Source organism: Hetaerina americana, unplaced genomic scaffold, assembly GCF_022747635.1.
Source record: "Hetaerina americana unplaced genomic scaffold, ioHetAmer1.1.p SCAF_4, whole genome shotgun sequence".
Lineage (NCBI taxonomy): Eukaryota > Metazoa > Arthropoda > Insecta > Odonata > Calopterygidae > Hetaerina > Hetaerina americana.
This window is the reverse complement of record NW_027286985.1, coordinates 28,273,236-28,397,953: the sequence shown is the minus strand read 5'-3', so window position 1 is coordinate 28,397,953 and position 124,718 is coordinate 28,273,236. Positions and strand designations below refer to the sequence as shown.

The window sequence follows — 124,718 nt, the reverse complement described above, 5'->3', positions numbered from 1 at the left end:
TCTATCCATTTCATCCTCAGCATTCTCCTCCAGTACTGTTTCAAAAGTTTATCTATTTTTCGCTGGTCCACTTTTCCAATACTCCATGTCTCTGATCTTTAGAGTGCCCAGCTCCTCACCAACGTTTTGGCAAACTGCTTCCTTGATTGCAACCTCAAGTACTTTGGACATTGTAGTTGCCTCTTCTACATGGGCACCTTTGCTTGAGCTAATCTTCGCTTGATGTCGATCGAGCTCCTTCCATCCCAAGTTATACTGCTGTCCGGGTATTCCGTTTGCTCTAGTTTCACTCCTCAAATTTTAATATCTGCCTGCAGCTTCTCTTTCCCTGAGATTCTTTTCAAGGAAGTAAGTTTTCTTCATGTTGATCGTTATATTGCATTCCCGAAATCTATGATCCATAGACCGGTCAACCGTAATTTTCGGTGCGATTTTCTTTCTGTTCTAAAATTAAAATATCAATTATAAAACCATAGTATTCAATCGTGAAGAGATTTCAGAAGCTCGACTTCATGATTCGCATTTCTCAAACTTTAATTCAGCTTAATTTAATTACAAGGAGATCGATTTGATGGAATGTAATGGGAATTGATGCAATGCAATGTACGGGCGTCCCATACCGAAGTTCCGAGTTCAAATACACCCCTTAACTAATACGAAGGATTAGGTGGAGTTATTGCTGAGGCGTTAGGGCAATCGAAGGGATTTCATATCAAGGTTCCAGTAGCGGATATTTCTGTTTAGCCGAGTCATATTTGGATTCCGCGGTCAAAGCACTTCAAATTCACTATCACCCTCTCTTGTATGGGAAGTTAAGTTTTTGGTCGCTTGAAATTTCCGAGTTAGCTCGTGGTGCCTTCTGGTTTATATCCATTCTTCTACCTCAAGACTTCGCTATCAAATCACTCACCTACGACACCAATAGTCTTAGTTTTCGGTCACCTCCTCAGGAACTAAAGTTACTGTAATCGCATATTGTTTTCTTTCGTGAATCTCCAAGAACTGGATACCCAACGATGATGCACGAGGTATTGGGTGAAAGATAACCAAAGGGTTTCATCTTCATCTACTCAGTACCCTGAAATTCGTCGCAAGGGCGTGTGGCGGGGCACCAGCCATATATGCAAAACTATTAGTTTGCATTAAACACCATACATTTGAATATCATTCATATATTTGTATATACACACTGTATATACCATATATATTTATTTATATGTACTACATGTACACTTTTTATACTAATATGTATATATTAGTATAAAAAAACAAAGTAATCAACCGGAAGGTCGGTTTAGTAGGTGATGGTAGAGTTCATCCAGTATTAAGCAGGGTAGAGCTGAGGGTGCCCACACAAGCTTGCTTGGGAATGGAACCGGGCCCTCCGGTCAGTAGCCCAACGCTCTACCGCGACCCTGTATATTAGTATAAATATTGCATATATTAGCTCGTAAACCAAAACACTCATGCACATGCATGCCTATATAAACCATGCAATAATTGACAAAATCATTAACTGTTTGTCGTTTCGTAAATATATTCGGGTGCTTGGATTCGATTTTCTTATGATTGTATCTTGCGTGGAAGCATACTTGAATCTAATGGAAACGGCGTTCATCTCTCTTATTTTGTCTTGTTTGTCGAATCTGCCCGTGTAATGTGGTCCCACAGTAAAGTCCCTCGATGCCCTATGGAAACACAGGTGTCCTGTACCTTTCTGAGGCCTACCTGCTGTCTTCGTGAATCAAAGGGCTCCCAACCTAATTCCTCCAACATAATCGTGACACCTACTCTCTTTTCAAAGCAGGCTCGTTTCAACTTTAGTCAATAAACAACGAACGGTCGAACGAAATACTTCTGTATCAATATTTCGGTCAGCAAGGTGATTGAAAATATCGACGCTGGAGGATTTTCGCGTTCTATAATTCTTTTTTGTTTATTGATGAACGCATATTTTGGCTATTGTTTCCCTTTAGGTGGGCCCTCGTGACACGAGATCGTGAAAACCACGGTGGATGAAATGACGTTTGCCAAACGGACAGTTAAAATTAGGATACATGGGGATGAAGATGAATTCCACCGCTCACCGCTCGTTACCCTCTTCGAACAGCGTCGAGCCATTCATTAGTTGCCGAAATTCTTTTGACTTCCGCAAAAAAACGCAAAGGGTCTTGTGTTCTTGCCGAAGGCCCGCATTTCTTGCCGCAGAATTTTTTTCGAGGTAGGGCAAGAGGCGCTCACGCACCCGGACGCCTAAATATACACAAAAAATGTGGTATTAGTGTCTGTGTTTGTCGGTGGATGAGAGGGGTAGGTGTACGCATTTTTTCCCGCCTAATATCTCGCTTCCTCTCTACTCATCCCCGGGCTGGAAACCAGCCGAGTGAGCTCACCACCTGTGACTCACGTAATCTCTGTTTTGCCCACAGCCACGGGGCATTCACTATTCCCCATCCTCGCACACGTGCATACAAATCTCTCGAGATCCTTCGTGTCCCCTCATCTGCCTCCCCGCCCCCCCCCACACCCTTTCCACTGCTTCCACGTTCCTCCCTTCCCCCACCTACCTTGCTCCGATCCCTCGCCAAATTCCTTCTCCGACCCCTTCTCTCCCCTCCCACTTTCCACGTCCTTCCCCCTCTCGTTTCTCTTCCCTCCATTTTAATTCTCCTCCTCCCCTCCCTTGTCCTATCCTTGATCTTCTCACATATCCATCCAACCTGGCATTACTCCCCTCCCTCCTCCTCCTCTCTCTCTCGTTCCCTCCTCTCCTTCATCTCTCCCAACTCATTTTCCATTCGTTCCTCATCTAAAGAACGCCTTCTTTTTCTTCTTCGTTTCTCCATCCCTCTTCCCCTTCACCAAAGGGGACGTCACATTTCGCGCTCTTTATCCTCTTCCTCGCCGATTGTGAGCGAGACGCGCAAGCGAGCCGCGTGATGACTGGGTGATGCGGAACAGTTTAACTTAAGGCGTGATTTCCTATGTCGCACACACCCCTCTCCTCCCATACTTCTGGAATGGCCGTTGTGTTGCAATATGGTAGTCAAAATTGAGGGGAGACGAAAAGGTGTAACTAGCTTCCGAAGTCCCGGAGATCGGGCGATTAAAAATTGAGGCATCATTTAAAATATGCTGCTAGTATATATGGGATCATTAATAAGTTGATTACCGAATCAAATCGTGTGCAGCGAAGTACTAGTTTCGTAAAAAGGTCTTTACGATAGGCGTGCGAGTGTATCTAGATTTTTCTTGTAACTGGGTGGGGAATCACTCAATGGAGCAAAGGTTAATTCATAGAATAAATCTCTTGCATGAATTTGAAGCTGGTCTATTCAATGATGATGTCGAAAATATATGCCATGTCATACTACGGTGGGAAAGATCATGAATATGCGGCTAGAGAAATCAAATGTAGGATTGAGAGATTAAGATGTTATTTTTCCCACGAAAGATAAGGGAACAAAATAAATACAAACGACCGGGTTATGGGGAAAACACTTTTAGAATTCTAAGTAGCTCATGACATTGTTATTATTTATCTACCCCTTAATTTATTGCTCTTTTTATTACCAGCAGTTCATCTCGCATGCGTAGCTAAATATTTTTCACTCAATTACTGTGATGCATTTTACCACTTTAAAAAGTAATGACAAAAATCTAATGAAGGCATCGGAAGGGAAACTTGTAGAATATCGATCAAAAACGAAATATATTATTCGCAAAGCCTTTAAACATAAAAAAGGAAAAAAATGCGAATATTTAAAGAACAACGCAAAATATTTTGCCCTTACGTCAGCGAAATATAAGAGAAGTGTGCAACTGTGCATTATTTAAAGGCAAGAAATGGCAAAATTGTTACAAACAACGTAAAGAAGTGCAATACCCTAAATAATTTCTTTCAGAACGTTTACAACAAAATATTACAGGACAAAACTAAATCGCTCTCACAGCTGAAGATCTCATAATCGACATATATTGTCTCAGGATGGAATAGAAAAACAGCTTCGACATTTAAAACAAAGCCCCAGACCCAGAAGCATTCTCCTCTGTAATATAATAAGAACTTGCCGTATACATCCTATCTTAATTTGAAAAATATTTACTAGTCAATAGAAGTAGGTCCAATTCCTCGCGACGAAGCTAGCTCACATAACTAGCTCTACACAGGTGGGAATAGGGAGGACCTCGGTAAATATAGACCGATTTTTTTAGCGTTGATATCATGAAAAATCTTATAAGATATCGTTGTTAACAATATAACGTCCTTCCTCGACAATAGGAACATACTCGGCCCTGACCAGCATGGGTTTAGAAAAACGAAACACAACGGGATCTTTGCATTCATGATATCCTAAAATCGGAGAATGGAATACCCAAGTGGATGCTTTATTTTTAGAATTCAAGAAAGTCTTCGACAAGGTCCTTATTGGGAGCTTGATAGACAAACTAAGATATTAACAAGAAAGTGACGAATTGGATAAGGTATTTCTCATGTAATTGTAAGCAAAATTTAGTCATCTATGGGTTGAGTTCATTAGAAAAATGACATAATATTGTCGAAAAATGACCTTATTTGGTTTGATTCGCAGGACGGGGCCATTTTTTAATAGACCGCGACCTCCGGTGTTTTTGCCAGCCCTGTCGTCTAAAAAAAGTCGGGAATATGGCGTCCGAATCGGTGGTATGATATAAGAATCGGGAATTCCCGACAGGAATGGTGTTCCTTTTAGGTGTGAGATGTGTGCTAGCCGTTGACCATCGCGTGAGCTGACTCTGGCAGAAACCAACGCGATAGTAGGACCTACTTCGGAGACACCAATTTCGCGCAATGTGCACAGAAATGAGTCACGAAAAGAACCTAATCATTTTTTCAAACTCGGGATAAGTATCGGGAAAAAGGACGGCATGTTCCTCGGTAATAACCTGGGAATGGGAGTATAGAAAATGACTGGCCACACAGTATTACTAAGTGTGTAGGGAATAACTCAGAAATTGTATATAGTCTACGCGTGATAGTTAATCTGTTGGCAATTTTCATTCATTCTGAAAATTTAGGAAGAGAAAATCGCACCTTGAAGCCTTGAAGGTCATCATCATTCACGTAGTAGGTTTTGATGGTCGATCACTCTGTGTGTCGCACGTATTAATTCCATTTGAGAACTCTTTCGCAACCCCGTCTCTCCTGTTTTACCATCTAATGCGTTAAGCATCCGTAATAAGAGCTGGGGGTCGGAACCAGTGGGCAGTCATGCCCGAGTTGCAGTGGGCATGAAGCGGTATCGAGAGACGCTTCTCTCCGACGGACTCTCCCTTCCGTATCTTGCCCCCTCTGGTTGCGCGTGATGATAATACCCTTCGAGTTTATTTACGTCACCATCAAAATAATATGCACCAACAAAACATTTGCAAACGATTTGCTGCAGCAGCGCTCATGCGACCCTTCGCATGCCCCTCGTCTCAGATTAAGAAGATGTTTATGGGAGGCCCGGGACGGTTATTTTTTTTAAGACTCAAAATATGAAGTATTATCATAAGGGGATTGCTGTTAATGGGAAGCATGCTATAAGCGAAAATATTTCCCATCAATTCGATGCGACAGGCAATCGAGAAGTGGAGAGAGAACTGGAGACTGCATACGCTTGGGCGATGCGAACACGAGAACGGTTAGTTAATTCAGCATCCCGCGGTATTTGCCCCCGGGGCAAAGTTGGAAGAGGCCAGAGGCTGTGGGAGTGGAGCTCCCGGTTTGAACGAAAGCTTTCTGACGGGCATTCCAAAAAGAACTTGCGGACAAAATCAACGGTATTCCGCCAAAGAGGTACCGACTCGGACCACTCGGCACGGAATTCCGATACCATATAAAAATTAGTGTGTAAGTGCTACTAAGAACAGCAATTAAAAAAAGTGTCCTTAGTTGTGCGCGGTAAAAATGAATCGATTTACATCCGATCTGCCGAAGGTTCGAGGGAATAAATTTGGTCTAAATAAATTCCGTTTCAACTAAACTCTGCATCAGGTGTTTTATTGATTCGATGAAAGATTCCTTCGAACTCTTTTTGGTAAGGGTTGAAATAACTTATCTTGAAATTTAGCTGAAATATAAGCATTTAAACCGTGTAATTGAACGTTCGTGGCCGGTCCATGAGTGTACGAAAAAAATACATTACCGCATTTAAGGAATGGCGAAGACGTGCGGGAGCAAAGAAATACAAAATATTATCCATTCTATTGTTCGCTCCCCTCAGGTCACGCAGATATGCACGCGTATACTATTTTCTGCCACTATTCACATTTTCTAAGGATTCTAATTCTAAATCTTCGAATAATCACTTCACCGAAATCATTCTTAACCTTTTTTGTCGGGTTTACCTTCATTTGGTGTTGCCTTGAGGTTGAAACTGGTATTCCGTAAACTGCTGCACTAGATTAGCTTTCCTATTTTTCTCACCTCCAGCATAAGTAAGACCAACAGTATAAACCAGTTTTTCCAGGCATTCTACACTCAAAATATTAGAGCGAAACGAGACCCCTCCGTTACAAGATCGTAGAAAGGAAGACCAAAGCAGCTCAAGAACATCAAAGCAAATAAAATCTGATTGAAAAAAAAATTCTGCTGGGATGTTAAAGGCTTACTGAAGATATCTCACCTTATTTGGAATGCGTATGACTTTAGCCTTTCACCGAGGGTTCAGTACTCCATGATTGGAAGTGGCTGACCTCACTCACATCTTCACAGGTAGTAATAAAGAAGATATGGCTAATCACAGGCCAATAACATTAACCTCGATGTACTCGTATTGCGGTATTTTATTCTATTGCTATATTATGGGAAAACACAGTTGTATCTTTTTATTTACGGTATTATAAAATTAATAGAAAGTGCTAATTAAGTGATTGCGGGCATTTTTAAATATTAAAAAAAACCAACAATAATTTCGTTCACGATAAATGGATGCAAACATTGTAATTTCGTAGAATCAATGATAAAGTGATTTGTGTGGGTTAGAGACATTTTTTTCCCATGAACGAGGAAATTGGTGACATTAACAAAGAAATACGATTGGTATCTGATCTAATGCAAGAAAGTGCAATGGGCTTGCATCACTAGCCATGTACGTTTAAGATCCAGGCTTCCACTTAAGCAGAAATTTAAATTATTTTTGCAGCCATAGTTTTGTGAAGAGAAAATAAGATGCCATTTGAAGGTGTGGCACACTACCCTGATTTTGGCAATACTTTGGGCTGATAAAAAGAAATGGAATTTAAATTAAATCTAACACATTCACAGCTGTTGACTTTCGGAGTTGGGGAAATGGAAAACATAAATTCCATGCATAATATACGAGATCGAATTAAGTAAGTTCCAATACTTTCGGAGCTACTCTTCAAATTTTATATCTACCGATCAACACACCCTTCATCCATTTTTCCTGCCTTCATAGGATTTCTCCCAACAATCCATTCTCCTCGCCCACCATACCTAGTACTGTCCTCATTTGTTTTCCTTTCGGTCTATTTCACCTCCTCCATCCTTCTCCACATCCACATTTCAAAAGCCTCCAATCTACTTCTGTTGGAGGCATCCTGCTTCAGTGATCATGTTTCCGCGCCGTACATAACCACGCTCCATATAAGAGTTTTGACGAGTCTTTTCTTAAAATCCTTACTCGACGTCCCTGAAAGCCCCTTTGCCTTGTGCATTCTTCTCCTTACGGCTCCTGTATATTGCTCTATAACGATCACTCCAGTAATCCTATCCTTCCATCTCACCTCGCATAGACCTTAACTATCTCTATTTCCTCTTTCCATCCCTCGCTTCATATTCTCTAATTTTTCATCCCTCAACATTTTCTTAATATTCCAAGTTCCAATTTTGAATCATTTTCTGCGCTACTGCTGTCGGTTTTTCTCTGCAAGGATTTCGTGTGATGATCACCTCAAAAACCTTGCCTCTCTCGCTACCTGGCACTACACACGGCTGATTGGGTTGAGTCCATTGGTTTCCAGGAATAATTTTCCACTTATAGCTCATCATGGCATTCTTGGGATGAATTATTGAGGTTCCCTTCCTCAATAGTGTCTTTAACGTGACACCATCACTCAACCAGTCTTTAGTCTGATTTTATTAATCGTTCTCTTTTTTTGTAAGAATGATTGCAAAGCGTCGAACCTTGCTTTTTTTAAACTTCCAATAGTCCAATACAATTCCCAATGGCAAAATATTTCAGGGTGAGGAGTGGGTCGTTCCCCGTTTGACTTTCCCCTTGTCTGCACCACTGGGCGGAAATGACCTCAGAGCTGTTGAGATCTTCGTGCGCAAACTATTCTAATTGGCATGGCCTCCTGTGCCACGCTGCTGCCTCTTTTGCCTCTGTTCTCCATCCCTTGGTCCCCCCGAAACAGTCCACCAGTCCTCGCACCTCCCACATTCCCGTTGTCTTGTTTCCTCTCCTCCATTCCTCTCTCCGATTCCACCGCCCATCCTATCCTATCCGCAAGCTTCCCCACCCTGCGGATTGTGACTCATGCCATACCTGACTTCTTTAAATCCACCCACACACGTTCATTCACGAGCACACACACAACACGGACGCCTCAACCCATCCAACACGATCTCCTCTCTTTCTCTTTCACTCGTCCCCTCCCCTCTTCCTCTCCCATTCCATTACAATTGCGTTCTTGTTTGTATACACGGGCGTCACTCAATGACCTCATAGACGCCCTCAGGTGTCGACGGACCTTTAAGGATTCCCAAAGCGGACAACTACCGTCGAACTCTTCCCGCCCTGGCCTCTGAAGCTCGGCAGTCGAGGGCATCACTCCCACGGCCTCCTCTCTATTGTGGCGTCTGCACTCTTTGAGTTATTACTTGAATTCCGTGGAAAATCATGCGTCACCCACCGATATTCGCGATGGAAATGTAAAGAAATCGGCAATTTTTATTGAGTCAAAAAGTGGGAATTTATTATGTCACCTTTAAAAATGATTAAGGTCAAAATGTCACTCACCATAAGACCTGCACCTTGTTTTTTTTATCGTCATCTCAGTTTCAGTCCAATGTCATCCTTTTTGTTTGTTGATTTCATATTGATGTGATGTTTCATCCTGCTTTGTCTTATTTTACTCAACGAAGCTTTTAATGCTCTCTGGTATCCAGTTCAACTAGGTTCAAGTGCCTAATCCCTATAACTATATAGATTTCGAAATGTTTCATCTGGAACATCTTCTTTGGCTGTGGAATGTACGATATTACATTTAATGTCTGTGTGATTTTTTATGGAGATAACCTTCCATTGAATTTAAATGCTGCTGCCTCTTCCAGGATCGACTTCGCAACAGACGCAGGCACGAATGTCTCGATTTTAAAAGCCTCGAATATGATTCTTCAAAGATGATCTCAAAGTAAAAGCATCCAGGGAATTTCATTTGCAGGAGCAAGTAATAAGCGTCGGCAGATGAGTAAAAGCATGGTACCACTTGAATTTTCGTAAATCGCTAAAATTTAGGGGCCGAGCTGTGACATACTTTGTTATCATCGGAGGTTATGAATCATAGGATGATCATAGAATGGTTCTAAGAGTCCTCCCAATATATTCTGTGCCTCTAATTCGTTTGTTGATTTGATAGCTGTGATTTAGTCATGAGCCCCTACAGATTTTTTTCCAAGGTTTTTTTCATTATGATTTTCTACCGTCTTTTATTACTAAAATGTATTTTTTTAAATCACCGATAATGATAGACTTTTTTGATATTCCTTGAAAACTATCACATATTTTCTTCGTATTCTAAGGAACTCTGTACGGAATTAACAAATAACCTATTCCCTAACCTTCTGATATGGCACTGCGGGGTTTGTTTGTGAGTGCGATGCCCCCTTAGGGGAGCACAGACGTGAAAGAGTGGTAAATCAAGGAGGGAGAAGTGGGAGGGATACACAATTTCGCTAGTAAGTTCCTCCTTGCAACAGACACATTTTGAAATTTCTCATTGCCTCGATTGCTACTATACGCTGGTGAGACACTTGGCAATTCGAATCAAACTTAAAAAAGTGCGCAGTGATGAATTTTTGGAAGTAGATCAATTCCCTCCACAATACCTACTGCATTGGGAACACCGAAATGGAATGTGTAGACTCGATTAAATACCCAGGCGTTACCCTCACTCACGACCTTTCCAGGGTGAAACATGTACGGGGAATATGCGGACAAGCTAAGAAAAATTAGAATTTATTGGAAAAGTACTGGGTAAATGTGATGAAAAGTTCAAAGAGAAATGTTATCTTTCGCTGGTTAGGCCTCATTCAGAATATGCTGCTGATATATGGGATCCTCGCGAAGTTGGATGAATTGCTGAATCAGATCGCGTGCAGCGTAGAGGAGTTAGATATGCAAAACGTTGTGTTGATAAACTTAGTAGCGTATCCAAAATATTTGAGAAGCTAGCCTGAGAATTGGGAGCGAAAGTTAAATTACAGATTGAAGCTCTTGCATAAATAGGGAGGGAGTCTCTCTAGCAGTGATGCTGAAAATGTATTATAACCCCCATCGTACTACAGTAGGGAAGATGATGCCAATAAAACTAGAGAGATCAAGTGTGGGATAGATAGATTGAAGATGTCATTTTTTCCATGAACGATAAGGGATCAGAATAAAATTGTCCGACCGCGGTAGGGTCATATTCGGGTCAAAATTATTCTGGTGTATTCACCCCATGCCACACACACACAAGTGGTGGCTTGCGGGGAACTAAATTATCTAAAGGAAACTCGCACGGATCTGCCTTGAGCTTCTCGACTATGTGAGTGACGATCCAAATTGTTCAGACAATACCCCACCAAACTTCTTCCTCTTCTCCCTCCTCAAATCCGCGCTGAAAGGACGTACCAAGCGTGGAAAGCCCGCTTGCAGCGGTGTGTGAGCGCACAATGGTGCTACTTCAAAGACTTTTAAGTGATGTATCAATTGTGGCAATAATCTTTTTTTTAATCGAATCAATCCTACTACTTTTGGGACAGACTTTGTACTTTGGAAATAGCCGAAAGAAGTGAATAAAGTCGAATACTTTGAGTGTGCGCCGACTTCATACTGTAAATGCAATCATTTGAGTAAGGATAAACTTGTCTGCGATGCTTTCAACATCAAAGACATTATTGTACTTAAGTAATATAATGAATGCCGAATAGAGAAAGAGGGGGGTAAAGTGTATGCATCATTACCGCGACGCGACTATCAAGAGGAACAAGGACCTTAAGCCAAAGGAGAGTTAAGCTGCTCTATAAATGGATGTGGAATTTCTGTTTAAATAGTCATTCTAATTGTTTAGTGTTGACCCATCGTTCCATGAATCTATATAATGTAATGAATCCTATATACCGACATTGGGCATCCGCATGCTTATTATTCAGCCTTGGTTATAAGGAGTTGTTTCCTTTGTACGCTGAGGTGGACTATTTTGTAGCAGAAATGCGCGCAATCGTTTTACCACCTTCGTGCTTTTTTGACGCCATGCCTCTCTCTGCCAGTGCTGCAATGTCTTTTCCAACTTGCATCTGGGGTGAGTGTCCGTGAGTAAGAGTGATAAAGTGTGACTGCACTCTTGGATGTCGGTCTTTGGCGTAAGGTATAATGTTCATCGTGAGCCACTTCGAGCGAAGAAGTGCATCTCCTTTGTTTGTGTACGAGGAAGTAAATGGTAAGTTGACTCCTGGCGCGGAATTAATTTCCCTTTAAACCGACGGTGTGAACGCGATTTACCTCAACGGCATCCCCACCAACACCGCGAGGAAAACATTTTCCAGAAAAGCGTGTCTCTTGTCTCTGGTAAGAAGTTCATTCTCCAGTGAACAATAACAGAGCGCTTTTGTCTGCTCTTGTCCATTAACGTTATTTTGCCTGATCCTTATGAGGGTTACTTCTCCCCAAATCACCACGATGATTTTTGTGTCAAAATTGTCCATGCAAGAGTTGTAAATGTCTCTTAGTATTACGTTGAGTGGGACGAAACTTATCCACATCTGCATAATACCCCGCAAGCCGCCATAGGGGCGTGTGGCGGCGGGTGTTAGGTCACCACCTGTAAAAGAGAATAAAACCACTTGCAAAACTAACAAATTAATGCAAATCTACACCCGCAGAGGCGTATATGTTCATGCGATAATATTTTTAACTTGCACGCATGCAAATACGTATACTATCCCATAACATACACATTGCATGCACCTACGAATGTGGTAAAAATCAATCCAAAACGTGCTAATTGAAAATCAAGAAGGGTAAATTCTTCTATCACATGGACATGCGAAGAGGGATGGAAGGAAAAGTTTAGATATTTTTGTACCCTGCAAGCCACCGCTAGGGTGTGTGGCAGGGGGTGAATACACACCAGACTAATTTTGACCCGAATATGACCCCTACCGCGGTCGAACAACGTTAGTCGGATCCCTTATTGTTCTTCAGGGTATATGTGGACAAGCTAACAAAAACTAGCATTTATTAGAAGAGTCCTGGGTAAACGCGATGAAAAGTTCAAAGCTCAAATATTTCGCTGGTTAGGCCTCATTTAGAATATACTGCTAGAAAACAAACTAAGCAGGGCAAGCAATACTATAACGAGCACTACATTATTTAGTTGCAGCCCTTCACTGTCAGTGTGAATGATATCATTAGGATGCCACTCTGGAGCAGGTCTCGGTTTGCTCACCCCCTTTTACCTCCCTAACATATGACCAGAACGATTTAGGGTCACTATGCAAATATTCGCTTAGTACTTTAAGTTTAAAGTCTTGTAAGGCGCTATGTAATTGTATTTTGGTTTCAATTTTAGAAGAGCTATACTTATCCAATAAGTATCTATTCTCCGAGGGAGATATGTTCTCGCCTGCTCTCTTTACTCTAGAGTGTAAAATTCTCTACTTTCGAAGGGATATTCTAACGCCATTATTACACCACCAGGGGTCGCGATTTGTAATAACGCATATTTTAGGGATGAAGTTTCTTATGCCTCTTTGCATAATATTGACGAGTTGTGTCCAAGCTTCTTCCACGTTGGCATGACTTAAGCGCATTTTGAACTCGGGTAGTGAAGAGTTTAATTGATTGACAACATTTTCAAAGTCTGCACTCTGGTAATTATAATTTTTTTTGCTTAATGCTCATTTTTTTCTACGTTGAGGTTGACATGAACGGATTTATGGTCAGTCAAGCCCTCGTCATTAGCTACATTCATAATACGCTCTTGTGTGTTCGTAAGAAATAGGTCTAATATATTTTTTTTACGGGTGGGTTTGCGTACGATTTGATGAAAGAAGTTTCTGTGAACTAATTTGAATAATGAATTACAAGAATCGCGGTCACCGATTTTAATGCTATTGCAGTTCCTATCTATATCGGGGTGGTTACTGTCACCACCAATTATGTTGGTGATCTTATTATTTTTACATTTGAATTGGTATATTGGTTCGTCGAGTGCATGAAGTGTTTGAACGTCTGAGTCTGGAAGCCTATAGGAGGAGCATAAATTAACATTGAGTTAATTAGATCGCACGAAGGTGCACCAAACACGTTCAATGTTATTATTATTAATTACGCATTGTGTGATTTCAAAAATACTTTCACTGCCAGGAAAACTTCTCCTCCGGATCTATTACCTCTATCGCCTCGGTAAACTGTGAAATCTAATGGGAAAATTTCTCGATCGTTTATATCATCATGCAGCCAACTCTTTGTGCCTTTAACTGATTAAATGTTCGAGGTCCGCTCTCTTATTTTTGAGGCCTCAGCAACTTAATACGGCGGTAGATAGATTATTTTTATTTGAATGGCACCCGTATTAATGTCTGACCGTACTTTAGTACGCGTTTTTGGAGAAGTACATGTCAAATGTCTTGCAGTATTAATGGTAATGTTGCCCGTTTATTTTACTCCCGATTGAACTCGACGTAAAGCTCTAGATGCAACCTATTTCAGTTAGTTTGGGCGTTGATAGTATAACTACGCATTTCTAACAGTACGAAAGGTAGCCAGATGCTTAAATTTGACTGTAATTTTTATATTGAAAAAATTCGTCCACATTTTACCCAGCAACTCGATATAAATGCTGGAAGATATTCAAAGGATACAATGAGACTAAAGTAGTAGAAAATAGGCCAATGGATTCTTCCAACATTTCGAGAAATCGCGCTTCAATTTATGTCACCATTTTACGCTTCAAACTGCGTCACTTTAATTTTTCATTTATGATATTTTCAGCTATTTTCGATAGAATTATTTTACAATGCTAATTAAATTTGCGTTGAACTCTGCCTAGATTTTCGTATTTTCTTAGCAAATGGGCGACAGATGCAACTTTCTCATTTTTTTTCTATTCCACAAAACAATTAAAATCTTCTGAGGGACGGATTGCCCTATTTTAAAGAATTCGACGTCTATTGCAGTGGAATTTTCATTTTCAATTTTCCTCTTGATAATATATTATTGCAAATTGACATCGGAAAACTAACTTCAGAATTGCCGTGAAACATTGAAAATTATTTTAACTCCTCTCCGTTTCTTGTCACGAGTCCTATTACGTGTTTGGTCTTTTTTTGTAATTTGCCTGCTAGTCTCGTTCAATTCCTGCAAGTTTACTTTATACAAGATTATCTGTTCCATAGATCTTTTTGAAATCCTTCCCAATATAATAATAATGTGGAGATTATCGCAAGATCTTGCTATTTTAGGGCATTCGCGTAGGATATAAAAAAAGGAATGAATTTTTAGTATTAAATCAGAGGCACTCGAGTGGAATTCAGTCTCTTCTTCTGGGGATATCTGAATAGGGGCAAGGACCTCTCGAAAAAAATTGCACCCTCCTACCTTCTTTAGCCTGTCTGCGTTGAAATTGGATTTGAATATATGACATCTCCTCAGGGAAAGAGGGTACACTATAATAGATTCTTCTTCTAATTTTTGACGTAATCCAGCGAACTCTTCCGTAACGCTCTCTACCTCCCTACCCTTTCGATTATCACGCGTCGCCCCGTTATAAATGGCTCGGTGGCTCGAGGCGAAAGGTCGACGGGAGCCACGAGGAAGAACTGGGCGGTCTGTCGTAAGCCAGTCGACGAGTCTTGAGGAGGAAAAATCGGCGGATTCCGTCGCAGTCGAGTGGCGTGACTTGCACGCAGCGCCAATTCGACCGATGAGTAATGCCGATTATTTATATATTTTTTAATGAACGGTGAGATCTGAACTCCCACCAATTTCCATTGATTGGCGCCCGGGCGCTGAGTCATTTGAAAGCAGAAAGAACTAGGATACCTCTGAGAACATATCAAACCGTCATCCAACTTGGACCGCAATGATCTCATTGTCAATCAAGGCTCGAAAAGTATGACCACGATGTGTTTCCATATAGAAGTTACTTTCAGTTTTGAATAAAACTATGACGACGAATGGTTCGGCATCTTTGTTCGTGGCCTTCTTGTTTGGATAGATACAGTGGATGAAAGTGAGCTGTTTCTCTCAATGGCAGCACAATCTGCACGGAGACATTCTGGTCTATTGCACCATCCACCGTAATGAGAGCACCCGTAGAGGACTGCAGGTGAAGGCCATAGAGTGCTATGGCAAAAGTGCCTCAAAAGCTTCTGATTTTCCAGATTTCCTTATAATCAAGAATTCATATATGAAGAAAATGATTGCGAATTCTTGCGATTGCATGGAATTCACATAGGATGCGGTGCATTGCTTCGTCCTCTTTTTCATGGAATCTACAGCTGGGTGTATTCCCAAAATCGAGGGAATTGACATGTCTGTTAAGTTGGTGGGGGTCAGTATCCTAGTTGAGCACAATGGATTCAGCCCATAGCGTAGCTTTAAGGATAATATTTTTATTGCTCCGTGGCGAGCCACCTACGAACAAAATTATGATTTGCAATTAAAAATGTAGACTCGTGGACGGCCTACGGGTTTAGATAATTGTTTTGATTCTGTAACATTCAGTGATTCCTTGTTTACGGTAGGCTTAGGTGAAATACTATACGTCATTACATGAAACTAACATTGCATATCACAAAAATCTTTGTTTCTGAAAATTTCAAAATTTTAAGCGACCCAAATAAAAAAATAAAATTTTCCCACCTCAAGAATCTCGTATTTATTTTCTTTATGCTGCCTTGATTTTTGGCGTCCATAAATACAATCAACCACGCTGCAAAATGAAATGGCCGCTTCAATAATTCTCGCTTGTTATAATGCATATTTAAAGGCATATTTTTTTACTTTCAAGACTGCAGCGAATATTATGAAGTTGTTTCCTATATAATATAATTTTTTCTACAAAATGAAGAAATGTTGACTTTTTTGAGTAACGTACTTAAAAAAATAACGATAGTATAAGGTGAACAATATCATTTAGCATTACTACTTCCAGAAATTGATTTTGAAAGGGCCCATATATAATTTGATAAAACGTATTAGTGAAACGGTGTTAAAATAGATGCATAATATTATTTAGTGGTATTTATGAAACAATTTTAGCGTCAAGCTGAAAGTTTTCCATTTTGCATACCTTTCGTTTTTTTGGAAGAGATTTTCGAGTTCAATCAATAGCAGTCGCGTCTTTATATTTGCATCTGTAGTGACGGTTTCAATGCTGATTTTATTTTCCACACACACTACATGCACATACAGTAAACACATAGTGTTTAATCATGTTAACCTGGCCCGGAAGTTAGGTCTCTAGTTTATTGACTCAGGTTCGGACCCTGAATGCCATCGTTCCTCTCATAAACTTGATTTCGTTCCATAGTGGAATGCTATGAATCACACCACATCGATCGGTACGAAGGCATTGCATCGGATTGCTGGCGTTATTTATGCAAGCTGTCCATCATATGCATTAGTTATTCTCTCAATATGATTGCGGTAACTGAGCATTTTGCGTATGACAGACTATATGCTCACGAAGCCCTTGACAACGTACGTTCATCTTCGTTTTTCATTTATATAAGCTGGGATATGAATTGAAAAAGTGAATAATCTTTCGTTATAGCATTTCGCAAGCCTTATATAAGAAACCTGATTCTGACTTTTAGCTGTATGCCATTAAGACTACAAGACTTCCACTTTTTGCGAATAACAGGAAGAAAGAGTCAACTTATAAACAATTATTGTACATAATGTCCCTCACTCGGTACATTTTTCTTTATTTCGACATTTCTATCGGTACAATATGTAGACCACTGCAGAAAAAATGATGAAAATTGGCTGAAATTATGATATCGTAGAATAATGAAAATACTCCCGTGGACAAAAGTTGAACTTTTACTTCCCTAATAGTTCCACGCAAATTTAATCTTTACAGTAATTTGACCTTTTCGATTGTAAACAAGTGCCAAAATGTCTCTTTAAATATTAAATAAATATTATATTTATAAAAAAAAGAATCACTGTAATGACTGAAGGTATTTTTCTATTCAATTTTTTATCATTATTGAATCAAATGTTTGGTTGATTTTATTTTAGCTGTTAAGTTAATATAACAGGTGAAAAAAAATTACTTAGATACGAAAAAAGTGAGTCATTCAGCTCTAACTAGTAATAATGAGTAGAAATATGAAGTTTTTCTGTTTACGGTAATGTCGTTAACCTCTTGTTATCGAGTTATCTATCATTTCCACTTGGCTTGAAGCACCTATTAGTTTTTTATCAATATTATTTATCATTATTTCAATGTTTTGGAATTTTGGGTGTTCGACGATATTTGTAGGGAGCATTTGTACTCTGGGAAAATAGAAATCTCGATTCAAGAGCTCTTAATTGCATTCATAAATAAAATGCGATGCTTGTTTGAAGAAATTCCATTTTAGCATAGAAAAAATATTTGGCTCAACTTCTCCCAAACATCCACAAGTATAAAACAATAAATAGTAAATACTAAAATACTATCATTGGCGAGACGGATTGAATTAATGAGCCTCGGTAAATATAATTGCTTTTGTTTTAATTTTAAATATTATGCCAACTTCAAATGATATTTGTTGCATTTAACTCTGGGACTTAAGTTTTTCAGTGCTGTAATATTAATGAAATTGTCTACAGTCTCAATTTTAGTCTGTTTTTTACTACATTAATCATTGTTGTGACGTTCCGTTGAATGCTCTTTTAATTATTTTCATGCAATTATATTCGTACATTTTCAGTCTAAAAATCCACAGTATCCAGTTAGTAAAACTAGATTTACCATGATGAATATCTTAATAATCTTCTATAAAATATAACCATTTACACATTTTTAGCAACTGAAACAAATCGACACATTAAGCAGAACTGTGAGAGAAGAACGCGAAATGTTGTATAAAGTTGGCTCCGAGCATTGGGTTAGAATAGATTGTAAAACATTAAACTCGACTCAAAATTATATAAAATTCACCCAGGTAGGATGGATGACTTATTATGAATCAAAACTTATCTTTGCCTTGGATATATACACATATATAGTATGATTAATAAATAGAATATCAATGTCTATGATGATGGAATACCAGGTTTTTCTTCAGAATAAATAAGTCTTTAAGGAGTGCATAAATAGATAATAAATTATTGATTTTCAACTGATTGTCATTCTATGTAAACGCGTCTTGCCCATGGTGATGTACTTGTATTTGTGCCAAAAACATTTATTTCATTCTCTTTATGGCATGAAGTGTTGTCCTTGAATACGCATCAACTTTCATTGCAGTCGTTAAAATCTCCAATCGCTTGTCACAGAACCTCTTTAACTATTAAAGAAAAAAATGAGCGGCACCAAAGCAAAATATCTTCGGCTATAGTCGCTAAGTAATGCTTGGACTCGATCCTCAATCCTTAATCATACACTTGAAGAACCAAGGCGGACTCATATTAAGTTGGTCCAAGTATAGAACTGCTGACACATCATCTCAAATCTCAAGAGCTTAGGCCCTAATATTTCAAGTGTGCATGTACACCAACAGATATATTTTGGCTAGCTTGTTATTGAATGATTTCGATCCCGTAGACATGGCAGTGATATTTGGATGGAACTGAAGCTGATCTCAAAACATTCCATAAATTGTTTGATAGTGATTGGATTTTTAGGATTCTCCAACGGCTGACCAATGAGGAGAAATATAATCTTGGGAAAATCCGTTTCAAAACATTACATCAATGTCCATGGTTAATTATGTGCTACTCGGATCAACTAAATGGAACTTTTCGATGAAATTGGAAAATAAAAATTTGTAAGTTCCCCCAAAAAATTCATTAAAAACGACCGGTTTCGCCGAGCACCAGATGATGTCGACTGTTCGACTAAACCGATCGTTCTTTGATAAAATACTACTTACTAAGTTTTATTGTCCAATTTGTCCATGGTTAAATTGGAATCATTGTCCAACAAACCACTGTGATGAATATGTTACTCTCGTGTTGTTCCCAAGATACTATCTGCATATTTATAACCTTTACATTTGCTCGCGATAGTCCAGGGGTAGAGCGTTGGGGTACTGACCCGGTTCGATTCCCGGGCAAGCCTGTCTGGGCACCCTCAGCTCCACCAATTTCACACGCCGTCGGGCTTAGTACTGTGTGAACTCCACCATCACCTACCAAACCGATCTTCAGGTTGACTTCTGTGTTTATAATAAATTCCAACTCTAAATCGTCATTTTAAACTTTTTGTCCTTTCTTGACACCGGAACTACTGGTACATGGAGTTGATCCAAGCTCTAAAAGTCTTTGTATCTAACGTGAATAGCCTTAACCTTATTTCAAAATAGTCATAATGAAATGAAGAAATAATAGATATTTAAACAGGAAAAGTATTTTAGGTTACAATAATTCATTAGTATATACATATAACATCGTTTCCGTTTGGACTAAACAAAAAACTTTTTTAAAACCCTTTCATCAACGGTGAAACTTACGAATGATTGCGATCGCGATTTTTTAAATTCATGGACGATTGTTAATCGCGTTTCAGCTGAAGTCCATCCGACAGAGAAACATGATTATTTTTCACATATTTTTCCATCGAGTCAAATTAAGGTCATCTAATTAAAATTGATGATTAATGTTTGTTTTTCTATTCACCGGTTCAACCCAATACCCGTGTTTATTCCTTGTTGCATTTTTATTATGAAAAAAATATGCTTTGTTATTTTATATGCTTCCAATGAAAATTTAGCAGTTATAGTGATATGATTTGGTGTTGGATACAATGACCGCTGTTTCATATTGCTATATTTTTATGTAACTCTACTAGGTCAAACACTATACACAGTTTCGAGGCGAGATTCACCCAAGAATATCGAGCTCTGATTGGGCATATTACTGGCAAGATGCACTTCTCCCTTCCTAAATTCCCTCACCCTTTACATTTCACATTATAACTTGTAGATATAACCATTACCAGAAAACACGTATATCCGATAAAGAAGTCTATCGGAGATGACCGAGAGGTCTGGAACGACGATTCCATAGAACGCCAAGACAAGTTAGGCATGACATTAGTCGAAGGGCATGGGGGAGCCTAAGCGATCGATCAGTAGTTGTTTCATGAAAATTTACGAATCCGCGGTGATTTTTTTTCTACACTTTAAAATTAGAATGTTGTACCGTATCCCAAAATAGGTCCGAGAACTGGAAAGTGTAAACAATCATGCCACAATTGATACATTTAATTCCACTCCTATACCCTCTCCTACACTTAGCAATCTTGTAGTTCTTTTGCAATCATTTGGATTATTCGCGATTCAGTCACCCATGAAGTTTTTTATTCTTCTATGATCAGATGCTGATGATTTACTTGATTAGATATCTGGGAAATAATGGCAATTAAGCCACTTAATTTCTAAAAACTTAATGTGAGATTGACAATTGGATTTTTGTCTTAACCGAACAAAGCAGTTCGACTCTTCACATCATTTTGACCAGACAAATGACGTTAAGCAATAGTGCGCGCGGTGTGTTTCAAATAAAATTAAATTTTGGGTAACGCAATCCTTTTTTTTCTTCAATTTTGAAATGTAAATGAAAATTTTGTTACAAGATAATACCCGACACTGTTATTGTTAGCCATTTAATTATCCCATAGCAAGAAAGCATAAAAACATCTCAAAATTATTATTTGACACTTTGGTCTGTACGAAGTTGTCGTAGCGTGAATGTTTTAATAAGTTCTTAAATGTTCATTAATCAGATGTTTGACTAAAAATGCCCCCAAGAACGAACATTTTATACATCTAATTTTCTTCTTGCCGATGAACGTGATGGATCACATTTCATTGAGGAAATAAATAAAAACACAACATTTCTTTCAAAATAGAGTTCTGTAATGACAACAATGCACCATTTTGAATGAACATAAATTGTACATCCGTTTAAATATAGATTAGCACCTTCATATATCATTGGACAGGTGGGCAGCAAGATCCGGACTTATTTTCATACATTTGGATCCCCCTCTCGATGAACAAGAAAATGCCCTTTTTTTAGAAATTTGATTTCATCATTTAAGTACACACTTTAATAAATTTTTAAAATAGACTCAACAGAAATGAAAATGTACAACTCTTGCCACATTTTGGCAAGAACAATCATGACACTTTTCCGTTGCGCAGCAATTTATTACCTCTTGAATTTCTTCAAAAGATCCAATTACTAAACACGGAAATGTAGATTCACCGGTAGGCATACACTTTAGTACTACCTACTCCCTTACCCTTGACCAGCAGGCAAGGACCACAATTTATCGTAGGATTTCTAAATCACTGATCAAAACTAATGCGGTTATAAGCTACTTAACAAAAACCTAACGGGTAATCGCATAAGGGAATAATTGTATGGCACAATGAGACAATTAGTACCATCAAATGGTTTTATATCTTGGTAACGATTGATGGTAAAATTTCGGGCAATGAATAGCGGTAAATCTATATTTTAATTAATGCGACGTCGATACATTGGTTGCTCTGGGTTGTGGAGAGAATGGGAATGACTAATTATATTTTCTATCAAAAAACCTCTGCGATTTCCAGTTACGTGTACGTCGTGTTTTTTGTGTTGTGGGGTGCCGAAAAAATGCCACTCGCCACCGTGGTCTTCCGAGTTTAAAAAACTATTTCATGTGAGTAGGCAGCATCCTCAAGATTGCCGCTACTTAAAGGTTTATATGTACTATTGGCCGCTTGTTGGTGTAGAACGTGTCTAGGCAGTATCCAAATATTTGAAATTCAAGTAAGCTTAAAAAGTATCAGGTCGAATGGGACTTTTACACACAATACAATTTTTAGATGCTTGGAAGTTAAAGCATGGCATCTGTAGAAGTTACTTCAATGCAGCGGGGGAAGTATTTACGTTTCACTTCACGTCTACTTTTTCACTTCCCTTTTTAAGACCGCCGGAAACAAAAACGAAGCTACAACTACCGAGGATTTAATGGAGGTTCAATGCCCCTGAATGGGATCGTTTGTACTCGAAGAGCCATTGACCATTGAGCCTGAAGGCGTGATTTTCATATTTGTTATTATACAGAGGAACAAAAGAAATTTTATGAAATTGGAAAAATTTCAGTTTCAAATTTGGAAGGCATTTTTCGTCCTGAAATTAAATTCACATCAGCATTCTATTTGAAATTTAAAATATGAAGGATGTCGTGTAATGCCAGGCACTCATGTTAGGCATGTATTTTTGGTATGTGTAATCCAAAGAGAACTTAGTTTCTATAATGCAGATTTATATATGTGGTGAAATTGACGCGAAAACAAAGACTTGATTCACACAGATTAATTTTTAGCAAAAGTGAGCACATCACGTAATGAATGATTTGTATGCCGGCCCGATGGAAAATGAGTGCACTTCAGAGGATCGACCAAAAAAGACGAACCTCTTTCGGAATAAGGAGAAAAGTTTTGAAGAAAAAAAAACAGACGGCATTTCAAATTCCTGGCGAATTATGTTTGACTTACTGGGAAGAAGGCAAAAAAGAGATTTAGATCGATTTCGTTTTTTTTGCACTAGCTCAGGCAATATTTTGTCGTTTCATGGACGTATTTAATATCATAATTTCAAAAGACAAAATGGAATGATTTTTAGTTTGTCGTCAAATCTGTTATTCCAATCAACTTAGAAAAAAAACATCGAAGTAATACTGGATAAGGCACTGGGTGGCGAATATATAAATTTATGACAAGTAAATCACTCAGCGGTGTAAATGCAATTGGCACGCCATTTTATCGCTTATTTACAATGACACAATTTGTTCACTCCCTGAAGCGTGCGATTTCATTGAAATCTTACTTGTATTTATACTTAATATGTTTAGAAGTCCCTTGTGGACATGAATCCAGCGAAAGGGACTGTAAAAAATTAGTAAAGGTTAAGAAGATCGCGTTACAAAACGTTTAAGTAAAAAAAAATTAGTAATTGGTGAGCGAATTCTTACGAATCAAACAAAAATAAACATTATAAAAATAGACATGTAAAAAAAACTTCAATAAATTGTAAAACGTTATAAAAATCATCTCTATATACACTGAAATGCACGTGGAACTCCCTTCAAATACGAAAGATGCACTACGTCTGGAATGTCTCCTTTGTTTCTTTACATCATTTAAGCCTCATAAAAATTAACTTCGCTTTCGCGAAAGTTGAGCGAGAATACTATGCGATTCCTATCCGTTGCGTAAACCACAACGGTAAAAAGAGACCTGAATTTCATTATAAATGCCAACTGTATGATTTAGTTTTTTTTTTGAACTAGTTCTAAAACCACACGCACTCCTGGTAATCACTGCTCATGTGGAGTGGGCGAGTTCCACATTATTTTTATTATTTAATTGACTTCATTAGGTCGACAGCACGCTCCCATCTCATTGCACATATTTTTATGACCACGGATTTCGAGGTGAAGACCGGAAACCGGGGATGTTTCCGGGAAGGGAAAGCGTGTCTCCACTGGAAAAGGGAAGAGGGGAAAACGGGCCGAAGACGGGGTCCCCCCCATCCCCTTATCATTCCCATTTCCCCGCCCCCCTCTCCGTCGTTGAATGGACCCCCCCCACTTCGCGATCCCGCTCCGAATAAATACGAGAAATGGCACTTTTTGGAAGTCTCAACAGCTAGTCCGGAACAAGCGTCGACCGCTCCAACCTACTCCGTCCGACCAGTCTTCCTCCAGCTAGGTCGACGTCGAAAGTTATCAGAGGTACTTCGCTCTCCTTAGGCGACCTAATTATTCATCATCCGACAGTATAGATTAGGCCAAAGTATGTAGATGGAGCCATGCAATATGATATCTGGAAAAAATTAGTGAAGCAATTGCGAACACGCAATCGGCCGCTTTAGTTGGGCAGAACTTGCGTTTAATTTGTCTGCCATAGAGCCAACCAAAATAGAATAACAGCCCTACCGAGGGAATGCATCCTCCTTCCGCATATCTAATGGAAATTCACCTAGAGTACAGTCCAGTAGTACGCATTAGCTGTGGTACGTTGGTCTCACTATGGTCAGGCCAAAATTCTACGTAAAATAAAGCCAAGTATTTGGACTCAAAAGGCTCCACCTACTCCCTTGCTTACTCTATGCCTCAAAATGTGGAGACATGGAAAGGAACGGTTGGTTGAGAAAGAGTGTGTGTGGGTGTGAGAGAGAAATAGAGAGTGTGTGTGTGAGATAGAGAGAGTTGGTTTTCACATTTTAAAGTTTACTGGCAAGCTGCGTTTCACGAGTTTAAAAAAAGTCTTCAACGACGGCTTCGGCGACGACTCAACAAACCGCCGATGGCTCCCACCACGCGAAACTTTGTGGCACTTGGTGTAGGGAGCAACAGAGGTGTGGGGGAAGGTCGGTACCGTCCCCTGCCCCCCCCTCACGGTGTGGCGTTCTCGTGACTCTTCCTCGATGGCTTCCACCTCTTCCGCAGTCGTTCACTTGGGGGCCTTGGGGAGGTGCCTTCTCATGTGGAGAGCTAGGTGGTCTGATCGCGCGAACGACCGGTCGCACACTTGACACTTGAACGGTTTGGCCCCTGTGTGTTTCCGATAGTGGCGGGTGAGCTCGTCGGACCGGGCGAATCTCCATTCACACTCCGGCCAATGGCAACGGTACGGCTTCTCGCCTGCCAAGTAGACAAAGAAGAAGTATTTTAGTTCGGAGATCACAAAAATCAGAACATATACATAACTTGGGATACATTTTTAAATTCAGGAAAGCCCATAAGTAGTTTTTCGCATCCATTCTTTAGGTAAGATTATTTTACAACACATTAGTGAGTTTTTCATAGGTAAATAGCCACTCAAGAGAACTAACGAACACAAATGATAGCCAAAGACCATATTCTGTTGGAGTTCATATTGATTTAAATTATAGTGATATTAGTAACTGGATATTTTTGCGGCTTAAGTCATATCGCACCGTCAACTGCACAAAAAATCAATAATATGACAACACGATATCATACATGGTACCATGCAAACCACCGCTAGGGTGTGTGGCTGAGGAGTAATAAGACAAAGGTTCACACGAAAGAACAGCGGTTTACTGGCACGATTTATCCACCGAAAAATTAGGGAAGACACAAATATTATGCTTACTGGGCACACCCCTTAATCTAAATGATATTAACGCGTTAAATTCAAGAATTTTATATGCCATTATCTGGTAACATTTTTGGTTTCATTTGGGAGATTTTTGTCCTACAAGTACGAAGTGAAATGGTTATAGATGGATACCTACCTCGCTTCAAAGAAATAAACATTTAAACTGAAAAATATAATATCAAAGACATACATATATGCTATCGGCTGCAGCAATGGATTAGAATAGTTGTCCGACCACGCGATGGGGAAAAGTATTCGGGCCATAAATAGTCTGATGTGTGTTAGCCCCCCGCCACACACCATAGCGGTGGCTTGCTAAGTACCATGTAAAAATGAAATGATACATGAAATCTATCGGACGATTATTAACATCCTTGAACACTTTTCAATAAATTTGAAATAAGTCTAAACGTACAAGCCATCACTTTCATGCGTCTACATTATATAGTGCCCTGGAAGCGACTGTTAGGGTGTGTTCCAGTGGGTTCATGGTATCTACCGCAGAGATACATTATAAATGTATTTCTCAAAATCTAAAGTTTATCTCAAAGTTTATAATTCTTAACGTATTCTTGACGAATACTAATAGAAGCGCAAAAGTCAAGCGGTATATCACGAGATTTAAAGAAATTAGTTTATTGCGAGTATATTTTTTTGTCTCGCTGAAACAGTAAATTATAAAACAAATTTATTTTAGAAGAAATTTTTTGGGGTTTTAATTTCAGTTGTGATTTATTATTCTATTTCCACTTTGTTTCAAATCTTTGCCAGAATTTTAAATGCCATTTATCCCTCGAGGTTATTGATCCCCTCATCTGTGAATCGAAACAACCTTTGAAACTTGGTATTCTTAAAAGACTTGATGCGTTGCGGAAACAACATTAATTATTTTGCCGAAAAATAATGAGCTCCTATCCACGATTTAAAATACTATGAATATAGGTTTAAAACAGTCATTCATGCGAGTGTGGGCTCGACTTAGATTTCGTTGTCTGGTATAAGAAATCCGAAGGCATTGGACGTGCCATATCATGTTGTGCGCCACGAATCTACGGCACAAAATTAGGCAGTACACGCGGTCGCCCATTGATGACTCAGGATGCTTGGAATACATAATCCGAACACAGACGGTGGCCGCGCGTGCCTTTCCTGCTCGCAACCGGAGCCAATTCCACGTTGACATGAGCACGCTAACCACGTCCGACGGGCAAGCTTTACAATTCAGATGAGCCCCCGCGATGCCAGGAACTTTCTCGAGAACTGGGAACTTTATTATTCCATCTCCAGATATGTATGCATATAAATACTTTGCACTAAAAATGTAAGCGAGCTGCCTTTTGAGCTTTGACTTAAAATTATCTGACATCGCTCCCCGCTACTGAAACCTAAAAATACCAAATGGAAGATGATCTCTACGGCTTCTGCTGCCCTCGAATGGGTTTCAGGACATGAAAGGCATTGGCATCGTAAGCCGAAATGGGTACAGCGACGTCTCCTTTAATGAAGAAAATCGGAGCACTTTATTGACTACAAAATGATTGCATCAATGAACATTTTGATTAGATATTTAGTAGAGATAACATATTTGAGGATATTTAAAGGAAAACAATCCCTGCTAATGCGCAAGTTGTGGTTGTTTAGGAGAAAATAAATTCATATTATTCAAGGCATTCTACCGAATAATCTTCCACGCACGGGGCGGACTTCCTTTTATTTGTCCCAAAATATTTCCTCCTTCGTACCTTCTGCCTGCCTTCATTGTCTCTTAAAAAAACCCCATTATATTCCTCTACACCGCTGTCCTAACATGCTCTCTTTTATCGCGACCTTCAACTTTATATCACCTCTTTATAATTTTTCCGGGAACTTTATCGGCCTCATTTGTATTTCAATTCGCCACTTCCTCTTTTTTCATACCATAACACATTTAAAACTTCATAGTACGTCGTCCTCCCCGTCTAACTTATTTACTCCATTCTTCCCCATATCCAAATTTCACATGTCCTCAAATATCGATTATTCTCTTGTCTCGAGGACTAGGTCTCTCATCCATTAAGTGCTACGCTCCATTTAAAACTCTGTGGTAATCTCTTCACTCCTTTAGTTAGCATACCCGTCAGCAATTCGCTGCTGGCAAATGCTTCTTTCGCAAACGCTATTTCCACCTTATTTCCCCACTACTGCTCCCGTTTCTATCCAAAATGTTTTCAATATACGTGACCTGCCCTATTTATTCCGCTTTTCTATTTTTAGGAATCTCACAATTCTCGTTATTCTATGGTTTATCTTCATTCCATATTTTCCGCATTGATTATGTAAAGCAATCGACAGTAATTTCAATCTCTGATTGATCATCTACCAACCTGACTTAATCACCTTTCCGCCAACTTTTATTCCTTGCTCAAGCCCCTACCCACGGCATCCGTAACAGTTCCTCTTTATTAACGTTACAAATTACCGGCCATAACGAAAATTCCTGTCTCCTCTCTCTTGCTTAACACTGCCATGCCGATTCTCTTTCTGCTACCCTTAATCTACGCCTTCTGATTTGCACACAAATCGAGATCGCAGCAGTGAGGAACATAATTTAAGACAACACAAACAATAATTATTCTAATGGTTTGCGACGTCTAACTTCCCCTACCAACATGTCCTGGGCGGCAGCTTGCATGATGGGACGTAGATGTATACAGATTTCAACTAAGTCGCTTATCCTCCCTGTCAACTCTTATATTCTGCAACACTTCCATAAACTTAGTCCACTCCACTCGATCGAAGGCCCACTCAGAATCCACGAGGCACACAAGAAAATCCTGATTTTATTCTAAATTTCTTTCTATTAATTTCTTTATATATTTCTTTCTATTACCACCCCCATCGTACTACGGTAGGGGAGATCGTGATAAGAAAATTAGAGATATTAAGTGTAGAACAGATAGATTTACGATATCATTTTTTCCACGAACGATAAGGGATCAGATTAATATTGTTCGATCGCGGTAGGGTCATTTTCGGGTAAAACTATTCTGGTGTCTAACTTACCGTCCTGTCAGAGAAAATAAAATTAAGTGGGGTCTTCTGACCAAATAATTTAACCATTAATACTAGGTGTTTTCTTAAATTATGTTAAGTTTTTCCTTAACTCTTTTGCAGTGCTTCTAAGATATTATCTATTCTTACTGCCTAATTTCATTCATTTACGATAGTGCTTTTTCTATCTCGCTATCTTGTAGTTGTATTCCTGGACCCGAGCTATCACTGTCAACATCACATTCTTTTTACTTTCCTATTCAGGTTGGCCTGGGTGTGTATTCCCCCTCTGGTGTGTATTCGCCCCTGCATCGCACCCTAGCGGTGGCTAGGAGAGTACTATCAATATTTTACAAATCTCTCGACCACAAAGCTCTTCTACGTATTCTCCACCACCTCGGAAGTATTACGTCTCCTTTAAATATAATAAGAAATCGTACGCGATAAAGCATGAAAGCTGTTTATAATGTCATTGGAAAATGAAAGAATTGGTGCACACATTTCATGTTACTAGGCTCTGTTACTATTAAGACGATAATAAAAATATGTCGCAATATGGATTCTAGTAATTAGACACTAAATTAAAGGAATAAGTGAAACGGAGTAAGAAGCTTTGTTTTTATTACCAAGGTTTATCGCAAGATTCACATTATGTAAACATGTTTACTGGTTTTCCTGGAATAAAGACAAATTTTTCGCTTTCGAATTAATAATAAAAATTAATTATTTTATCGTAGTAATTGTCTACCAATTTCAAGCTATGGTACCATAAATGAGGAAAAACTCTATTGCACCGTATGATGTCATCCAATGGAATCCACGTAGCGGGGATTTCCCTCTTACGCATTGAATTTATTGAATGGAAAGTGCCTCATTCTGTGATTTATTGTATACATTTCAATCGAATGCTTAGTTGAAAATCAATTAGTAAAACAAAATAAAAAAATAAACCAAGTCGTTATTAATACTCAGCTTCCTTTGAATATGATTAAAAGTCGAGTGATTCACATTCCTGACGGGCAAGCAGCATTTTTAGGGAATGAAAAGTACCTATTTTGAAAATATAGTCCCATCAAATATACCAGTATACAGCAGAGTCAATCCTCCAGGAGAGTAGACCCGACCAGCCGTGAAATTCAAAGGAGCCAATTGCAATCTGAAAACTAGGAAATTATTCTCAAGTCGAAACCGAGCCAGTCGAATGAATTCCTTCCATTCCAGGGGGAAAAGCACTACGCTTCTGCTTCTTTTCCGGCAACAGAACTTTTCCACCGAATAGAATTTATTTACGAAAACTACCTTTCCTTTGGAATCACCGCGGTGAGCGAGAGAATTTACTGAACGGCATGAAAAGAATACCCATTTCGATGCTCTGTCATAACTCTCAATCTGCAAGACGACACTCCCCCTCACCGAGTGCCGCATCTGGTAGCCGCCACTTGGGGCATCACCCCCCCCCCCTTCCTCCTGGCGCACGGCGCGGACCGCGAGGAAGTTCGCTTCGACGACGCGCTTCCCCCCTCCCTTCACCCCCACAGAAACGTTCCGTAAGCCTCGCATATGCGCTCGCCCTTCCCGACACTGAAGAAAAGCTTGCCCGCGGACAATCACGCCTTGACTCACCGCCACACCAGTCGCGAGGACGTCGAGTAATCTGGTGAAATCAAGAGGGAGAGGAGTGGCGAAAATCAGCCTGGGAAGTTAATCCCCTTCGATGAATGGCAGGTTTAACTCGAAGAAACTCCCATCTTGTTCGAGTGGGTACTCGAATGGGAAATGTCATCGTTTGCACTACGTCCGGGTGAGGGGATTGGGCTCACCCATTTGTATTCCAGTTCCATTTCCTGCAGGGGTTTCAGATTTATATAGTACCCTGCAAGCCACCGCTAGGATGTGTGGCAGGTGATGACACACCAGACAATCTTCCGCCCAAAAGACCTATTCTTCCTAACGCGGTCAGACAATATTATTTTGATCCCTTATCGTTCGTGGGAAACATGGCATCTTAAATCTATTCTACACTTAATTTCTCGAATTGTATTGCCATGATCTCTCCTACCGTAGTACGATGCGGCAAATAATACATTTCAACATCATTGCTGAAGAGATTTCCTTCCAATTAATACATGAGGTTTGATCTGTAATTTAACCTTCGCCTCGGGAGTGATTTCAAACATAGATCCTTAAATAATTTTGATACCCTACTCGGTTTATCATAGCAATTTTTCACAACTCTAGCTCCTCTATTCTGAATGCGACCCGGTTCGCCAATTAATCCAACTTCATGAGGATCCCATTTACTAGAAGTATATTCCAAATGAGGTCAAACTGGCGAAAGATAGCATTTACCCTTTCACCTTGTCATCACATTTCTCCGCAGGATATCAGAGTTATTTATTTAAGCTGAAGCACATTAACGTACGAAGTCGAACAGATTCGGATTGGATTTGACAACCGGATCGATAAAACACCACCTTAGTAATCCAAAAGTCGAAGGCTAGAATCCTTCCTCGGGCATAGGCATTGTTTAACTTGAATTATACACGACTATCTAACCTCAAGTGTTGGAGTATCAAAAAAATGAATATTATCGCCACTGGCAAAAATTAGGCGGAATTCGTTCACCCACATGTGGCGTGAGTGAAGGCAACAGAATTCAGCGTTAACTCCGATTGTCTAGCGCAGGGTAAAAAACTTGCGTGGACAAGAATCGCAGATAGTAAACGACGGCCTGTCAAAACAAGATTTTTTAAATATTTTTTTTCCTTAGCCTTGGTATGAGGCCAGAATGGTGTCACAATTGGTGCGAGATCTCTCGATTGATAAATAAAGGTTCCTTCCTAATGGAAGTCTCGGTTGGGACTTTTTATTACTTTGACAGAGGTGGAGGACAGTCCCTGCCAACAACATTAACCATCTATCTTTCTCTTAATGGAAAGGAGGGATAAATGAATTGGATTTTTGATATTTTGGTAAAACCGTATCAAGCATCAGGCCAAAAAATAGCGCAATATTCCCTCCATAAAATGTGTTGTCCCCGGCGTAACTTCATGGAAATAACAGAACTCTTTTAAATGAAATTAAAGTATTGACTTCGTAATGTGTGAGGAATTACAAAATCATTATTTCATTTCAATATTCATGCTATAATTTCGGAAATGTGAAATAACTGCATCCTTACACTTTCCCTCGCACCACTACCTCATACAAGACCCCAAATTCAACTCTAGCGATTTTTATTTTTTCTTATTATTATCCCCATGTACCACACAAATAGCCATGGCTTCTAAAGATCAGCAATACTTCATATCCACTTCTTACATTTAAATAATTGATTTCATAAGTATTGTTTTCGGAAAGTTACAAGAAGAAATTTAGAGTGAAGTAGTCGTCAATTAAAAACGTTTGGCAACTCCTGTTTCGATTCCATTTCTTAACGAACTGTCATATTTCATGAAAATGGGTCAAGTATTTGTCTTATGCACTCTTTCGCGTTATTTTGCACCGATAAAATAATTTGGTTTCTTTCAACTAATGAAATGAATATATAAGATGCATAACATTTTTTCAGATATCCCAACGAAATCGCTAGATAGCGAGGGTCTCCAAATGCTCCCCTATGTGATTAAAAAAAATTATCTTCGCCGTTGACGGAGAGACGGATATTTCAATGGCATTCATCGTATAATGTATCATTGGTCTTTATGAGGAAAACGACGATTAACTTGAATTTAAAGAGATCCACATTATATAACTCTCACGTAACTCTTTTGCGATGACGGGGAAACATTCAAGAGGAAGTCCTGCAAGATCACCAAGGAAAACAGCGAGAGAACTTACAAAAAACGGTCGACTTTGATGGGAGGCAAGTGATAACACTTGCTTCTCTACGAGGCCTTTTTAACTTCTTTAACTTTAGCTCCTATGCGGCCCTTTAGGACTGTCCGCGATGGAAAATTTTGGGTGGGATGAGATTTGGGCAAGAGAAACCCGCGACAAGTATGACACTTGCTGACGCAATAGGGACGCTGGGTACTATTCGAAAACCTCTGGAGCATCCTCAGACTAATTGTTCAATATAAATCCATCATAGAAGTGATGCGTGTGTTTTACGCCACATGCAGCTTTTCCTTAATCGATAAGATTCAAAATTCTCCTGCCGTTCATTTGCATTGTATCATCATTTTAGGTAAGATTTCGTTTGATCCGATCGTTCCCGAAAATATTTTTAATGAGTAAAACCGCGAAAATACCTGATTGCGGACTAAACGATGTTCATTTATATTGCCTTCGTTAGGAAAGAAATTTAAAAGCGCTTGTGCAATTCAGGATTAAATATGAAACTTTAAGGTAAAAGTACACTGTGTAAGAAAAGGGCGGCCAGAGAGTATCTCCGAAATTCCTCCAACTACGCGCTCTTGCGGCAGCTTTTGCAGGATATGTGTATAAGTCATTTGAAAAATATTTTTGTAAAATGCACTTTTTCAAAATGAAAAAGACGCCGTGAAATCGTTATGTGATTCACCATGGGTATGAATTGTTCGAAACAGTTAGTGATTTACGAAGCAACACCGTAGTGAGTGATAAAACGCAGTTTTACACTCCCCGTTTACGGTTTAGATCCTCTTAACAACTCTCTCTTTTCATTAAAGCTACCGCGTAACGATCGTCGTGTTTACGTGTTAATTCAAAAGTATCCACTTTCAATGTTTATCACAAATGGGGAAAGGGATCCAATAATATCGTATTTTAGTGTTATTGTCGCTAAAACAATTTCCATTCACCCGCTTTATTTATGCTAATAATTAAAGGCACTTTGGACGAAAATCAAATAATATTGGCATGCGTCGTCGCCTGGGCGTGCACACCATTTTAGCAGCAGTTCACTATTCAAGTTATTTGATTTATTTATGATCAGCAGTCGAAAGAAATGCCCAAAAATGAAGAAAGCTCCCCGGAGAGTAAATTACCTGACGCTCCCCGTTTTACAAGAAACTTTTTTTTGTTTAAGATCACACCTTTTGTCTTTATTCAACTTCATGCAAATAAGTGCTTTTAGGGGTTGATGTATATATTGCAAATCAGTAAACCCCTCTATATCTGTGCAATGTGCATTCGCGGATTCCTATTTCAAAGTCCGAGGAGGGAGTGAGATATCCATTCATTTTGTCCAATCTAAGGTCAATGACTTTAATTGATATTCACCTGGGGCGTCATTTATCCAAAATAGTATCTATTATCAAATTGCTAGCATTCAATTTTGGCAGAACTGTTCGCAATAGTGGAACATTTTTGATCAAATTTTCAGGGCTGGATTAACTTTCACCTGACATTTCCTTTGGCCTTTACTCACCGGGAAGGAGTGACTTCCGTCATAACTTCTTTGACCTACACTCCACCTGAAGATGACCGTCCTCCATGGTGAAGTCACCTGGAAATGCATGCACCAGGAATGGGTCCGATAACTTCAAAATAATCAGCGGATGAATAGGAAAAAAACTTGGACCACAAATATTTGTTCGACTTTTAAGGAAAAAACTTGCAACCGCGTATGTTTCATACCTATATCCAACAGATTTTACTCCGTTGTTGAATGAATGGTGTTACCCTAGAATGCAGCAAATTTGTGAATAATCTAAAAACTAAGCTATCAAATTTTTATTTGTAAAAAAATCAATTAGATATCCCATACGTCTGCAATCATACGCTTTTTCCCATTTGACAAGCAAATGGTTGACAGCTGTTGATATAATTTCATTTTTACAACAACATTTTCATCATCAATGTTTTTCAGAAACCCATTTCAGTGAATTTTGGAGCTAATCCCGTAGTACACTTTCAGTAATGAACTTATTACCTCCACTTTTTAAGTTACATATATCCTTGATGCCAAATCGAATTTAAAAATCTGTTCAACTAATGGAAAATTAGGACATTTATTCCTTCTAAAGGACGTAACGTTATGAGTAGCATTACAATCGTGCAAAAGGCGCAGATATACGAGGGTCATCCGGAAAGTAGTACCCGTTCGTGCCGCATGAAGTGCTGACGACGCGAGTAGCCGCTGGACGAGGTCAGATAGCTTCAGTGGCTTGTCTGCCTTCTCTGAGCCAAGTTGCGTGACGCTAGCATTGCCTGTGTTGTTTCTGTGATTGTTTACAATGTTTAAAAAAATTGAGAACGCCGCCAGTTGTGAAGTGAGGGCAGTGATTAAATTCCTCAATGCAAGAAACGTTCGCCCATGTGATATTCATCGCCAATTAAAGGAGGTGTATGGAGACAATGTAATGGACGAGTCGTCTGTTCGGCGGTGGTGTCGCAACTTCAACATGGGGAGGGGGAACACACACGACGATGAGCGTTCGGAGAGACCGTCTGTCATTACAGACCAACTGGTGAGCTCAGTTGACGAATTCGTGAGGAACGATCGGCGCGTCACAATTGATGACATCTGTGAGCATTTTCCCAATGTTTCTCGAACAAATGTTCATGAAATTGTTAAACACCATCTGCATTATGCAAAAATTTGTGCAAGATGGGTCCCTCGCGTATCTCAATGAGCTGGCGGCGAAGGACTATGCAGCAGGAATACAGAAACTTGTCACACGTTATGACAAATGCCTTAATTTGCTTGGAGATTATGTTGAGAAGTAGTTTAAAGTATCCTCTTTCAAATAAAATTTTTTATGTTTGTTAATATTTACTTTTGTGTCTTTATTTCACGAACGGGTACTACTTTCCGGATGACCCTCGTATGTAATTTTGGAACAGAAAGGCGGTTATCCACTGATATCGGCGACGTTGAAATTTCCCAAAATCATTATCCGTTTAGAGAAATGACACAGAAATGGAATCGGGGGCGGTGTCTTTATTGGGGATAAAAACACTTGCGCAAGCAGGGCGGGGGTGATTCGGTTCGATAACGTTTGGTGTTCAATTTATAAGTCCTGAATCCAAAAGAATCTATTTCTGCACATTGTACAGGCCGCCGGACGACAATGCTTTTCAATAATAGTACTAGATCAAGAAATGAATTTTCTTATCTCTAAAAAACAACAGTTGACGATATGGCATTATTATGCCTAGCATACACCATTATTGATCAATGAAATTTTATCTACTTTCTTAGTTTCTGAAAACAAATACGGCAAAACGCTATATCAGGACATATTCGAATTGTTAAAACTTTTACGAGAAATCCTAGTAAGTTTATGCTAGCACCACTTAAGGCTTGAATATCGGAGGAGAAACCATTGCAAAACTCTTTCATAATTTCCAGCGGCAAAACTTCGAAACCATACAGGTTAGGTTAAGCTACGAAACCCTGTAGGTTAAGGGTTAAGTGTGATTTATGGGAGGGGTCAAATAATCAATTTCTCCCGGCGTCAGTAAGTATTTGAACGATGGGCGTACGTTTCTCCGAACTGCATTAAAAAAATTATTGCCCTCCAAGCAACTGAAGAAGGGACTCGATCTAAAATTATTCAACTCAGAAGAGAGAATGCTGGAGTAAATGTGCTTACTGAACCGTCTCGCTTTTTTTATTGCCAAGACGCTGGCGGATGTAAACAAGCGAGGCAACAAAAGCTCTTGAGAAAGAGGCCCGCCTGATGAGCAATCGAGACGCAACAAAACATAGGTTTTCCGCATGGTTCTCGGGAGACAATATGAAACGCACATACCACGGAGGCTATAAAATATATTTCCAGCGGTGTCGTGGTGGTTTGAGATAGCAGAGCGCTCGGCTGGTGGCAGCACATTCTTGAGTTCAAAGCCAGGTGATGAATTTAGACGCTTCCAGCTGAGTACTGTGTGATTTTCTGTGCAAAAGTGCTAGGAAATATGGAAAATTCTGTCCCCGATCCTTAATGTGCGAATTTCACACATCGTTGAGCTTCTCACGAGGTGACCTTTACCCTCACTTATCAAACTGACTTTCAGGTTGGTGAATTTGTTTGCCCGAGCAGGACTCACCACAGACTAGATTGTAGGAAGTGGTTTCAGCGCTCATTCTTTCCTCAGACTACATGCGAATAAGACTAAAAGAAGCCTTTTCCTTTTTCCCTTGAATTCCTTACCTTGTACAACATTTTTATCCTTTTTAACTATCTCTCAGCTGTCCTCACCAGCGTCCAATACTACATACCACTATGGCGACAAGTGGTTTTTGATCATAGATTTCGTAAGAACGGTCAAGGAAATTGAAACTTATTCAAACCTCATTGTATCGACACTTTGTACGGGTTATTCATCTGGATAAAATAAGATAAATATACGCCATCACTGTGAAATTCAAGTACTTGTTCATTCCTCGCATGATACATGGTCATAAGAAAATAAGTGTAAGCGCCGATCCTAAATTTTTAATCTAAAATGCAAATGTAAAGCTTTACTCAAATACAGTGCTATTACATTATGTAAATAGGCATATACTGTGTGTTTATGTGAATGTGCAAGTGTATATAATTTGTGTAAGTGTAAATATATGCATAACAAAAATTGGTCCGCTATCATCCCCGGCAACACGCCTTCGCGGTAGCTTGCGGGGATTTGTGTAGACGTTTGTGTGTGGCATTATTGAAGAACGACCACGCCCTAAATTTTAAAAGTTCCTTGAGAGTTCACCTGTACCAATGATCATCCACTTTTATTGCAAGCGTATGTATTACTACATTGTAGTTCCGAGAAAGCATGGCGTCCAGCTTACAAAGGGGGAGGGGTCGAGTGCTGAACGAGACGTCGCGGCTGATGCACGCTAATGTTTCAGTCCACCGATTTACAATACTCGCGCGAGGCCCGCGAAAGAATTATCCCCAATCGTCCCTCACACTCCGTTGCCCATTCCGAAGCGCAGGCTTCCACAACACTCCCTCTCCTCCGGTCCTCTCCACTTCACCACCCCCCCCAATTGCCCTCTCATTCTTCGAACTCCCTCCCTCCAGGGGCGACCACAAGCGCGCGCGCCCAAACACAAACACGCCACACATAGAGGTAATGCACACAGCCGACGTAAGAGAGCGAGATGCTTCGCGGACTCGAAGATGGTCGTGCCATCTCGTGGTGTGGAGGTCTACGACCCCATGAGGTGGTGGAAGGGAATGCCTAAGTGTCTTTTACGCGACGAGTGAACATGCGTCGGAGTGGTATGGCAAGGAGGGTGTGGTGAGGGGGGAGGGAGGGGGGTGAAAGGGAACTGGAGGGGAGTGGGGTGGACGAGGTGGTATTAAACGCAATAGGGTGTGGAGATGGGTAAGGAGGAGAGGGAGCGTAGGATCGAAAAGAGAGGGAGGGCAAGACTGAGAAAGGGAGGAGGGCGAATGACTAAACGTCGGTGCCATTTCCAGGAATGCAAAAAAACACACGAACCTTTTTTTTAAGAAGTCTCGTCGCTCGCATTGAATCCCCATCCCTTAAAAAAAACCAATTAGCGGAAAAAAAATGGAAAGCGGCACGCGGCTCCTATTTATGGCAAGGTGGAAATTAAACGGAGGATCTTATTGAACGATATCTCTAAGGCGGTATTTGAGGGGAGGTCATAACGGTTCAGTCTCACTAAGATAGCTCGACAAGTTTCGGCGGGGAGAACACAGCGACCGCATCCAGAATGCATTTCCCGTGAAGAGGGAAGAGCGAAATATACATTTCGACGACGTTCCGTTTTTATCTTAAGCAAATGGCTAAACATTTCGGTGTCTACATCCATACCATGCCTCGAGAGCCGACGCAAGCAAGCTGGTGTGTGTGGCGGAGGTTGTGAGGGTGTCAGCCCTATGAATGTGTATGTAGATATACACTTACTCGTGAATAAACACATATATGTTTACCCGTAGATTGTGCCTTCCGTTCGAACATGAAGAAAAATGATTTTCTTTTTACATGTAACATTGCTGGCTACCGCTAGGGTGTATGGCAGAGGGAGATTAAACGCCAACCTACATTTGACCAAAAATACTTTTCCCCTTTGCGCGGTGATCCCTTATCGCTCGCGGGAAAAATTACATCTTGAATCTATTTGTCCTAAACTTCATCTCTCTAATTTTATTTGCATCACCTCTCTTACCGTAGTGCGATGGGGCTAATGATACATTTTCAACATCATCGATACAGAGACATTCTTCCAAATCATGCAAGTGAGTCAACCTGTAATTTTACTTTCGCTCCGTTAGTGGTTCCCAACTTAGCTCCCCAAGTAATTTTGATACACTTAAGTTTATCAAAACGTTTCACAAATCTAGCTCATATACGATGCACGCGATATAATTTGGCAATCAATCTAACTTCACGAGAATCCCGTATACTAGCAGTATATTCTAAATGAGGCCTGACCAGCGAAAGATAAAATTTCTCTTTGACCTTTCCATCACACTTCCTTAATAACCTTCTAATAAATCCTAATTTTTTGTTGGCTTGCCCACATATTCCCCTTCTATGTTTCACCCAGGTAAGATTATGATTGAGGGTACCGCTTTTAAGCATTCAATGTAGTCTAAGCTTTCTTCACACCCGATAGCATGAACATACATACCTAAAACACAAGAGCTTAACTGGATTATTCGAAGAAAATTCTTGATGACATGCTAAGCCAAAAATTGTTGGAGTTCGTGAATCTCCTTAACACCTAGTGCAAACATGAAGCGAAGGAAAGCGTTAATTGTGCGAGTGTATTACAACATTGTTTTCAGTAATGCATCTTGCTAATTAAAAGGAATAAACCTCTCCTGAATTCAAATTTAGATATTTCTTGAGTCTGCTTATTCTTTTTGCTGTTTGCTTTTTCTTCCATTCTTTCTCCGAGAAATCATGATAATCCGCAGGACTCGTTTTTTCCAAACTAAATCCAATAATTCACTATAATTATGGTTCCCTGATGCTCAATGTGTCCCCGAAATTTTAATGCCCTATTTTAATGCTGACCTTTGTCATTCCTGGTGCAGCAGAGATCATTCATATTATAATCATGTTTATGTCTTAATGAAGCATTCCAGGGCACTCAGTGTTCCATAAATAAGGATATGTGCCCTCGTTCCTTTCTAATAAAAGGAACGAGGGCGCATATCCTTATTTCTTTAACAATATCCTTTAGTTATTAATACAATTTTGAAAATGATTCCACGAATGGAACTTCAAATCCACCATATTCGGTAACTGATATTATTCTTCTATTTACCATTAGTTTTAATCAGTACCCTGCAAGCCACCGCTAGGGTTGGTGTCAGGGAGTACCACATCAGAATACCCTTGACCCAAAACACCTTATCCTCCGAGTGCGGTCGGGCACATGTTATTTTATCCCATATCCATTTGTGGCAAAAATGACATCTTACTTCTATCTGTTCTACACTTGATCTTTCGAATATTATTGACATGATCTCTCCTACCAAAGTAAGATGGGCTTAATAATTCGTTTTCAGCATCATTGCTAAATGGATGAACGGAAATGGAGGAAGGTTTAGAGAAACCCGGCATCGGCATTAGTCTACTCTTAGACGCCGAGTGGTCCACAGTTAAACGTCCCATCCAACGGACGGCGTGCTCAGAGTGTTCTCCAATAACCAGTAATATAATATTTTAGTTCCCAAAAAGTTGAAGCATTCGATGCATTTCAGAAAATATTTCGTTCCCAAATCTCTGATAATATTTCACTTTATAACGACAAGCCAACTATTTATCTGCAAGTTGTCATCATACCAATATTTTCCATGATTCGATGAAATAGAAGGTTTTTGGGATCTTACCACAGATGTCAGTTGTCGATGTTTCTTCCCCTCTACTGGGCATTTAAGTCGGTGAGAGTGATTCATATGCGGACCTAGTTAATTTCTTTGTTTTCCGGGAGTGCTTAGAGGTATCCGGTTCTTTGTCTCCAACTCGTCCTGATTTTGGTTTCTATTGGATGGGAGCTAATTTATTTCTATCCCCTTTCGTATCAATTATTTTTGCTAGGGTGATATCTTACTTTGTGACCTTCTCGCTGACCATCAAGCATATTCAATACCACGCATTGCATTTGAAGAATCAATCCAATAAGGAAAGAAATATGTAGTTTAAATGGTTTAAAAACTCGATTTTCCCGAGAAAAAATACTCCTTTCGAATGAAAAATATTAGCTCCGTAATCCCGAGGAAAATGTCTGATCGAGTAAGCAAACAGTCTATTTGGTGAACATATGCCTACAGATTCCATTGGCAGAACTTATTTTTCACCGTTTTATATACACCGCTCGCAAATTTCTAAACCAGTCCTCTATACTCATTTCTCATCGTGAGGTTAGCTAAACATGTAACTACATAAAATCTAACTGCCTTAGAAACTTTTAAAATGGGTCTTCCGCACACCTCGAATAAAAAATGCCCACTAAGTGCAGGGTTCAAAGGTTTAAGGATTCCCTCCCCTAACCCCCCCCCTCGTTCGGACACCACCTAACGGTGGATCTTCTCGTGCCATTTTCGTTTTCAGCGGTGATTTAATGATATCAAGAGGAAGTGCGGCTTTCTCCCTTACTCACGAGTGAATCATGGGGGGAGCCGGTGGAATTATCCGGGAATGAAGCAATTTCACCTTTCTTCAGTCCGCGATCACCTAACGCGATGCGGACGCTCGTGTATCTCGAACCAGAGGAGAATCAGCGGTAACACTCGCGCCTTTTTATCTATGTTTATTTATTGACTTCATAAATATCGCTCCGAAGATTAAGAATGTTTGACGCCTGGCGTTTTCTGGTACGAATTTCTCTCCCAAGTGAGTGTTCAAGCTCTCCTGTCTCCCATGGATTATAGTCTATTGCCACATTCCGGTCGAAATTGGACGAAAATGAGTGTTTTCAATTTTTTTTTATTATTGATGTCCCAGCGGAGTTTTATGAAGTACGGGACAACGCAAATTAATCCGAGGTCAACCTTATCTTCAGTACAAAATGCTATTATTTCTATAAATCAAATACTCTGAGAATGTATAAGCGTTGAGAAATATTTTCCGCTTCCTTTCTTGAAATAGAATATTGTTTAAGTCAAAGAGAGAAAGCGCAGCATGGAGAAAGACATGGACCAAGTATGAGGGGAAGTCAAATGAAAACCTAACGGACGAACACACTAGACCAGTCCGCGCAACAAGGACATAACCCAACAACTGTGTGTGCCCGTGAGTTATCACTATGCAGTTCTCCTACCACAGCGATAACAGCATCGATATATAACAAGTGTTGCCACCTTTCGCGTGGAATGTGTTACGGTGGATGTTCGGTTTTCATTTGACTGTCCCTTATACAACCACCTAGGATTTTTTTTGCGGTCGGCACAGTAAAAATGAATGTGGAATCCAGGATGATAACAGGAACACTAGGAGATATATGCAACTATATTGGTATACATTAGTAAGGATTCAAGGGTTCTTTCTGGAAATGACAGCGTGTTTTCTTCAGTTGGCATATGCACCTTGGTCCAATTTTTGTGTCGCTAAATAAACATTAAGGTTACGTAAACTTAATTTGTTGCGTAGGTATGAACTTCGTTTATATTAAGCAGTTTCTTTCCTTTCGTATGCGTGCCAGTGTGCGAGCGATTCCAAGACGACTTGTCCAGGAATCGCACGCACCGTCGCATGTTGTCATAAGAACGTCCACCAAAAAAAAACGAGAAAAGTGTTTACTACGGAGAGATAAGATATCAATCCAAATTTACACCGCTCAAACAAAAGAGTCCTCGTAAGTAATCGGAGGAAAGAAAAATGTCAGCACAAAGAAAAAATACCTCTTCTTCGTGTTCTCGAGTCTTTCAGCAGAATGCAATAGTCATGAAAGAGCAGAAAAAGATAGTGAATAAGAAGCTCGGTAAACATTTCACTCAGTTTAAGCAGTGAAATTAGTTTTCATTTCTCTTGGGAAGGTCAGCACGTATGACAGTTTTTAACTATGCGCCTGGCAGAGGTAGTTTTCAGTTTTCAAGAAAAGGCTCGCACACTTCTGTAAACGTTCATAGTATTTGCTTCCCGTCGCAGAGGGATATAATTAAGGAGGATAATTATCCAAGACTAGACTCGATAAAAACGCCAGGAAAGAACTGAGAGTGTGACATGATTGCTAGTAAAAACGCTGTGGTCAGAACCGCTTTGGGGTGATAGCTGTGCTATGGTGTGAGAAAATCATTTTTTACCTTGCCTAAAAAAAGTTACGCGAACAGTCGCAAAGGCAAAAGTGGAGACAAAAAATTACACATCTTGGACTGAAATGAATAATTTCAGTTAATTCGAGACGAGGGAAATGAATATGGTGGTACGACTCAAATCCAAATCAATCATTACATTAAATCGGATTGAATAAAATAAGTTAATAACTTCGTCGTTATTTTGTCAAGTCCGAGTACACGAAGCAAAATTCTAATGCATCACCCTTGTATTTCATGTATTTCATTTCGTCAGAACTTATCTTTAACGAGTTCCAGTTCCATTCAGGAATCTTTGAAGATATGTCGTCTCGATGACATTATGAAATTATCATTACCTATACTAATAATGGCAATTTAATTGTCTTTGTTTCTTAAAGAATTAATCAACAATTGGCCACTCGCGATGAAAATTGAAACCGTGAAGTCTTCTTCTTGTGAACTGCTGTGAATATATAGCATCTGTGGTATGCCCGTCAGAATCCAAACGTGTTAAGCATTATACTAGTCCATATGAACGATATTTATTATGAGGACACATGTACTACCTACAGTGGAGTGGAGAAGTAAACAAGTTTGTCAAAGAGCAACTTCAATATAGCTTCCTAATTATCTTTCTCGCCTTCTCACCATGACCAAGAGCGAGCGATATATGTGCCTTGCAAAAATTTAGCGCAGTGTCGGAAAATTGACAGCATGCTAACTAGAGACAGTTTTACACCTATGTCAACGATATTCAAGGTTGTACTAGTTGTAAACTCAGTAGGTAGTACGTAGGGATTGGAAGATGTGGGAAGGACGTCAAGTGCATTATACGTAGACCGGCTAAGAACACTCATGCGATGAAGTGACAACTACTCTTAAAGAAGACTCGTGCAAACGGGGAAGAAGCACGCGAAAACATTCACGCTGAGTTTTTAAGGATCAATGGATTGTCGTCATGAAATATTGGAAAAGAAGTAGACCAGGAGAAACTATGAGCCTTTGAAAACTCACAAATACGACAGGATGGAGCAGATAAAATTTAAAAGTGGAGTAAGAAAAGAAAAGGCATGAAAAACATCAAAAGAAAAAACATATGGAGTACAATACGGAATGGAAAAGCAAGATGGTTAAGATACACAGTGAGACAATGGGGCGTAATCGAAAAGGCAATAGATGTGTTGACCCCCGTGAGGAAGACTGAGGGGCAAATTCGTAGATCAAATAAAGAGAGAGTGATAGAAGAAGAAAGAAGGCCTCTTGGGATGCGGACGAATGGAAGACTTAAGTCAACTAATCTTCCAATTGAAAGTCTAATGAATGAAAGAGCTGTGTAAAAGAATGGATATTAGCCAAACCATTGTTAAAAGAGCCTCTCATTCCTGCATCTCACTGCCACCAATTGGAATTTTAACTTGAATCCAAACGCAACTCCTTAGTCTCAGAAGATCATAGAATTTCCCCCTGCTAACCACAAATATCTCCGCGCGGACAAGTGATCATTTATTCTCGAAGAAATCCGTGCCAACTTTTTGTTGGGCTGTCCCCAAATTATAAATCAAATATATTACTTCCGTTTGATTTTAATTTAAAATCTACTTTCCGATGTAGTTTTATTTTCAGGCTATGAGAATGACAAATTATTTCACACTCTGGTAAAATAATATAAATATATTTCCAAAGAAACTGGGGGAGATGCCGCAGCAGTAACTTTTAACGTAGTCATCCGCTAATGTGCATTCCAATGCAACAATTTCAGAGTGGAAAAAAATCATTCGCCTTGACTGGGGTTCGAACCCAGATCCCTCGATATCCGGTCGAGTGCTTTGGCCAGTTAAGCTATCGAAAAAATATTTCAGCGTTTAAGAGAACGCCTCGATAGCATAACTGGCTAAAGCACTCGACCGGATATTGAGGGATCCGAGTTCGAATCCCAGTCAAGGTGAATGATTTTAACACTCTGAAATTGTTGCATTGTAACATGAATATAGTTTACTGAGATTTTTCGGGTATTCAACTTTTCTACGGAGCCGGTTTAAAGGCATTGATTATAATTGAAAAAAATAAAGGCCGCTCTCACCGATCATTTTATGTTTCATATCAAAGTATGATTAATATAAAAGGTAGTCACTGATTTCAAAGAAAAAAAATCAGGGTAACTAAGTCCACATTACTTCTTCGTAGAATTTTCAGCAATGTGGTAGGCTTGATATTTTACATTTTGCTCCTACTATTTTTTCTACTAATAGAAGAACAAAAGAACATACTGAATGAACTCATAAAATATATATCCCTATGAAAAATCAAGTTTCCATCAGGCATACCAGTCTAGAATTACTTATTGAAACTTCCAGCTAACACTACAGCTTCTTTTCCTAACTTCGCCATCGAAGAGAATAACGACGCGGAAAAATAATCATGTTTCATTGTGGAATCACAGGGCGTTTCAATATCGCATGATCTTTCACGAGACATTACACATGAGCCTTTTATGGGCGGTACGTGGTCGCAACACTTCGCGTACCGTGCATGCTTAGCGTGGATCCAATTCCTGCTATGTTCATACACCAACCCGGTGGCTTGCAGGGTATCATGCAGACGTAGATTATAAAATGACTTATTTAATGCTTTATAATATAAGCAATTTCCTTTAAAAATTCAAGAGGGTAATGGTGACCAGAATTCCCTATGTATGGCGTTGCAGACCGACATATTTGAGATAATTCAAATTATCTTGGCTTAACATTCTTACGCATAGAGAAAGAAACGTGGCGCAGAGTATGACGTGTTCCTCGGATAATTATAGACAGCCTATTCAAATCTTTTCGCTGTCTCACGCTACTTACTTTTCGTAGTGATGTGACAGGTAATTTTTCTTCACCACTAAAGTTATAAACCCGAAAGGTTTTCCTTCAGTAAGATTTCATACCAATGTCAATTCCTAGATTAACTCATCGGACTAAATTACAGGTTCTTTGCTAGTGTCGAGGTTAATGCGTTACACCAGCAGCAACATGCACCTTAAGTCCTCGTACGTAGGGTCGTCGGAGTAAGAGCTTTTACGGCGAAAATACCAGCACGCGCTCATCTGCCTCGACCCGATCCCAAGTATTATGGGGGCGATGCACGCAGCATATTCTTTATGGAATGCCGTCGGCGCCATTTTCCGGCACATCAAATACCGTGGTCCAAATTCCTGGAAATAACACCGTGAGAATTATATAATGGTTCCCAGATCACTGTGATTAAGGCGTTCCACGCTCCGCCTACATTTTGTTGCTTATTCGACGATGGCTGTAAATTACTCAGAAGAGATTCGAGAAATGAATTCCCTCGCGCGAGACAATAAGCGACTCTGTCACGCCGCCATTAATGTCGCAAGAGGCCCCACGCAGTCGAAAGAATGCTTCTTTCAGTTCCGTTACTAATGCCCTGTTGAAATTTCAATTCCTCTCCCGGAAATTCCTAATGCGGAGCCCTATTTTTTTCCCCTTCACATTAGTTGCGCTAAAGATTCGAACTGATACAAGGCATCGGCTTTCATAACCAAGGATCCTCGGAACAAAGAGAAAGAGTTCGACACAATTTTTTGTCGCAGTTTCGGATAAACCGAGTCGTTTTTATCTTGTCACGGTATCCGGAATTACGGCGAAAACCTTCAATTCACTGCTCACCCTCCGAAATTTCGTGAAGGGAGTTGAGAAAACAACTCAATTCCCTGCTCCTGGACCCACTAATACCTTCAAGGCTCTCTTCTCCGTTTAGTCATGCAACAAGTGCTTGTCTTTTATCCAACAACTTGTCCTAATTATGTCATTGCCGTATGTGGAAGATATTACTTCAGGTACAGTATGCCACTACTACTCTGCATATAGTTCGTATAATGGTTACATGTCGGATGCACACCCTTCCACACACCTCGCCGGTGGCTTTTAGGGGGTCATGTAGATGTAGATTATATTGTATCAACCACAAATCGACTATCTCACGCGGATCTGCGAAGCTACTACATGCTGTGCGATATTCCATATCCTAATTAGCGCGCATATAGTTTTGACCTGATGGGCACAGAGTGTATATTGAGTCAATCTTCCATTTCAATACAATATACAGGTATGACAGATATGGTGTACAAAGGGACAAGGGCGTGGTCCAAAATTCGTATGTCGTGTTAAGCGGCCAAATCTCCAAACTGAAAATCAGATGGAGTTTTTTTTAAATGGATAAAACGTGCGCTATGGATGTCGGCGTAGTCCTGCGTCACGAAGTCGATAGATCGACGCTTCTTCAATATTTTTAATTCATATTACGTAGCACCGCTGTTTCGCGTCGTTCACAATCGGATGAGATTAACTCCGATACACGAAACCATTGACCTAGATGCATACTTGTGGCCCTTAACATGCATTCCTCCTCCGGGACATCGAGGCAGTGGGTTGGGACGTCAACGGGTGGCAAACTGAGAGGTCGGGGTCGCTTGAGTTGATTTGAACTTGGGCACGCGTGGGCAGGATTCCTTTGTCAGCCCTGTTTTTTTTCATTCCATATCAATTTGGCCATGAGATTACACGTTCCGTCAAAAGTGAGCGTGCGAGTCCTAAAATATCCTTTACAAAACTCCCAGAAAGAAATATAACAGTTATATGTCAAGTCATTACTCCATTAAATGTTTAAGTGGAAAAGCTTGTGGTTTCGTCATCTTGGGACCGGAGAGTGACATTTCGAGCCCATGCTCAAATGATAGAGGTTGGTTAACAAAGGATTGCAAAACCGCTGGGTTAAGGGAAATATATAATTTGCACATCATTTTCATAAGAAAATTGTGTAATTATTGGGTTCTTGAAGTTTTTGGAATTCCAGTTCGCATTCACGTCTCTGCTGACACCACACAACTTAATCGGCACTGCACAAAACCCGCAAAAAGCAGTTATGACGTGTGGCGAGGTTGGTAGGGTAATTGCGATACACGCATAACTATTAGTTATATTCGTATGCTCAGTGTTTCTATCTATTAACGCGGTACCCTGAAAGCCACCGCTATGGTGTCCGTTTGAAAGTAATGCAGCATCAAAATTCAAGTTTTTTTAAATTGCTAGTTAACAATTAATATGTAAAATAATTCAAATAATGGATATAATATTAAATGCAGGAATATGCACCAAGGTATCTAAGCGTGACATATTTCTCGAAGAGATACGAGCAGCTATTTAACAAGGAGGACAATAATTTAAGGTTAAATGAAATGATGACATCGTTCTTGGCTACTTAGAATATAAAAAGAAAAATATATTCTCATGATGCCCTCCCAGACAGGTATTCTGATCCCTTATCTCCAATTTTACCGTCATGAGCTCTCCTACTGTAGTGCGATGGGGCTAATAATACATTTTCAACATCAAGTGTGACCCGCTTCCATTTTATGAAAGAGATTTAATCTGTAATTAGACCTTCCCTCCGCTAGTGATTCCCTACTAGTTCCTCGGATATATTGATACACCCCTCATCACAGTATTTTATCATAACGACGTTACACAACGTTCTAGCTCCTCTACGTTGCACGCGATCCAATTCGGCAATCAATCCAACTTCAAGAGGATCTCGTGCACCAGATGTACATTCTAAAAAGCTCTAACTAGCGAAATATAACATAGGTAAATAATAATAAATTTATTTATTTTATTTTAAAACATTATTCACATACAGCAGTTGCGCCAATTTAACAGTGAAAAATATTAAATCGTGATTAATTAATAATAAATCCTAACATATCCTAATTTTTTGCTAGCTTGTCCACATATTCTCCGTATGTTCTCCAGGAGAGGTCATGAGTAACGGTCACGCCTATGTTTTTATCGGGCCTACACTTACTATGTCAGCATTTCTGATGGAGTAGGCGATCGGGAGGGAACTACTTCTATTCCAGAAATTCCTCGTTCCACACTTTTTAAAAGTTAATTCTAATCACCAAATGTCACATCAACGTTGAATTGCATTAAGACCGTGTGCTGAAGCTATTTTATCCTCAGGACTAGGAATATCTGTGTAACCATGGTGACATCGGTAAACAAGCATATCATACAATTTACCTCTTAGTTATGTTGCTAACGTAAAGATAAAATAATCATATTCGATAAAAATACTCTGGGAAACACCTGAAATGTTCTTAACCTCCTCAGAGCTGACGTCATATATGACTACTCGGCTACTTCGGATTTATTAGGCTTAATATTTTTCAGCAAGCGTTCTATTCCATTAAATAAGATTTCAATTTTGGGCATCGGCGGCAGAGAAGTGAAGGTCAGCATTAAATGATTTAAGTTCTTCCCTCTTCCAATTCGCGGTCACAAAATCTTTGTTAATAGACTTAGAGAGGCTATCTAATCGAAAGTCTATTGGTAATTGACGCTTTCATGGTGACTATATTTACTTGATGTTGCGTGGTTATTGTTTGCGGGCGACTCTGGAGATGCACGCGTTCCCTAGGATTCCGGTAAATTTTTGACTCATTACTGGATTTTCCTCGGCCCGAACCACCAGACACAACACCCAGGCGGAACTCGAACCCGCGACCTTTCGGTTATCAGGCGTGCGCGTTACCCACCCGACTAATCCGGCCGGATGGTTAATCAAACGCTCCCTTCACACGAAGGCTGACGACACACACTGAGAATTCAGATAGAAAGCAGTAACTATCATAAATAAAAAGAAAAGGTTTTCTCCTTTGCTGTACCGAGCATTTCTATTAGAATTTTGACCCGGAGCTAGCATCAGTACTACCGGGTTATTTGCCCAAAAAAGAGCATAAACACACCCCTCACATCGGCAACTTCTTTCTTCTTTTAATTAAGCCCCCATCGACGAAGATAATTCCTCCGTCCGTGAGCACCATTCAAGTCTTTCGCGGGAATACTGTGCAAATAAGGAGGATAATAATAATGATGATATGTGTTTTTCCTCCCCGATAGATCGCCTTTCCCATAGGATAGGGGACACCGGAGAAACCGCTAATTAAAAAGAACACTTGTGACTGACTAAAAAGGCTCGGAGGGGGAGAGAGGGAGAGAGAAAAAGGAAACGTGGAAAAAGGAAATGTTTGCGCGTGGAAAAAAATGAAGTAATAAAAACTCTACGATGAATCTGAATAGGCTTACTATTAGAAACTTCTAAGGAGAAGGGATGGGGTGTCGAGAGAAAGAGGGATGAGTCGGGAGAGCTGAGGCAGGAGAAGTGGGGACCGGGGGCGGGGAGATGGCGGGGTGGGGGAGCGGGAGGGGAATGAGGAAGGAGGAGGTAGGTGGTCGTACGAAGCTAGCTGGCGGAAAAACCGGAGATGCCGAACAAGAGATTGAAGGTAGAGGTGGGAATTTCAATTGATTTGGATGATTAGACGTGCGCGATTGGATTAATGAGCATAGGTCCATTAGAGCAGATCGTTTAAACTATTAATTTCATTTTTAATTGCCCGATACCCTCACGGAAACTGCATTACGTTTTGAAGGTCAGTGGTAGCAGTGGCAGGGGAAGTCCAAAAGCCTTAGGTTTATTCGCGACCAAGTTCAAAAGATTTTCTTTCGAACGAATTCGACGGAAAATTAAATTTTCCATTACGTGTTTAATTTAATCAGTTAACGCAAGCGTACAGTTTTGCTGTAACTAAATGGCTTATGCCCAGCTAGACGGAAGGTGGGATGACGGGAAAATGAAAGTAATAGCGTGGACGAAGGCAACAATTATTCTGGCGCATTGAAGACTGTGAAGGCATTAGATTTATTATCGACAATTGATTACAAACCATAGTGCATCGGTGAAAATGATCTTTTAACCAAAACATCTTCAAGATGAAGGCAAGAGAGAGAGAAAACATGCTCCAGTAAAAACTATCGCTACACTTTGGCAACACTTCGACGGGCTTCGCTACCCTTGGCAACCTATGACTATCAGCTCATACTACGAAAAAATAGGGAAAACCAGTCTTTAGGGGAAAAAAGCATTTTGACATTGTTTACATGTTTCACAAACATTTATTTTTGAGCGCCCAACAATTTTTCATCAGCGTCGATATTTTCTACTTAATTTGAATCAGTATCTTCAAGTTGAAAGCTCTTATAGTCGTTATTACGCTGGGAAATTCGTCAGCTAAAAAAAGGCCAAAAAACTTCTTCACGGTAACGACTGGTTCCCCAACCCCTCCCCTTCCGTCACACACCCATGCGGTGGCTCGCGGGACATTGTGTTGTAAAAAGATGCACGGTCGTCATTGAAGGTTCACCATAATATCAGGTCTTTCAATAATACCGATCAGAATTTATGTCACAAGGGCATTATTATATTTTCATCTACGATGTTCCATTTCTATTACTTAGCATTGGTATTTGTACTAAATGTCACCCTAGGGGAACATGATGTCACAGTTAAAATTATTGACTTTGTAATTCCACACACTTTAACTGATGTCACAATTTTTTTAAGAAACTTAAAAAGGAGAAAATAGCAATGGGAATGAATGACCCGCATAACACAAGAAGAAAAATGTCTATGAGTATTTTATATCATGTGACGGAGTTTTTATCCTTCGTATATTGTGATTCAACAGCAAATTTTGAATGGAAGGAGCACAGTAAAACATGTCCGAGAGAATGCGTGTTTCTCGGAGCACAGTGAAAGATTTAAATAGGAGGATGGAGCGGACGGAATGCTAAAACCTTAAGAATAGATTCAATTTAAAATAAACTTTCGTAGCATTTTGGAAATGATTCACATACGAGGTTGCTATTAGAATTTCATTGGAAGGGTTTCGGCTAGTTGCTTGGAACATACTTCGCTACCGGCGGAGCTGTAAGTAGGGATGATATGATTATTCTGGATGTCATTAGGCAATCCAAGGCTGACGAAGAAGTTACCAGCAAGAAATGCATAACAACTGAAGATTAAGCACCCTCGATCCAAATATGTTATTTGGTTGATTTGTTTCGAAGATTTAAGCAGCTTTTAGTACGTATTCACCCCTATGCCCAAAGATAATGTGAACGAGTGATGTGACTTCAAGTTATACGGGTACAATAATGACTTAAAAATGCATGTGATGAGCTTAATGGCGAGCCATCTCCAGTAAGAGGTAACTGCCAGAGTAAACTAAACGCCATATAGTTATCTGTTACAATCCCCTAGATCAACTTCCATTCTCAAGTGCGCCGCACTTAAAAAATAGCGTCATAAACATGTACATACCGCTGGTACATGATGCCGTTTTTAAGTACGGTGCCCTAGACCTGGTGGGATGACATTTGGCATTTTGGCTAAAGAAATTTTAAGCACGAACAAAGCTAGTATTCTGTGAAAGAAAGACTGTTTACCTGAAATATAGGATGCATTAAGTTATGCCTTATATTCATTTTAGGTCCAATTCTCAAAATTACTCACAGAGACAATTGCTTTGAGACTTTAATTAGGACGTGAGATAGGTTTCGGACAGCGATGTTTGTGTGAGTGTGACAGCGTGGATGACTCGGGCGGGATCCATTCTCAAGTTTTTATCCCGACACACTATGAGAACGCGTGGAAATGAGGGAGACGAAGGTACTGGCAGTGGAGAGGGGCAAAAGAGGCGAAAGAGTGCTTCGTAGGGGAGATGGGAGTAAGAGGGGAGTGAATGGCTCGGAGAGAAGAGGGGGGAGGAGGGTTTTTAGAGGGAGGGCTGCTGAGAGGGAGGGGGAAGGAGGGAGAAAGAGGATTGTAGGCGTCCATTCAAACAGCTAGGCGGAGTCACAAGAATGCGGCTCACCTCGAAGCCAAAGCGACCCCACTCAACCTCCCCTCCTGCTCCTCCCCCCCTCCCCAACCCTCCATCCCATTCCTCCTCCCGAACCTCCAGCAACCCCCTCTCTTTCTCTCCCCCTCCTTCCTCACTCCATCCTTGGGACCACTTTCCAAAAGGATTTTTCTGCTGGCACCGCCTGCAGAGGGAAGTAGTGAGAAGGAGGGTTAAGGAGAGAGGTAGGGGGTTGTAAGGAGTTGTAGGGAGGGGGGTAGGGAATGGGGCACAGGACACGAATGGGAAGACCTGGAGGAAGGGGAGGTTAAGGAGAAATGGAAGGAGACCTGGAGGAAGAAGAGAAGAAGAACGCGCTATAATGGCGAGGAGTGTGGTGTGCATTCCTCTCCTCTTTGCCGTGCTCCTTTCTTCTAATAGGTCATCAAATTTTCCTTTTCATTCTCCTTGTCAACTGGAACTCTTTATAACATTCTGCATCCAATTCTCAATTATATTCAATTCCATCCTGTCCAATCTGATAAGGCTGACTTTATTCCAAATATAGGTGCACATAATACATATACCTATTATACGCCTAATAATCACGGAATGCCGTGGGTATCTATCTCTATACAACTTCCCATTCTTGTATGCCCTTGAACATTTTATTAAACGTATATCCTTCCCGTCAGCTATCGAGAGAAAGTAGTTATGCAGAATACAACAGGCACGTCTATTGATGATTTTGTGATGGTTTTTCGCAAATTATTTGCAACATAACAACTGGTTGACATATGTCGAATACTACAACGAGTACTCATTCAAAAATGAGAAATCTCGATTGGCTATATTCTGTATTAATTTCTTATCATTTTTTACGTCTCTACTAAGATTTACGGGGCTGGAGCTTCCCTAGTCCTGCGATCCTCGATTGTTCGAAGGGGCGGTATTAATTTTCGGCCATGTAATTTAGAAAATGATTTTTACTATCGACGTGTAATTAAGGGAAGCGGGAGGTAATAAAAAAGGCAATCTATGAATTATATACTCGTGTATTGTGTATATAGATGAACAATCATTGTTAGGAATATGAATAATCATTTATCCTTTATATACATAAGTCGTTTAACTATTTTTCATATTAATTTTGGTCTGTTGCTTAATTAAGAGCCTTTTCGCAAAAAAATGATCTTTTCGACGAGTCTAAAGCATATAAAAAATGTGTGTGTGTGTGTATATACTATATATATATATATATATATGTGTGTGTGTGTGTGTGTATGTGTGTGTATGTATCAAAACACACACACATATATATATATATATATATATATATATATATATATATATATATATATATATATATATATATATATATACACACATACATATGTATGTATACATTAATGTTGATCAGTTTTCCATGAATAGAAACTGAGAACATTACTTAGAGAATTAGAGGTTACTATGAAGAGGCTCTACTCATTTATCAGGTACTATCTTAATCTGAAAAGTCTACACTGGCATATAGGATTAATTAATGTACGATGATTCTCACACCTCATCGCCGTCTCCTCTATACTGGCACGTCTATTGAATGCTGATGCACTTCACTATCGTCATTCTCAGGGTGAATTTACCTCAAGGGAAAACATTCATCTATTAATTAAAGCTACATCCGCTGAATGCCATCCTCCGAAACACGTGCTAACTTGAAGACACATTCGAAACCGCTCCCAACGGCCGCGTGAGGGCCAAAAGAGGAGTGGACGGAAAATGCGGGCCATTTTCTCCACTGGCAATTTCTCCCGGCGAGACCTGAGGTGGTTGGGTGCACAAGTGGTGACGAATAGAAAAGAGGTTTAGAGGAGAAAGTTGGGCCCGCGTGTGCAGACAGATGGAGGGATGTTTGGGTTCCCCGTGTTGGGTTTCCGAATTCCACGGCAGCCGGAGTAGGAGGTTATGGTCGTCGAATTTGTCAAAAACCAAGTTTCCCGCGAGAGAAGAAGTCTCCCGACACTACGCGTTGACGTAAACGGAACCATTTTTGACATAAAAATCATAATTGTGGGAGCACGTTAGGAAGATCTATGGAGCCGCCTTGAAGAAACCTGGATTCATTCGACGAGTTCTGGGAAATTGTAATGAGAAAGTAAGGAAAGAGGTGTTACTTTGCAATGGTGAGACCCCACCTGGAACACGCGGTTGGTATATGGGACCCGTCGGAGGAGTCGATTGGGGAGATAGACATGTTGCAAAGAAGAGCCGCTTGATTTTTGAAGTAATATTACGTTAAGAAAGTGAGCGTTAAAAGAGTAATGAGCATACGCCCAAGCACGAAGAAAGAACGAAAATGCCCGCGGGAAGAACTCTCCATAGAATGGAATTTGTTGTAAACCGAACCTCAAGTCGCGGCATATAGTAGTTGAAAGGGTACCATGTAAATGTATATGCAGGCGGATGCAACACGTGAACGCCTTGGATAAATGCTTGGATATAAAAAAATTATGATTTTCGGTGCCATCATCCTGTTTCTTAATATTTATTTCTAGATTTGATCCAATTACTGGTGCCGTTGCACCCTCCACCACACGCCATTTTACGCCGAAACAAGTGAAGGGTATGCCGAAGTGAGGGAGAAAATAAATATACCGCACCCTCTCCATGCATACGATACATATACGCCACATCCACCGAGCCACTACGGAGAAGTTTGACAAGTATGTAAGGATACATGTCAGCCGATAATTTAGTTAGGTGAATTGATCGCAAAATGAATAATGGATGAAAACATGCTTTTTCGATAACAGTTTTTGAACTTTCAATTAGATTTGTGCGAGACTATAAATTCAATTGCACTTTTAAATACATTACAATGTTAATTATACAAATTCAATAAATGTTAAATCTGGTTAACCCGTAAGCAAAAAAATAACATAGCCTAAGTTAAAACGATTTTACCAGTAGGTATCTTACAGATGCGGAATCCTCTCATCAACAACCGAATCCACCAGAGTACCAAGGAGTATTCCCGCAAAATCATCCCTTCCACTGTCATTGAAAATCACTGTGATGTACGAAAAGGCACGATGCTTACCCGGCGCGTCAGCCTTCGATTATTTTCCAGTCGAAATCTTGCCGCCATGCTCACCTGAAAGCCATCATGCTAGAACGTCGATTGGTGCAGTTTTTTGAAAACTAGTAACTGTGCTCATTTCGACGAACAACTTGCTTTACTACTATTATAATATTAATTCTTCCCCCCCCCCCTGTTATCCTACATTGCTCCCCCGGGGGTGTATCCAGATCCGTCTCTGTGCCATGGGCATGGAGAAAACTCGCAAACGCTTTCGCTTTTTAAAGAAAGCGACTGCTGCCCGCGAAAAAGTTGGCTCTCGCTCCGGTGAAATAACGAACGCTCTTTATTGATAAATTAATGACAACGATCGCGATGGGAATAACGGGGCGGAAATTGCTGCTATTAGTGCTGCTCAATCTACAGATTGAGAATTCCTGCGGCAATCTTCTTGAGACTGGTTTGTATCAACCGCAACGGAAAACAGGAGAATTCGGAGGAAAAATGGAAGCTCTTAGTCAATCGATCGGCAGCATTTGCATATTCCTCAATTCTTACAGGTCAGGTAGGCAGCCACCACTTCTTTCGCAACACAAAAATCTAAAGGGTATTCGTACGATGTGTGGGATTTGATCTCCGTGTGGAGGACCGATCGGGGTGTAAAGATTACGTACACCTTCGCCTCATAATACTATGCTTATACCTTAAACGTAAAAGACTTGCTAAATTCCTATACCATTAAAAATGGGCACGATAGAAATTACTTAACGCATCACCACATTTGTTACGATTTTAGTCATCGTCTCTAGATATTGCACTTTCGTTGACCAGCTCGAACGACTCATTAGCATAATGCGTTGCGTTGTGCATGCACCGCCGATATGCTTGAAAAACAGCCATCGATCAAAACTCGTGAAGTTCCGTGAAAAGGGGGAGAGACTTGTCAAAATTTTCCCTGCGTCCACGGTCTCGAAAAAACCATTGAAAATTTTATCAATCCTCACAACACCCTTGACGGCCACGTCCGATGGTCCTTCGGGCATAGACGAGGAGTCGGGTCCCGCTCGACATGCGAAATGAACTGCACGAGCATCGTGCATTCGAAGTGCCTCCATTCATACGCTCACTCACGAATGAGTACGACGGCTATCTGAATCGCTCCCTCTCCCTTCTCGGCTACGCTCTTCTACCATAGGCGAAAATACTAACAGGTAACTTTCACCCACATTTACATCACCCCTCAATTGCCACTCTAAAAAAAATCAGATAAGGAATTACCACGCCGCGAAAATACCTCTTCCTCTTTTTTCCCTTGCCACACTTCGTTTTTCTCACCCAATAGCGTCACTCTCCTTTAAAAAGCCCGCGGGGTTCCGTTAAAACCACAGCGATATAAATTTTTGAGTCTATTTGAGAGGGAAATAAAAAAAAGGTCACCAAAGTAAATATTGGCGGCAACAAATTATGGCCACTTTCAAGCCCTCTCCCATTTTGCTACATCCTGGACTTAAGGTGGAAGGGCTTTGGGGGTTTCGGTAATCCATCTCGCTAATGGCGATCTCTCCAGGTTAAATCAGAAATGGAAGATTTTTGTCACAGTCAAAGTCACCTCTAGGTCGTGTAGTAAAGGGGCGATTCCACAACAGACAAGCAAAAACAAAATCAAATATTGCTTTTACGTTGGTTACCAATAAATACGTTAAATGATACCAACACTAGAAATTATTTTTGCTGATAAATATACTTCGGTATCCAAGCGTAAAACACTTCTCTACGATAGCGAGATGGGCTGCTGGTGACAAGAAAAACAGTAAAATAGGGGTTAATATGTAACAATGACCCCACAGTGGGCTGCTTAGAATGAAAAACACATGTTAACCTGATCGCCTGCAGTTTCGTTGATACCTTAGTGTTCACCGGAAAATTTATTGCCTAAATCTGTTGGTTCTACACTTAATCTCTCTAATCTTATTTTAATTAACTCCCATACCGTTGCACGATGGATATAGTAATACATTTAGCATAGCCGTGAAAGAGACCTGCTTTCAGTTAATGCACAAGATATAATCAGTAATTCTAATTGCTAGGGTTAGAAACAACATGGGAGACAGTCGATGTAGCGTCTGGAGATACTGCCGAGTGGCATCTGTAGAGAACTCCGCTCCGAAAGTGGGCGTCCATGTAACTGACTATTCTACAAACGACGTCATTCTTTACTAGCGCCCGATAGGTGAGTGAAATATTGCTTACGAACAAAACGAAGGCGATTCATTTCAATTCGCCGAGCGCAACGGAGAATTACAACGGTTATTCACTGATTTACTGCCTGCAGACCGTCGTCCGTGCGTCAATCCTTAATAATGACCGTTCTTTATTATCTTCGGAACTTTCCTGCCATCGCGAATTTTACTAAAGATTCGACCTTTTACGAAGCAACACTTGCGGAGTCTTTCTTCTCTTCATATTAATGGAGTTCTTTTAAAAGCTAAAATCAACGAATTTAACTAAGGACGATAATCCTAGAGCCAAATCCAGGACACAAAATGTAGGTGGGTGGCTAAGGTGCCTTGGCTTGCCGAAAAATGGATTAAAACAATAATTGTTGAAAAGTTAGAATCAATACTAAATACTAGGATTACTTAGAATTTTATTGTATCTTATAAATAATACATTGAGCCAATTAATTCCTTATTCATTTGATTAGGAATTATGTTACCCTCTCACGACGGGCTCATTTTTCTTAACTGCTATTTAAATTACATTTGAGATTTAACAGCTACCAATATAAACATGAATTATAAAGGAAAATCAGCGATGAAAGAAAAAGTGGATTTAAAGCATTTTTTCAATATTGAAATGCTACAATTAGTTTCTATCGATCAAGGGATTAGATCAGGATTTCTGAGAGCGAGACAATTTGCTCCAAGAAAATATTTTGAGTAAAAAATGTGTACCTTCTAACAATCAGATGGATAAATGCATTCAGTCACAAGCATGTATCCACTTTTTAATGAATTTAAATATTCATGAGGTTTTATAAAAGGTATTAACTTCACCCCATTCCATTCATCTTCGTTTTGACATCTCGAGACACTTTCCAGGAGCCTATCTCATGTCATTAGGCTATTTATGTGTTACCTTCATCTACGACCTCTTCTGGGTGAAACATACACAGAGAATCTGTAGAAAATCTAACAAAAAATAAGGATTTATTAGTAGAGTCTTGAAGAACTGAGACGAGAGAGTTAAAGAGAATTGGTAGCCATCGCTAGTTAGGCTTAGTTTAGGATATACTGCCATTTTATGGAATCCTCATGAAGTTGGATCCTCATTGGTTTTATTTCTGAATTAGACCACATGCAACGTAATAGAGCTGTATGCACATGTAAAATTCTGTTATACGAATAATAAACTTCGAAACGTTTCTCGATTGCCTATCACTTCCCCCGCACGATACGCAATCACAAAAACATTGAATCCAAGCACTCGAATATGAATATTTACTTGAAGACCAACATTTAGTGATTTGGACAATTATAAGATAAAGTACGTATATGTGTGCGTGTGTATATGTACGAACGTTTTTGTACTTGGGCTAACTTATCAATGCCTGTATAAATTGATATTTGTCCATGCATAGCTGGTGACCTACCACACCCCACCAATGGCTCTTGCTTCAGATCGTGGGGTATTGTGTAGATGTAGATGACATTACCTCCATTATTTGAAATATTTCACTAATTGTTGGTGGCTATCAGCTGAGGAAAAACTTAAACATTTTTGTGATGTAGCATGCATGGTGTTGAAATACCCCTTACAACACACCCAATCAGTAACTTGCAGGATAACATGTAGAAGTAGAACTGGTGACACCGTTTCTCATTAAAATCATATCGAGATATAGAATCGAATGGATCGGGTTGGCACGGTGGCTAGTGTATGTACTTTCCCACCCTAAAACCATGGGTTTGAATCACAGTGGTGGCAGAATTTTTCGGAGGCCCCCTAATCGGAAATGGGTGCCATTTGGGGAGCATTTCAGGTTATTTTTCGTCAAATGAAATGTTTCATTGTGAGCCTCAAGGAGTCTTAGGTCAACAGTAAAATAAAAGTTGTATATTATGCAAGAATAAAAGGAATATCATTTACGTGAGGAAAAATAGATGTAAAATGGTAGGAGAGACCAACCTTTTCCAAGTCTTGGGGGGGGGGGGAAATTATCATTGAAATGGGATGAAAAAATACGTACTCCTTCTGAAAAAAGCGTCCTTACGTGCCGACACGGAAAATAAATTCTTACAATTATGCACACAGAGTGAAACAAAATTTGCACGACTGCGGAGGACAGCTATGGGTGGTCTCAAGAACTAATTATTTAATATTTCATTGGTTGAGAAATTAGATTCAAATATCCAAATCACAAATAGCCAAAGATTCATTTATGCGCCAAGAAATACGCGTCTGAAAGCAGACGTGGCTTCTACCACCTGGCACATAATTATGCAGAGGTACATAAATAAGGAAGGAAGGTTTAGAGATGCCTGAAATGAATTAAGATACGATATTTTTTGCGATTTCCGAATGGCTATTTGAGTCTCTTTTCATTTTCTCTGTAATAAATTTACGAGTACATCCCCTACCCCACGAATATTAAAACATATTTTCGTATTTACCTCCATGGCGAAATGCTAATTGCTCCAATTATCATATATCGAGCGCTTAATTGAATGCTACGCTCGAAATCGTTGGTTATCGATGCTCATCACAACTGACGTACACTAGGTGGTGATTACGTTCGTTTCGGGATACAAAAGTCTATAAAAGAGCATTAAGAATGGAAATGCCCTTGATATAGATAGGTCGCGTTTCTGATGAGAGTTCGATCGGCCAAGCGTATGCATTAGCATATGCATCGAGTCATTTCTTTATCCATCGATGAGCTTCATCCAGGAGTCTATTTTCATCGTTTGGACAATCGATTGATTACCCATTCTCCCCACCATTGGATTGAGTATAGCGATACCAAAAATTTGAAGGAGATTTTCAGTATGCCATTACATAATATTGAACTAATAGCAACATAAATATATCAGTGCTACAGAATATTGTAAGCCAAATGAAATTTAACTCTTTCGTGAATTTATAATTCTTAAAAATCACCCACAAGAATACCTTTTAATTACTCCCTTATATTAGTGCCGGCTATCTCGGAAGTAATGGGGAAGCTCTCAATCGGATGTTGATGTCATCTCATCAACATCTACAAGAGACGCCATACGCTGCCGCAAGGACTTGTGGCGGCTGATGCCATGTCATCTACACAATTCACCGCAAGTCACTGCAGTGGCGGGGGATGGTAGGGAAACACCTAAACGTGCACAACTATTAAATCATACATTCATTTAAATATGCATTAGCCCTTGCGCAAAAACACCCTTACACATACACGCATCCCTATACACGACATTATGTAATAATTGGCCAAATCATAAAACTGTTTGACTTCAAGTGAATATGTTCGGGTGCTTGTGCTCGATTTTGTTGAGATTCTACATCTACACAATTTCCTGCGACCCGCCGGAAGGGCGTGTGGCGGAGAGTGTTCAATCACCGGCCATACACGAAGAAATTTTAGTTCATACAGTACATGTGTTTGAATGCATATTACCAAATATACATAAACCGTGTGTACATACATGCCTATATACACACAACATTTTTGGTGTGTTTGACTATATCATTAAATTTTAGCGTTAAATTTCTATATTCGGGCTCTTTGGTTCGATTTTGTATATTTTTCAATATCATGAGAGGGAAAAACAAGCATGTGACGTTGTCTCTCTCTTTTATTTTATCTCGGTGCTCGAATTTATCCATATAATACTATATTTATTTTTAATTTATCCACATAATAATTGACTCCACTTCGCAAGAAAAATAAATGCCCTGAACCTTTCTAAAAGTATTAAGGAATTTTTCTCAAATCTGACAAGTTTTCGCTGAACCTTTTTCAATTCTTGAATCATGGTTTTTTCTCGTCATTACGTAATTGCGTGATGCAATTGCTTCAACCGAATTATATTACGGTGCAAAATGGTAGCTCTATAACCTTGCTCTAAATGTATATTCCGATTATTATTACCAAAATACTTTGCATCATGCTTTTCTGCTCCCTGATGAAAACTGCATAAAATTAAAATAATCATTTACGAGGACGTCGCATAACTGTGTGGAAATGAGGAAATAATGTGTGGTACTCCACTAATTGTAAGAAAAATCAAATTGTCCATCAGTTCAGAGTTCAATTTGACCAACCTATGCAGCGCATTTGCGACATTTCCTGCTTCACTTCGAAGGAAAATTCGTAAAACATGGTTTATAAACCTTGTTGCATTAAGGGAACGATTGCGTGCTTCCATCGGATTGCTATTTAACTGTAAAATTATACAAATGGCAATGCTTACACTTCATGCCCACAGCCCTTCACAATCACCCAAATGCTAGAGGCGAATTTTCAGTGCGAGGGCTGAGGGATCGTGACGATAACAACTTCGAGATTAACCAAGAAAAAAATTATAATAAAATTAAGAGTCAGGAAAGCGGTTATATGTTATTGGAAAGCTTTCAGCCGGGGGGATGGGAGGGATAATGGCGTCCGTTTCGAAAACCAACTTCAGTTAAGTGACGTGCTCCCTAAGAAAGTTTCAAATGAATGAGAGTAGGGGGGTGGTGAGGGTGGTCACCCAGGAATTCGCCATCATGCCCGATAGTTAAGGTCATCACCTACTTCTAGTAGGTAAAACTCATTAAAGATTCAGACAATCGTTGTTGGTTCCTCTCCACGTAAAGTCACGAAAAGGTTGTCACGAAATTATTAGGTTTTTGTTTATTCAGTCTTACGGGATCCTTCATTCGCCATTAAAATTTAAAACCAGGACATAGCATGCACTAAAAATAATTTTAAATGGCTTAAAAACCACATTAAAACCTTCGGAATCCATTTTTGCACGAGTTTTCACCCTTTTTAAGATGATATGCAAAACAGGAGGGGGTTGGAGATTAAACGATCTACATCTATACGCTACCCTGCAAACCGTGGACGAGTGACAGGGGCTGTTAGGTCACCAGCCATTCTACTTCTACTGCACAAATTCCACATATATACTCCACTTTATGATCCAACGAAAGGGTACGCAGGAAGGGGACAACTGGACACCATTTATTCATGCAACATCTTCTATACGCAATTCAATTTTTATACTGTTAGTAACTAGTCCACTGCCTAAACTAAGAAGGCAAATAAGGAAACTCATTACAAAGGGTGGGGTCACATGCAACGCAGTCACTAATTAACAGGAAACAGCAATCTACTCGTACGGGATGGAAAATCACTAATTCATAGATTTACAATTTTATTTACACGACACCCCGCCACTCAGCACAAGGACATTTGGCGGAGGCGTAAGGACGCCAGTCATGAAGTGAGTTGAGGGGGAAGTACGTAAATAGGTGCTCCTAAGTATTAAAAGACACTGTCTCAGTGTTACTTAATGGAAGTATTTCATACTACAGAGGCGTAAATGAGGGTAGACTAACTAGGCGGATTCCTTGGGAATTTTTATTTTCGCTAGCATGATTTCATCAACTGATGTTGCCTTGCGATGAAACCATGGTCGTGAAAAATAAAACTTTTAGTGGAATCTGCCAAGTTAGTTTTCGGCATTGGCAGGAAAAATACCCCGCGATCCACCAAAAGGTGTGCGGCAGGGGGTGCAAGCACCAGGTGGGAAGGGTAGGTGATAAAGATAGGATATGGGAGAGGGGAAAGGGAAAATATTTAGTAATGAAAATAACGTGCAAATTTCTATGCATGCTGGTGGCAGACTCAATTCAAAACCGGGGTTAATCAACCTAATGAATTAGTTATTTGCGATTCGAAAAAAGGAGTTTAAAAATGAACTACAACCAAATATACGACAGATCTCCACCACGACAAGATAGGTCATGCAGACCTGAAAAGTAAGAGGGGGAAATCCTACTATCACATGGACATGCAACTCATTGTCTCCGCGTCTTAAGTCAAAGATAGAGGGGATGTGACACACCGCTGTAGGAAGCGGACGGCGCGGCGGCAGGCGCCTCAAGCCGCGGCGTGAGACCCCCCCCTCCCCTGAGAGATAAACGAGGAATGAAAGGAAAAGCTTACAAACAACAAAAAAACAAAGAAAGGCAGACAGCATTGTCCCGGGTACTACAATCATGAAGTGGCAGTTCCGTGCGGGAAGTGTTTTGACAACAAAATACATGAGATTAGTGAAAGTGCATTCATTTGGGTAAAACTAATTATTCCCTAAACGCTATGGTTGGCAAGCGAGATTTTTGCAATATCTAATTCCTACAGTTGCAATCCCGTATTGTCCATGGGAAGGAGGATTCCTTGAGTCTGCTAGTTCTGGCATCTATTTCCCGAATTTTATATTCACGATCAGAGCGACCAATTCATATTGGAGTGCGAATAATTCGCAAGACCACGGTGCTGAAATATGCGGCTCTGAATATCTTTAGTAAGTTCAACCTAACATTGAATCGTCTTTCTTCTGATGATTCACAACACAACTTCAGAAGCTTTTCTGTGTCGCTTTTCGTTTTATCGTAACATTTTTTAGCTAAACGGGCTGCCTTGCCATGAACCTTTTCAATATTCCGAATGCGGCCTTTTCCAGCCGGATCCCATATACTACATGCATTTCTAAATGAGACCTTACAAGAGCATGGTAACAACGGTCCTTGACCTCAAAGTCACTCCTGCCAACAATGCGTCTAATAAATCCAATTTTTTTTATACGCTTACCCGCAGATTTTACGCATATGGGTGCTCCAAGTTGTCGTTAGTTATAGGTACTATGGTATTTTTAAAAACCTAGGTAATTTACCGTGCCAACTACTTCTAGGTCAACTCCAGCTAGTTTCTAAAGATATCCCGTTGATTTTTAAAGAAATTTACCACAGGAAAATTTGCTTTGGTTTAATGACAATCGCCATTTAGTGCATCATTTCGAAATGCAATCCAAATTCCTTTTTCAGTACGTGGCCTCCAGATAAATCACCGTGACCGCGAACATTGTCATCTTGCTTTTCACCTCGCTGTTCATCATTAACGAAAATTAAGAAAAGCATTGGCCCAATTTCACTTTCAAAAAATTCGCCCAACGTGGGGCTCGAACCCACGACCCTGAGAGTCTCATGCTCTACCGACTGAGCTAGCCGGGCTGATGGGGAAATACGTTTTCCCTCGTCTAGCTTTACCTCCAACTATTTCCATTAGCACTTACTCGTTTCTGTCCTAATGTTTCTTACTTGAGTGGTCACGAATAGTGCGCGGAATACTATTTGATCGAGTACACGAACACCCGTTTAGCTGTCTCTCTCTCTCTCTCTCTTATCCTGTGGCAATTCTCTACAAGTTTTTTTTAAATAGCTAATCGAAGAGAGTAAGCTACCGGGCATGATAGAGGATTAAGTTGGGTGCCCCTTGATCCGCGAAGAAAGACGAGACTTCTTTAAGGACGGTACGGGCCAGAGCCTTCTTGCGACACCGGGGGAATTATCATGGCGCCAGTTTATATCGATAGATTGGACCTCGGGGATGAAATAAGGCTGATAGAAATCGTCACCGACAGGTTCAACCATTCCTTCTTACCAGTTTAGCTTTTGGCCAAATCATGACTGAAGCTTTAAGACCTCTGATCTTAAATCCAAAATAATTCGCGTTTACATTTGCATATTTGTAAAATTTCTGAGATGACATTGGCTTGGAAGAAATACAACTACATCTTCGATGAGCCATTAAGTGGGTGCGCGATAGAGTATATATAACTACTCCTTGCCTTAATTTATATTAGGTAATTGAAAAACTTACGAGCATGAAGAATACGTATTATGGATAACGGATTGAAAACCCATAAAACTGGCACAATTTACACTTGCGCTGGAACGTATAAAATCTATATCTACACGATACCTGTTGGCCATCGGCCAGGTGCATCCACAGCAGATGGAGAGGTGCGGTCACGTACCGTAAGTGAAAAACTAGTAGTTACAAAAGAAACCATTGAGGCAATGAAAAATTACAAGTGTATTTGTGTTTGAAATTAAGGAATAAAAAAATTTAAGTTTTAACTGGGAGGAGAATGGAATTGTGAGCTATAGTCAATGAATTGCTTACTGCTTTTCATAATCAGCACTACTATTGAAAGGAAGGACAACGTTCATATAGTTTACCTGTGAGTCATATTTTAGGCCCTACTTGGAATATGTCGTTAAACCTTACAAAAGGAACGCGTTCCTATAATTGCCGCACCAGGAGAACTAAGCCTGGGAAGGTGGGCATGAGTAGTGCAAACACAGCGCCCTTTTTTCTACTATTTAAAGATGTCCGAAAAAGGAAAGGGAAAGAGTGGATGACGAACTTCCCCGCAAATTCCAAACAAAAAGTGGGGGGGGGGGGCGGAGAGATTTTTTTAAAGTGGAAGACCGGGACGTGGGAAAAACTAGGGAGTAGGCAAGAAGGCGAAGAATAAGAGAACGACAGAGAATGAGTTAAGATCGGGGAGAACAATTTTGGCAAAATAGATTTCAATTACTTTTTCTGCGTAAGGAAATTCGCGACGAAAACCATAAAGAATGATTATTTATTTTCATAGCCGCGTTCCTGTTAGACTAATTCTAAATACTGATTTTGGTAAATTCAAAATCCTGGGAACATTGGGATCCTATTGCATCGTTGATTTGTTCATTAATGAATGTTAGAAATAATTTCTTTGAACTAGTAGATTTGCCTACGATTCTTTGGTGAACACACGTGCTCGCATTGTTAATGCTTATGTATAATTGTGGATTTGTAATGCGTTGTTACGATACACTTGGTTACATATCTCTGTAATTAGAGGAACTAGTTTGGTAATCAAAAATGGAGCGAAGGTTGAATTACAGATCGAATCACTTGGATGAATTAGAAACAATTCTCTTTTGCGATTATGTTAAAATATATTATAGATCCAATCGTGTTATATTAGGAGAGAATTGGATCTATCTTATGAAAATAGATCAATTGTAAAACCGACAGATTTAAGATGCCCTTTTTCCACGAAAGATAATGGATCGGAATATCTAAAAATGAAATGCGCTAGGGGAAAAAGTTTATTATGAGTGGCCTAGTACGCTGTCTATATTATATCTAACCCTTATTTTATTGTTCTCTTTACTAGCAGGTCGTCTTGCAAGCCTATAGAGGTATTTTATCCTCGGCTACTGTATTGCATGTAACCATGCTCCAAAAAATATTTCCATTATTTTCATTACTTATTAGTAACCTATATTTAAGCAAATCCTCGTATTTTTTATATCTAGTAATTTACACTCCCTGCCACACATCCCCGCGGTACCATGTTGCTGTATTAATAAGGATCAGCATTGAGATACCGTTGAACCCACGTTGGGTACTTATTAATAAAATACACCACACAAAATTGTTATGAATCTGTGAAAGAAGTTTTTCAATCCAAAGTAAGCCGATAAAAAAGAGCTCCATTTTTCTATCAATTTAAAGTAACGAAATGAAAATGCTTTGGAAATTTCTTCACGTTTACCCAAGAAAAATGGTGCAGGGGCTCTATGAATTACGCATCATATTATCAAATCCTCCTAACCAACCCAAATGAAACGAGGGATGAAAGGGAAAAATGGCCCTTTTCGGAACATAATGCGGGAGGGCTACCTCTCGTTTATGCCATAAAATGGCAATCTTATTTCCCGTGCAATTACCATTATCTCCTGGTATAATAACACTACACAACCAAACGCTCGCACATGGCGTGTTTTTTCCCTAATCCTCACAACGCCCCACCTACCCCCTCACTCGCATCTCCACACACACACACTCCTTCGCTCTTACGACTTGACCTCCACTCGCCTCCCATCCTCCTCCTCCACCGATTTCCCCCACCCCACTCCCCCAAACGATCTATTGGCCGCCCATTCATTCCGGCGTACGCGATGTTGCCATGTCGGGAGGCTGAAGACGGCGCGCGGCGGGGCACAGCCTCTCGCCCGAACGGAGGGAGTAGGAGGTGGAGAAGCGTATACGAAAAAGCTTTTTCTCTCTCTCTCCCTGCGCATGCGCCCAGCCCGTGCCCATTCATTGCCGAGTGAGTGATGCCGAAAGGGGAGGGTTGGCGGACGGGACGATGCGCGGGGAAAATGGGGCCTAAGGGAGGGAGAGGAAAGGTTGAATGAGGTTTGGAATGCCGGCGGGCGACCCGCCGTGACCTGTGGGTAGCAGCAGGTGCGGTGGGGAAAGGGCGGAGGGAGGGCCGGTTGGGAGCCGTCGAGAGGGGAAGGTTTTTAAGGGTCTTCCGTGGGGAGGGAGGTTGGATGGGAATAGGTATACGTACACAAGAGGAGGACATATCCCCCCACTGCATTCTCTATCCCCTCTCCACAACCCCCATCCTCCCCGTTGTCTCCTCCCTGTCGGAATAACCCCGCTGGGTCCACCTCCCACACATAAACCACCACCGCCGCCGCCAGAACACCGACCAAACTTCTTCTCCTGCCCCCGACCCCCTCCCTTCTTCACCCTCCCTCTTCCTGCTCCCTCCGTCGCCGTGTGTCGTCCCATCCTTATCTTGCCTCCCTTCGCTTCTTCCTTCATCCTCAAGCATGTGTGGGGGGGTAGGGTTATGGAAGGGGTTACAGAAGAGAGGAGGAGAAGGAGGTTGCCGTAGAAAAGAGGTGGAGGGAGAGTGGAATGACCTCGGACGCCAGCTATTTTTCTTCATTTATTTTTTTCTCTCTCTCTCTCTCCCTCCTCAAGCGTTTCCGTGCGTCCCGGAGACGAAGCTGAGGAGGACGCGCCCAAGCCCTGGGAGAAAGAGTGCGTACTTTCGTGCGTTTGTGTGACCGAAGCCAGGCCGGGAGGTAAGGGAGGGACGGACAAGATGAGAGAGAGAAAGAGAGTGAGAGATTCTTTCCGTACCCTCTCCCTACCCCCCGCCCTCTTCGTTCCATTCACTAAAATCGCGGCGGGATAAAAAAAAGGGCGGGAAACGATGGACGGGATGATGAAGATGAAGAAGAAGCGAAGACGGCCGGTGGAGGAAGAAGTCGCTCTGCGTAGGCGAGAGAGGAGGCAGGACGGAGAACGAGGGAAGATGAGGGGGTGAGGGTGTTGGAGAGAAGGAAAGGTTTTGACGGGGCGAAACCACGATTGACCCCGGTTAATCCATTTCTTCCTCAGGATGGTTTGCCACTCCAGTTTTTTTCCCATTGTACGCGTTCCCGAGGAGGAGTTGAAATGGCCTGGGGAGGGAAGAGAACAAAAAAAAGGAAGAGCACGCGTCGCTTCTAATCAACTCGGCCGGAAAGTGGTGGAGGAGGTCTCACGAAATTTTTCAACGACGGGCTGGATACATTTTTTTTACTCTGGGATGCGGATTGAAGGGAAAAAATCGTTGGTCCGGAATCCGAGGGGAGGAAATTGAAAAGGGAATCGATTGCGCCTAAGCGAATGCACCGACATGAATGAAAATGAATTCGTGGCGGGCGAAGAAGATGAAGAGATAACCGAATGAACAATGGCTGTCTGAATGCTTTTAGTTTGATGGGCGAGATGGCAGGGGTCTCCCGCGCCCTAAGGTGCCCGATAAAACTACCCGAAGAGGACGACGGGCGAGTGAAACCCTTTCTTTTGCCACCCATTGTTCCCAGGATGAAACTGTTGCCCGACGGCCGCACGCAGGCTGATTTCGGTGATGCTGTGCAGGGACGCCATCCGAATTCACGCGCGGTCCCAAATTTGTCTATGCCCAAATTCTTCTTCACGTTTCCATCTACATGGCGCCCATTCATACAGATTTATGGCAAGGTTTATCCCCAAGCACCGGATATTTGAAAAAAAATAGTTTTAACCAAACACACCAATTATTACTGGGGAGAACAGGCATGGATGGTGAAAATACTGGATTACATGTAATATGGTTGGTGACCTAACGCTCACTGCTTACACGTCCTTGCGACGGCTTTATGGGTAGTGTACAGGCGTGTATGCATCACGTATGTGTTCCAGTGTATGTATATATGAGCAAAGCAAAGAATATGCATGCATGGACTCACATATGTGCGTGATTGGACAGTGCCCTAACACCCCCCGCCACACGTCTCTGTGAAGGCTCAGTGAATTGTTATGTGGCATACGAGATCGTTAGAAAGTCGATTTGATAACCTAATTAGATCGTACCCAGCGAAAGGGTACTTTTTTGATATTAACAATTAATCAGCCCCTACTAGGTTATTGCATTAAATACGATAGGAATGACTTAGAGGAAAGTGGTTATATTAGAAACTCCTGTATTTATCAATGGCAAATCCCTAGTGTGATAAATTTTGATTCCATTCACAAATCCATGAAAACTCCTTCGTTCTGCACCGAAAAGTATTATGAAAATAATATTAGAGGTACACATATTAGAACCGATGGATTTGAAATATCACTTTTTCCGATAATGATGATCGATCCGAATAATCGTCGACAAATTCGTGAAATGAAATTGTTGTATTAGTTATCCTTGATTGTAGTCATTTTATTATCCTTATTAATATTGTATAGTAGCCATCGCTAGTACGAGGGTCATCCGGAAAGTAGTACCCGTTCGTGAAATAAAGACACAAAAGTAAATATTAACAAACATAAAAAATTTTATTTGAAAGAGGATACTTTAAACTACTTCTCAACATAATCTCCAAGCAAATTAAGGCATTTTTCATAACGTGTGACAAGTTTCTGTATTCCTGCTGCATAGTCCTTCGCCGCCAGCTCATTGAGATACGCGAGGGACCCATCTTGCACAAATTTTTGCATAATGCAGATGGTGTTTAACAATTTCATGAACAATTGTTCGAGAAACATTGGGAAAATGCTCACAGATGTCATCAATTGTGACGCGCCGATCGTTCCTCACGAATTCGTCAACTGAGCTCACCAGTTGGTCTGTAATGACAGACGGTCTCCCCGAACGCTCATCGTCGTGTGTGTTCCCCCTCCCCATGTTGAAGTAGCGACACCACCGCCGAACAGACGACTCGTCCATTACATTGTCTCCATACACCTCCTTTAATTGGCGATGAATATCACATGGGCGAACGTTTCTTGCATTGAGGAATTTAATCACTGCCCTCACTTCACAACTGGCGGCGTTCTCAATTTTTTTAAACATTGTAAACAATCACAGAAACAACACAGGCAATGCTAGCGTCACGCAACTTGGCTCAGAGAAGGCAGACAAGCCACTGAAGCTATCTGACCTCGTCCAGCGGCTACTCGCGTCGTCAGCACTTCATGCGGCACGAACGGGTACTACTTTCCGGATGACCCTCGTATTTGGTCCTTGCTATAAAGGATACTGTATCGGATGAAATTGACATGATTATGTATTGTGCGTTAAAATTGCATGAGTGTTGGTAAAAGTTATTTCCTTCGCTTGAATGAGTAAATGATGCGTTAAACTATAAAGTCATATTAATATTTAATTTTTAAACTTTAAGCGTTGGAAATGAAAAATAGTAACTTTGTGATTTCACAGAAAACCTTATATTATGAGACGACCCGGGTTTCGACGTCCAACGTCTTACCTGAAGATGACGTTGAACGTCGAAACCTGGGTCGTCTCGTAATAAAAATTTTTCAGTGGAATCACAAAGTTACTACTTATCATTTCCAATATGAATCGATTCCATAAAGCTACGCCGGAAACCATCAATAACTTCAAGCGTCATGAGAAATGAACCACTGCCACTGACCTTAAATGAGTACGTGGCAGGGAGTGTTGATTTACAGGTATAAGGTGGACATAGATTGGTGCGTGGTAGGACGAGATCAAACTTTCTCCATGCGTTAATAAGCGTAGCATTACGTTTTCACAGATTCCATTTTAAGTTATTGATTTGATGATACCACCGACAAATAAGATGTCACTATCACCTTTTTAATAGTAGAATATTCAATCGCATGGCATTATAGGCATTACTGCTAACACTCCGCGTTTTTATGTACCTCGAACTGAAGGGATACATCGCCCCTAATAATGGCACTGGAATAGGTGTTTTAAGCGGTTAGGCACGAGATTAAATTGTTTGGATTTTCCGAATATTTGTTACAATTTGTGAATTTTCACACGCAACGCATACTTAAATGCATTTTTTGTGAAATTTTCACTTAAATGTCGGCTTATTGGTTTTATATTTATAAGATTGTATGTCTACATGTTAGATGGCAAGCCATCTTTAGTTACCAATAAATTCGTTAAATTTCAATTTGCGGAGAAGATTTTCACCACAGCTTATATGCACCTCTATATCTTAAAGTAAAACACCTCTCAATGGATGCGAGTCGTGGTGCTAGTAAGAACAATAAAAAACAAGGGTTGAATAAAATAATAACCATTCGCTAAAAAACTTGACGCTAAAAAAATGTTTTCTTAGCGTATTATAAAACCACTAGAAACAAACATCAGGACTGGAGAATATGCTGGACAAGGTGCTGACCTCGAATATTTCGTGTGATGATATTCGTGGATTCTTTATAACCGTCAATGAGGTGAGGTCATTAATTCCATGGCCAAAGTTTTAAAACGTTTTAGCCCGGCATTCTGATGATTTATAGTTCGTAAAATTCATTCAAATAATCATTTAATGACTTACATTTACCCTTCATCAAATCGATCGTTGACTATAACAATGGTCCCTACGACCTTTCTCATTCAAGGTCTTACAAGTCAATCCAATTAGTCTTAAAATGGCGGTAGTATGAAGAAGTTGATATGCCGGACTTTGAAACGGGTTTTATTCAAAAGCTCCTCGTGTGACGACTGTACTCGTTGCAAATTATTGCTACGTTATTGACCAATTTAGAAAAAAATGAAACAGATATCATTAATTTTTCTTAAAAAAAATATTTTGCAAAATGAAACAATCGCCAGCAATCAGTTTCACTCGTGGAAATACGAGTAGATGAATGAGACGAAATTCAATAGACTGACTTACTTCATTCACGCGACATCCACGAAGATGTTAGCGAGGATGTCCAAGCAAACGCCACGGGTAAAAACAAGTTTTGTTGTTTTCCTCATACATTTATCTGTGAAACCTATTCCAATGATCAAATTGCGTATAGACGTATATTATTACACTTATTACATGCTAAGTGTTTCAAAAACTATTTACCTGATTTTCATTACACGACGTTTCTATTACTACGTGGCATGTAAACAATATTTCCTTTTGATTTTGCATGCCTGTATGGAAATACCCTTTGCCATACATCCTATCGTTGGCTTTCGGGGTTTCATGTAATTATCTTAGGCGCAGGAAACTACCTTATTAAGGTCCGTTGATTGCATGGTCCTAAGACTTTCACCGTGTTTGTAGGCTTGGACTGACATAAACCATAAGTGAAATTGTGAAAACATTACTATTTCGAATTTTTCCCCGTTTCATTAAGTACTCTCCTAGCCCCTTTCTTTTTCATTACATTTTCCTACAATGCCCCTAAGTAGATGAATTGTAGGAACCATGGGTCTACATGGGTGATTTCTCATTAGATATTCTTTAGATATTTTCCACGATAAATTGGAAGTAATCGTCATTCCTAAATACACGAAATTCATATAACCTAGATAAATCAATCCCGTTAACTTAATGTCGTGATTCCCATTTCAATCGCATATCATGCTAATTGCAGTGATTATGTGATTACATTTTAATGTAATCCTGAAATGCCGTCATTTTTATCATTTCAAATAATTATCTTGTCACTAAGAGTACTTATGGAAAGAGATGAAGGAAAGAGATTCATAATACTCACTATTTTATGAATACAAAGTGACTGCGTGGAGTGTCCACATTATTGAAATCCTACGATATCATTTACTTACCTATTCTGAACATTAAAAGATGATTACAATTAATGTAGTAAAATTGGTTTTACAAGGTTCGAGGTGAGAGATGGTCAATTCCACGCCCTATAGTCTACGCTGGATAACCATCGAACGAGAGTTATCGGACGTCTTTGGACATGCTGGAGTTGGAGTTCAATAGAGCAATTGGTTGGTGAGTCAAATTGTTCAGTTACAACTTGTTCTAGCAGTTGAAAACTACATTATATAATTTAACAAGTATATAAATACATACAATTAATAAATACGCTAAAAGCCGGATAAGTAAGGTGAAGGTTTGATTCCTTTCGCAGCGCTCCATGTCACAGATGGGCACCTAGCTATCCATTTGTCCTGCCTGTGCTTCGGCTATTATAAAGGGAGTAAATTGTATGCGTTTAAGGCAACCAGTAATATCATATAAAACACAAATGATGGTTAAGTTAAATACTTTTCATTTGAGGCTAATGACCGGGATAAACTACCCTAATTTTATATAATTACTCTAATATATACCGTAAATTTCCATTTAAGGCTTATTTTTTCCGACAACTGCTAATGGCGCTCAATGACGCTCATTTCTTCCTTTCCTAGAACAGTATAAATATATAAAAATGCTAAGAGCATATAATATACGGATTAAAAAAATATAATTATAGCTAGATCGTAGATACGAATATGATGGCAATTAAGGGGTGATATGGCCTCTTCTTGCCATATTTGGAGGAATTTGGGGCAAAGGTAAACCTGATGCGCACCGGTTCGGGGCATATCAAACATATGACCTCTATCAAGTAAGCTTAAATCCCATAGAGAACTTAATGAAACGAGCCATGATAAATAATTCATGGTTTCAACTCCTATGAAGGCTTCACCCTGATTCCGGTTTAGCTTCTTGAATAATAACCGCTCTTGTGTTCTTTTTAGTGTAGTGAAGATGTGTTACAGCTAGAGGATAACGAATTATGGTACTCAAAATGACCATAATAAATTTCCCCATCTCCGATGCAAGGATATCATGGGAAAGCGTTTCTTGCGATAATAACACATTAAATCATAGATGGGAATACATTTTATTATTGGTACATATTTTTATGCACATAAAACCTTGAAAATAATTGATTTTAAACAATTTACCGAAGGTTTACAGTTGGTACATTTCGAATCTATAAAGACACTTAAATATTTAGGGTGCATATATGAGGTATTTATTAGATTGAAACATTTTTTTTATAGATAGGCAACGCCGCTGACTTATACCTCAGTTCGTTACTAAAAATTATCGTAGCGCTTGAGATCACGATAAAACGAAAGAATTATCGCAGTAATTTATTAATATTATTGCAGGAATTTATAATCTTATCCATTAATGTAGATCGCAAAGTGATTTTTGGCAACAAACAATAATAAATATATACACCAAGATTAATGTTAACGAACTTTAACTAAAGGTGTTTAACATACAGAATACCAAAAACAAATCGATGTTTCCGATACGGGTATTCCGTTGCGTGGTTGAAAGGGAAATAGACAGATAAAAGTCTTTATTTGGGCGAAATTGAGACCATAACGTCCCTTATCCATTCAACCCTTTGTCAATTACATAACGACAATAATAATAACAGGAAATATAAAGGGATATAAAAAAGAAAAAAATGGTAAAATCATACATAATAAATACATAATACACATGAAAAATAAGCCGAAGAAGTAATTTTGAGGGGTAAATCTAGGGTGCTATTTGAAAAAGAAGTCACTAAGGGTATAAAAATTACGTAGAAAAAGACACCTTGCTTTTCCAGGTTAAATATACTACCTTGATCAAAAATTTCCCGGAATTTATTCAGAAAATTAAAAATACAAGTTTATTCATCTAAATCTATATTGTCCCCTTCAAAGTAATCCCCATCGACTGCAACACACTTATGCCAGCGCTTGATCCAATCCTCGAAACATTTTTTATATTCGGTTTTCGGTATGTCCATCAGTGCTTCCTGCGATTTTTCCATTACTTCCTCTCGGCTGCTAAAACGCGTTCCCCGTAATGGTTTTTTAACTCGATTGAACAGAAAGAAGTCACAGGGAGCCAAATCAGGTGAATTCGGTGGCTGTTGGATGGTATTTGTTGCATTTTTCGTCAAAAAATTACGAATAATGATAGCACTGTGCGACGGTGCGTTATCATGGTGCAAAATCCACGAGTTTTCTGCCCACATTTCTGGTCTCTTTCGGCGAATTGCTTCACGCAAACGTCTCATAACGCCCAAATAATACTCTTTGTTTACTGTCTGGCCTTCTGGCAAAAATTCATGATGCACTACACCGTTGTAATCCATGAAAACCGTCAGCATTGCCTTCTTTTTTGACTGAAAACGACGTGGTTTTTTTGGTCTCGGCTCATTTGGTGAACGCCATTCACTTGCCTGATGTCTGGATTGCGTGTCGTACTCATAAACCCACGTCTCGTCTCCAGTAATGATCCTTTTGATGAATGTGGGATCGGATTCAGCCTCGCAAATCATGTCTTTTGCGACGTCAACACGGTCTCTTTTTTGCATGAAATTGAGGTAATGAAAACTTCGTTGCAATTTTCCACAGTTAAAACTTTATTGCCGACCATGGTTTCGATACACTGTATCATCTTCAGGATACCTTCCCACCAAAGTTTTAACTGTGGAAAATTGCAACGAAGTTTTCATTATGTCTCGATTCCACAATATCACGCCTGACTCTTCACTTTTCGTGTGAAATTGAGGTCTTTTGGCACCAACTTTGCTGCTACACGACGGAAACCCAAATCATTAACCACAATGTCTTGGGCGGATCCATAGGCAATGTTCAAGTCCTCCGCTATTTCTCTGATGGTTAATTTGCGGTTATTGATTAACATTTCTTTTACTTTATCAATTTTTTCACCGACTTTCGATGTCGATGGTCTGCCACTGCGTTCATCATCTTCGATTGACTCACGACCACTTCTGAACCGCTCGTTCCACTGGTAAACGACCGTTTTTTTTAGAGAATCGTTGCCGAAACACTTTTCCAACATTTCCAACGTCCGTGCGCCACTAAATCCGTTTTTTTACGCAAAATTTAATACAAGTTCGTTGTTGCAAATTTAAATCCATTTCTGAAATTGTAAAAAATCGCCAACACACACAGAGATAGATGTACTCTTGGCTACGTAACTTTTGCAAATGTCAAGTTATGACACTAAGATTTAAAGGGAATATCAACAACAGATGTACCAATTTAACAAAAAAAACAGAACTCAAATCGGAACGATGGGAGCGCCACACGGTGGTTATTCCGGGAACTTTTTGATCAAGGTAGTATCTTTCCTGCTTTTTTCATTTTTACCAACAATCCTATCTCTTCCCACCCAAGTTCCTCGTTTGTTTTCCTTTCAGTCCACTTCCCTTTTTCAATCCTTATCCATATCCACATTTCAAAAGTCTCCAATCTACGCCTACCGTCTTGCTTCAATGACGATGTTTCCCCGCCGTACCTAACTAGGCTCCACATCAAAGTTAGAGCAAGCCATTTCTTAACATCCTTACTCAATGTCCCCATCATCAAAATTCCCTCCTTCTTGTGTAAATTCGTTGCGTGGTGCAATTTTTCTCCTTATATCTCTACTGCGTTAACCATTTTGCTCAAAACACTTCCACAAGAATAAACTGTTCCACCTGCTTTAGTTCATGGACTCCTACTTTAATTCCAAGAAACTGCGGGAGATGCCGTGACGATAATTTTTAATGGAGTCATCCGCTAAATGTACATTACAATGCAAAAATTTCAGAGTGTAAAAATCATTCGCCTCGATCGGGATTTGAACATGGATCCCTCGATGTCCGGCCGAATGATTTAGCTACTTAAGCTACCGATGCGTCCTTTAACACTCCGAATGACTGTGACATGTACGGTATTTCGTCGCAACATCTTGTTCTTTTAAAACTCCCAAAATTTCGGAGTGTAAGATACCTCGGTAGCTTAACTGGCTAAAGCACTCGGCTGGACATCAAGGGATCCAGGTTCGAATTCCGATCAAGGCGAATGATTTCTACTCTCTGAAATTGTTGCATTGTAATCCACTTTTAGCGGATGGCTCCGTTAAAAGTTACTGTCGTGGCATCTCCCGCTGTTTCTTGGAATTTTTCAAGGGTGAAACACCCCTAGTGTAGTAAAGTTGGCTTTAACCTCGTGAACTGTGGCTCTGAGCGCACGACTACGAAAGCCTGTGACATTTAATATTCGGTATTTCGTCACAGCATCTTGTTCTTTTACAGCGTAACATCTTCGGGTTGTCTGAAGATATTTCACTGTAACGAAACCTAGGTCGTAATAAAAATATTCTATGTGGAGATACAAGAATCTTTTCATGGCCATCTTGATTTGATATGCAATTAAAAAGCATAATCTGATGCCAAAGGTATCCTGAGATACTGTTAAGGTTATTATTCACACGAAGGGCTGCAATGCAAGTTCGTTAATTGCCGACGGTCTGCCCTACGTTGAAATTTCTCGGATTCACGACTGAATATTTTTTTTGGTGCATTCCATTCATAGAACGAATTGGAGTTTTACGAGAGTTATCCAAGCTCTCCGAAATTTAAGTTGTCCGAGGGCCGCAACTGGGGGGTGCCAAAATGGCAAAGTAGTTTTTGCATGCTGAATGTTTCTTGGCGCTTACGCAAATTCCCGCAACGCATAACGCGAACAATGAGGACATAAGGAATATATAAGGAATATTGGGAGATAACCAGAGGATGCGTTGGAATCCATATTTATCCCGATTGACACGTTCACCATTTGCAGCTCGGGTGGCTAATGTAAAAGCACAATAAAAACCCAATGTTTACATCCGTGCGTCTTCAAATGTTGTGAACGTATACATATGATCTCGATCACTTGCTAGTATGAGTTACTCCAAAAAGCATAAAAGAATTTAAAGGGCCAATTATAAATGGCAGCGATATCCTTTTGAATGATAGCAAATGATTTTTTAAAATATTATAAACGGTAGCGACTGAAAAAATGTAATTGGACCATAGGGACTGGAAAATGTCATTAATGTTGGATTTCATAACCAATTTTTTTCTGACTTCATAATTAATATTCATTATAGCTAATTTTTCTGGAGTCCTTCATAAGATCCAAGTCTTTATTGATGGGCTGTTGGAATTCGACAACCATGATGGCCAAATAGTTGCTAACAAAAATATTATAAAAGACTACGTTCAACATGGTAACCGGGCGCATAAAATAGTCCATTACTTTGGCAGAGAATTCCCATAAAATATCGGGTAAAAAAATCCAGATCCATTGGGAAGTACTATTCCTTCGTGTTGCAGGCGTTGTAATCTCCGGCACTTGCCTTTGGCCTGTCCAGCACTAGAATATTCCATCTGTCTTGAGACGTAACATATGATCCAGGATAGCAAAGATTCCTCTGTAGGCTAAACGTTTACGTCTAGATATGAAAATATAATAGTGCTAACCTGTGTGTATCCTCTGATGCGCTTTTAAATGGGAGCTCTTGGTGTACACCTTCGTGCAGCCTGGAAGGGAAAAAGAAAATTAATTAGACGCGAATTTCAGTACCGACCTGATTTTGCCATTAAAATGACATTCCAAGAATAGGAACGAAAAGAATTTGAAAAACATTCTCCATGGTAAACTAAAAACACGTCAGCAGTCACTTGAAATTCAGCGCATAATTTATCGTCACGAGTGATTCCCTCCGTGAGCACGAGGATCCTATAGCAATGATTATAAAATTGACATATATTATAACTTTCTCCAGTCATAGTGTACGGGGAAGTACTGCTTTCATAAAAATCGACTTCGGGATTTTAAGGGTAATACTTATTTTCAAGGCATGAATCACACAGGCAGAGTGGGTTTCATGGGGCTATTTTTATTGAAACAAATTTTTAAGAAGTACCATTTTTTCCCATTAAATATTGAATAATTAGGTAAATAGCGTAGAATTGAACATTTATGCAATGGCGAATCGGTTGTCTATTCAGTTTACTATCTATCGTAACTTACGGATAACATTTACATATATAAGGTTAGAAAGGTGGGTAACGCGCTCGCCTGATAATACAAAAGGTGGCAGGTTCGCGTCCCGCAGGTACGGGGCCAATAATGTATGGGTCACATCCCATTTTTATAATGTTACTAATCACGCATATTTGAAAGTTTATTCAAGATTATCTTAAAATACTAGGAGAATTCATTATCCATAACTTTTATTTATTCATGAAAATAAGATAAAATATAATAAGTGACCAAGGAATAGAACATTTTCTGCGAAATATTGTATCAGAGAAATTGCTTTTCAGTGTCACGGAAAATGGATGAAAATCAGTTTTAGTGGAGAAAATTTGTTCACTAAGGGACATTTTCAATAATTCTTCTAACGCCAGATTCCAGCGGAAAAGGTAACGAGATGGCAGCTATTTCGCCAAATTTTAACTTTAGTAAAAAATATATAATTACGTAACTGCCTGCGCTCAAAATGAAACCACTACTGGATATTGGTTAAAATTTTCCGTTAAGCAGTATTTGTAAGTTTACATTTTACCAAGCAGAAATATACGCGATGACCTAGATGTCTGTGACTCGATGAAGACTGGAAATGAGTTGTTTCAACTCTTAATACCCTTTTTACAATGTCGGTGACCTGTGCTGAATAAAATTATAAAGGGTGCTTGACATATAAAAAGAGAACTGATAGTCGAGTGGGCAGAGCATTCGACTACTGACCGAAGGGCCTGCGTTCGATCCCCGGGAACGCCTCTGGGGACCCTTGAGCCCCTACCCTGATGTGTGAATTTCACTGGTCTTTGGGCTTAGTATTGGCTGAGCTCGACCATCACACATCAAACCGATCTTCGGTTTGATTACTGCATTTGAGTAAATTAATTTTAAAAAAACAGGGCTCGAGCTTAATCTTGAATAAATATGTTGTGAAGGAAGATGGTCGTTATGCCATTTTGGCAATGCTATAGAAGGCGAAATCCAAACATTTTCAAATTAAATGTCGTTAAATTATCGATGACCCCATAATACTTAGTCGCTATTCTCTATGAAAAACCATTGTAATTGATCTAAGCTAAAATCGGAGTGATAGGGCACGCCATGTAATAGGGATATCCCCCTTACACCACTTAAACACACGACGCATTTTTCTTACTGGTGGCTAAATAATCCGAAACGTGTCCGAAAAAATGTTTCTAAAGTGGGAAATCCGTATTTTTCGTCGTAAGCATTGAATCCTATAGCTCGAGCGAAGTGCGGCGACACCGTATTTCGTACAGATTAAAGATGAATGAACGTTTCATTACTTTTCATCACTCGTCATTAATTCATTAAACAATGGTGACACATTGACGCGTGCTGTCACGCGTCCTCAAACGTAACATCCTTACACACCGGGCCGTAGTTACGGGGCCAACCCTCGGGTCAACTCACCAGGGAAATCACAGTGGTGTATCCGCCGCTTCTCCAACTCTGGGTTGTTCCGCCGGTTGTACTTGACGACCGGGGGTCCCGCCCCACCGCCGACACCGCCTGTCGCCCCCCCCGACCTGCGGGGAGACGGACGCCAGCGTCTGTCTGCTTCCGGGGGGTGCCGGGGCCGAAGGTACCGCGGTCGGGGGTGGGGGAGGTGCTGGGTACGGGGGCGGAGGGGTTCGTCTCCTTTGGGGCGGGGGGTGGCGGTGACGAGGGCATGAGCGGAGGCAGGGGAGACGAGGAGGCGGAGGCGGCTTCGATGTGGGGCAGTGGTGGGGGCGGGACCACGTGGCCCCCGGAGGCGGAGACGATGAGGGGAGGCGGGGGTGGCGTGGAGATTGGGGGTCCGAAGGGCGAGGGTACAGCTTGCGGAGAGGGCTGCGAGGGCCGCTCGAGGCAGAAGCCGCCGCCCCCGACGGCCTTGGCGCCAAAACATGACGCCCCACCGGCCGTCGCCGCTGCCCCGAAGAACGGCCCGCCGAAGAGTGTCGACGAAGAGGGCAGGGGGACGGACGGGAGGCGATCCGGGCGCTCCACCTTCACATTGACGGTCTGGAGGATCGTGGGGTCGCACCTGTATGGGTTAGGGAGGCGAAATTAATATCAAGGGGCCCCTGAGGCAAGTTCATGCATTATTCCAGCGTTCCCCACCGAATATTTGCCTGCAATAGACTAATTGTAAAAAATTAATTGCATGACTCTTGTACGAGATGAGAAATATCTTCACCACTTGCCAGGCTATCTTATAAGAGAACGGTTTGGATGGGGTAACATTAGATTTTGAGTATCATATGTTAGATGATATCGATATGGGAAATTATTAGCTGTGTATATGGTTTGACTAACGAGATATTTTTCAAGTTGAACTTGGAGTTGGACGAAATCAATATTGCATAACCCTTCTTTTTTCTGGGATGGAACCTATATCTAAATTCGCCAGTTTCGTATTTTCGTATCTTCATATCCTTTAAGTTTCGTTACTTAGTCTCTTGGCTTGCCTGCATAATTTTCCCTCATATAGGTTCTAAATTGAACTTTCATTAAAATTCTAATTAAAATCAACTATTATATTAATCGAGATCCAAGTTCTAGTTTTATTCAGCCGTAGGAATGAATATTACCATCTTTAGTTAAGAATGAAATACTTCATGTTTTCGTGAGATAGGGTGAATTAAACAATCGTGAATAATTTGCTTCGGAATAATATTTCTACAGATGCTGAATTCTCCCTTTCCGTAGAATGTTAACTTGGAGTTGCGAAGCAATTAAAAGCTAGACACGTGAATTACGTAACTTCGTAGAGCCACTAACAAAACGGTCATTTTTTTTAACTGAGGTACTCTGGGAAACAGGATTTACACCCTACACTGTTTACAATATTTTCTTCAGGAGTATGAGCTTTCTTTCTAGTGTCTCTGATTTTTCCAATGAAATCTTGTACTGAGTAAACCTGTCTGGGTTTCGAAAGCTGAATGCTAGATGGTATTTGAGCCCCAGACAAACGAATCGTAATCCAAGATCTTTCCCAATCTAGACGCCTCCTTTCCGCTAATTTGGCTATGTTATACATTATTTTTCATTATTATTGTCCATTTTTTTGGTACGAATTCTTCCACGAATTTAATGGCTGCAGATGGTCAAATACTTAGGAATTTTATATTTCCCACTATTTGATTTCCCCTCATGAATTATCACTAGCAAAAACCTAATATTCAATTTTAAATAACAATGTTCTATGTGAAATTATAAGATATCATTTTTTTGTTTATCCGCTTATTTAAATGATATTCATAATAAAGGAAAAACTATTTAAATAAAAGAGTTTCTGCATAGTGGATACTTTTCATTGCAGGAAATTATTCCATGCAGTAACTGGGTGTATTAAGCGAGTATTATAACAAACCGTAGGAAAAAATGTTTTATCGAAAGTTAAGTCGACGTCATTTGTTACCGAGATCTCATATTAATGAAAAAACAAAAATCCCAAATTTATACATAATGACATTAAATTTTACAGTCAATGCTCATTTTTATTAGTATTTTTCTAAAGAACCAATAGTCCTTGCGGATAGAGCTACCTAACCTGTAACGAACGATTTCCTACTTCCAATTTTGAGATTACTGCCCATTGTCACTGATAATAATAATTAGTATGATCGAGAATAGTACCTATAGATAATGAGTTTCTACATTTCTCCGTTGACGTGCAAGTAGCCTAATGGTATAAATCTAAAAAGAGGAACATCGATTTGAAATGAGACAAAGAGAAAAAATTGGTGTATAATTATGTAATTAATTGACTATATTGGTGATGGCATTCATTGCACAAAAAAGAAGCCGTAAAATAGGTTGATTTTAGAAAGGATAACTAAGTGAATCAATTATGAAATATGTTATTCATTAATAGTTTTTATGAAGGTTTTTTCGACACGAAGAAGCGTCATTAAGAACTCACGGGTTGTTCGCATTCCATATTTTGTCCATCTGCCGTCTAGGGGTTCATTTTCCAGTTTGACGATCACAGTTCCAGGAACGGTTGTGATGCAAGGCAGCACATACAGAGTGAAAACGGAGAGTAGACAACAGTTAAGAATGCATTTTTTTTAACATACAGAGTCAAAACATTTTTCGTCCCTCTTCAGCGTGAATTGCAGTCGTTAAAACTTTGTTATGAGCTCGAATTCCAAAACCTAGCATTCTAGCTTCTACGTTACGTGTCATGCTAGTTTGCATTAATTGCCGGTTACAGCACGAGATTATCTATTTCAACTTTATCTTAACGAAATTAAGGTTCAATAATTCATACCCAATAAATGAAACGGGAATCCGGTTACTTTTTTGGATCACTTTGTTGACTAAGAGAGGAAGCCCGAGGCAACTTAAAAAGTGCCTCCCATGGAGAAAAACAGATATGTATGTACATGCAGGGGTGTATTCATGCAAATACTATTAACTCTTTTTCATTTATTAAAATGAACTTCCACAAAGTTGAGGCTGAAACTATTGAACTAACCAGATTGAATATTTTAATGACGCTCATTGTGTACAAAATAAATATAGCGCGTTTGCAAAAAAGTTATAAATTCCACAAGGTTTTTCGTTACACCTCGGGCACACGTACACGGTAGGGTAAATTTCGTTGAAAGCATTGATGCCCAATAATATTAAACAGTTAACATTATCAAATTTCATTGACAATTAACTAAATTTTTATGCATATTTGGGACTTTAACAAACATTTCGTTATCCTCATACAAATCTGAATGAAGAAATATTAATTCAGATAACCAAATTTTAGGAACGCTTCCACGAATCTCGCACGTTGATGAATTCAAGCTTGATGCCTATACTAGGTTTTTAATAATCAATATTGACATACAGGTAATTATCACCTTAATGACCAACGAAGATGTCATATGAGGAGTAGATGAAGAAGAAAGCTCATCGAAAACAGAAAATAGAAGGGATAGTCTTTGGTCGAATTTAAGCCACGGGCTCTTGTAGAGAATAATAATTGCAAGGGCTTACTCTACTGTTGAGCGGAAAAAAACGATAATAGAATAAAAATAACAATATTGCAAGGTGAAAAACTGGAATTAAAATGAAATGAAGCTGTAACTACTGTCGTTAAAACCACAGTGCATGAAGAAGACATGAAGAATGAATGGAAAGCAGAATTTAAGCAATCTTAATATCTGTAACGGTCGATAATTAAGATGGTTTTGTTCCTTCTAAGACCATAAACCATATACTGAAATTGATAATAAGCGCGATGGGCTAATTTCGATTAAAAGTTTTATACAATCATCGAAAGGTATGATAAGCAAAGCGTCCAACGTGATATAATTAACTTCGCGCCTCAGGGTTGAAAACTTCCTTAATAGCTATTATTATACATGAACTGAACTCGAATCCAAACCAAGCACGGATAGGCTGATATTCGGCTAAACCGAAGGATATTGTGGCACTTAAACCTTGTCTTACCTTTCTTAAAGTATTATCAATCACTAAAAAGGAGTTTAGGGTTGAATTTAAGATATTCGAAAAATGAATTACAACAAACAATTAAATGCAGAAAATTTCAGTTCACACCGGCAGCTGTGAGCGAATGGGCACAATCAAATATTAACCACCATATAAAAATTACATTGGCTGTCAAAAAGGTGAGCAATGAGGGAATAACGAGACTTTCATGGAATACGGGAGAAAATTGGGGGTCCGGATCGAACGCCGGGGGGACGGATAACGAGTCCCACCTGTGGACAAGCATGTCGGCATTCTCGGGATCCAGCTTCTGGATGCTGGTCGCAATGTCCTCCCACAAGGGCTTCAGGAACACATCCTCGTCCGCCATCCTAGTCACCGGGTTGACCGCCACTGGCCTCAGCCCGCCGCCGTCCACCAGGGGCCTCCGCCGCGGCGTCCCCGCTTGCGTACCGACCCCAGAGTGCAGGGGGTGCAGGTGAAGGAGTGCCGGGGGGATGGCCGCAGGATCCTCGAAGAACTCGTCGATCTGCGAGGCCGACTCCCGGCGCGGCTTCACGTCCAGCTCATCGTCGTCCTCGACGCTCCTCGTCAACACCATCCCCCCGACGACGCCTCCCCCTGCCGCCACGCCCCGTCGCCCCACGCAGCCGTCCGCGGTGGCGACGTCGGCCGGGGAGCCCCTCGGACCGCCACCGGTCAGCGCCGCCCCCCGATCGCACCACTCCTCCTGGCGGCACAGGAAGGCGTCCAGCTCGCCGCTCTGGGAGAAAGAGACGGGGAGAGAGAGGCGATGAGGTCACTTCTTCACGGGGAATTGGGAGCATTGAGATTTGAGAGTCGCTCAAGTCCTATGCGTCGCTAATGAACATCTTTTTGTAAAATGACACGTTGATACTTGTCAATCTAGCAAAACTGGTGTTACATCCGTAGGGAGGAAATTTACAGAAACATGTGGATGAAAATAAAGAAAAAGTGAATGGCCACGCGCGGTATAAATTTAAATACGGTAACTAGGTATATGTTCAGCAATGCAACACAAATATAAATCCACAATTTCGTGAAAAGAATAGGATTTCAATTATTATATTTGTTTGAGGCACGGTGTTGAAAAACAATTTCGCAGGAAAGGAGAAGTGGAAAAAGTGTTCGAACGATAATAAGTAATTCACAAAAAACACTCATAACGCGGGTGCTGTCTCTTTAAAAGAAAGAAGATTGAAGGGTTAATAGAATTTCAGACAAACTTAGACACCTCGGATTGTTTAAAAGCTTAATTATCATTAATGAAAAATAAAAATGGAGCGGAATAAAACTTGAGTCTACGATGGAGCGTCCTGTTAGCTCGTTAGAAGTTTCAGCTACTGCCTAGATGGTCCGGGGTTCAGATTACGGATTATGCCTTTTATAAACCACAATCAATAGGATCAATAACCACCGCGAATCACGCAAGATTTCTTTCCAGATTGGGACGGTCTCAATCCAAAAGCACGCCTCTGAACATATCACTCCCTTTGATAAGGGAGTATCCCTTTTAAATGCTATAGTGTATCCATTTTAGCATCCCTCCCACCCTCTGACCCTCCACTCCAACTCAACACAATGGAGCAGGCGTTTATCTGGCTCCTGGATTCCTGGAATGAGCCAGGTATTAATATGAGACATTTACCCCATTTTCACATATTTTCATCACAACTCCGTTCCCAACACCTTCCATATTATTCCCACACTTCTAAAATTTTCCCTCCCTACTCTTGGCCTCGCAAACCTTTCCCCACCTTCCCCTTCCAACCATCGCCACTAGCCCCTTCAGTTATTACCTTCTACCTTCTTTCTCTTACTCCTTTTCCAATTAAACAGACAATTAATTCCAAAGGCATTCCGTCCTTGTTTACAGCGGTTATACCTCCAAATTATAAGTTTATGGGAGCCTATCAGTGGTGACGATTATCAAAAGGTGACATTAAACCGGTTGTGTGTTGTGATTAGTTGTCCACGAAAACAATTGGTAATTGCTCATAAATAAGTGCATCAGCACCCTTCCATATTTCGACAAATACAAAAATAGTTATACCCGTATTGCCCGGAAACATTTCTGATATTCCAATTATTTATATCTCGGAGACGAGAGATTTTGATCTCTTGAGGATGCATGAGGATAAGCTGAATAATTCAAAATTTAGCTCATTTTTGAGAGTTCCAGTGTCTTTATTCAGAAGATACAAACACAGACGTTTGGAGAGTGTCGAGCAATGGCAACACAGTGTATATTCCATCTACATTAAAGATGCTATGAAAAAATTGGGACAAATAAAAGGAACACTAAATATTGTATATATTTAATAATATTATTTATATAATAATATTATATACATAATAATATTATATTCATCATAATATTATGTAAATAATATTATAAATATATATATACACACACACAAACACTTACACACGCTATAAACACAGCAATCAACCCCAATGCCGGCTTGGTAGGTGATGGTGGAATTTACCATAGTTTGGTAGGTGGTGGTGGAATTGGCCTAATATTGAGCCCAACGGCGTGTGAAACCATCAGGATAGGGGCAGTTCTTTTCCGTGCCGGTTTTGGTTTCCCAAGAAAATCTGGAATCGGAAAAATCGCACAGCTCGGGTATAGCTAAGGGTACCCTGAGAGTTATTCCCGTGTATTGAACCCGAACCCTCCGGGCTCATTGCTCCACCCCTGGATTACCACATCATACATTTCTTCGAAAATATATAACGTGATCAATTCTTTTACATTTATTTTAAGCATGGAGCTTCCAGCGTTTTACTCCGTATTCGACAGAGACGTCTGCTGAAAGATTCTCGAACTTTCATTTAAGCTCAGTCAGTTCCTATAAATGTCGCGAACTAACGTCTTCAGAGCTTCTTATATCTGACCCTGGTGGGATTAGAAAAACAAAAATCAACACTAGCAAGTACCGTATAAACAAGTTGAAATGGGTTGGAGAATATTCAATGCCAATCAATATTCAAGCACTTAACTTCTATCGGAATACAAGTTTTGTGCTTGATCCGCCTTTACCCCGACCTAAACGTTAAAGCGGATAATTATCAGTCTGAACCGTCGTCAATTAGTGCCATCCATCTTTTTCCAGATCCCAGATTTGCTCCTATATCCGATTTCGCGTGCCCGTCCCATTCTCGCTAAACTTTCCCCACGGCGGTAATTCATGAGCTGCAGTTGGGGCGGAGTTTGGGGAGCAGAATGCGATCCCACTACGCAGTGGCAAAGCCCGAGAAAATAACTGACACACACCCCGGAGTCGGAGCGAAAAGAAAACATTCCAAACCGGTTCCCCCGTGTCGGCAGCGGAGAGAAACCGGGCCCCATTCGAAAAATTTTTTGGCATCGGGCGAAACAGCACGTTCGCCATGGCGAGAAGACAAATTTAGGTTCGATGCACTCATAAAATCCTGGCGGGATTTGCCGAGTGGAAGCACGTGAACCAAAATATAAAGGCACCGAGTGGAAAAGGGAAAGAATGAGAGAGCGCGGGTAAAAAGCAATTGGGGACAGGAAAGAGGACGCCGCTCATAAACAAGGATGAGGGTCCGTATTTCCCATTAAGTGCACTCCGCTGGTAGCCGTGCCAGCGGTCGTGTGAGCGTCCAAAACTCTTGGTGTTCGCAAACGTGTCCGAGGAACGCCTCTATTCGCCGTCAACGATATCATGAGCCTTCCACCTCTCCCTCCCTTCACTCAGTGAGGAATACACTGCTCACGAGTAGTTGCAACAACGGATACCAAAATCAAATTGTTCGACGTATCGAATAATAGGATAATTAGCCAAAAAAAGGACTCGCCTAGTTTCATTCATTCTTTCAATCCTTCATTACTCTACTACATACAGTACCCAATGAGTTTTGATTTGATAGGTGATGCTTACCTTTGACTAACAATAAGTTCTACGGCGTGTTAAAGTAACACCACGCGTCGCGGGTGTCCAGTTCCTTTCCATGTCTTGCTTGGATTTTCCCAGGAAGTTCTGGTACCCAGAAAATAAAAGAACTTCGTTGAAACCCGAAATATTTCATTGGCATCACCCGGAACAGAACCCAGGACGCTCCACTCTGCAGCTGAAGGTTCTAACCTATGTACACACACTTAAGGTGGCGTAGGATTTAGAATTGATGAAATCGAAAAATGGAACCGGGCCCAGACGTCATAGCACGACTCCCCTTAATCCACGACGAGGGGTTTGGGAAATCACTCACTATATATATACACACGTTTATGGATTTTGGACGGCGATAATTTGGTTCACTCGAAATAAATGTCGCCCAGCGTGAACGCATAACTCCCGCACCGGCGACGCGGCTAGGCGAACTAAAATCGGGGGAGACGACAACTTTACCTCGCCCGCTCGTTTGCTCACGCACAAGCGTATTCGGAAGAGGAAAGAAGGGATAAACGGGGAAGAAAATGGTGGACTAAGAAAACATTTCAAGTCGCGAGGAAAACGGACTCGAGATCCCGCATGAGTAGGGAGAAGGCGGGACGAGGACGAAAACAATGCTATTCGTTTTTTGAGGGGACGTCGAAACGCCGCGGTGAGGATATCTGTCTGCTTGGTTAGGCACGGGAGCCTCCCCCACTCTCCCCGAGGAGGAAAAGACTAGGAGGATGGGAGGATAAACGGAGAAAGCCAACTTGGGCGCCAATGGACGCCTTTTTTTGTGCGTCGTATCGTGTTCCACAGAGCAAACAAGTTCAGTTTCCTCGCATCCGATCGGATTGGGATAAATAAAGGAGGAGAACGGAGGTGGATTCCTCGAGCCATGTGATACGGCAGCCACAACCCCTATCAGCGATTTGAAAAAAAATGCGTGGATACCAGGAACGCGTATCAGGGAGGCAGTGAAAATAAAACGTTATCACGGGTGAAGTTTGAAAGTCGCAGTTGGCAAAGCCACAGTTATATCCATAGCAGCTGAAACTAATGATGTTGTTCGGCTAATAAAAGGTACAACTAATTGGGCAAAAACAGCATCCTCTTACAATTTAAACAGTGTGTAATGAGTTAATAGATAAAGCCATTTGATTAATTACAAATGTGAATACCTTAATTTAATTTAACTGCTATCGAATGGTTGACTGAACAAGATACATTAATAACCATGGCTCCATGGAACAAGTATTCATTCAGATCTTTTCCGAATATGACGAGTGAAAAAATCTATAATAAATGGCGTGAGGTTGCTGCTCGTCTGCGCCTCTTGGGCATGGTGTATAAATAGATCTGTGTGCTCTAAAGGAGTACTTCCCGTACTCCTTTAGAATTCGCTATATTCAGTGAAACGGGTATTGACTTAGCCTTATAAACCATATCTCGTTGGCAGTGTCAGTTTCCAGTTATCTAAACTTACCCTGCAAGCCATCACTATTTCACCACCCATTAGAGTAATTATTGACGGATGGATGAATTAATTCCTACTTTTTATTGGATACAAGGCGGCTCATAGTCCTACTTCATCTCTAATTCCAAACAAAATTTTAAATTTAAATCGACAGCGAACGACTTTGTTTCAGTCGACTCCATTTAACGACATCTACGGCGAGAGATCCTCGGTCGGGGAAATAACCGCAGCCGCCAAACACCACAGCCGACGTATCCCACTCTGCGTTTCAGCCGAATCACTCCTGCTTCTAGAGTTGTGCGAAGCTCGAGTTTGGACTTCGATAAACGCTATCAATCAAATCTCAAAGAAAAATGTGTCCATGAATCGACTACATCTCATCTTGTACAATGTATTCATTTAGCAACGTGACGGAGACACTCATGGAATTTATATTAGGCTGCGCCGTCCTGAAGGTTTTTTAAGGTTACCTCTTCGGACAACTCCCCATCTCCTGGTCGACGACATCGACGCAGAACAATTATTATAATCACGATTTTTGAGATGTCTCCCATTCCTCACTCCGCCGGCTCGCGTCGGATTTTATTTTGAAAGTCTATGTTAAGGGTAATGAGTGCGGGAAAGAAAGGAAAATAATGACCGGAGAGGAAAAGAAACGATGTTCTGGGCAGGTTAAGAGGGGGTGTGAAGGTTATCGGGAGAAATTCGAAGAAGGCAGGACAAATGGATGCAGGAGACAGAGAGGCAGCGAGCTGCTGATGATAATAAGAGGGAAGAATGTTGGGAAAGCGATGCAGAAAAAACCGGCATTTCGGGTGGAATTAAGGGAAGTAGAAAGTATGCAGAGCTTAAGGACGAGTTATTGTAACACAGATTATGATATTTAAGGATATCTTGTGTCGTGTTATTCAAGTATGCAACAATGAATCGAGGTCAGGCCCATCGAAATGCTACCCTAACCCCGTAGACTACTGCTAACAATAGTACGTAGGCAAAAGAATATCACACAATTAAAATGTGCATCTTACTACGATGAGACGACTTTTTTTGAAACTAGACAACGTATATAATACCGAATGGGCACACCCAATCAATACATCACAGTGACTGCAGAGCCCTACTTCCGTTTCGTGAGCCGAAGCTGGGTATCTATCTCATCCTTGGCGCCACAAGATTCCCTCCTCCTCTCGTGTTTCCTTCCGACAATACCATCTCTCTTCCGACGACCTCCCCCGGATCCTTACTCCTCTCTTCCCCCCCCTCCCCCGCCAAACGAAGAGGATCCTTCCCCCCACTCCCTCTCGAGATCCCAGAGAGTAATCGAATCCCTGTTGACGCCCACACGTGTCGCTTCCTCAGGACATTCATCGCGCACACCCACCCTCACCTCTTCGGCTAAAGCTCTCCCACCCCCTCTTCCCTTAGGGGAACCTTGCAAGATGGGAACGGCTACGCCATTAGCACTTCCGCCAGCCCGATTCCCATCGCCGCACGCCGGACGGGTTAGCCTGGTAATGTGCACGACGGCCGACCCAAAGGTCGCAGGCTCGGATAACGCCTTTGGGATTGGACGCTGTGTTGCCTGTTTCGTCCTCTCTCGGATTATTCAAGGTGTAAGGCGACCTCAAGCCTTTGAGACCTTGAAGAACTGATACCATGCAATTATACTGCTGATATTACTGCTTGCACTATCCGTATTTCTTCTACTACTGCGCAGATTCCAATTCCACACGAACGCTCCTGTAAATCTAATGTCTTCTCGAATATTATCTTCAAATACGAAAAACTTGCGTTTTATTTGATAATATGGTAATTAAGAATATGCGCATTTATTGAAGAGGCGATAAAGCATTTCTGTAGTTAAGTGGCTGGAGTTCTGTGGTATTGAATGCTGCAGGACCCGTATATGTTCTAAAATAGACTCCAACCATCACCTTATGTACCTGTACCGTACTCAGACAATAGAAAAATGTAGACTATATAATAAATAAAGTATTAATCATTAAATATTCCCCTAGTATTACTTAAAGGTTTATGAAAATATGGTAGGAAGTCATTATGGACTAATTCGTAAAGGCAACATCATGTGAGGACTACAGAATAATAATTTTGATTTCGCACACAGTTAGCGGTTCTCATGGTGATCAACATCATTATTAATGATGTTGATTATCCTTATGGGATGATCAGTTTGGATTCAGTAAAGGGAGAAACACACGATTTGCCATTGTAATAATGATCTCTAATAGAGAGGGATATAGAATACAATCAGGACTTTTCTATCTACAAAACGCCTCTTCCGTAGACTTTGAAAAAGCGTTTGATGGAGTGAATCGGGCAAAACTAATGAATACAAGGCATGTATAAATTGTGTGGTAAAAAATGTTTTCCTGACGTGACTGCACGTCGCAGCGCGCTCGCACCGCGAAGGTTTTCACGTTCTTTTATGTAATCCACGTCAATTGGTAATCTAATGATGTAATACCAGAATAATTTTTTTGTTTTAAAACCCAACATTGCTTTCTCAAATCGTTTTTTCCGCCATGTGAGGTTTTTTCTAATATTGTTCATCGTCAATTGTGTACTTGACCCGGATGGATGGGTAGAAAATGCGTTAATTTAGGAATTGGAAGGGGTAATTAAAAGATACGCCGGATTTGTCATAAATTACCACAAGAAAATAGTAGGCGTGACGCGTTCCCTCGAACGATTTACAGTCATAACTGAACCAAACACCCGAATATATGTGTAATGGTGTTTTTGTTTACAAGCTAATATATGGTATACTCAAATGCAAGTATGACCGAGTATGCATGGTTCACGCTCTATCACCCCCCCCCCCCCCGCCACACGCCTTTACAGGATATTTACTAGGTGTAGATGTACCTTTTGTCGAGAATTTCTTATAATACTTCTATTTTAGCGAAAAAATAAAACGTCCAACGGAATGTAACCGAATTGTGGATGAAAAATATTCACCGCAGCTTCTTTTCAGTTATCATATCAGAAATTTGAATTCAATCTCTAGAGATTATACAATAGATATAGCAGCAAGTCAGGTTAACCTAAATTTATAGGGATGCTGTTATTCATTACTAAATTAGCCTTCAGTGTTTAGGTTCAACGGATTTTCAGTTCGCAGAATTCTTCGAGTAAAGGTACGGATACTTTCTCCTTCAAACAGATTTCGCGACGTAATCTTATTATTGAGGACTCAACCTTTTTTTAACTTTGACATGGTTTTAATATTCGTTCCTCAGGCGTCATTTCATCAAGTAAGACTATATTTAACACTGAGAGCACTTAAAAAAAAATATTTGCACTTAATTCTGAGCAGATTCTAAGAATGAATGAATTTTATGGATATCATAACGGAATGACATGTAGGCCGACGAATCAGATTCGCGGTTCGTGTCACGTACAAATGTTCTTTCAGATGTTATACTCGGAAAATTGCTGGCCACCGATATCTACGAAATGTTACGTAACTGATTAATTTTTCCATTCGCAATAGAAAGCCGAAGGTTATTTATGGAGTCAGCCTATATTCGATTCGATTTTACCTAGTCACACTGTATGGTAACCGCATGGAGCGAATTATTCTATTTTACGCTTAAATGTGCAATGCGGGTAGCACAGACTTAGGAGTAATGTGGAATGCTGGCAGCATGCATCGCAGGCGCGTATGTATATTCGTGGGCTCTTTAATTTTGAGTTGCGGTAAAAGTTGCATTACTATATTACCGATAGAGTGGTTCGGTTTGTCCATACTCATTTTTGGGAGTTGTATATGTATTACTGCTGCTACATGTTTCAGTTTTGGAAAAAGCTATTACCGTGACTTGTACCATTAACCGTGTACTCAAAAGGCAATCAGTGTCATGCACATTTTTTGTGGGCAACTCAAAGAAAGTTAAAGAGAGAAACGAGGAATCAAATTTAACCGAGCATTGAGGAAGAATGGTCATTGATACTTGGAACCTAATTACTGGGGTTGTGATTTTCGTTGACTTTCACCCAGAGCAAAAACTAAATTATGCCTTGTTCACTGGTCATTAATGGGTACTCCTGTACGGATTGTGCATACGCTGCATCGGCGGGAATCGGAGCGGGATCGACCTAATGAAACAGATTAGTCTCATCTTTCGTAAGTTATTTATTTTGCTCAAACGAAAATTCTCAACTCTTAATGCCATTTCTTCGCTGATGATGAAGTCTTCATTTTCATTTATACCAATAGAATGTGTTTATTTTAGTATGGCCAATATTTTACCTTATGAATTAAATTATTATGGTATTGTTTATTTTTATTTATGACTTTTGCAATGCGATTATTGGAACGCGTTTTTCAGTTCAATGGTTTGGCCCAAGTGACGCCACTATGCGTTACTACTTTCTTTCCAAAAACAAAACTCAAAGAAGCATCATCTCGGACACTTCCCAGCCTAGGGACAGGTACTTGTCATAACACTGAACTAATTGTTCTACGTGTAAATATGTGAACAAATGTTTGTCACTGTGGTCAAATTTCCCATGGAATGTTAAGTTTTTTGGGAAACTGCTCTATTTGAATGCATAAAACCTTTTATTTACATCAGCGGACACGAATTTTCATCGTAACTTAGGTCCATCTTTGCACTTAATTTATTGAGAATTAATTGTCATACAATTACCAAAAGAAGTCTCATTGCAAGAAATTAAGGCGGGTTGGCTGGAATGTATATCGAATTTTTAAAATTCATTATTATTCTACCGACATCGTGAACCATCTTCATCTAATTTTAACTGCAATATCTTTTCGTTTCGACGGATCACCTGTATTTGCTCATAATTCGCACACATTCCGAGCCCAACTTTGTTAATTATTGTGCTCAAAATCAATCATGAATTCGAGGTACGGCGATGATTGCATTTACGTACCAACAACTTAAATTCAACTAGTTATTTAATACAAGGGTCAAAAGCATTCCGGGAGAGAAATGGAATTGAGACTGGTGACAAATTGGATTAAGTCTCTCTCCCATTGGTCTACAAATTACCAATAGACTTCGCAAATATTACGCGTCGAGGATATCTACATCTTACCCTTCAAGCCGCCACGAGAGCGTGTGGCGGGAGGTATTAGGTCACCATCTGTTAGAATTACAATGTTGATTGATTATTAATGGAATTTGAGAAGTAAAATTTGTTGTCAAGTTTGTTTTCTGCTAATGTTGTCTCCAATTGAGCAAGGAAATAATGATTCCTCTTGTATATCGGTTCTTCAGTCGACTTATAGTAACTTCTTTCTTGAGATCTCATCTGACGATGAACTACGGCTTTAGAATTTTTTCTCCTATGTCAGGGTTAAACTCTAATCATCATTACATTTCTAAAAATGTAAAGGGTAAATCGCGCACGGGGAATTAGGAGCACTAAGGATACACATTAGAAAAATAACATCGAATAATTTAACAAATTCCAAAACTTTGGCGATCGTTCAAGGGAACCGCTGTCATAAAGCTAAGATATCGATCCACAGGGATGTTATAAATCTATTGCCAAAAATATGGATGCAATAAATCCCACACCCGCACAATTTTTGACCACTACACAAGCAGGATGAAAAATTGAAATAAAAGCAAATAGTATACCGGGATCCCGGGGAAGGTGAATGATTTCTAGCGATCCCGGAATAGGGATTTTTACTCTCAAATTGTTGTATTGAAATGTATATTAGCAGGTGACTACATTAAAAGTTACTGTTGCGGCATCTCCCGCAGTTTCTTGGAATTAGCACATGGTAAATACCCAAAGATCGGTTGTGAAGGATGGATGGAGCTCACCTCGCATTACACCTTAGACTGAATAGAATTCACACATTATGTGCCGTGGACTCAAGTCCCTCTCGTGTTTCACATTCGGATTGCCACATATTCTAGTATCCAGAAAATCTCATCGCTTATCCTCAAGCTGGGGTTGTCGAAAGGTGCTCCTCGGATATGATATCCGCCGGGCAACCTTAGTTAAATTACTCCACACATCCGTGCAAAGTTAACTGTAAATGAAAGACTTCCACAGAGTAACGCCTGGGACAGAGTCTTACCGCAAAGGTAACTCTTCAAAACGCGAAAAAGGGGTGAGACAAAAAATAATTACCAGGGAAGAAGAATTATACTTCTTTTTCTTCACGCAGCCTTTCCGAAACTTTACGGGCCTGAATTGAATGCCTGAAACATTTTTCGCGTTACCAGTAACGGTTCGCGAAATCACTGTTGGCAACGGTGCTCTCTTAACGTCCCCCATCATAATTCAGATATAAGCGCGGAGTCACTTCGCGCGGATTGCAAAAGAAAAGGCGTTACCTCGGTGGTATTCATTGGAATCATTTTCAAAACTCCGCTTCACTTGCAAAAGCGAGTTTTTGGTCGAGGTACGGACTGAAACATGCACTAGCGTAAATTCTCAGACAACGTTTTCGATGACTGGAGGTAACAAAACCGTAATCTCTGAGTAAGTTGCAATCGCCAACAACGGATGTCATTCTTAAAATTTCCCCATCGCGTATTTCCGCGGCAATCTTCCACAAACATATTCCCTCGGCGTCGTATTTACGAGGCCGCTCTTCACGGACTACGCCCTCGGGGCCGATTCATAAGTGATGCGAGAGGCCTTGAAGATTGACTCGAGAGCAATCGATAGGAGGAGGGCTACGGAATACGGAAGGCGTGAGCGTGCGCTCCGTCGTGCAGAATTATCCGGGGCGCACGTGCGCTTCCGGACGGCCGGGGGTCGCGGCACGGGATTGGGAGGGTGGAGGTTAATGGCGTGGACCTCTGGGGGTGCTGCGGGGGCCCGGGGGCGACGGGCAATGTCGGCGGGCCATCGTGCGCCGAGGTCTCCCCCTCCCCCATTCCTACCCACCACTCCTCGGGGGTCGTCGACCTCCTCCTCCCCTTGCAGGAGATCGCTATTTGCCGCGGCGGGGATGTTGGTGGAATCCGAATGCTGGCTGCCGCTACGAGGAACCGTTCTTTCCCTGCCCCCCTTCCTAAGCTCCCCTCCCCGGCTACATCATCACCCCTCTCACCACCTCCTCCATCCCTACGCCTAAATCCCTTTTGACACGCTAGCTTTGCGCACACGGACTCCGTGTTACGGAGTCCTCCTCCTCCTTTCCGAGCGTCTCTGAATGTCCTTTTTTTCCTTACCTTCCTGACACTAAACACTTCCGAAGACGTGGTTAAATCGAACTATTTGCCTAAGGGGCGTCGCAAAAAGAGTTCGGGTCGATTATCTTAACAGTTTGAACGGTGTCGCAACATTCCAATGGATTGTTAGGTGCAAAAAAAATATTTTGTCTGCGTGCTTGGATATTAGGATGGGGAAAACGAACTCACCGACTAACCTCCAAAATTGGCGGGCTTGTATCGCTCTCCGAGAGTATTAATCCGTTCGTAATCGAGTGCTGTTGTTTCGGCCCCGGGCGGTTATGGAAACCCATTCCACCTGCAGTCAGAGGAATGTAAAAACTATCTTGATTTCGTTTAAATTAATGCGACCCGATCTTGTGTGGAAGGGGCAATCAAGCACATCTGAGTATTTAACAAGTCAAAAGCCAGTAATATTTGGCTATCCATACTAAAAAGTACGAGTCTTTCTTTTTAGTATGGATATTAAATACTTCCACGAAGTGAAGCCTAAAACAATAGAAAATATTTGGCTAGTTTAAAAAAGAAATTGTTTTGATTCAGTTACCACTCGGTATCGTCCACTTGGTATCCCCTTTTTGGCAGGGTTGAATTGTACTATATGACGGACTGTTTCGTGAGCAGCGAAGCAATCTCTATATGAATAGGGGTTTCACGCGTTTCGGTTTGATCGGAGATAAGTCTAGCCGTTTAGGGCTATCGGGGAAGAATTTAGAAGCGCGTTAAGTCGTATACTTTTTGGGCTTCACTAAGGAGTTGGGTTTAACCGACGTACCCGTCTCGCTACATTACTATACCTTACACATACATGTATCTGTCGAGTGGTCTGTCTGCGAATAAAACGTTCCGAGTGGCTTTTGTCAGTGTAAACAATGCATGGTTGTCTTAAATCGCCCACCTGATATCCTCAAGTGTAGGATACACCGCTCGTGGGAATCGTCTTGAGTTCTTCGGAGGTCGCATTTAATACACTTGTACACTGGAGGAACCTTGTGATGAAATACGTGTAAATAAATAGGTGAAAGATTGAACATTGTTTCTGGCTTCATTTTTTCTTCTCACTTCCCACTTTCTGTTTCTATAATTTAGGTTATTAATAAGTAGACGTGGACGCCACTGGCTCAGAAAACTAGACTCCTTAGATGTATGGCTGAAAACAACCAAAACGAGGAAGGATTTTAGGCGTCATTTTGCACCAGGTCAGTCGTATTACAGTCGATGCAACCGTGTGTTCCCCGTAGTGGTAAACGTAATGAATACGAAAGTCGGAATTTCTCAAGAAAAGAAACCACTCCGGCCGCGAGACAAACCTGATGTTTAGCACATCGCAGGAAAACAGTTGCGCAAATATTCATTCATGACAAAAATCAACGCTGTCCATTTAAAGATATCTAAATAAAAAATAGGTTATTACCGTAATGAGACAATATTGAGATACAAAGTTACGGCAGCGTTTTGTTGAAAGCGAGAAACAAACTAGAAAAATTGATATGGTCTCTAAGAGGCATTGGCAATCGAATATAGAGAAAGAGAAAGGCAGTAAACTATCGAAATTCCGGGAAAATTCAACTTCGTCATCTGATGGGATGCTTTGACCGGCGTCGTGTATCCGTACTACCAGCGTGGAGTGTCATCGCGTGAAAACAGGGGGAGAATATAAAGAGAAAATTAAAAAAAATTGTGAATCAATCTATTTATTATTGCATTCTTTGAGAGGCTAGGTCAATGGCAATTTAAATTTCGTACGACAATAGGGATATAAGAAGGAAAAATTAGGTGAAGTTAGGATTTTAAGGAGCGTAGGAATAAGGGAGAGAAACTCGGCGCTGAAATTCCTGGGACATCCGGATTTAATGACAACATTCAACATTTGAAGCATCTTACACAAAATAACTGGTATATGACACCAATTCAATAATCACTCATCAGAGTAATAAACACTAAGGTTGGTTTTGTTAGACAAAGTCACCCAAAATTAAGCCATTGGGAGGGGGGGTGTGAAATTCACATATTCAGGTTACATGGGGAGTGCTAATTCCTTCTCGTGTGCCAATATTCTGCCAAGACGACATGGCCAGGTTTCGTAACGTCTCGTTAAACCGAATACTAACTTTACCCTACAGTTAAGCCCAAAAATCAGTTTTATGATCGCTTTTTAAGTTCAAAACCGACCGTTTGACAGCTCAATAATTGACAGAAGGTGTTGCATGGTCACAATATTCACATTCACTAATGAGCAATCTTATTTGTTTACCAATTCGAAGTTGTCGGTAACCTCCTCGTTAAGTTAACTTTCACATTAACAGACGATTGGATTTAACGAATCATTATTAAACCGAGCCTTGAGAGTTAGATATTGACTAGTAAGCGGCACCCCCTGGATTTTTGGACGGGTTTGTCTTAAGGCATCATATGGTATTTACACCCAGAACCCTAACTTTAGTGGCTAGTTATTGAGCAATTATTTTTAATAAGTTATTTATAAAACTAATGATGATTTTTTTAGAACCGCCTTATCCATAAGATTTTCCTGAGCATCGTGAAGACTCGCGTCTCCCGTTTGCCGAAACATGATTATCGTATCTTACAATACCTACACGATTATTTAATTTTGATTGAAAAGCGCGGAAATTAAATTGGAATCATTATTTACGTTCAAGTATTATAATAAGCCACAAATTTGAGGATGATTTTCATTTTTTCAGCACGAGCCAAAATAGTTCAAAATTTTTAAGGACGTAAATAGGTATCTTTATCATTTTCAATTTTAAGAAGAATTATAAAACTGTACTTATATCAATCGTATTCAGACATTATAAGTACTAGATTGTGAGCTATGTTGATAATAGCAATAATATATAATCTTCCCGCATCTTTGACACGGGGTAGAATGCTTAAATCTAAGACTACGAAGAAGTATAAACCATTAGAATTTACAAAATATCTAAATTCAGAGCTAGATAGAGTACGCTCGTATGTTGAATGTGATTTTTTTTCAGAAAGAAGTTCTGCTGATAAATTTAGCGATTTTCCCAATGACAAATCAAGAAAAATCCAAATTAACACGCATTAAATTTCCTTTTCATGCTTCGTGTTTTTTGGTGGCGAGCTCATTTGATCCATTGCGTTCATGGTTAAAATTATAGTTTTGACATTAAAAGAAATTAGAATGCAATAATTTCAAATGTTATGTTATTAAGTGTATTATTTCCTATTATTTAATTAGAAAATGTACGGAGAGCAAGGCAGATTTCCCAAAAGGTCTCAAAAATCCTCGCTAAGTTCTTGATCGTGGATGGACCTTTCTCAGTTGCACTCATATTGAATAAAACTTCGTGCGAAATTTGTGATGGGTAAACTTTTAACTGAAGGTTCAAAAGCTCCACCGACGCTTCCACGTCTTGACGACAGACCGAATGAAGAAGCTAAGCACGAAAGCAGTTTCGTTCGACGTCCATGACCGTCCACGTACTTTTCCATCGTGTCTCATGCGACATGGGAATACTTACGTCTCTTGTATCGGGGATACCTTCTGCCGCCAGACGCAATGGAACGCGACGCGAGGGACAAGTGTGCGTTCCTCCCTTTAACTACACGTATTCCAATCGAAAAACATTTTCACGGAAGGTGACACGACATGTGAATGAGCTTGTGTGGTTTTGTACGGCGTCAAGAGGTCGAAAATGGAATCCCCGTCGATTAAGACGACATGTACTGGAAGGAACTGTTTGAACTGCTCTATAGGCAACGCCCTCGGGGAATAATGCAATTCAACATTTCCAATTCTAGGAGAGGAAAGGTCACGCCAACTATGGATAGCCATCTCAGCATACGGTGGATATCAACGGGTATGAGAGAAATATCCGCGGATTTTGACTGATATGAAGTCAAAATAGAAAAAAATGTTATTCCCTTCTTGAATAAGTCCGCTCCAGAAGTCATGAGCAAAGAGCGAAATTAGGCAGGGTTCGAAGAGATTCAGGAAGAGCTCGGATATAAATCGTTACTGTCGTGATATTATCTATTTTGAGTCCTTCCTGAACAATCCCCCCAAATAACTTCCCCATTGTCTGTTGAACTTTCGACGACAAACAATGCACGCCACCTTAGATTATGGAAGGTGCACGCTAATAAAAAAATGAATGTCCTTCGGTTTTGCCTACAGGTGCGTGACTATTGGTCCTGAGACCCGAGCAGATTTTGCTTGCATCCATACTGTAGGTACGTGCATACGTTTATTAAATGTCATGTCAAGCAATTCACACGTGAATGGATGCGAGTTCAAGGCATCGAAAGGAGAGGAATCTACCCATTCTCATTCTGTGCACGTCTGTCATGCGATGGAGCGGAAATCGAGTGAAAGTGGTTGATAGATGTTAGAAGTGATGAAACGAATGATACGGAAAAGTACGATCTAGGCTGAATACAGCTAGCTTCTTGGTTTTCTCAAGCATATCTGGGAGAGTAGAAAAGGGCCTTTGAAAATATGACAATACAGACAATCCACACAATAAAATACGTAGAATATGAATTTTCCTTTGAAAACAAACGATACTATCAAGCGTTTAACCATAGGTTATGCAGGAAGTTTTAACTGGATGGACCTACTATGTGTCTGTAGCCGTGAGTCAACTGAAAGGCAACCATAAATGACAATCTTTCGGTGGAAAAAGTTAAAACCTCCCCAAAACTACAGGTCAGTCTCTTGTCTACTAAATGTTTAATCCTGATAGATTATCAGTCGATTATTTATGTGCAATAACTTATTGAACATACACTATATTTTACACAATATTTATCGTCAATGGACATGTTACGTCTTATATAACGCTATCTGGTTAAAAACGTACGTTATCAACAGCACGTTAATAAAGACTGTCCGGAGAGGTCTGAATAAAACAAAAGGGAATGTGACCTCGTCGTTACTAGGTAGAGTTTAAAGAGGTTTCCACGTAATTACTTGTAAATGAAGAGGTGGAGGGATTTTTATTTAATACAGGTACTTTAAAGGAAGGATGTGATTACTCCATTAGAACGATTTTAAATGGTTGAGGACACTGAGGCAATACCTTAAATCAATTTTATGGAGATATCACCGTAAAATATAAGCATATTCTCTTTTGATACTTATATTCTCATTGTATGTGTAAGTATGAAACACGTTAGCTATGTTCGCATTCGCAGACAGATGTGAAAAATGTTACCTTAGGGCGAAATAAAATTTTTCCTGATGAGGAACAGAGCTGTAAGAAAACGGATTATGACACCGTACTTTAATTAACATACATGCCATACACCGCCAGATGCCGTGTGTGAGGTAAGGCATATTTTGTTACCATTCATTAGTAATGTATTTAGTTAATAACTGTATTTGAATATTAATTATTTTTAAAATGCAAAAAAGAGGACAGCAAAATCTTTTGATCAAAATTGAAAGAGTGCAGCCTTAACTTTGTTCTAATCGCAAATATTCGAGAACAGAATGAGTATAAAAGTTCATCAGTGACGGAATCCGTTCTATGATAGCATGTTTCGGGTATGTTCAGTTTTTCATTTATCAAGTGTTGATTAAGTATATAATGAATCACATCGATACGTAATTATACTTGAAGTGACATAAGGAAAGGACATATGAAATTTGAAATCCGATTTATATGCACCATTGATGAAATAAAACGCATTGCGCTCGAAAGTTAACACATCTAATAATGTCTGTGACCACGGTGTCAAATCACTGAACTCAGAAAAACCCGCGAGTCATTCCTGATACATTTCAAACGAAAAGACCTAAATGTTAGAAGTACGAGTCGTATTCACTAAAACAATATTTTAATATCGGTTTTTTATAGGTTAATGTTTCCAAAGGCATCGACTCGCTTTCACTTGTATTACCACGAGGAAATCGTGGAGGTAGATAGTCAAGAACGGTGCGAAATTTCGCGTTCGCGTAATTCTTAGGGCCCATATGGCTCGAACAAGCGGATCAGACACTGAGGGAGAGAGGGAGACAACCGAAAAAAAAGAGCAGAGGGAGATCAGAGTTATGAGTAAGCGGCCCTCTTACGCACCCCCTTCTACTCCCCCCCTCCTCGGAAATACCTGCGCCCGGGGCACATCACGACTCCTTACCCCTTCATTGGTCTTCCGAAAGTCAACCGCTGTGCTCCTCGTCGAGGCACTGCCTCAGAATCATTAATGAGAGCGGGGAGGAGACCGGTGGGGTGAGTTAGGGGGGAAAGGGGGATGGCGCGGAAGGTGGGGAGGCATAAAAAAGAAAAAGGAGGGTGAGGTCACTGCGGGGAGGGATGAGTGGGGTGAGAGAGGGAAGGCAGAGGAACGATTGGGGAGGGGGGATAGAGCCACCACGCGCGCGTGCAAGACCCAGAGGTTGACGGGTGGGTGGGTGGGGGAAGACGATGAGGGAATCGCGGAATATTTCGAGCGACTTGGATGTGTCTCCTCCTCCTCCGGTGTCTGACGCATCGCAGCCGCTGCCGCCGTCGCGATGCGGCGTGCCGCGGCTCGGAGATGAGACGACCGCCCGGCCGCCTCCTCCTCCTCACCGAGTCGCTCCCCATTCAATCGAGGTCCGGGGAGCGGTAGTGTGCAGTGGGGAGAAGAGGCGCACGTCGTCGCCGGGAGTCAAACCGAGCGATGGGGCGCGGGGGCAGAGGGCGGGAGATTGCGGGAGTACGCCGTGGCGGCTCAGTTAGGGAGTGCCGAGGGGAAAAGTGTCCCCGCTTAAGATCCGGACGATGCCTTCGGGCAGACTTCCAGATAAACCCAAGCGGATTAACATACATATTGAAACGGACGAATGATTAAAATTTTTCCAATGATGGGTTTCACGATACACTCTCATTTTCATGGGTTTTATAGTGGAAACCTGATTCTCCATCAACATGCTATTCTGAAGTCCATCTCTAGGATGAATGGCAGGGGGTAATTCCACCCTCCAGCCAATTAAGGTCAATATTAAGTTTTTGTTTACACGTTAATTACCAATTATTATGATAAATAAACCGATTAATGGGAATAATTTTTACATCTACAAACCCTGCGGTACCTACTTTCCCAAGCATTCGAGACGAGTTACTAGTAAAAAGAACAGTAATGTAAGGGATAGATAAAATAATCATAACACATTTGCTTCTTAGATTAACATTTATTCTACCATTTTGAAAGTTATTGTGATCCCTTTACGCCCGGCGGAAAATTGGGTCCTTAAATCTATCGGTTTGGTGTTTAATGTCTCTGAATGCATCGTCACGAACTTATTTTCCAGCCTTAACACGACGGAAAAATGAATTTTAGAAATCATGACAAGAAACTCATGTGGGATTCGGGGTGTTATTTTTAAGGTCTGTCTGGTCGTAACCTTGGAGTCATAAAAACAGGAATAATTAGGCGGAAAATATATTTAAGGACTCATTTTTTTATACTGGCTATGAACTTGCTTCATCCATCAAATCCTCCTTTAGGTCGCAGAACATGAAGTAAACCTATTCTTATCCGTTGAATAGAAATCAATTTTAACTCAGTTAAGAGTAAGATACTAACTTTTCCATGCATATATTTAATGTGCCTCGAACTTTTTTGTAACGTGTAGGGAAATAAGACTCATCTGGTCAATGCTCACTCAAAACTGCGGGTGCCAGGACCCTTATCTTGTGCGTTTATATTGCTCACAAAAAAACATGTATCTGCATTGTAAATTAATGCATAAAAATCGCTTGAAATTTGAATACACGCCACCGAAACATTAAAACACACGGGTCACAAAAAATTAGGTCTGCGATCTCCGAGGTGTTCCGATGGCGAAAATTACACCAGCGATATTTAATCAATTATTAATTTTGAAATGTGTGTCAAACATTTAGATCATTCAAAGTTTTTTTGCGGCATTTATATTTAATAACCTGAGCATCAGCATCCCTTTCAAATCCAAGCCGATTTCATTTGAAATCCACGCTAATTCAGTCGTTCAATAATTAGGAACACAGCTCTGATTCGGGGCAACATATTGAAATTCGGTTTCAATTTCCTTCGAGTTAATGCTTTCATTGAAATATTCCAGCAACCCGCACCGTTAACTAACCACCTCAATTCCAGGTGAATATGGAGTGAGTGCTGTTTTGACAACAATAGCACTTGTTTGGAATCTATTGTTTCTACTCCATTTGGCTTGGCGTTCCGAAGGGGAGACGCCATTGGCACATTTTGCACGCCACTACCTACTCAGCGTTTTCAAAATAGAAAGAGGAGCAAAAAAAGTTGACTATCTGAATCAGCGCGTTCCCATTTAGTTTCGGTGGGAAATTTTGCGAGGGAATAATATGACGCGGTTCAGATATATTAGCTTGTAGTTATTTTAAATCAGAAAAAAACCTTTGTTTTACAATATTCCTAGTAATCTCTCAGTTCCTCTCGTGGCACGTCAATCTATCCGCGGTTATGTAATTAAGACTGTACACTAATGTGTAGCGCTCTCAGCTCGGTGAATCCAGATTCCAAATCCGGGATGTACCTCCGGATACACTATGCAAAACACAAAATATTTTATTCTAATTCACCCTTCGATTAGCATAATAGCTCATCACTAATGTTTACTGTGACAATATGAAACCATTGGTGCAGTCGTTGTTTATAATTTACACCGATCTGTAATTAATGTTATGAATTTATAACACATGTTTAGGATAAAATCCCAAGTCAAGATTTTAATTTTTTGCTCTGTATAAATCCTGTCTCATTTATAAGATGAACATTTATTTACTGTTTTCTATTCACAGACCACACACCATAAATTCCGTTTTCATCTGATTTTGGTATTCTCTATGGCTGTCTTTATGCCCGCAATTCGACTTAGGGGCATCGAAACGCTGTCAAATTTAAATTTCGTGCATTAGAATGCTGGCCCGTAAGCCGTGTACACTCAGATTCGTGTACACTTCTTTGATCAAGAAAGTTGCAAAAAGAACGAAAATAAAGCATATGTACATAAATCTCCCCAAAATGTCGACATTTAGTCCACGGCTGGAATAAAACAATCGTATTTCTTCCCAAAATTACGTATTTAAATCCATCATAGAAAATGTCGTGGATCGTATTACCAAAACTTCTTTTGATTTTTAACTTTCAAACAGCAGGAAAATAAGTTTATAAAAGAATGTGTCACCTCGTGCGGATGTGGTAGTTTAAATGCCGAGGTAACGGAGCACTGAATTCTACTCCGGATAACTTTGTAAATTCAAAGATTACACATGGATCCTATTCTTGATTAAAATGTAATTTCATATTAGCTTCTCGCTAAATATTACGTTATTGGAGAAACGCCTAAGATAAACCTACGTCATAATTTCACTTTGGCACGCTGTCACTCTTTCATTTGTTCCAGTATATCATCATATTTGATTCTTAGATTGCATAGACTTCATACGAGTAATGACTATTAACGCATACTCTCGATAGATGATGAAGATGTTGATGTAATGAAACACGTATCATCAACATTTTGCAATGAAGAGATGGGAGGTATATTATCGCCCGCAACCTTACATGATTACCATAATTTATACCTAACAAGAGGCTATGAGTTATCGATCTGTTACTTCAACCTCTCTCGTGGTGAAGTGATGACGACACATGAGAAAGAATGGAACTTATGAGTAAGGATAAAAGAACTTTTGAAACCCACGCAATGCCGCGAAAATTAATCAATACCAGCGATTCGAGCGCTCGTACATAACGAGGAGTGATTATGCATTATCAGCGCCCATAGTTTCTCCGACATATTGACAGGCATCTAGAACAGCCGGGCTACGGATCAATAGATATACAACATCAAACGACACATTAATATACGCGTAACTCTTCAATTAATTTCTACGTATGCTGAGCATTCCGAATTGTAGTTTTTAATGCTATTTTTCCGCAAGGACCCTGATTTCACTATTTTTTGCCTATTTCCAGGGCCCGAAAATATAATTTAACTCGTAAATCATTTAAGTTATTTCATATATCTCCTGACGTACTTAAGCCCACTTCTCAGCGGAACGCTAGGTAATTTGAGAAGTAAATTCGACATTCCCTCGATGTGACTTACTATCTTGGTGGAATGGGAAACAAAAGATTTATCTGATGTATTCGATTTGTGACGGAAATGTCTATAAATAAAATTTGTGTTGGAAACAACAACGAATTTTTTGTTGTCATTTCTTTTAGTTTTGACAGGTAAAATAAAATTTTACATAGGTCAATATATTTTAAGACGCAAAATTTTGCTCTTTTTTGCAGAATTAACTTTTTATCTCACTTCACTTTGCTCCTGAATGTTAACAGTGATATTTAGTAAATGGAGCTAAATTATTCCGGCGTGTATATCCAAAAACAATTGAAAGAATGTCCCAATGTGGCGGAGAGTTTCTGAAGCCGTTCTCGGTTCTTCTCTGGGCTCTCCGCTTCCGGAAGCAAAAGTAAACGCATTAATGCAGGACTGAGAAACCACGCACGATAAGTCTGCGAGCAACTCCCAAGAGAAGGACTAGAATGATAATTAGGATAGAGTAAAAGTACACAATCCTGGGACTTCCCGGGACATGTCACCCAGGGGAAATGTGAATCAAACTCTTGCACGACGCGACAAGACATATCCATGGACAACCACTAATTATTTCCGCAGTTAGGCTATAGGAATCACAGGTTTCATGATCGGTGATCAATTACAGCCGTCGGAAAAGAAATCGGGGCAATCTGGTCGTGGTTTTTTGCCGTCAAGAGCTCCGTCCTCCTCGATTTCTGTATTTTGATGCGTGCGGTTCTTCTTCGGTGGTGTTGAGTTAGGCCGCCGACTGTTCGGACTTCCCTCACGCTTTTTCCACCCACACAGGTGAGATGAAGGCCCTTCTAGACTGTTTATCAAGAAGTGTAATTAAACAGGAGTGAACGGGAAACGATTATAATCATCACAGACGACGCCACTCCAACTAGTTTTAGAAGTGATACCCGAACTAATTGATGAAAAGTGATTCTCCAGGACAAAAAAACTCCTGTGGGCCTTTTAAGATTATTTTTTACTTCCCTGCAGTGGTTTGCCGGCGAGCCAATCGTTTTCTCCGACGGAACTCCAGGATCGCCTTCGTTTAAAGTTTCGAGGTAATTTATATTAACTTCGTTTCACGAAGTTCTAAGGTGTCTCAATCTTTTTCTTGGGACTGGAGTAGCTGCAAAGATGTGGTTGAGTTTAAAATACGCTGATACTCCTTTGAGATAAAAGACATAGATCACAGGGTTCTCATAGCTGCCGCTAGCGAGAAGCGTTTTCAACACTTAAAATGGTGTCGTTTAGTGTATGAGAACATCGTGTTAATCATCCGTTTTCGCCACTTACGTGGCATTAGACCCATTGAAATCCATCGCGAGTGAAACATCCGGTGATAGTCTAACAGATGTGAAAAATGTGTTCGACGGTGCGAAAGCTCAAAGGAGGCTGAATGCTGGGTGATAGCGAACCCTAGAAGCCTTGGACACGGATTATTAGCAATTTTCCGGTAGACAAAAGGGATTCATACAGAAATTTTCTCAGCGGCCATGTAATCGCCACGTTGACGTTTTCAAAACTGCACGTCTACAGGGAGATTATTTGAAGAAATCGAAGTTTCAACTTATTGATACAGGTAGTTTGTCAGAAATAAATTAGGAGATCGTAGAACTTGCACGCACCTCGTCGTAAAAACGAATGCAGTGGAGCGAGTTGAGTAAGGATTTGAATTATCTATTTTGCCACAAGTGAGGCGAAGTATAATCATTCCGAAAAGCATAAAATAAGACGGAATTGTTCCAATGGATTTTGCAGTGAGGAAACATCTTGAAAAATGACAGAAACTATGTATACCACTAGTCTGAATAAAAAAAACCATAAACACAGTAATTAACCCGAAGGTCGGTTTGGTAGGTGATGGTAGAGTTCACCCAGTACTAAGCCCTAAGTTAAGGAAAAATTAACGTGGAATAAAACACTCAAATTTCAACGTAAAGGTGTTCGCAATGAAAAATAATCGTCGGCAAGCGCATTTACTCATTCTCATTTCAACCACATACAATCGCTATGCATTTACACTAAATATTTAAGTTAATGTCAATTATTGACGTATTTCTCCTTGTTTTCACTTAACATTTCACAATACGTATCCCAACCACCAAACAAGAGAAAATAAGACCAAAACGAAGCGCATAACATTCGATTACTACAGGATATGGCACTCTTGAAATTATTTCCACATTTATTTAGATTCGCTTGTCTCCCATGACATTTTTTCCCGTGCTTTTAAGGCTAGTAAAGAGGATACAAGGTTTGAAGTGCGATAAACAAACACTCGAAATAATTACAGCTGAACCGGGCGAGAAATTTTATTTTTGAGCGACTGTTTCGGTCAACGTTGTCTTTGTCATTCTGGCATTCTATGGCCAGACCACGTCTCTCATCCATGGAGAAAAACACTCCCAAAGAAATACTTCGTCATTCTCTTTCTCTGTTTTATTTCCGTGTTACCGGTTAAATATTCTGCGAAATGTATGTTTATCTCATTTGACATTGTTTTTTTTCTAATTCGGCCATCAGATTTATGATAATGATGCAGGTGGGGCAGGATGTTAACGTAAACAAAAGGACGACTAAGACCTGGTTTACGTAAAACATTGCGTAACAAAACGTGCAACAAATGTATTCGCGGTTTCGTGAAAGTCTTCGGACAGATCGCTTTGCAGGCTTCGTGAGGGATTTGATGCGATAACGTCTGTTTTTCATGAACCGATATATTATATACTATTATAATGTGATGCAACAATTTCAGAGTGTAAAAATCATTCGCCTTGACTGGGATTCGAACCCAGATCCCTCAATATCCGGTAGAGTGCCGGATATTGTTATTAAATTGTTGCATTGAAATGCAAATTAGCGGATGACTTCGTTAAAAGTTACTGGTGCGGCATCTCCCGCAGTTTCTTTGGAATCTATTATAATGTCTTCAAAATGTGTGGATTTTAAAAACTCATTCATTTAAATAAACAAATTCTACACAATCATTATAGGCATGAATATTAAATGCATATAATACATTAAAAATTAGCTTAGGTTATTCATTAGGCTATTTTTCATGAGCGAGAGAAAGGGATGAAACTGCGTAATCCACACTCCATTGTTTTCGATATACCGCGCAGCTAGTTTGTGTTATGCCCGAGTAATATTTTAATTTGAACATCGCGGTGCCATAAAAATTGATTATTCCAAAAATGTCAAAGTATCTAAATCAATACGCTAAAGGAAAGCACTGAATTTCAATTAATATAAATAAAAGGATAATAGAATCTGATGACGTTTCGATGTATTCCATTCTGACACTTTTCACCACGCATTAGACAACTGGAATAAATAAACTTACTCTTTTCACCAAAACGATAAAGCTACTTGGCAACATTGTTCATGGCTCAGCATCGAAATGCGTGATCGCGTGAAAATTGCCCATTTGAAGTTGAAATATGTAGCGATTTCGCGTAGCCATAAGCGGCGAATGCACAAAGCTGTTGACTCGTATATATGTCAGCTGCTTCGATAAATCGACTTTACATTTAGTAAATGGTTTGTTCAATACTGCGATGCGTGTTCACTACTTAAGTTATATACTCGGATATATTTACCTCCGTTGGAACGAGTTCGATTATATCAACCAATTCATTCTTATCGTAAGAATGGAAAAGCAAGCGTTGCATATCGAGCATTGAATAAATCGATATAATCATTCATAAATAACTTCACTGTTGATAATTAATCGAAAGCTTAAATATTTTAAGAACTTTTTGTCCGTGTGGCCGACAATGCAAATAATGTCGGTGATAGTCGTCGACGTGTCGGGGCGAGAAAGGCCTTCCGAGTTAGAGCGCTTTGGTTTCACGATTCGATAGAAATCGATCTGTTGAGAGTGAGTTCCTGCGTGCCCCCTGGGGCTGCGCACCAGAACGTGATCCGCCATGCGCCGCGGCGAGCATGAATGGAGAAGCCGTGCACCCGCGTGTCGCATTCAGTGAGCCCCCTCCTGGATGAATTCGACGGGGCTTTCTGGATCGAGGAGGAGGGCATTGTGAAAAGGGAAACGGGCGGCCCGGGATGGTGGCGAACTTTAACCTTTTACGTATCCAGGTGGGATGGATAGCCATTCGCTCTCGGACGGACCGACCGGCTGGCTGGCTGGTTGGTTGGTCCAAGAAAGTTGGTCAGCGGAGGCACGCGGTGAAAATATTTCGCAGCCGCCGCCGCTGCCATCTACCGATGCCCTCCGCCTCGACACAAACGAGCTCCTCAGCGAAGGAGATACTCGTATTTTTTTTTATTTGACGGATCCGAGGCAAACACCACACCATGAAGAGCGTGAGCGATGCACGCCGGAGGAATCTTCTGAGTTTATGCGATATGTGCTGCCGTTAGGCTGCCATTTATCAATTCGATTTAGTTATGAGGATCATGCTCAATCAATGATACAATCGATGAAATTATGCTAATAATCGATTGCTAATGAATCGATTTCGGATCACATTATTGGATTGATATCGAAATTGATTACATGGATATCGAGATCGAATCTGGAATATGGGATCGAGGGGATTTGGGAATGGCAATCATTAGTTAATCGAGCCGGGACAGAATATCATCAAGCATCAAAATCATCAATCGAACCAAATCGCTTAAAAGGAATTGTTTCGTTCATTAACGACTCGCTTAATCAACTCTTGAATTCAAATCTAATTCGGAATTATATCTACGGTCACAACTATTGATGCATTGGCGTGTTAAAATGAGAAATCACTTCCTCCTCTACACTGTAATGCATTTTATCCGATATTTTGGAAATAAAATGATTGCAGTAGTCAAAGATTTTTGTCTACCCTCGCTGAGGTCCCGGGTTTGAATCCCAGCAGCGACGGATTTTTCGGTGGCATTCTACTCTCTACTCGAGCCTCACCTGACAGTTTGAGACGATATACCCTCCGGACCCCTTGGCGACTTTCGTTTCAAGTGTACTGAATTTTTCTACCCATCTCCTCCGAATCCTACCCACCTCAAATCTTACCCCACCCCGAACTACCCAAGACTAGACTCCATATCCCCCCATCGCGAATACTTTCTCGTCCATCGGTCGTCTTCACCCAATACACACACACCGCCGATTCTTCATCCGCGAGAAAACGTGGCCGGCGGTACGTGCATACCTCTGCCAGCCGCGAGCTGATGGCGCAGTCGAAATTAAAAGACCCCCTCCTCACGGAATAATGGTCGCGGAGACCGTCGCTCGTTAATCAGGGAAGGAACAAAAAGGGTCTTTGGGGACGATGGGGGGTGGGGGGAAGGGAGAGACGTGGGGAGATGGGCCACGTTAAGTCGGAGGGGAATTGGGACACGCGGAGACGGAGGAGGAAAAAAAATCGGAGGGAAGGCGAAGGGAGGTGGTTAGGCGGGAGGGGAGGAAAAAGGGCACGAGAAAGAAGGAGCATGCGATTTGGTTAGAGGAATGTGACGGAGAGAGTGTGGAGGGGAAGAAGGGTGGTGGGGTGGTATGGGATGAGAGAGCGTGGAAGGAGGGGGGGACGGGTAGGCCAAACATCCGAGGAGCGACCTGCGTCGCCGCTCCGTCTGTTTTCAAGCGGGATATCGGAGGGAAGAGTGAGGGAGAGAGGGGGAGAGAGATGCGATTGAAGGAATGCAACCGCTCGACCCAAATACTTGGAAGGTGACGGAAGAGGATGGGAAGCTATACAAGGTGTACGGAGGGGCGGAGGGAGTTCGGTGGCGGCGGAGTTGTGGGATGGGGGGCGAAGGGAAAGGGGAGATGGCGTACGGGAGCAGAGGGGAGTGGGAAGAGAAATGGGCGGATGCGACAGATACACTCGAAAAGAGGAGGGAATGGTGAGGAAGGCGAATAGAATGGACGAATTGAGATAGAGTAAAAGGGAGGAGAATGAGAGAAGAATGAGAGAATGAGAGAGAGGTATGGTGGAGGAAAATGACGTCACTGGTGGCGTTTAGGTAAAAGCTGCCCCCTAACTCATCGCGGGCGCGCAATTATGACAGACATTTTCGTTTTAATATTCATATGAGCGGTGCGCTCATCGACCAAAGATAGCATTAAACTAAACGCAGCGTGGAGATTAACTTATCCTAAAATGGTATCACAGAATAAATGGCCAGTGCCACATATGTTTAGCATTAATTAACAAAGCAAGTGCAAGGGAGTGAAAGGAGGGGTGGGGGGGAGGGCAATTCGTCATTTCGAAACTAAATATATGCGCCGTTTCTTCAAATTAAGTGATACATCCTTTTCAAGCTGGTGCTATTTAAAAATCATAAGGACGGCCGTTCATTCTTGCAATATATAAACGGCCAGCACAAGATTTTTCTTGTCGTGTTCGATCTTCGAGACGCGTCCAAACATCACCCAATTTTTTTCTCGGTACAAAAAGGAGATTAAAAGCTGCGGTTGAGCTTAAATTAAAACTCTTCCGCTGGAATGATAAGCGTTTCCAATACTTAATATATCGTCGTTTAGCGCACAAGAACTGCACCATCAATGACAATCGAACGTGCATCAAGAAATTAAAATGGGTCATATTAAGAATAGGAGACATTTGAACCATTTATGAAAAGTCGTTCGTCAGTACATAGGGACGATGCGCTAGCCCTGTATTTCGCAGTTATTCCTGCGCTATGAAGTCATAGTCTATAAAAACACCAGGAGAAGAGGCGATCATGGGTAATCAGAGAGACAGAGGGAGATGAGAGGAATTCCAGCGATATTATTAAAACCAGAACGGTGAGCAGTGGAGGCAGTTCACGTCTAAATCAGTTGACTTGTGGCCGGGAGAAATCTTAAACGCATGCGCTGTTAAAGCGTTCTTCCGAAGATCCATATTTCATGAGTGCTAATGGGGAGATCTCTTACTATGCTTCTCCATAAGAGTTTATTAAGATTTCTTCTCGACTTTCATTCCCCGCGGGGCACCAAGATGCTCGTTTGCGTCTACGGTGCCACACGGAGCGACTGGAACCAGCTGGAATTCGGTGCGAGCACGCTTGCTAGTTGTTTTTAAGTTCAAGGCTGCCTGGTTTCAACGAATCGGCTGCTTTTAAATCAAATGGCTATCCTTGAAAATTGTTAGGATGTTGCGCGGAACAAAACTAAAGCGTAAAACGAGGAGAAAGGAAAAAAAATACTTCTGCGCAGGTGTCACCGAAGGAATTCGTGGGCCAAATATTGTTTGGCGGAAGTAGTTGCGGGAAAGGAACCACTGGGACAGATGACAATGGATAAGGTGGAGGAAAAGCCAGGTGGGAACTCGTGTCACAAGTTCTACAAAAAAGATTATCAATCGTGGTTACTCATCGAATGCTGACTCAGCGGAAGAATAAGTGAAGATGATTTCCATAAGGTGCCTACGGCCACGAAAGGAGAGGGAAGGGTGAAAATGCTACCCACCCGAGAAAAATCTGCTTGAGTTTAAAGTTTCGCACACGATTGCAGGGTGGTCAGACAAGGTTTCGCCATTTGTAGCAGCTTTACGCTCAATTGATTATAATATTACTACACGAAAAGCCATCGTGGTATGACATATCGAAGTTAGATTCTTTTATCTTCTTTTACTTACATCTTCTTTTCTTCTTCCTTTAAGATCCGGTTTGCTAGGTTAAGCGTGATTATCGTTGAGTTTTCGGATATGCCGTTAAATCATCACACCAAAGTTATGAGCCTACTTATCTAACCAGGAAAAAAACACAGGGAATACAAATACAGGTGGCAAAACGGGTCATAAAAACAAATTGCAGAGGTATTTATGAGTTTGGAAGGAAGAAGATTCGGTAAATTTGCCTCAATTCATCGTATTATGGGAAGTAATATGATTGACATGGAACTGAAGTTATCAATAATGATAATTATGACAGCGATCTGGTAGGTAAACTTCCACGTGCATAGCTGGGATAATAGGATCCTTTGGTGAATTAATGTAACTCCTTTCTGTCACACAAATGTCATTTTTGTATAAAACCCAGGGTTTCCACCTACTTGGAAAATCTGGAAAATCCAGGTATTTTTTAATATTAAAACCGGGAAAAGTCAGGGAATTCAGATGAAATCATGGTGTTATGTTCAACATGGATTCTTTGTCTTTATCCTCCGGCATAATTCAGTGCTAAACACGACGGGAGTTTTGTGAATGAGGTCTGAGTCAGTAGTTTTTACCAGCTTTCTGGGTTCGTATCAATAACTTCTAACGAAATAAACAAAAAATCTTTTGCTAATCTCTGTGTATTCAGGAGGTGCAATTTGGAGATGCTTCTTCGTGGTACAATATATTTTGTGCTGAATATTTGAATCGTTCTATCCTATGTATAGAGTAATCAAGGGGGGATTTTAATTGTTTTAATGTGCTAAAATTCTCTGAAAGGAGGGTTAGCGCATGGTTTGGTGATTATGTGTGAGTTTATCTCTTGATTTCGAATCAACGGCCAAATTTCGTGGTTTTTGATTGCAAGGGCGATACTGGGACGGACAGTTTGGAAACATTTCCTCCTCTTCGCAAGGAAGACTCAAAATTGAAAAAAAAATTTTTTTTTGCTGGAAAACAGTATTTTGACTCCAGAAGTAAATCATTCTCAATTACCACCAAGTCGTCAATTCAATTTAAGTGATGACTATGCACGAGCTTTAAAGTAGTCAATTCGACTCTTTTAAGTTACCAAATTTGACAACTCTGTTCGGAGATGAATGCATCTGCCGTAGTTTAGAGTTCCATGATTACGGTTCATTAGGGCACGACCAGGAACATTCCATGCATGTACAAGCGGACGCTCATATTGAATTTCAAATTATTCGACAGATTTCAGATGTGGATCTACTCGGGAAAAACCAATTGGAGAGATATGCGTGTAGTAGTGCAGTCAGAAATTGCAATTTGGCGGAAAGGAAATTTTAACACCCCCTGATTCAATTGTCAATTTATAGTAGAGTCGCAGACGGGGTGTCATCGGGTAAATTTGTACCCTGGCTGGCTACAAGTCGCCAAATCTTGAAACCCTAAGTAGAAGAAGTAAGGAGAGTGGCCAAGCCTTGGCACTGAACCACTCGCATATGAAAGTTTCAGGAAAGAAATAGTTTTCCGCGGGAAGAGAAACATTTGAGATTACATCTACATACCCTTAATATGAGGCAGGAATAAGACTGAAAAAGTATTGCACACTCAGGTAAATCGAAGTTGATCTTCTAATACGGAAGCCCGAAAGTCGGCCTTGGTTACATTGTTACAATGTTACATTGGCATTGCTGGTACTCTTCCAACCAAATTGGTTAGTATTTTATGCATGCCGAATCACTATCTGCAATGTTGTGTGATGATAACCAAATGGGGTATATTCGCTAAAATACATTGCTTTGTTTATGCATTTGACAAACATTACAACAGATAGCCTTAACCAAAGGAAATTTATGGCTGCAAATTGCAAATACGAGTAATTACATATTTTCATGGACTTCGGAGGCACCCGAACACTGGTGGTAAACGTTTCTTTCCTATTTCCTTGTTCACCAACGCATGCGTTCCACTCCTCTTACCTATGGGCAAAACCACCATAATTTCTCTCCCTCTTCCCTCGACTGCATGTCAACATCTTTCAACGTCCTCATTCCTTTCTCGAACTCTGAAAATTTCCTTCCTATACTTTTTCTCTAAAATCACTCATTTTCAGCAAATGATAAAATTGTCGAAAATTTTGTACTCAAATTTTGATTTCCTGAATTAAATAAACTAGAAGAATCCATCCGATGAATGGTACTCCAAGTGTACAATTGATTTCTAAATTTGGGACGAAAAACTTATGAAATGGAATGCGACTCAGATATTACTTATTATATTTGAACAATTAAGACGGAATATGCCTTCAGAAGCCATTCTTCCCCTCAGAAGTTGTGTATAGAAATCAGTAATTTCGATTAAACCATTTCATTTTTTGCTTTTTTGTGACACTTTGGAGCTGTGTGAAACACAGACAATGATTTGCTGCACTAAGGTATAGGCTGAAAAAGCTAATTTACAAGCGTCTCATTTCCATACAGCATTTATTGACCCTGAGCAACACCATTATAAGAGGAAGATAAGTAAACCAACTCTAGGAGTTACGCCTTTCACTTCTGTTAAGCACAAGGAATAGCTTGAGGTCTTAAAAACGTAATCGCACGTTAGACTGGAGTCGCGTTGTAAAAATTTCCCGCAAAGGTCGGAGAAGGGATTACATGTCGACCGCGACAACAGCAACATGCCGAGTTACGACTTCCTCCGTTGGTATCCATGCAGCAGGAATTCGGAGGCAGTTCCCGCGTGGAAAACATCTCTTTACGCGATCCTGACGGAAAAAAGGCGATTTGAATGCCTCGAATATTTATCGCTGACAAGTTGTTTCTTCGCTCTGTTAAGTTATTCCGCCGACGTCTTAGTCATGTGGTGGCGTTCACGATGTATCGTTCTCTGAGTCACTGTTAATAATAGACCTTAGCCAAGTTTACCCGCTTATTTTATACGGGGAGAGATCGGCATAGAAACAAGCTAAGTGGTGTGATTTCTAATGCATTTTCTTGGTGTCCTATGAGTAATGGCATTGATTTGGTGAAAATTTAAAGCAACTGGACCTTTCGCTGGCTGATATTATTTCGAGGATTGCGATCTGAGTGTCACCCCGTTCTGTTAGGGCACTTGAAGATAAAATGTATGCCTAGTAATCAATCAATGTTTTTTTTAAATTTATTCCAGGCTAATGGATGTGTGCGAAGACTCGTGGAAATAACATTTTTAGAAATAAGGTCATCCGTTATTTTTTTTAAGCATTCGTTTGCTTAACTTTGGCGCCAACCATTCTTCACTCTAAAACTGATAGAACGAGCTTTTTGTTTACTCAAAAATTACTGTCCAACGCTAAAGAGGCGAAGAAGTTAAGGTCAATATTTATCTACTAAAGCATAAAATCGAAATTACTCGGTAAATATCTCACCATTATATGAAGCGTAAGTTATCATAACCCCGGGACTTAATGTCGTCAAGCTTTGGTTTGTCCGTGGCCTATACGGAATACAATACTTGGGATACCAGCTGGAGACATTATTTATGTCAGAGATGGAATATGAACCCGCGGTCTGCAGCAATTATCCGAGATGGCCATGTTACGAACCAATCCACAATACCAAAGGCCATGAAGTGAAGTGTTTGCTGTGCGTGGTTTGATCAAGTCCTTCTACACGCCACAGGTGAAAGACAACACTTTTAAATGATTCCTATTTCGAGAGAAGAGTTTAAGCAGTTCAACTACGTCCATTGAACGTACTTTCACTCAAAAATAAAAACAAATGCTTAAATATTTTATCTGGTTCGGAGGAATAATGCATTTACCTCAGAGCGCCTTTCTCTTTAAAAGACTGCTCAAGATTTCATTGTTTCCTTCCCTTTCTGTTTTTTTGTAGACTGACCTGAAGCTTGACTTTGGACCAGGACGAGAGAGGAATATGATTTCTTAAGCTCAGCATCTCTTGCGGCATTTCGAAAGATTTTAATCTAGTTCGACTAACTCGAATTACTCTCTTTTTTCAGCGTTCAAACTGAGTCGAATGATGAAACTTTAGTTTAAATTGTAGAAGAAAGTCCATCAATAACTTAAAAGGCATTTTACTAGTTTTCATTAGATACATAAAATTGGCAATTAATGGAAAACAAAATGGCCTTGTTGTCATTTCGCACGATAAACATTTTCCAGTTATCACAAACGCGTGGTGATGCTGAATTTTTTTATTCCAAACTTAGTTCTTCTATTGCCGTTTTCATTTATTTTCAGGAATTGTATAATTAAATAACGTTTGGACATGTTATGTCATACGATCATTCCTTTCTCGTCAACACTTAGTCCTTAGTATCTGTGAATCTCGCTTTCCTCAAATTGTTGTCCGCCTCAAATTTCCTCATTGAATTTAATACGACCCTACCTTAAAGAAGACTTGATCAAGACAACCTGCACGTAAATGTCTTCTTCAGGGTTATTTCTTCATCAGATTTTCTCTTTCTCCCTCCACTCTTTTCCTTCCGTTATTTTCTCCGAGAATGAGTATGAAACATTATGGCGAGGAAATTTGATAGGGGAATTCCTTATGCGAATGAGCTTGGGACGAATTTGGTAAGTTGTCGATATCAGATATTCAAATCTTTCAATTGGGATTGGGCTCCCGATCGAATGAAGTGGTATTTTTCCGAAAGAATCTCAAGTTATTTGTGCATTAATCAGCACCCTCAAGCATAACTGCCTACACTGTGCTGTTATGACGATTCCATAACCTTTAAAAAAATATTCATTTAATCAAATTTTATTCATTTGAGTTGCATTTTTGTTTTTATTTACAAATATTTTCGTGTCTCGTTAATTCACTCGCGAATGCATGCATCCCAAAGCGAGCTACCATGAAATTAGCATTCGAGGTTGGTTCAACGACTCCCACGTTCCTGTGGGTGAGTCTCTCGGGCACATCTCGTGGTCCAGCGCTAAATTTTCCTAAAATTATTGGGCCTTGGACGATGACATTTAACGGAAGGAGACGGAAGGAATCGGTGCGGGGAAGGTAGACGTGCGTGCACGTGCGGAGAGTTAAGTCTGATTCAATTCAATTCAATGCCCTGATCGAGGGCATTTAGAGAATGTTTCGTTTTCGGTTAACCGCCAATTATCCGCGGTCGCTCCAGGCAATCGGCTCACTGGCGTAAATAGCCGTAAAGGGCGACGGAGTCAGTGTCGGTTCCGCCTCATAGAGGTGGAGGATCCAAAACACTTCAAAGGCTTTAAAAGCCACTGAGTCACTAGCTTTTATAAAAAAAAAGATCGAATAGAGCGAGAAAGGTCACGGCCACTCACTTGCGAGGCTGCTCGAATGCTGTCATCGAGTTGTTATTGCTACGCGTTGGTCTGTTCGTCTCAGTTGTCTCAGTAACACAAGCTAGGCGGTAGCTCATTCAAGAAATGCAATTTTAAAGCGCGCAGATACTATTTCTAACAACTCCATACTTACATAAGTATCGGATTCCCCTTCCACTGCTCTTAACTTCTCGACAAAATTTGTTTGATGGCTAATTCCGAGATTTTGTACATCATTAAGTGAACCATGAGGTGGATTCAATCAAATGCACGACATCTCACCGCGGATAAGCTTGGTGAGCCCCGCAGCACGCGCTCTCTTCGGTTGCACCGATGCAGTTGGGAGAAATATAATCTACGCCTTACTCGTAAAAAAAAACAACTTGGCATTTCAATAATAACCAGATTCATTGTTTCGGGCTGACTCTTTGAAATTTCTCCGTGAAGAGTAAAAAGAAATAAAAGACATATTTATACGTAAATCCCGATATTTAACTTATAGAACTTCAAGTAAGATCAAATGTGCACCACTATTTTATTTATTTATTTCAAGACTTTTTTGGGGCGAAATTGAGAGTTTATATTCCTTTCTTCCAGATAACCCCTGTAAATTACTATTCATACATTGAAGACAATTACAAACACCCAAGCCGTAGGTGGAGGTAAACCCACGTAGACGGGAATCGGACCAGCGACCTCTGGGTTGGCAAGTATACTAATGAAGAAGACTTAATTTCGTCACAACATCTTGTTCCTTTAAAAGCCCCAAAAATTTCAGAGTTTAAGAGGACGCCTCGGTAGCTTAAGTGGCTAAAGCACTCGACCGGATATTGAGCGATCTGGGTTCGAATCCCAGTCAAGGCGAATGATTTTTACACTCTGAAACTGTTGCATTGAAATGCACATTAGCGGATGACTCCGTTAAAAGTTACTGCTAGGGCATCTCCCGCAGTTTCTTTGGAATTTGAAGAAGACTTAAATCAAAAATTAAGGAAGGTTTTCATTGACTCTCAAAGTCTCCAAAGTCTTTCGCCCACTTGGGACATAAGCGGTTCAAAAAGTTATAAGGGACAGAAATATGGGCGTATTAAAATATAATAATATGATACAGGCTTACTGATCAATCCTTTTACTCTCTACAGAAATACTTTGATTCAGACGTAGAAAATATTTTCACCTGAGTATAGCATTCTTTAATTTAACTTTTTTCTTATTTTTCTTTGAATTAATTTTGTTTACCACAAACTTGATATCTATTGTGGATTGCGCATGTCGTAAATGAAATATATTAATGCATTATGTTTTATTTTATTGGCAACCCTGGTTTCATCATATCTCCTTCAGGTCAGGTCCATCGACATATTATGTCATCTTCACCCCATGATGACATAAAATGTACACAAATACCATGCATACAAAAATTAAAATGGTATACATAAAAAGTATACTATCTTAATTTTTCGTGAAAAATGTTTTGTAAGATATTCCAGATATCCAAAATCTACTGCAGTTGCAGCGGGAGCAGCTTGAGTTACGTTAGATAAGGGACCGTATGAGTGCATACATATTTCCGAGCTGGGTGAAATGAGAAATTCTTTCTCGTGCATGCTTATTGCTTTTTTTCCCGGGACAGTTTCGTGACAACTTCGTCGACCCGAGCTGAGTGACTGTCGGACAAATCCGATGTCCTTAGTGTCTCCGGCTGTTGAGGTCGTCAAATGGAATCAAATCGCCTTACACGTCCAACACGGGACGAGATTCGGAAACCTCTGGCCTTTTTGAGTCGAAAATTGGGGAGGCACACTTGCTATTTTCTCCCACGCCGCCATCTCCACGACCAATTGTATCTTAAAGAAGTCATATATATCAAGCGCTCGGACGCATCTGCTATTTTCTCTGGCGAGGATAACACGGAAGTCGTGGCCGCACTCCAAAGACTTATTTTCGCTTGCTTACGTCCAGAGAATGGTACTCGAGTTGAAAAAATAATTTTCATCGGCGATTACACTGCTTCTTCATCTGTTGGATGAATTCGAAAACGCGGAGAACAGATTAAGTGCCTTGCGTGATTAGGAGGAAAACCAGCCTCGAAATAATTAATTAATTTTAGAAATCAGTTCAACTTTACAACTTTAGGAAAATCGACTTTTTTTTAATAAAAAGTATATGGATAAAACACGCCTTGTGAAACAATGGCTTAGCTAGAAACATCAAGAGTAGGGAAAATTGAAAGGAAAACTTGCAAGGTAGACAAGAGGCAAATACAAAGGTCGAATTAAGAAGGAAGTAAAATGGAGGTGCTATAAGGGAGTGAGGGTATAAACATGGATAAGAATAGATAAGAATGTAGGGTTGCAGTAAACCAATCTTAAGATTAAAATACTATAGACAATGAATTTATTGCAGTATGTATTTTTAATGCTCTCGCCAACTATGATTCAAGTGCTGATCCGAAATGCGCGGACACGCAGCACATTAGGCGATCACAATGTAGGCGTAGGTGCCACTAAACGAACGTGTGTAAGATTGAGATTCGTAGTATAGTGATCGTGGAGGGGACAAACGGGAAGAAATCAAGGGAAATGAAAGACTACAAAAGCTGAGCGGAAAGATCTTGAGTTTGCCGAAGTCCCTATCTCCGAGGATGATGAATACACGCTCAGTAATGATAGCAATTACCATATAAATTAGTGGGTCGAGTTAAATGGCTTGATGAAAGGGGACTGTAATGAGTCCCTATCAATCCCATTGCATCTCACGACCCTTCCATCCAGCGACGACTGGACGTTTAACTCGTGTGAACGCTTCGAGTGGGATACCTTACTCGATTCCGAGTGAAATTCACGATAAATTACCCACACGCCAATGCGGCAATTGCAAACCGAGAACGCGAAAATCACCCGGTTGGTGATTTTTTCTGATTGATGTTTGTTTTCCGAAATTGGCTTTTACGTCCCTTCTCGTCAAATTATGCAGTAACAGTCGATGACACAAAATTAAATAAAAGTAAAATATGATATGCTTACACCTTAAAATAATTGTTTGTTTCCATCTTCCCTCTGCAGAGTCAAACGCATATTTTCACTCTTTCCTTCGATTACTCGTTCTCGTAGACCCTTATACAATACGAATAATACAAACGACGACGAATTTTTTATTTAAAAAATTGGAAAAGGTACATGGCATATTGCCGACAGTGATTTTTTTTACTAAGCTCCAATATTGTAAAGAATGTACGAGAATATATACACTGCATCGCGTACTAATGAGATTGAGCTCCAAGCAATTATGGAGAAGAATAACCCATCGTTGAATAAGTCTCGGGACTAACTAAGAAAACGCCATTTGTTTTGTAAAATTCATTTCTATTCATCAACAAAATCATCCTCCTATACTAGGTGAGCTATAGAATAAGAGCTATAGAATCATTCCAACTCTTTTCTAACTTTTCGATAACATACTTGTAAAACGATTCGTCCTTGTCCTCAAAATAATCTTCAGTTGCAGCGATGACTTCCTCATTCGAGCCAAATCTTTTTCCCTGGAGCATCTTTTTGAGATAAGCAAAACAGCCAGTAGTCGCTGGGGGCTAGATCTGGAGATTTTGGTGGGTGGAGAAGCAGATTGAAGCCCAACTCGTTCAATTTGTCCATCGTTTTCATTGACTTATGGCACTGTGCACTGTCTAGATGAAAGATGATTTTTTTATTCTTCATGCGCGGTCGTATTTTTGCGATTTAGTCCTTCAAAATCATCAATAACTCAATGTAATAGTCGCTATTGATAGATTTTTCCTTTTCAAGGTAGTATATGTAAATTATGCCTCGGGCATCCAAAACTAATTCCAATTCAATAGGTCCCGGGACTCATTGAATGATGGGTAACACTTGTATCGGCCACAAACTTGCATCATTATGGTCTTTCTTCTATATATAAGAAACTTTTAAGAATGCTATCAACACAAAAGGAAGAAAAAATCGCGAGACTGGAAAAAAAATATTCCAGAGAATCGGTATTTATGGCTTTTAACAATCAATATTTCCATAAATACTAA

The 124,718-nt window shown here is 40.4% G+C and overlaps 1 protein-coding gene across 1 annotated transcript; it reads right to left on the bottom strand.

The window, feature by feature from the left end:
* Positions 1-24,079: 24,079 nt before the first annotated feature.
* On the bottom strand, positions 24,080-85,691 carry LOC139692132 (Krueppel-like factor 2). The gene is given in 6 exon segments (XM_071590179.1): positions 24,080-25,119; positions 79,084-79,143; positions 81,065-81,462; positions 81,465-81,680; positions 83,562-83,597; positions 85,363-85,691. Coding segments are annotated over 6 exon segments (1,230 nt in total). The 3' UTR covers positions 24,080-24,928.
* Positions 85,692-124,718: the final 39,027 nt, after the last annotated feature.